The 113,807-nt window shown below is 34.1% G+C and overlaps 14 protein-coding genes, 3 long non-coding RNA genes and 1 other non-coding gene across 26 annotated transcripts; 7 read left to right on the top strand and 11 right to left on the bottom strand.

Annotated features, from left to right (window-relative positions):
* Positions 1 to 12,297: 12,297 nt before the first annotated feature.
* LOC132800122 (uncharacterized) lies at positions 12,298 to 13,024 on the top strand. The gene is made up of 3 exons (XR_009635032.1): positions 12,298 to 12,561; positions 12,637 to 12,780; positions 12,886 to 13,024. It is a non-coding gene; the product is annotated as an uncharacterized LOC132800122 (long non-coding RNA).
* A 7,215-nt stretch (positions 13,025 to 20,239) lies between these two features.
* LOC132800323 (uncharacterized) lies at positions 20,240 to 21,523 on the bottom strand. The gene is made up of 3 exons (XR_009635356.1): positions 21,148 to 21,523; positions 20,631 to 20,742; positions 20,240 to 20,483 (listed from the first exon to the last, which is right to left on the bottom strand). It is a non-coding gene; the product is annotated as an uncharacterized LOC132800323 (long non-coding RNA).
* Positions 21,524 to 21,609: 86 nt separating this feature from the next.
* LOC132800322 (uncharacterized) lies at positions 21,610 to 23,014 on the bottom strand. The gene is made up of 3 exons (XR_009635355.1): positions 22,771 to 23,014; positions 22,190 to 22,465; positions 21,610 to 22,044 (listed from the first exon to the last, which is right to left on the bottom strand). It is a non-coding gene; the product is annotated as an uncharacterized LOC132800322 (long non-coding RNA).
* A 2,966-nt stretch (positions 23,015 to 25,980) lies between these two features.
* Positions 25,981 to 27,392, bottom strand: LOC107428289 (uncharacterized). The gene is made up of 3 exons (XM_016038803.4): positions 27,232 to 27,392; positions 26,490 to 26,646; positions 25,981 to 26,217 (listed from the first exon to the last, which is right to left on the bottom strand). The coding sequence occupies exons 1-3, from the start codon at positions 27,232 to 27,234 to the stop codon at positions 26,171 to 26,173; spliced, it is 207 nt and encodes a 68-aa protein (XP_015894289.1). The 5' UTR covers positions 27,235 to 27,392; the 3' UTR covers positions 25,981 to 26,170.
* A 10,981-nt stretch (positions 27,393 to 38,373) lies between these two features.
* Positions 38,374 to 43,068, bottom strand: LOC107428320 (F-box only protein 6). The gene is made up of 2 exons (XM_016038842.4): positions 42,711 to 43,068; positions 38,374 to 39,870 (listed from the first exon to the last, which is right to left on the bottom strand). The coding sequence occupies exons 1-2, from the start codon at positions 42,848 to 42,850 to the stop codon at positions 38,625 to 38,627; spliced, it is 1,386 nt and encodes a 461-aa protein (XP_015894328.3). The 5' UTR covers positions 42,851 to 43,068; the 3' UTR covers positions 38,374 to 38,624.
* Positions 43,069 to 47,147: 4,079 nt separating this feature from the next.
* Positions 47,148 to 49,098, bottom strand: LOC107428306 (probable serine/threonine-protein kinase PBL10). The gene is made up of 5 exons (XM_016038824.4): positions 48,775 to 49,098; positions 48,516 to 48,660; positions 48,140 to 48,267; positions 47,916 to 48,039; positions 47,148 to 47,753 (listed from the first exon to the last, which is right to left on the bottom strand). The coding sequence occupies exons 1-5, from the start codon at positions 49,060 to 49,062 to the stop codon at positions 47,365 to 47,367; spliced, it is 1,074 nt and encodes a 357-aa protein (XP_015894310.3). The 5' UTR covers positions 49,063 to 49,098; the 3' UTR covers positions 47,148 to 47,364.
* A 2,495-nt stretch (positions 49,099 to 51,593) lies between these two features.
* Positions 51,594 to 54,410, top strand: LOC107428304 (4-coumarate--CoA ligase-like 1). Its single transcript, XM_016038822.4, has 6 exons — positions 51,594 to 52,060; positions 52,219 to 52,800; positions 52,919 to 53,117; positions 53,541 to 53,686; positions 53,874 to 53,941; positions 54,051 to 54,410. The coding sequence occupies exons 1-6, from the start codon at positions 51,638 to 51,640 to the stop codon at positions 54,301 to 54,303; spliced, it is 1,671 nt and encodes a 556-aa protein (XP_015894308.1). The 5' UTR covers positions 51,594 to 51,637; the 3' UTR covers positions 54,304 to 54,410.
* Positions 54,411 to 56,163: 1,753 nt separating this feature from the next.
* Positions 56,164 to 61,371, top strand: LOC107428311 (squamosa promoter-binding-like protein 3). 4 transcript variants are annotated; one of them, XM_048462235.2, is made up of 7 exons: positions 56,262 to 56,564; positions 57,440 to 57,652; positions 57,865 to 58,287; positions 58,463 to 59,225; positions 59,518 to 59,651; positions 59,771 to 60,034; positions 60,753 to 61,371. In XM_048462235.2, exons 4-7 carry the CDS (start codon positions 58,537 to 58,539, stop codon positions 61,103 to 61,105), a joined length of 1,440 nt encoding a protein of 479 aa, XP_048318192.2. In that variant the 5' UTR covers positions 56,262 to 56,564; positions 57,440 to 57,652; positions 57,865 to 58,287; positions 58,463 to 58,536; the 3' UTR covers positions 61,106 to 61,371. The 4 variants fall into 4 exon arrangements, with proteins under 4 accessions (XP_015894317.3, XP_015894319.3, XP_048318192.2 ...); XM_016038831.4 differs by having other exon boundaries at positions 56,164 to 56,309; positions 57,440 to 58,287; XM_016038833.4 differs by having other exon boundaries at positions 56,187 to 56,309; positions 57,445 to 58,287.
* A 2,444-nt stretch (positions 61,372 to 63,815) lies between these two features.
* Positions 63,816 to 67,644, bottom strand: LOC107428272 (ranBP2-type zinc finger protein At1g67325). 2 transcript variants are annotated; one of them, XM_016038780.4, is made up of 10 exons: positions 67,494 to 67,643; positions 66,905 to 66,950; positions 66,503 to 66,618; positions 66,086 to 66,359; positions 65,642 to 65,712; positions 65,307 to 65,358; positions 65,090 to 65,199; positions 64,821 to 64,845; positions 64,556 to 64,707; positions 63,816 to 64,310 (listed from the first exon to the last, which is right to left on the bottom strand). In XM_016038780.4, the coding sequence occupies exons 1-10, from the start codon at positions 67,500 to 67,502 to the stop codon at positions 64,308 to 64,310; spliced, it is 858 nt and encodes a 285-aa protein (XP_015894266.1). In that variant the 5' UTR covers positions 67,503 to 67,643; the 3' UTR covers positions 63,816 to 64,307. The 2 variants fall into 2 exon arrangements, with proteins under 2 accessions (XP_015894266.1, XP_060669286.1); XM_060813303.1 differs by lacking the exon at positions 63,816 to 64,310 and adding an exon at positions 64,426 to 64,452 and having other exon boundaries at positions 67,494 to 67,644.
* Positions 67,645 to 68,240: 596 nt separating this feature from the next.
* On the top strand, positions 68,241 to 73,047 carry LOC107428315 (YTH domain-containing protein ECT4). Of its 2 annotated transcripts, XM_016038837.4 has the most exons (8): positions 68,243 to 68,594; positions 69,105 to 69,202; positions 69,303 to 69,429; positions 69,742 to 69,800; positions 69,903 to 70,403; positions 71,280 to 71,753; positions 71,900 to 72,112; positions 72,614 to 73,047. In XM_016038837.4, exons 1-8 carry the CDS (start codon positions 68,285 to 68,287, stop codon positions 72,845 to 72,847), a joined length of 2,016 nt encoding a protein of 671 aa, XP_015894323.3. In that variant the 5' UTR covers positions 68,243 to 68,284; the 3' UTR covers positions 72,848 to 73,047. The 2 variants fall into 2 exon arrangements, with proteins under 2 accessions (XP_024934040.3, XP_015894323.3); XM_025078272.3 differs by having other exon boundaries at positions 68,241 to 68,594; positions 69,742 to 70,403.
* A 532-nt stretch (positions 73,048 to 73,579) lies between these two features.
* On the bottom strand, positions 73,580 to 75,397 carry LOC107428317 (non-specific lipid transfer protein GPI-anchored 1). The gene is made up of 2 exons (XM_016038839.4): positions 74,688 to 75,397; positions 73,580 to 74,079 (listed from the first exon to the last, which is right to left on the bottom strand). The coding sequence occupies exons 1-2, from the start codon at positions 75,019 to 75,021 to the stop codon at positions 73,838 to 73,840; spliced, it is 576 nt and encodes a 191-aa protein (XP_015894325.3). The 5' UTR covers positions 75,022 to 75,397; the 3' UTR covers positions 73,580 to 73,837.
* Positions 75,398 to 81,281: 5,884 nt separating this feature from the next.
* On the top strand, positions 81,282 to 82,676 carry LOC107428316 (arabinogalactan O-methyltransferase 2). Its single transcript, XM_016038838.4, has one exon. The coding sequence runs from the start codon at positions 81,522 to 81,524 to the stop codon at positions 82,377 to 82,379; it is 858 nt and encodes a 285-aa protein (XP_015894324.3). The 5' UTR covers positions 81,282 to 81,521; the 3' UTR covers positions 82,380 to 82,676.
* A 1,641-nt stretch (positions 82,677 to 84,317) lies between these two features.
* On the bottom strand, positions 84,318 to 85,978 carry LOC107428273 (uncharacterized). Its single transcript, XM_016038782.4, has 3 exons — positions 85,665 to 85,978; positions 85,453 to 85,542; positions 84,318 to 85,308 (listed from the first exon to the last, which is right to left on the bottom strand). Exons 1-3 carry the CDS (start codon positions 85,710 to 85,712, stop codon positions 84,361 to 84,363), a joined length of 1,086 nt encoding a protein of 361 aa, XP_015894268.3. The 5' UTR covers positions 85,713 to 85,978; the 3' UTR covers positions 84,318 to 84,360.
* Positions 85,979 to 87,708: 1,730 nt separating this feature from the next.
* LOC107428290 (uncharacterized) lies at positions 87,709 to 90,170 on the bottom strand. 2 transcript variants are annotated; one of them, XM_016038804.4, is made up of 5 exons: positions 89,780 to 90,165; positions 89,487 to 89,590; positions 89,183 to 89,296; positions 88,235 to 88,318; positions 87,709 to 88,007 (listed from the first exon to the last, which is right to left on the bottom strand). In XM_016038804.4, exons 1-5 carry the CDS (start codon positions 90,048 to 90,050, stop codon positions 87,951 to 87,953), a joined length of 630 nt encoding a protein of 209 aa, XP_015894290.1. In that variant the 5' UTR covers positions 90,051 to 90,165; the 3' UTR covers positions 87,709 to 87,950. The 2 variants fall into 2 exon arrangements, with proteins under 2 accessions (XP_015894290.1, XP_048318776.1); XM_048462819.2 differs by lacking the exon at positions 88,235 to 88,318 and having other exon boundaries at positions 89,780 to 90,170.
* Positions 90,171 to 90,321: 151 nt separating this feature from the next.
* LOC107428295 (alpha-ketoglutarate-dependent dioxygenase alkB) lies at positions 90,322 to 93,914 on the top strand. Of its 3 annotated transcripts, XM_060813592.1 has the most exons (8): positions 90,322 to 90,869; positions 90,963 to 91,114; positions 91,503 to 91,861; positions 92,143 to 92,281; positions 92,420 to 92,486; positions 92,589 to 92,710; positions 93,120 to 93,250; positions 93,659 to 93,914. In XM_060813592.1, exons 1-8 carry the CDS (start codon positions 90,772 to 90,774, stop codon positions 93,743 to 93,745), a joined length of 1,155 nt encoding a protein of 384 aa, XP_060669575.1. In that variant the 5' UTR covers positions 90,322 to 90,771; the 3' UTR covers positions 93,746 to 93,914. The 3 variants fall into 3 exon arrangements, with proteins under 3 accessions (XP_060669575.1, XP_048318775.1, XP_015894297.1); XM_048462818.2 differs by lacking the exon at positions 93,120 to 93,250; XM_016038811.4 differs by lacking the exon at positions 93,659 to 93,914 and having other exon boundaries at positions 93,120 to 93,394.
* On the bottom strand, positions 93,817 to 93,897 carry TRNAL-AAG (transfer RNA leucine (anticodon AAG)). Its single transcript has one exon. It is a non-coding gene; the product is annotated as a tRNA-Leu (tRNA).
* A 1,221-nt stretch (positions 93,915 to 95,135) lies between the features above and the next one.
* Positions 95,136 to 95,832, top strand: LOC125418607 (uncharacterized). Its single transcript, XM_048462597.2, has one exon. The coding sequence runs from the start codon at positions 95,303 to 95,305 to the stop codon at positions 95,594 to 95,596; it is 294 nt and encodes a 97-aa protein (XP_048318554.1). The 5' UTR covers positions 95,136 to 95,302; the 3' UTR covers positions 95,597 to 95,832.
* A 2,412-nt stretch (positions 95,833 to 98,244) lies between these two features.
* LOC107410137 (chlorophyll a-b binding protein 7, chloroplastic) lies at positions 98,245 to 100,245 on the bottom strand. Its single transcript, XM_048462596.1, has 5 exons — positions 100,085 to 100,245; positions 99,492 to 99,674; positions 99,344 to 99,381; positions 98,588 to 99,102; positions 98,245 to 98,498 (listed from the first exon to the last, which is right to left on the bottom strand). Exons 1-5 carry the CDS (start codon positions 100,138 to 100,140, stop codon positions 98,481 to 98,483), a joined length of 810 nt encoding a protein of 269 aa, XP_048318553.1. The 5' UTR covers positions 100,141 to 100,245; the 3' UTR covers positions 98,245 to 98,480.
* Positions 100,246 to 113,807: the final 13,562 nt, after the last annotated feature.

Consider the following 113,807-nt stretch of genomic DNA (forward strand, 5'->3'; position numbering starts at 1 on the left):
TTTTTTTTTTTTTTAACTTAAGATGTAATGTAACACCTCGTCCCAAATCACATCGGAAATCGTGCACGTTGACCGAGGTTGACCATTGACCGAGCGGGTCAAAAGTTGACTTTTTGTTCCAGTTGAAATTTTGAGTTGACCAGGGTACCGTGGCGAAGTGCATAATGCCCCGAGTTCGTAGACTAGTAGCACGTCGAAAACGGAGCTACGGTTTGAAAGTTATGGGCAAAACAAGTCGAGGTGCAAACTGTCCAAAAGGTGCCGGGAGTTGACTTTTTACCATTGTATAATTTTTTTTTAACTCTTGTATGGTTGTAAAGTACTCGTCAATACGAGTTCATAGACTAGCGGCACGCTTAAATCGGACATTTGGTTGAAAAGTTATGGACATTTGAAGTTCGCCGGATACCGCAATATTTTATTATATCTGGCTTAAGTGCACAGTGACACCACGTGTCAGCTTCTGATTGGTCCATGTGAAATGAACAGTGTCACATGGTGACTTTTATTTGACAAAAATCTCAGGGAAGAGAGAGAAAGAGAGAGAGGAGAGAGAAAGAGAGAGAGAGTCCGACCGGCCACCGGAGTTTTTCAAATTTTCCAGCCGATTCACTGTACATGCTCCGGCCAGCAAGAAGCCCCTCCCCATTTCCAGCAAAACCCCAAAATTTCACGGCCATGGCCTCCGGACGCGCCTAGATCGATGCGGCGAAGATCGGCGGCGATTATTCCCTCCACCGCCGACTGCCGCCGTTTGACCCATTTCCGGCCATTTTCCGGCCACACGCGCCAGCCAGCCCTCACCACCTCCTCAAGTCCGGCCTACCCACCAAATTTCACAGCCACCGGACCACCGACGCGCCGGAATCGGAGCTTTTTCCGGCGAGGGGCCGAAATTCTTCAAACCGCGATTTCTCCGCTGTCCGGCCTCCGTTTGCCTCACCACCTGTCCCGTTGGATTCCTCTCCCCACGATCTACAAATCTGCAAAAAATCTCAGCCAACGGCCACCGCCGGCAACGGTTGCCGGTGACCGCGGCGGCTCGCCGGAAGTTACTGTTCCGGCGAGTACCCAGTTGCACCGCCGACCCCTCTCGACTGTGTTCGACCTCCTGAACCCGAATCTGGCATCCGTTTCCGCCAATTCGCGATGGTTTGGGAGAATTGCGGAGTCGAAACCCGAAAGCTTTCCGGTGAGATTCTGACCACCTCGGGTCCGATCATCGGAAATTAAGACCGAATCCGTGATCCTCATCACTCGAGCTTCGATTCGGTATATAATTCGTAAATTTTAGATATCGTTTGGTGTTCGCTCCCTGGCTACCCATTTGGGAGTTACCCGATTAAAATATTAATATTTGTGGTTTGGTGTATTGTGGATGTTTTAGGTGCACGTGCGAGTAGCGGAGTCGATCCTACGGAGGATCTTGATTGAGATACGTGCTTAAGGTGAGTGACCCACCTTCAAATTAATTTTGGGAATTTAAATTTGTGATTATTGTGTGTGGTCTGAATATTTGGAATTTAATTTCTATATGCCAAATATTTATTTGATTTATTGTGGAATTATTGGTGAATTTATTGGATTTAAGAAAATGTGCATTATATAAATTTATGCCATGTGAAATTATTTTATGGTCTTGAGAATTTTGAAATTCTTGTGGTTTTAACATTAAATCGGGCATGATTTGATTTTCAAATATTTAAAGGAAAATATTTGTTTATGTTGGTAATTCCAATTTTTACAAAATATACCCATGGGATATTGTGAGATTTAATTATTATATTTTGAGAAATTATTTATGCTATTGGGAAAATGTGAATATTTGGGAGTTGGTGGATTTGAAAATCATGGAATTTATGGTGTTGGTTATAAAGAATTTGTGGAGAATTTCCGGGTTCAAGCGGATGGAATAAACCCGCTATGTTATGCAAAATGTGAAATTTGATATATAAATTAAATATGTGGATTTTATGATTTTTAGATGCATCGTGCACATACTGGTGTTCTGTTTATATGTGATATGGATATTGTGCACACGGATGTGATTAGCGCACAGGTGGGTGTGAGTAGCGCGCAGGTGATATTATGAGGTTGTCCTGTGGTTGCCATCGGATGAGGGTAGACCACCCCTCCATGGCCGGGACACCAGTTAGCAGCGGCGCAGTGGGACGCCACGCGACCGTATGCCGGTTTCTTTCTATAACCTTTTGTCTGGCGGTACCTTGGGACGCTGGGTACTGTTGGCGCCACTGGTATATAGTGGGTGCATCAAGTGGTTTTCAGAACTGTGATTTTAAAATAAATATTTAAAATTGTATTGGAATTAAAAATATAATTATTACTGTTTCTGGTATTTATTTGATGTCTTGATTTTCGGGGAATACGAACAAAGAGTTTTGTGAAAAGGTTTTAAAAGGGGAACTTTTCCAACTGAGAGAATTATAAGGGTTTTGAGAGAAATTATTATTTATCTACTTATTACCGTGGTATTATATTGTACAGTAGATATGGTCACTCACTGAGATGATTAGCATCTCATATTTTCAAATTCCGTTCCTCTAGGTACCAGGTTGTCGGTGTTCACCCGGAGCGGACTTGATCTTCATCGCTGTTTTAGTTCGTGAAGTACCCTGTTCTTCTTTTATTGCAGTTGTAATATTTCTTTCACTCTTGCTGTATTCTATACTTAGTAGTACTTCATGAAGCTCTGTATACTATATGGGACACTTATGTATTTTATTATGCACTGGATTACTGTACTTATTTTTGGAGTGCTAAAACTTGTGGAATCAATTTGTAGTATTGTGGGAGGAATAAGGGGACGTTATAGAAGTGTGTTTTCAGTGCAGGAATTTGTGGTAAGTCCATCCCTTAGGGGAGGTTCTGCCGGATTTTCCATAGGAGGGTCCGGTAGGGTTTCCCTGGGATCAGGGCTTGTCTAGGGTTCCGGTGAGGAATTTTGGATGGGTCCTGACATGTAATTTAAGATATTTATGTCTTAATTGAAAAATACAAGTGGTAGTTTCCTTATTCTACTTTCAGAAAGATAAGGAGAGCTGTTCCTCATGCTAAAGCCTACGCTTACTCTCAGCCTCTTTGATTGGTAGGCGGAGGGCTAGTCCCAGATATGGTATTGAACCATAAAAGGAAGGCTTGGGAAGGTAGACCTTCTCTTTGACCCTCATGTTTGCAATGCATGTTGAGGGATGCCCCGCCATTCCTCGGCATCTAGCGTTCTGGCTTTAAAGAGTTAGATCCCTTTTTTCAGTCCTTTCAGTCGGTTCCGATTCGGTTAGCTACTAAGGATAAAGCAACCCAGCATCAAAACCATAAAAATTCGATTTTCAATTACAACAGATTTCGCTCTAGAGGACAAACTCTGAAAATCGAAATAAGAGTTTCAATCATCTCATGATAGATTATCCATTGACACCAAATTTAGGGCCGATTCCAAGAACTATGCGCGCGGCATTCACCCTTTTCTCGATCTTTAATTGAATTCTGGAAGGGAAAAAAAAAGAAGTACCCCCATCATGCCCGGAATTACTTCCCAGTCTCGAAAAAATTCCACCGGATGGAAGTGAATGAGCGACCTTTGATTAGTGGCCGGTGAATCACTGATCAAAAAGCAGATTTTGGAGATTCTTCATCGATGTAGTGGCCGGTGAAGCGATCTCGTACTAAACGAAACTACTTTCACTTTCCATAACCAAAATGAAAGTCAACCTATTCCTGCAATTACGGTCAGTCTCGCTACCTCTTTAGTTGCCGCCCCCTACTTGCTCATTCGCAATTACTACCACAAGAAAGTAGCCCCTCTCCTTTCCTTTCAGTCAAGGTCTAACCTCGCGTTTGCTCCAGTGTTAAGAAGGATGAAATTGCTAGACCGAAGGAAGAGGGATTTTAGTAAGGCAGTTCTTCTCCCCCTAGCTGCTCGGTAACTCGATTCTATTACTTGAATCAACCTAGAGAGATGGCCGTATCTCTTTGATGAATGTGGTATTGTGGTTCGGTTACGGGCTATGTAGGCTTCTCCACAATAAGTCGTGTCATCAAATGCGTTAATTGTCCTTCTTTTAGGGCCTAAGACCAGCTACTTGACTAGAGAAATTCCCTTCTTCTTAGATCAATGGTCTTGCTATTGCTCTTCTCGCTTCTGCTTTGAAACAAACAGGGATAAAGGGGGAAAGCTGTATCAGGGGCAGTTATCATTAATGATCTCTTTAAACAGAGATATTCCCGTTTCAAGAGGATTCATCCAAGACTCTAGATCTCGTTAATTCTAAGGAGGAGCCCATTCTATAAGGAAGATGAGAGGAAGGCAGGCTTTAAGGGATATATAGATTATCCATTGACACCAAATTTAAGGCCGGTTCCAAGAACTATGCTCGCAAGGAGATGCTGCTGCTAGATGTCACGGTTAGTAGGTATCTTCGGATGGATTACCATGGTTACGTCGATTCATACTCCTTTCTACTTAGTAGAAAATATCGATCATGAAAGACTCTCATTTACATTTCTTTCATTGGAGAAAAACTCGTGATTGGTGTGGAGGGGAAGATCTGTTTATGATATAGTTCAAGAAAGAGTCGTCTCATTTCCTTACTTCTTCGTTCTTTCTAATTCATTCACTTCAAGGCTGGTTCTGAACGCCGTGACCATTAGGTTAAAAGCCCAATGCTCTACCAACTGAGCTATAGGAGATAAAACCTTTTAGGTGGTTATGGCAGTCTCATTTTATATCATTTTTCTAATAGAGTAAGTTCACATTTTTTTCTTATCCTAGTGTAAGAATTTAGAAAAGCTTGGTGGTAATCAGCAATATTAGTTAAGTCATCTTAAACTGTGGATGGAATAGTTATTTTCCATGTGTTACAATTATAAACAATAAATTCAATATTATTTTTCAGAATGGTTGAAATCCTGTTGAGTGACTCCGAATTGCATGTCCTTCCCCAATTCTCCTCCATCCCCAACTTGAATATCTAATATCAACTTTCAAGCTTGTGTTTACTTATCATCTGTCATGTTACATTCTGTGTCTTTATGTTTATTGCCCCTAACTTTGATGGCTCATTGAGCAGAAAATTGCTCTATCATGGATGGTTCAGAAGGAGACAGCTAATGTGCACTGCGTCGGTGGAATTCTTGCAGATGACCAGGTTTGTCCTTTAATATTAATTTGTCGGTGAAACTTGCTAGCACTCATTTAAGGAGTAGTTCTTCTTAATATTGTAGTGGTTTTATGTAATCATTGTTTTGTAGGGATTGGGAAAAACAATATCAACTATTGCACTTATACTTAAGGAAAGGCCTCCATCGTTTAGACCTTGTCAAGACATAAAATGTGAGATGGAAACCTTGAATTTGGATGAGGATGAAGATGTGCTTCCTAAGATTAGGAAGGAATGGAATAGAGGGGCTACTACTTCTACTACTTCGTACCTACTACGGAGCCCTCATCATTCGCTTTAATTCCTTGACTCTTTTTGTAAGTACGAGATCGTTAAATCAAAGTGTTTCAAGTAACTGCCCCGCCATTCCTTACTTTAGGAAGGAATGGAATTAGACCTGGCAATTTGGGTCATGACACGGCGACACGATTCGAAAATGACACGGAATAAATAGGTTTGAGTTTATTATAAATGGGTTCGGGTCAACCCGTTTAACACGAATATTAATTGTGTCATTTTCGGGTTGACTTGTTTAACTCGAAATTGACCCGTTACGACCTATTTATTAAACGTGTCAGTTTCAACCCGACACGATTATACACCTATTACAACCCATTTAAATTTAATTTTAAATTAATATTTTATCACTAATATAATATTTAATAACTAAAAAATATTATAAATTAAAAATTTTATAAAAATAATTTTCTATTACTAATTTTTTAAAAACAAAAAATACATCTTTAATAAAACAAAAACATAAAACTAAAAAAAAGTAAAAAAAATTTCGGTTAATAGGTTAATTTTCGGGTTAACGGGTTAATAGGTTAGTTTCGGAATAATAGGTCAATTTCAGGTTAACGGGTTAATAGGTCAACACGACCCGTTAAAATAATCGTGTTAAACGGGTCGTGTCGTGTTGACCTGTTTATAAACAGGTCGGGTTAGTGTTTTAGGTACCTGACACGATTAATAAATGGGTCGTGTTCGGGTTAGGCACTTTTGACACGATTATTAAACGGGTTGACACGAATACGACCCACGAACATGAATTGCAAGGTCTAAATGGAATAGAGGGGCTACTGCTTCTACTATCCCCCCGAGGGGAAAAATAAATGCCTCCACCTGCAGCCAACAGTCTTTCTTCGGAATTATATTGAACGGGTCAATCCTCCCCTCCCGTTTGTTTTAGCAACTTATCCTAAGGTCTCCTCACTAAGAGCCCCCCCTCCTCACGCTTTTTGGGCTTACAGAGGTGGTGCTAAGCGTCCGTTCATAGAGGAAGGCAATGCTCTCTCTTTATTCTCTTGGGGGACAAGGGAACATCCAGGTACTTTTTTATAGGAAAACTACCATTTTTGATTCCTCTTCAATGATCTGGAATTTCTGCAAGGAACAGAGGTGCACGGCAACCTTTCATTTGAAAATCTTTCTTAGAATTACAAATATATAGCCAAAGAAGTATTCCCAAGCTGGAGAGGAGAGAAAAAAAAATGGACAGGTTGATCGGTCAAACTGCAGTCAATTACATGAATTTTGTAACCGGAGCCGTCTTGTCTCCCAGAGCTCCCCTTCCCCTACTGACCAAAGCACCTAGGGACCGCTCGGTTTGGAATAATGTAGTTCCCGGGGCATTCTTTCGATGAAAAAAGGGACCTTCCTGCCCCGGCTCACCTGCCTCTGAAGGTTCAAGAACGAAGTAAGTCTACCGTTGAGTAGTCTGAAATGGGAACGGCTCGTTTCTTCCTGTTGACTCTCTTCATAGCATAGCCTTGTTACATTAAAAGTAAAAAAGCAGGCAAAGTCTAGCTGCCTATTCGATTCTTTACTATTCATTCTTCTATTAGCTACTCTATTAATAAGAAATAGCTACTTACTGTTTCTACGGACCGTAGGGTTCTGGTAAGTAACACCGTAGTAGATACGTAGTACTTACGGAGGAGTAGCCCTGATGTAATCATTATCTTTGGAAAATTTTTCTAGTGGTAGTCTTGGCTTAATATTATGCTGAGACCCATTACAAAACCTCATAAAGAGGACATTATTGTGTTAGATACCCTCTCTCTTCTCTTAAACATTGTATTCGAACTAGTCTTTCTACCGCACCATAAACACAGATAGAGATATTGGAGCGGAAATCAGAGCGATAGGTAGATTCCTTCATGATCTAGAGCAAGACTAGCATCCCTGAGCCCAGCTAATGGAACCGTAGACACGTTCTCTTTCTCGTTGACCTCAGGAAAGCTGCCCTAAAGGGTACACTTTAAACGCTAGTTTCTCCTTAAGAGAAATAGTGAGTGAAGTGACCCTTGAACAAGGGGCACGAACGAGAGCTTCAAATACCTAGATAATCCCCCCGAGGGGGACTTAGGGGGGTAACGGACCGATTCGAGTACTCTCCCCTAGCTTTATTGCGAGCCAAAAACCTTGATGGATTCCCAGTGGTAAAGCCAACCCACGAATTTATTCTTCTTGAATTGAGGAAGCAAGTAAGTAAGCACTTTCCCAAAACGGGATTGGAAGAATGATGACATTGTGGATCTCATTTGTATTCCGATCGAAGGTTGAGTCCCTCACTACAATGTTACTTTCCTTGACTCTTACTTTCAGAAAAAACAAGGTACTATTGAAACCCCTAGATTCTCCTAAGGAGATTTAGCGATACCTTAGTTGGTGGGGTCAAGCATGGGATTCTTCTCAACAGAGCGGATTCAATCGGGTTTCCAAAAATCTGGTCTTCTTCAATCAGGTTCTCAAACCAATCAGGGAACTTCCAACATCATATGTCATGATCCTCTTCTCTAAGCTTCACCTGGCATCTCAGTTGTTGTTGTTAGAAACCGGTTTTTATTGGTAAATCATTGAATACATTCACAACCATTAGTGAATTCCCACAGCAATCCCAATCCCTTGCTGATGTGATGTGTTTTACATCGCACCGATGCCATTGTGTTTGTTGATGTGATGTGTTTTATCGAATCCAGTTGCGACACGGATGGGAATGCATGCTACGAAAGATAGAGTCGAGTCTGATACATCAAACGTCTACTCAATTTCCCTCTCGAGAAAGAGAAAGAAGAGAAGAAAGAAAGGAGCTATATCTTATTCAAAATATCTTAATCTTTTATTTTTTTTATATAAAACTTTCAAAATTATCTCATTAAAAATAGAATAATGTTACACACAGCTTATTTTGCCAATGGTACATATATTACTATTTAATTATTTAATATATTAATATAAATTAAAAATAAATATATAAAATTTTCAAAAAATAAATATTATTAAATATAAACTCATCAAATAATAATATAATATGTATATATATATATATTCTATAAATTAAATATTACCTGTACTATTATTTTTAAAAATAACATATTTCAACTTTGTCCTCGTAGTGGTCAAATAGACCCCAAACTCAACGACCTACCAATCAGGTTCGAGACCCTAAACTGGTCGAACAGGCCTGGATTCGAGAACCCTCAAGTAGGTCCAAATTCAAAAAATGGCCCAATGAGTTTCAAATCTTTTTATAGATTTTAAAACTTGTATTAATTAAGGATAATTATATCTCTTTATATTTTATTAGTTTTTTAATAAAATTAAAGTTTATTATTAATATGACCTAGTTTTAAAAATCACACAATTAAAACGTAAAAGCATCTTTAATGGTTTTTATCTATTAAAATTCATGTGATAAAAAAAAATTTACAAAATGTTAATGCTTACAAGATATAATGTTTATTGTTAGATAATATCTTTTAAAAATTTTCTCCAATAATTTCATAATATGTAATTTTCTTAAAAAATATCTATTTAATTATACAATTCCATTGATCCAAAAGGAAAAAATTCGATTGATACCAGGTTACCGGCCCTATCTTTTTCAGGACCTTCAATGCCTCTGCAATGGGTCAATTAATAATAAAACTGGGCATTCTGAGCAATGAATTATGGGGAATTTGGCCCAATACCCTCATAGGACCGAGCTTAATGAATTTTACCCCCTCATTTGATATCTTTTTTGATCTACCCCTCAATATCCCTTATAACCTTCAAACAAAAAACAATTACTTACATATCCTCTTATTTTTGAAACCAAACAAAAATCAACTTTTCCTTTTCTAAACGTCTTTACACTTTCAAACAAATACAAAAAACCAAACAAACGGCTTTACACGAACACACAAATACAAAAAACCAAACCAAAGCTGCCGTGGAAAAGCCAAACATTAGGATCTCATCTCAGCACTGTCCGAGGTAATTGGTTGAATCTTTTTGTTTATTTGTTGCCGTGGGACCGGTATGGGTTGTTTTTGTATGGATTTGGCTTTGTGTTTATTTCTTTCGTTGCCGTGGAGTGTGGGTTTTTATTTATATTTTTTGTGTTTATTTTGTTGCCTTACCTTACCGTTAAATGCTTACAAATTGAGTACAATGAGACATTGAAGCTTGTGATTTCTGTTTAGTGTTTGAGAACCGGTTTAAAATGTTGAATTTTTGAAGATTTAGGTTTTCGTATGGAATTGATTATAACCTAGGTTTTAGGATAGATTGATATTGGGCATTAGTAGGAAATGAAGAGAGGAAAAAAATGGGACCGGTTTGGCCTTGAACGATGGCCGGAGGTGGAAGAAATAACCGGGCCAAGAATTGGGTCGGGACTGGTTTAGGCGGGTTCGGGTTGACCCGGACAAGGGTTGAAGATGGATTGAACGACATGTCGTCTGGGATGAACGACACCCAGACGACACGTCGTTTTTAATTTTTTTTTTTAAATTTTTATAAATTTTTTTTTTTTTGGGTTCCATCGACAGACATCCCTGAGCATGGAAAATAAATAAAGGATGAAGGCAGGGAAATCAATGAATTTGATGAAGAATAATGTTAGTTTGTAATAATGTTAGTTTGTAATAAAAAAACATAACATATGTATATATATGTATTTGTTACAACTTAGGGATATAAGGATTTTTACCCTGATCAAAGTTTAAATCCTTAAGCTAAAGGTGTTATCTCACTAGTGCATGATACTCAAACTCTGTCTAGAAAACTGCTTTTGTGGGTTGAAAAGAAGAATTTTTTTAAAAACGTACTTGACCCTTAGGAAACCAATTATATTTCTTTTTGGATTTGTATACAGATAAAATAAATATGAAGTGAATGATTTGTATAGCATATATAGGTGTCGGTAGGTCTGAGCTTTTACAACCAAATCAGGTTAAACACAAGCAGTATGGGGAAGAGATGTAGCTACATTAGTTGACATACTCATATAGAAGTGGTGGACATGTTGCAGTCCAGCTTAACCTATATGTTCAGATTATAGTCTGCAACTTTCTGTGCACATTTTTTAGACATATATTGTATGGCAAGAAATAATTAAATATAACATGAATATGATATGTATTTATACAGTCTAAGGACTGCTTTTGATTGGCTTATAACAATCTGTTTGTTGCGTCGCTTCTATCTAGTCTTCCACCTCTATACTTCACTTTCTTGTTTTTCTATTTTGGGTGAATTGACTACTTCCTCTCCAGTCATTTCAATATTTCACTTTATCTGCTTCTGCATGTAGCATCATAATTGGCCACAATTATGGGTTGCTCTATTAAAACCTCACTTTAGACTATAGCTGCATTAGAAATCTTAGTTGCTTTTCAGACCTTCTTTTTTCTTTTAAGTTTTTTCTTCTTCCTTTTTGCTAGGGTAATTTATTACTAAAAATTAGTACATGGAGATAAGAGAAAAATACTTTATGATTAATTAGAATTGAAGTTGAGAATTCTAGAGTTAGTACTTTCTAAAGGTATAGATATATATATATATATATATATATATAGAGAGAGAGAGAGAAGATCGATGCATAAAATTTTAGGTACATGGTTAGCTAGAAGCAAACACGCAAACACTTTATCCCCAAAAAAGAAAAAAATAAAAAATTAAAGAAGAAGAAGATAGAAAGATTTAGATGGCATGCACACTGCTATACATTAAATGTTCAGTAAATGTTTTGTAGATGGCATGCACAATATCCTTAGGAAGAGAGCGTATGAAATTGAGGATTGCGGATATTTATACATGTATGTATACATAGTTGACATTGTTAAAGGTAGATAAAAGTTTATTAATGTTGTCAATGTACATTTGTAGGTTGTACTTTATAATGGCACCAAAGAGGAACTTGCGACGTCAACTGAAAAAGGGAGTTAAGAAGGTGGAAAGTAAGAGACGCGGTGGTAGCACAGCAGCACCCGACTCTAAGCGTCGACGTACTACTAGGCAGAAATCCAAATCTGAGACGGAAAGCACCAAACTTCGAGGGCACGTTCCACTTTCCTCTCCCCCATCTGATATGGTAAGTTTTATATTCATTTATGTTGTTTTGTGCGGTAAATGATAAGACATCTGACAGTATTTATTCATGAATGTGAAAACTGAAGAAAAACTTCACCCGATGGCCATCGGTAATTGCCGATAGGCCATCGGGCTTTTTTTTAGTTCATTGTAGGTTGATTATCGATGGTTTCATCGGTAATTACCACTTGTGCAAAAATGTGAACCCATATGCCTTAAGATTTGGTTGGAAATTATTATTATCGAGTTAGGGTGGAAAAATAGGATATGATTAAATCGTTGATGTCAGTTCCATTTATGTAATTCATATTGCAGCCCATCGATGCTCCAAAGGAACGGATGTTGCAGGATGCCGATATAAATAAAGTTAGGGCACATTCATTCGGGAATCCCATAGAGGCGAACAAAGTAATTACAAGTGTCCTCACAAGTGAGCAGCTAGAAAAGTATAGGCAAACATGTTTTCGACACTTACTTGACATGAAGAACCTTCGGTTCTCTGGTCAGTTAGTGCATCACCTGCTTTACAGACAAGTTGTGTCCAACAATCCAGAAGTACTGGAGTTTAACTTTGACGGATCTGCAGTGTGGTTTACAAAGTGGGAATTTGCACTCATTAGTGGGTTAAAGTTTTGTAGGTACCATTCGATGTATGATATGCAAATTTCCAAAGGAAATGAGCTGTGCACGAGGTTGCTAGATGACAGGAGTGACTTGAAACCGCCCGAACTGGAACGACTATTTAAGGATACACTTTTTGTGGATGATTGGGATGCTGTTAGAATTGCGTTACTATATTTCTTAGTTCATGGTGTACTCGGAATGGATCCGAAGGTTCAAATAAAAAAAAAAATTCATTGATTTGGTTGCTGATCTCGACGTATTTAATTCCTACCCTTGGGGCATTCTGAGCTACAAGGAGACGATCAACTCATTCCACAATGCATTCCAGCAACGAGGACGTGCAGTAAAGAATAAATCACAGTATTATGACCTAAAAGGTTTTCCATTGGTGTTTCAGGTATGGTAATATATTTAATACATGTAGCGTTTACTTAAAAATTATATTTAATAACCTATAATTTGTATTTTGTAGGTGTGGGGGTTTGAAGCAATCCCTGATTTTGGTAACCAATTTGCCGACCGGTTGGAAACCCGTTGTCCGAGGATCCTTGGATGGCATACTCCAAGGCAACCGAACCATTTTGCTGTCCATAATTGGTTCTCCTCCAATAGCAATGTAAGGCAAATTTTTTTTAGACTACATGGTACGACTACATTCAAGTTACATTACCATAGTCAGTTTCCAAATTGACTGTTTTTTTCCTTTCTTCATTGCATGTAGTATGTTGTGCACTGGACGTTAGATGCTACCGATGAGGAGAAGACTATGGATTACTGGCGAACAATAGCAGTTGACATACATGAAGTTCGCTACACGTCACCTCCAATTGTAGCACCAATAGTTGGCGCTAAAGATGTTGGCGCTAAAGATGCTAGCGCTAAAGATGCGTCCAAAGCTAAGGAGCATTCTAGTGGCCCTCCAGATGCTAATTTCCAGGTATGAAAATGTTACTTGCACGCAAATTTTTATTTCATATGTTGCACTAATATATGTTGACTTATGTTTTGAATATTGATATTGATTAGCTTGCTTGCTTGGAGGCAAAATTTGATGAATTAAATAAAGAGATGGCAGCGTTAAGGAAGATACTTAGTTCTGTTATTGACCAACAAAAGCATCAGGTATCATTTAGACAACTTAGTATATTTTACTTTAGTGCTTCAGCATTATTAAATTACATATTGTAATTCAGCAATTATTTGTTGTTAGAGTTTGGGAACTGCAAAAATAACCATTGTGTTTTGCAGGCCGAGCATCATATGCATAGCCATTCACCGTCATCTTCGGTTAGACCATCATCCCCTGTGGCACCGTCTGTTGGAGAGCAAGCTGAAGAATTTGATGCACCCATAGACGGTTCCAATGGTAGGAAGGAGGATGATGATTGTACTACACCGTTTGAGCCTATCGTACCTGGAGGACCCTATGTGGAGGATTCCTGGGCTTTGGTGCCATATCGGCCTTTGCATTTCGGGTGGGATATCGGTGCTTCAGCTGACAGTCCACATCATGACCAATCAGCTGAGATTGAGGTGGAAGATCGGACGCATAACGTTGGTGATACAAGCCGATTCGGTCGAGTTTACCACCAGTCACATCACGTCATCTCTCCTTATACCGACCCGTGTAAAAAGAAGGTCAAATTTAATCTTACTCGACCTATTGATGCATCAAAGGAGAGGGCGTTCAATGAGTGGTATAGGGTGGCACCCAAGGAAGCAACCGTGTGTACATCTTATATGACGATGGGAAAGGAATTTTTTGCTGAGCTACTTACCGATGAAGGATGGTTGAATTCCGATGTAAGTTATATGCTTTATGTTCATGTAAAATCATTGTGGTCCTACGTTTGTAATGATGTTTTATTTATCACCTCGCACTTGTTACTTATTTCCTTTAATGTGGTTTTGCAGCATATTGACACTATTTTGTATTTCATACGAAAAAGGCGGTTTGATAATGAGAAGATGTTCACCAACACCTGTGCCATATTAGACGTGTTATTTTGGGTAAGATGATGGAATGTTACTGCATTGCTTAATGTTATATTGATGATATTTTATATTGTATATATTTCATTATTTGGCAGTCATCCATCAAAGGGCGTTATCCCATATGGAGGGCATCTCGTAGCACATATTCATGTGATGCGACCCTTTGTAACTATGTGCGCGGGAAATCACCCAAACCTAGCGTGTCGTGGCGGATATGTGATTATGTAAGTACATACATATATTGAAAAAAATTCTCACTAAGTTTCCATTTTGTGGATAATGAGGTTATGTTCTAATTTGCAGGTGTACATCCCTGTCAACAATGGAGGCGCGCATTGGTTGGCAGCATGTGTGGACTTGAAGGCCCGGCATATTGATTTATACGATCCAAATATGGGAAATAAATATGTCCAGAATAGAGAGTTGAAGAATGCGGAATGCCTTACGTATATGCTGCCTTACCTATTGAGGGATGGGGGATATTACGAGAAGAATCCGGACGTGCCTCCCACTTTAGATCCATTCACGATGACCATGATCAAAGATGCACCCCGCCAAGATAATGGGTATGAATGTGTTGTCATTTCAAACATTGTATTGCTGCTGTTTTTTATTGTGGTTACGTGTGAAAATACACGTGGTTGGTTTTCATTAATGCTAATCATTAATGCTATTCTGCAGGGGTGATTGTGGCGTCTACGTTCTGAAATTTATTGAATACATGAGTAGTGAGGAAAACCCTTCATTTGGTCCGCAAGACATTATGTTTTTTAGAAAAAAATATGCTGTTGATTTGTACTTTAATAAACTTTCAACGTAGATCGTATGTTTAATGTTATGACAGTCTATACTAATGTTATACTAATGTTATCTTAATATGCTGAACCTATCTTTACTAATGAGAACCGTTGAAAAAAAAAAAAGAAAAAAAAACCCTCGGTTGTGGTAAAAATTAAAGCAAAGATGATTATAATAAGTGGAGAAAATCCCAAAATTTAATAAATGTGTATCAAATTTTGCAAAAAAATCAGATGACTGTTCACGATATCTCGAGGTTTTTCCCGAGGCAACCGTCGGTAAACACCAAATTCCCTCTGGAATAATTACCGACGGTTTAGTCGGTAATTACCGAGGGTGTACAGTCCATCCCATTTTACAGGTTTTTTGGGCCCCACAAGTTCCATAACGTGTGTTAATGCAAAAACATACAAAACAGGGATTCTATAATTGTACTATGGAGAGAAAACCCCAAATTTTCATAAAAGTGTATTAAATTTTGCAAAAAGAGGGTTAACTGTTCACCCTCGGTAATTCCCGAGGAAATCTTCGGTAAACTACAAATACCATCTGGAAAAATACCGACAGTTTCGTCGATAATTCCCGAGGGTGTACAGTCCATCAAATTTTTCCAATTTTTTGTGCAACACAAGGCCCCTAAGGTGTTTTGAATGCAAACACATGCAAAATAGGGATTCTATAATTGTATTAAGGGGAGAAAATCCCAAAATTTCATAAAAGTGTCTCAAATTTTGCAAAAATAGTGTTAACTGTTCACCCTCGGTAATTCCCGAGGAAATCGTTGGTAAACTACAAATGCCCTCCGGAAAAATTACCGAATGTTTCGTCGGTAATTCCCGAGGGTGTACAGTCCATCATATTTTCCCAATTTTGTGGGCCCCACAAGGCCCCTGAGGTGGGTTGAATGCAAACACATGCAAAATAGGGATTCTAAAATTGTACTAAGGAGACAAAATCCCAAAATTTAACAAAAGTGTATCAAATTTTGCAAAAATAGGGTTAACTGTTCACCCTCGGTAATTCCCGAGGAAATCGTCGGTAAACTACAAATGCCATCTGGAAAAATTACCGACGGTTTCGTCGGTAATTCCCGAAGGTGTACAGTCCATCAAATTTTTCCAATTTTTTGTGCAACACAAGGCCCCTAAGGTGTGTTGAATGCAAACACATGCAAAATAGGGATTCTATAATTGTACTAAGGAGATAAAATCCCAAAATTTAAAAAAAGTGTCTCAAATTTTGCAAACAAATGGGATAACTGTTCACCCTCGGTAATTCCCGAGGAAACCGTCGGTAACCACCAAATTCCCTCTAGAATAATTACCGACGGTTTCGTCTAGTAATTCCCGAGGGTGTACAGTCCACCACATATTACAAGTTTTTTGGGCCCCACAAGTTCCATAACGTGTGTTGAATGCATGTGTTTGCATTCAACACACCTTAGGGGCCCTGTGGGGCCCAAAAAATTGGTAAAGTATGATGGACTGTACACCCTCGGGAATTATCGACAAAACCGTCGGTAATTTTTCCAGAGGGCATTTGTAGTTTACCGACGATTTCCTTGGGAATTACCGAGGGTGAACAATTAACTCTATTTTTGCAAAATTTGTTACACTTTTATTAAATTTTGGGATTTTCTCTCCTTAGTACAATTTTAGAATCCCTATTTTGCATGTGTTTGCATTCAACACACCTTAGGGGCCTTGTGGGGCCCAAAAAATTGGTAAAATATGATGGACTGTACACCCTCAGGAATTACCGACGAAACCGTCGGTAATTTTTCCAGAGGGAATTTGGTGGTTACCGACGGTTTCCTTAGGAATTACCGAGGGTGAACAGTTATCCCATTTGTTTGCAAAATTTGAGACACTTTTATTAAATTTTGGGATTTTATCTCCTTAGTACAATTATAGGATCCCTATTTTGTATGTTTTTGCATTCAACACACCTTAGGGGCCTTGTGGGGCCCAAAAAATTGGTAAAATGTGATTGATTGTACACCCTCGGGAATTACCGACGAAACCGTCGGTAATTTTTCCAGAGACTATTTGTTGATTACCGACGGTTTCCTCGGGAATTACCGAGGGAATACAGTCATCATATTTTTTTGCAAAATTTGAGACACTTTTATGAAATTTTGGGATTTTCTCTCCTTAGTACAATTTTAGAATTCATGTTTTGCATGGTTTTGCAATTACACAAGTTATGGGACTTGTGGGGCCCAAAAAATTGGTAAAATTTTTTGGACTGTTCACCCTCGGGAATTACCGACGAAACTGTTGGTAATTATTCCAGAGGGAATTTGATTGTTACCGACGGTTTCCTTGGGATTACCGAGTGTGAACAGTCATCCCATTTTTTTGCAAAATTTGAGAACTTTTTAAGCAATTTTGGGATTTTCTCTCCTTAGGATAATTTTAGAATCCATATTTTTCTTTTTTTTGCATTCAACACACCTTAGGGGACTTGTGGGGCCAAAAAAATTGGTAAAATGTGATTGCTATAGGGTTTCGGTAATTACCGACGAAACCTTCGGTAATTCTTGAATCAAAAACAAATTGAACGTTTTCATTTTTTAATGCCGTTTGATCACTTACTTTGCCAGGATTTATCATTAATAATGCTACATTTAGCCGGATGGAATTGTTGTGAGTCTTTTACGACGGTGTACAAATGTCAATTACCGATGATGCATTGGTCATTACCATTGGGCAGTAATATCATCCATGCAATAGTAAGAAACATACAAACAACTGAACCAAAAACTGATATGTTATCAAAACAATACGACAGATGAATTTGACAATAAAAGAACACAAAAAGCCAACGTCTATTACGCCAAAACACATGTTACGCGGTTGACCAACTAATTGCATTCCTGACTACATTTCATACACACGCATACCACATAACATGGCCTCATTGTCTGAATATAGCATCATGCGATTGATGGGCGTTCGTTTCAGTGGTGCTGTTGGTTGTTAGTGCTATCAAGAGGTACGGCGGCGGAGCATGATCGGCTGGTGTGACCAACCTGTTTGCACCTCCCGCATCTATATTGATGACGCTCCTCTCCTTGAGATTGAATCCTCTTCTTTCTCGGTCTTCCTGACTGTTGGCCAATTTGAGGTGGAAGTACAACCTGGTTTATGACATCATCTGGAGCATGCCACTGACATTTATCTCCAAGTGGATATATGGTTTCCGAATATGCATAACGGAGTGAGTCAACTGAGTAATGCGCCGAGCAAAGGAAATATGGAGAAATATGTCGATGCTTACATGCTGCAATTGCATGGACACAAGGAAATCCATCAATGTCAAATTCCTTGCATGAGCACGTCTTATTTTCTAAGTTAACAACTCCAACGAACATGCCATGGCCAACAACTTGAAACTCATATAAGTTCATTGGCATAACACGTAAGCCTCTGCCATTATTTGAGCGGTCCTGCATGATTTTTTTCCAACCAATTAGTAACAGGAGTTTGCATTGCAGCAGCGTTAGTTCGACGTTCATACCACCACCTTTGCAAGACATCACGAATGTGATCTAGTAATGTGATCTAAGTTGAGAGCGTTGTAGACAACATCTTCAAGTTCAGCCAACGTACAATTCCTTTTGATACGTATAATCTTCGTTCTTTGACATTAGTATCTCCAGGTATTTAGAACATACACTCCATGTTCCATTGTAGAACAGTAAAACTGAAATTTGTGACATTGAGCACAAAGAGTTTACCAATTCAAAACATACTAAGTATCTACTTCTGCAATTGTAGAATCTTTGCTGGAAGGTTTAACTATAATCCTGAAGCAAAAGTAATGAAAAAATACAATACATTTTTAGTAAATGAGTACAGAAAATAAGCCAAATAATTATGTTATTAAAGCCTACTGAAATAGCATTTTAAATACAAATACAAACATTTTCAGTAAATGAGTAAAGATAAAATAGGAATGCATTTTATGTAAATGAGTACAAATATTGTTTAAGGGAAAAATGTTGCCATATATGTACACATATTTATATTTATAACACACCCTGTGAAAGCTGATAGAAGGTACTAGCTGCTGGATAGAGAAGACAAACGAGTTTTGTAGTTGGTCAATGTTTTCCCTTTCTGACCATGTAAATGTTATTTTTTTAATACAATATTGACTAATTAAATTATTATTCTTAGGCTAATATACATATATATATATATATATATATATATATATATATATATATATATATATATATTATTAAATCGATCCATTGAAAGGTCTAATGCTCTAAATTTGACCTCGATATCATCTTTCTGTGAATTCAAACAAAACATTTTTGATTCATTTTTATAATATTATATTTAATTTTTTGTTCATTGTTTATAACGGCTCCTTTGTTCGTACCAATTCATACTTTTTCCTCACTACTAGTATTGTGCTAAGGCTAAGTCATTATTTGATTTTGACTTTATCTATCACCTATACGTAAAGTATATTTTAGGAAATTTTTTTCGTAAAATCAATTAACAAAATTAATATGAAGTATATTGTATTTATTTTTTGGCTTAGTTATTAAGCCATTTATGTTTACTATTGGGAGTTCATGATTTCAAAACAGTAAGATGGAAAACATTTATTATCAATGATAAAAAAAATTATGTAAAGAAGTAGCATAAAGCCAAATTATGTATATATATATATATGTATATATATCCACATACCAGGTAATCGTTAACTCCGATCTGCAGAAACATACAATTTAATTACATCCTTCTGAAGTGTATGGGCTCCACAATGAAGATTTTCAGATGATGCAGGGAGAGTGAACTGAATTAAAGAGATTTTGGGATTTTCTGCAATGTTCGTCAATGCAAAGGAAGAAGGCTGAAAGGTACCTGACCAACAAAAGAGAAAGAGAGAGGAAGACACAGTATACATTTAATGTGGTAGCAGGGACAGTAAGAGAGAGGGACAGAAGTTAATGAGGGTAGATAGAAATGAGAGATGGTCAAAAAAATTGTTTTAATATTATCACCTGTATTCGAGACAGTCAATGAGAAATGGAAAATTGTTATTTTTATTTTACACTTTCATATCCATATATTTAAATAGTTTACAAAAGCCAGACAATTAATTCCCTCCTAACAAGTCTCATTTGGACATACTACCATGGAGCCGTTCATGTAGAAGTGATTGATACCATCCATTTAAATTATCATCCTTCTTATTTATTGCTTCTCCACGTATCAAATAATATGGAGAATTTAATAATGAAATTGGATCCTTACACATCATATTGACATGAGAATCAAGTACAAAAACTAAAAACAAAATCTGAATTAGCAAGAGGAAATTGTACAAGTGTTTTATGAATAAAAACAAGAGAATATTACACCTCCTAGAGAATATTACAGTTCCTACAAAAGCCTCTGTTGGTATCAATCCCAACTTGACCCAATGTTCCCCATCAGAAATGGAAAGGCTTGAAATTGTCACAGCAATTAAACATCAGCCATGGTAGTCAAGGATCACCTGCTGACAACACGATTAACTGTTAGTTAAACAATTATATGAACCCTGCAGATAGCAACTAGCTGTCAATAAGCAAAAAATACTATCTAGTTTGCATGAAAAGAATCATGAAAAGGAAACTCCATATGAATGATAAACTTTCGGGTGTACCATTTTCCAGGGAATCATGAAAAGGAAACTCCATATGAATGATAAACTTTCTATGTACTTTTGTGATTTTCTTCATTTGGAAAATTCTCCTTCCCTGTATCAGACTTCTTATCTGCACAAAAATATATGAACAACATAAAATAAAAATGAAAAATATAATGAGCACTGGGAAATAAAAACCACCATAGCTGAATATATTACCCTCAGTAGAAATGGACGTTTCTGTTAACGTATATAATGTGCAACCATGGAGTTTAAACAGTAAATTTCCCTTATGATTCTCATGTTGATAATGAAGTAAATGCAATAACTAACAGCTTGCATTAAACATTAAGGAAAACAAGAATTATACATGACAACAATAACTGATAACAACGAAAGCAGTTATATTTAATCACCAACAGCAATTATAGTAATAAAATAACTATAACTACAATTATATTAAAACACAAATAAGCGTGCAGACAATTAAATTTAATAAATAAGCAGCATTCAATAATGGAAAACACACAATTACCATCTTTAGAATAACCTCCACAGCACCTTTGCCATCACCAAGAGCTCCATTTATTTCATCAATCACCTAGAGAAAAAGTAGTAACTTGTTTCTTCTGCATACATTCTACAATAAGAAGGGTAACCATAAAAAATAATGCCAACCAAGCACTTTGGCCTCGACTCAACAGTGACAGAGTTCATCTGCACTACATCAACAAACTAAATTGTTGTATAAAGTAACCTATAACACAAAGCAATACATTGTAATAGCTAGCGAAAAAAATAAAAAAGAAAATAAAAACACAAAGTAACTTTATACAAAATTTCCAATCTTAAAAGAATCTAATATTCAGCAGATAAAAATTAATGCAGATCCATGTGAAAAAAAACAAAAACGAAAAAAGAAGAAGAAGCATATATATACAAATACATACATCAAGGACCAAACCCATGGATTTCATTTTGGGGGGGGGGGGGGGGGGGTGGAAATTGGAAGCTGGATGAAGAAGCATTCACTTGAAAAGACAAGTTGAGCATCATTTTCACATTCACAGGTAGGTTACTAATTTTAAGTTCTACCCATGTGTGATATTCAAAATCACAATTTCACAGCCACAATTTTATGCTTTGAAAATAAATTAGAGACGCATAGTACTTAGAAATTGAAGGATATAACAGCAGAAAGTTTAACATGACAAGAGTAGTACAAAACATTTCTACCAATTGTATATGATCATTGGCACTGTTGACTCCATCTATGCTTCAAATTTTTTAAACAACCATGATAGCTTTCAGAATGCAAAAATCATATGCACTATAAAATGGAAAATGGATTGGAGACACAATAGAAAAGAAGATATGGTACCTGTAGGGCCAAATCATAACTGCTATTCACATCTTGCTCGAAATAAAGTAACTGGAAAATAAAGCAATTAGATTATAAATTTAATGTCACATCAGCAACACAAAAGAAAATGCAGATGCAGAGAGAGAGAGAGAGTTCATAGTCATCAAACATGGTATATAAAAAATTTAAATGCAAAAATATGAAATATACATACCTTAAATTTGCTTTGTGCATTTGAAGTAACTCTTACTACAATACCACACTCGGCTTGTTGCTCGTTGATCGTAATACCAAAGAAATGAGCATTTTGCTTATACACCTGCAACAAAACAAAATCAAGCAAAACGGAAAATTCTAGAAAGAATGAAAGTCCATGATAACAAACATGAAAGCACCTTTCCACTAACTGATGACAGAATGGAATGTATCCCTAGTTGGCTGTACTCCATCCAGCATCATATCATCATACATATCTCTCAGCAAGAAATGCCTACCACCACCGTTATTAAAAAAAAAAAAAAAAACAGAACACAACTTTCACAATTTCTCCCAAAAAAAAAAAAATTCCCAAGACCACTAAAAGAAAATCAAAATTAGAGACACTGCTTGCGTAGTTCCTCCGTCCCAATAACAATCTAAAATATATTATTTATTGAAAAAAAAAACTATTTCATTATTAGCGAAACAAGAAAGAAAATGTCTCGGGAAAAGCTTAAGAATTTGAAAATGGAGAGGAGAAGATTACCAGTGATTGATCGAATGAGCCTCATGCTTTCCTACTTCGCTATTGCCTACCTGTTGCTTCTGCTTTTGCTCCTAGGGCTCTCTAAAACCCTGCAGTTTTCTCTCTGAGTCGCTTCTTCACCATCTCCTTCAAAACGCGCAGTCTCCACACTTACAATCCGGCCGATGAGAAAGGAAACAGAGGGCTCCTAAGGTCTGGTTATGGATAAAGAGATGGAGGAGAAAAGTCGAAGAAAGGAAAGAAAAAAATATATAAAAAAAAACATAAGGGTATTTTGGGATTTTAAAAGATTGGAGGGGTAGATAAAAAAAGATATTAAGTGAGGGGGTAAAATTCATTAAGCTCGATCATACGAGGGTATTGGGTCAAATTCTCCATGAATTATCAATGGGTTTATGATTAACAATGAATTTTTTCTTAAATATATATATATATATATATATATATATATATATTATTATTCAATTCCAATTCCGAATTTGGGTCTTTCATCAAAAAGAAAACTCCGAATTTGGATACATCAACAACAAGCCCAGCAAAACCACCGCAATTGCTGGCTTTCTCAATGCCTTTAATGCTTTTCATTATGGTATTAGCCACAAACTCAAAATGGGTTTCTCAATGGCTTTGCTAACGAACCCAGAGCAATTATGCAATCCAACAAAATGCTTCTTCGCCAAATGGGTTTGTTAACATGGTATGGATATATGCTTCAAGCGATAATGAAGCTGCTGCCATAGATTCTGAGGATGGGATTGTACGGAATCATAGAAGAGATGGTGTGAGAAATATTTTTGGGTTCGGAAATTGAATTTTATGGGTCTGGTTTTTAGGGGGGATTATAAAAATCTAAGAGATTTTGAAATGGGAGAGTCATGGCCAAGCACCTGTGCTCCGTAATTAGAGGCCGGAAGTAGTTTGCCGTTTTGCAATTGGGACAAAGATTGACGGCTTGATGAGCATTTAGCCTTGGACTTATCATCATCGGAAAGGAATAGATTGGGCAATCGAGGGTGATAGTGGTGACGGAGTGGCTGACGGGTGAAAATTAAAAAGAAAGAGTAAAAATACGAAATTTGAAGAAGAAGTTCCAGTAAGAACAGAGGGCGCAACATCGGAGAATATGGCTTTTGATCCGTAGGCGTAAAGAAAAAACAAATGATTAAACTAAATAAAGGTTAAATTGTCTAACAGAGCTTCCACAATAAATAAGCTTTGATTTTTGTGCACATTAGATTGACTATTGCATAGCATTATTGGAAATAATTTTTTTTTAAAATTATTTATTTATCTGGTGTAGTAAAATTTTTTTAAAATAACAGAATCAATACACATTTCTACTAACGATGATCTAAATTTCTTTCGATCTAAGTCTTAACTGAGACACAGTTAAGTCTTTTAAGATTTAAGACCAAGAGGGGAAGGAAAATGAGGAGTGTAATGTAATGGATATGTTATTCATGTACTTGGAGACAAAATTAATGATCCATTTGCAAGTTCTCAATAATTATCATAATTATTATTAGCAGTAGTAGTAATGAAATATAAGTAATGTGGTTAATTATATGTTTGTAGAACAAACAATTTACGTGAAAATTTTAAAGCTACGTAAATTTATACCTTATTAGTAATTATCAACATTTACATCAGACAACAATAATATTGCAGAATATCTATTAATTTTGATTCATTTTTCAAAGAATTATTGTAATGTAGACGATACTTAAGAAGAAGAATACAATTTTTAAGGTTAACTTTTCTATATCTTAAATATATTAAATTTTCGACTAATAAAATAATAAAATATCATCATTTTTAAACATTTCGATAAATCTAGACTAAGGTGTCAAATATTAATTGGCAGCATGTAGAGCCTTTTTTCTTAACCTTTTTGTATTGAAAATCCATATGAGAAAATGATAAAACAAACTTATTAATCATTGACAAATGAGCATGGATGTGGTGCTGTTGATGGTCTCGCAAATATCATTTTTTTTTTTTTTTTTAAAAGGACTATCACGAAACATAAATAAGGAAGGCTTGGGAAATGGAGTGCAATAAAGATGAAGATACCAGGGCAAAAGAGATGGCTGAGAAGTTCACGGCTGAGGACATTTTGGGTGCAAGGAAATTTGCTTTATTGTTTCCTGGGCTTGAGGCTATTCACCAAATGTTAGCTATAACTTGATGTATACATTTCTCCAAGTATACTTGATGTATACTCTGTGTGGAACAAAGAAGCTGATGATTAGACAGTGAGGAAACAATAGTAGGAAGCTGGCACTTATGCTTCATCCTGATTAGAATTAGCAAGTCTATAGAAGCCTGTTGGAGCATTTAAACTTATTTCCGAGGCATGGACTTTGCTGTGATCTGATTAAACCAAAATAGCAGCTTATGACTGGAAGAGGGATGCAAAATCATTCAAAAAGGCTCCTATCGTTGGGCTTATCAGAATCAGAAGGGGATGCAAAACCATTGCCATGAAATATAAAAAGTCTTAAAATATTCTTTAATAATCTATCATATCTAAAAACTACAATATAAAAAGTATCTAGAAATAACTTATTCTAGAATAATTAAGATTTTAAAATTACACTTACTATTATACTATTCAATTTATAATAATTTTCTTTTCATCCATTTATATATAATATTAATAAATATATACATTAAAAAATAATTATTTATATATATTTTTATCGTTATATACAATTAAAATAAAATAAAATAAAAAGACTTTTACAAGGCTTAAAATTTTAATTTTAGTTTACCAAACATTCATTGTAAGAAAAACTAGCTGTTGCTTTAAGAATAAAGAAAACCCTTTTGCTTGTCCACACGTGTACTCTCAGTTGACAATGAAACTAGGCAACCAGAAAACCCTCACATGTACTTCCATCAATGTGTGAACTCTTGTTCTCTCCAACCATATTTACAGTTTATCTATTTCTTTGCTTTTCAAGAATATTTAAAGTGCAATATGCGTAAATTTTTTAAATGTAGAGAAACATAGATGGAGCTTGCTTGCTTACAGATATCATATAGCTTTTTGATAATGACAAAAGGTCTTTAGAGTCGAGGCAATTTTAGACTTTTGTTTTGTGTCAAAATTGGAGTATTCAAAGATATCATTCTTTAAAACGATTTCTGTGAACCAAACAAGACAAAACAAAACAAAAAACCCAACCTGGTTAAAAAAATTAAAAAAAATAAAAAGATAGAAAAATCAAAGGTTGCAATTTTCAACTTAGAAAGCATTGTAGCATCAATAGGAAGGGGTCCTTTTATTCATACTCTCTTTTAAGAACATTAAGAAACCACTGGTCTGGTAAATTTATATTTAATTTTTCCTACAGGCTAACAACAAACAAAACAAATTACAAATTATAGACTCAATGTCAACAACAGGATGATATTGAGGCCATCTCTGATAACCCAAGGCTAAAATTAAGCCACTCCTCCGCTTGTAGCTGTCCTGATTATCTGAAACAGAGCTGTAACGCACAAAAAAATTAATGGCTATCAGTATTTTACACCAAAAAAGGACCATTAACTTAATAATAATGGACTTAAAAATTTATGCACTGAGATTCCAATCTAAAAGAAGTCTTGGTTAATCCAGAATATAAACACAAAAAAATCCACAATGCTCATGTTAGACCAAAAGCAGCTGATGCGTATCATTCAGAAAACCATGAAAATTTTAATGTCAAACTAATAATGAGATAATATGATAAAATGGGCAAGTTATAGGAAAAAGTCTTACATGATCCAATGACAACAAATATGAAGAATCCAAGCAGAACAGGGCCAACAGGGTAGTCCTTTCCCTTCTTAACGCTAGTCTCAGGCACAGCTCCTCTCTTTGTAATGTTCTTCTCAAACTTCCCCACCTTCCTATCTGCAAGACGCCTTGATGTCGTCTGTAGCACAATACATTCATAACCCATTAAAATTATAAAACAATCAAACCCCCTACTTCAATTTTGGGCAATTTTTTTTTTTTTAAATTTGATTTTGTCGAAAAAATTTGCATCAAACATCAAAATCGGTTTCAACCAAAAAAATAAAAATTGAAATAATTAAAAATCGCCAAATAACCTAATCTAACTTCTAACGTCGGAATTGGGAAAAAGACTAAGTCTACGAGATCTACCAAAATTTTAAAAATAATAATAATAAAAGCTGAGAAACACAATGTGATTACGTAATACACATGATTAAAGCCTGATCTACAAGATTACATGCTGCAAATACACTAGAATTGAAATTAACATGAAATTTTAACCTATAAAACAATTCCGTCATGAAATTCGAAACAAGAATAAAAGGCAAATTATAGATCTGATCAATTAAATTCATCAAGATAATTTTTAAAAAAAATTCAGATCAAGAACATAAACATCGATCGGAAAACTAAACGGAACCAAAACAGAATTTCCAAATAATAAGATTGCGATAACGATCAGAGAAAAAAAAAAAAAAGAAGAAAAGCGGAAAAACGGTACCATTTCTTCTAGGTAGAGATCTGCTCGATGGAAGACGATTAGAGCACGAGAAAGTCGTCGGCTATTCCTTCTTTCCCCTTCCTCTCAGGCGAGTTCACGCCCTCGCCCTTTGAATTTATCTCAAAAAAAAAATCTCTCTGCAAAAGCCTGTTCTTGCATTGTTTTTCCCATTTATACTAGCTGAAGGTGGAGGGTAATTATAAGATAACACGATTGTCACGTTTTAGCGTAACAGGCTTCATTGTCAGCTTCTCATTGGGTACTACCACGCGGCTTTGAACTACGTGTCTTGAAATCGTTGGTCCTTGAATTTGCATGTAGGCTAGCCGGCGTCACGATTTTGTCAACATGGAACCGGTGACCAGTCTATGAGAATCCGTCTCCTATACGGACTGCGTCTTTTTTTTTTTTTTTTTTTTGGGGGTTGAATGACTGCGTCTTTTTTCCAGAAAAGTCTATATTTACGTAATAATTATTTATTACTTTATGCCAAAAAAAAATATATTAATAGATTAATAACCCAAAAACATAAAAGTAATCCGAAAAACTAGACCATTGGTCACGGACCAATATGATGTTAACTGCAATTTTAAGTCTATACCACTCATTCAATTCAATTGAAACTTTCCAATCTAATTAATATTATAAAAAAAAAAACCTTTGTAATCTAATTAGAATTTTATTTATTAAATTTTAGATTCTCTGTTAACCCAAAAAAAAAAAAAAGTTAAATACATTTTGCCCTGAATTATTACACTTTTTATATCTTACCACTTAAATTTCAAAAATATGACAGTCCTTCTTAAATTATTGTTTTTATTTTTTTTTTAGTACAATACTTTCATTTTTTTTTCTTAATAAACTTGGCAAAATTAGGCTATAAATGAAATAAAATATAATAAAACTTTTTATAATAAAGTAATTTTAAGTGTATATGATAAAATTTCATATATCAAAAATACATATTTAGACTAAAATGATATAAAAATAATAATTCAGGTGACAATTTAATGTGTTTGAATAATGAAGTGTAAAAAATGTTATAGTTTGGAAGGCCAAGTGTATTTAACCAAAAACCTAAAAAAAAAAAAAAACGTTTTGATTTCTCTGTGCTCGTTTGTATGAGTTAGAATTAAACACATGTACTAAAAAAAGTATGTAAAAACTAAAATAAAAAAATTGAATTATTATTATTATTTTAAAGCAAGGTAAGCCGGTGGCGTCCCTAACATTTCCACATTTTTTAGGTTATTGGTTCGTGTCATATGTTCTTTCCTATTTTTTTCATAAAAAAAATATATATCCTTTTTAATTTATAAAATATTGTAATCATATTAGTTGTCCTTATTGTTGTTGTTGTTGTTATTATTATATATAAAGAGTGGATAAAGTTAAATTTTAAACTTGTCGAACGCAGGATAATTGCTAAGGAACTAAAAGGATGTTGAGTTAGGTGGAAAGAGAGTGTTTAGAAAACGAAAGAAATGCAAATAGTTGTTGATTGTAAAAGTGTATTTTGATGTAGTCTATCAAACTTGCTGGACGTTTTGTGGTAGCCTAGCCTCCCAATCGAAACATTTCCCCAAAAATTTTGATTATATTTTTAATTACTTATTTATTTTTGGTACAAATGGATAAGCAATATCATAATGGTGGAGTAGGTGGACCCCGCATAACATGCCATATCACTCGGTCATTATCTGTTCACGCGCATACGTTGGCCCACTTGGGGGCAGCACATCATTAGTGTTTCACGCAGATTGTAAATTTGCAATTTCTAATTTTAAAATTTTCAAATAAGAATCAATATTCATTTTTCATATTTTAATTCGATTTTGAAAAACAATAAACCTCAAATAAATTCCAAGACTTTGAAGAATATTAACGATTCTTTCCTTCATAAAAAAAAAGAAAAGAAAAAAAAGAAGATACGATTCTGAATTTGAATTTGTTGGAACTTGGAAGAGGTTGAAAAATAGGATTTTGTTTGCGTAAAAATAATCCACTATTTACCCAAAAAAAAAAAAGAGAGAATTACGAAAAGCCACTAGCACCAAAAGTAACAATTAAAGATGAATAAAAATAAAATTTAATAACCCAAAATGATTGGTTGGGTGTGTCACGGTTTCCATCTATTTTATTGAAATTGGTCCCAAAAACCAGACTAATAATTAATAACTGAATCCATTTATTGCCTCCATTAATCTACCAACTTTGCTCAAATCGAGGCTTTAAAGTGCAATCCCAATTTCATTTATATTTTTTAACCTTTTCAATGGGTATTTTTAAAAAAAAAAAAAAATTCAATGGGTTTTATTTTATTTTTATATGTAAGGAGCTTATTGTTATGAACCTAACTTTTCCAATGCTCCCATGAGGTATTTAGCATCTTCATTACTAAGTAAGCCTTACTTACAAGTTATCACAATATAGAAGCTAAGATAAATGAGAATCCAACCCTTTATATAGAGGGCTTGGCACGTATCATAAGAATACAATATTCTAGATATGTACATATGTCACCTATCTAGTTAAGATTCTAGATTATTCTAGGGTTATGTACAAGATATTTACATAGAGTATTCTAGAGAGATTCTAATCTACATTAGTCTAGGTTTCTCTTAAATCTTCTGGGCTTTCTTGGATCTTCATGGAGAGTGTAGAACCTTTCGGTTAAACCTTAAGAATTCCACTCCTTTTTGCACGGAACGTGACACTCTCCCCCACCTAAACTCGCGATGCCCTCGTCGCGCCTTCTTCCTGGCCCGCCAAATGTGATTTTTGAGTTGCCATCGTGTATCTTTGTGTTCTCCACTTATTCACCATCTGGCAAGTTCTTCTCCTTCACTAAGTATTTGGTGTAGTTTAGGCACGCCTCTACGTTGAACAACTCGATCCGCAGGTGTGGCTTCCACATTCTTGTCAGGTGAAGTCACTATCACCATGGGTGCCCTTCTTGACTTGCCTTTCTTTGGGGCTTCCTTGCCCTCTTTCCCTACAATGGGAAGTGACCTCTCATAGGGTCCTATCACCCCCTTATGCTCCTTGTGCAGTATTTTGGGTTGTTGGGGTAGCGGCTTGACTAAGTTCCCTTCCTTAATCTCTACATGCTTCGTCTCGTTATCTCCACAACGCTTCGTCTCGTTGTCTCCACAACTTGAGGCCAATGCATGCAAGCTCACTTGCTTCAATTCCTTTGGTACATCTTGCACCTTAGGAGATGTCTTAGCATGGCTTGGAGCATCCTTGCTAGGCTTTTGGGCAGCAACTAGGTTGATTTGCTCCTCCTTCTCAACCTGCAATGTTGACAAAACTTTAGCCTCTTGCTTGCTAGCTTGTTGCATAGGCACCATGCACGTCACTCCCCCATCCATGATGCATAACGTGTTTGCAAATGGGAGTGGGAAAGTCTTTACTTGGTTGAAGAATTCCATGCCAAGTACAACCTTGTAGTCATCCATGGACATAATCGATAGGTTCATTTGGCCATCCCAATCTCCAATGGTGGTTTTCACACCTCTAGCAACTCCTTGGAGAGGCTTCGGTTCCGAATTCACCGCCTTTACAGAGCCCCTTTCTTTTGTTGTCTTAATCCCAAGCCTTTGTACCTCCTCCACCGATTGGAAATTATGTGAGACACCCGTGTCCACCAACGCCTTGGTGAGCACTCCATTGAGTTTTGCCTCTACGAACATTAGGCCACCCTTCTTTGTCTCCTTAGGAGCAACCTTGATAGCATTCAACAATTGTAAGGAACCTATACTAGTTCCTTCCTCTTGCTTCTCCTCGTATTGGGTAGTCATGGCATTCAAAGCCTTCCTCTTCGGACAATCCCTAACCCAATGTGGTCCATCACATAAGAAACAAGAGTTTTTGGGTTTGGAAGATCCTTACCTTCTTTAGATGCCTTACACCTTGAGCTTTTTGGCTTATGTGCACTTTCTTCCCTTTCATCCTCTTTAGACCTACTAGGTTCTCCCCCACCTTTTCCATGGTTGGCTTTCCATTCATTTGGCTTTGGAGAGTCTCTTTGGTTAGAGTAGTCAATGAAGCCTTCGGCATACGCAATGGCACTAGCCAAATCTTGTACTCCATGCCTTTTTAACTCCGTCTTTGCCCAAGGTTGTAGACCATCCATGAAGTAGAAAAGGAAGTCTTTATCCGATAGGTCCGAGATCTCCAACACCAAGTTGGTGAACTCCTTGATGTATTCCCAGATATGACCCACTTGCTTGAGTCGTCGAAGGCTACTCATTGCCTCATCTTCGACATTCTCCGGATAAAATTGCCTTTTTAGATCCTTTTTAAAGTTATCAAAGGTATGGAAAGTGCACGTACCTTGCTCTATGTCACTATGCCTCCTCCTCCACCATAATATGGCCATGTCGTTAAGGTAGAGAGTGGCAGTCCTAATCTTTGAAGCATTGTCCACAATGCCCATCGCTTCAAAGTATTGCTCCAAGCCCCAAAGGAAATTCTTGAGCTCCCTCGCATTCCTTGCCCTAGAGTAGGACTTGGACTTTGGCACATCGATTTGTGGCCCCTTGCGTATGGTGGTTGTCCTTGACACCACCGCCTCTTGCAAAGAGCCCAATCACCCCGTATTTCTTCCATTTGTGTGCGGATAGTATCCAATTCTCTCTCCAACATTGCACGAAGGTCTGCTACCTCCCCCATGCATTGATCGCGTGTTGAGCGGAGCTCCCTCCTTAAGGCATCGTCTAGCCCATTGAGTAACCCTCTTACGGCTTGATTGATGGCGATGTCCTTCGACTCTAGCCCATTTAGGTGACTCTCCAGCGCCTCAAACCGTTCATATACTCGAGCCACACGCTCCTCCAGGTGTAACTCTACGTCAGTCATCACATCCTTAGACTTGGACTTATGCCTCTGTCTCCCTGCATTGGGGTTGCGTTGCTCTTCACGACCTCACACATCGGTAGCTCCCTCCACATTGATGGTAACCTCCGAACTAGCCATCTTACCTACTTCCACGTTACGCCAACTTAGCACCTCCCTTGCTAAGTAAGCTTTGCTCACAAGCTATCACAATGCAGAAGCTAAGAGTAAGAGAGTAGGAAGTAGGAGAACTTGAGAGAGAGTTTGAGAGAATGTGGAAAATGCTTGTATTGCTTGAATCCTTGGATATGTTACAAATAAGGGTCCAACCCTTTGTATAGAGGGCTTGACACGTATCACAAGAATACAATATTCTAGATATGTACACATGTCACCTATCTAGTTGAGGTTCTAGATTATTCTAGGGTTATGTACAAAATATTTACATGGAGTATTCTAGAGAGATTCCAATCTACATTAGTCCAGGTTTCTCTTGAATTTTCTAGAATCTTCCGGGCTTTCTTGGATCTTCGTGGAAAGTATAGAACCTTCCGATTAAACCTCAAAGATTCCACTCCTTTTGCATGGAACGTGACATTATGCTTATTAGGTATGTGCCTGAGGACAAAGGCCCATGGCCATTCCAATGGCAGCAAATTTGCACAATCAGAAAAACAATTCCCACCAAAATGCTTTAGTAAAGATTTTGAAGAGATATTTTTTCAGATCATGGTTTTCAACCAAAATCAAATGATGAGAATAACATCAGAAACATAGCAATATGATAATTCGTCCAAATTAAACGCACCGACAGTAGGAGACCATACCATTCAATGCCTGACTGCTTGTTACTCCAACATAGTCAGTAATAGAAATTTGGCCAAATTCCTAGAAGGCTATGCAGAATAAAAAATGATTCGTTTACAAAATAGAGAAATATCTGCTGCCTAAAATATTTGAAGAAATGAGCAAGAATTTATTGCAGCTTACCACCATTGTATCCTAGGTAATATGCATCCTCACCTTCATGCCTCATTCCAAATTACCACGTGAAGAAGAATTAGTAAGTAGGATAGCTAATTTCGGCCAAACAAGCATTGGGCTTGTTTGTGTTGTATTGGATTGGATTAAACTAATTTATTAAAAATTTGGTGCAATTATATTGACTAAATTTAAAATATTGTAATTTAATTAGTTTGAATTTAAAATAGTTCAATCCAATCCTATAATATTACGTACTATTTATTATGTTTAAATTCATCAAATTTTTTTTTATGATATATATATATATATATATATATATATGTTGAAATATATATATTTATTACCATTAAATCGGTTTGGAATTTTCGGAAAATAGAGCCTTCTGTGTGGAATTGGATGTACGTGCATGTAGAGATGACCTGTTATCATTCTATAACACCCTCTTTTACGTAATTACTTTAAGAACAGTGAAAATTCCTAATGCATTTAACAAAATTCCTACATTTTATTTGGAGACCTTTCCAAACTGTAATAAATCACCACAGAAGCCGAAGTCCAGGATATATTGATAGTTTTCTAAAAATTAAAATGTTTTTTGGAAAATATTTTCTAATAATGAGAGAGAAACCTCCACAGAGCAGCTTAAAGAGCCTTGTCATGTCCTGCCTCTAATAGGTGGAGTACTCGTTACAAATCTGAAAATGGAAACATCAATATGCTTGACATAGCGCTATAGTAATTGTCAAAAGTAATTAATAAACAAACAACAAAGAAGTCTAGCTTTTTACTTTGCTACAGTCAGAAAGTCGGGATCCCAAAGTAAAAAATCATTAAGGACTAAGATACTACTGGTTTATCCAATAGTAAACCCTCTTCGAGCTGAATAATTAAATTTCATACATACAGAGAGAGAAAAAGAAAACAATAATGAAATGTTGTCTAAACAATAGTAAAATAAGCAAACAAATGTAAGCATAGAATTTGTAGACCCAATTAAGAAGGTAAGCTATAACTAAAATAAATGCTGGTGTAAACTAAATTTCCCACCCCACACAAAGTTTTAAAAATTTTATAGCGAACCTGATGTCTGAGCCTTAGCTTTTTCTTTCATAGTATCAATGCTCCTGATGTGAACTACGAAAAGTTGGGTTCCCAATCGAATTGATCGAGCAGTTGCCTTTCCTTACAACTACATATTAAGAATCGTGGAAGTCATGAAATGGAGCATAATGTCAAAGGCGTAATTGGAAAAGAGAGAAATAAAGTTATTGAGATGAGTATAGAATAACTAAAACTTCATGGTTATAATTCTTCATAAATTAATGTTTTAAATGACTTAAGTGTCAGTAAGCATGTCCAGCACAAAAAGTATTTTTAACATGGCATATATGAATGACAGTTAAGAAACAAAATAAGAAAAAACAATTTCAGCAAAGGAGAAAGATTCTTCCCAAAGAAGTAGTATCTCGAAAAATGACATGGGGGCCTGTGAAATGCTATTGAGAATTAGGGAGAAGAAAAGCAGTGCTGTCTTATGCCCCAAAATGGTAACAGCGAAGGATCTTGCCGTTACCACAAATAATGAAACCACACCAATAGCAACATAAAAAGAAATAAACAGAACAGGGTTGAATTTCCTTTCATATGCTAGCCAATAATCACTGCAAAATTAGAATGGCTTGCCAAAGAACAGAGAGCAACAATACTGTTGTTGCAACCAACCAAACATAAGCCACAGTGCAATATGTTGTTTCTACACATTCAACCTCACTCTGCGAGTTTCTTTCTCTTCCTCTTCAACACACGTCCACGAGATCCATGGAGATTTCATGAGCAGCTACTAGAATCCAAGTCAGAATCTAGAAGATCATCATGCTTTCCTGATTGCACAGTCATCCAATCTCTTATTACCATAATAAGATCAGCATTATGCAAGAAGTCCACTTGATGTGTTACGAGTACAATAGTCTTGCCTTTGAGGGCTTCCTGGTGTCACGGTTGGGACATTTCATCAAACACTTGGTGAGCATTCTCTCTATTTTGGGCCTTATAATCCACTTTGGGCCTATTTTGGGCTTTACAATTGACTAAACACCTAGAGTAGTGTAGAATTCTCTAGAACATTATGGAGAACTCTAGGTCAAGCCATGTACATATCCATTTCTAGATGTTTCTTTAGATATTTTATGTAAAGGAGGTGGGAAGGATCTAGACACCCATTCTCCATCGTAGGATCAAAGCAATCATAGCCGTAGGATTAGACTTTGTATGCCTATAAATAGGTGGAGGCCTCATTTGGCCAAACCATCCAAGAGATCCAAGAATCCAAGCTACATTTGTAAAGCTCTCTTTGTAGCAATATACTTTCATTCTCCCAAACTCTCTTTGTGCTCTAGCTTTCTTTGCTTAGCTCTCTCTTTTAGTGGGCAAAAGGCTTACTTAGTTGCAACAAAGGGTCGGAATAGCAACTAAGGCCGCACGGCTTGAAGGGTAAACAAACAAGTCCGTGACACTGGGCACATTCCTGCATGTGAAATTGTATCAAGTTTATGCAAATAACTTAAACAAGATTCTAGTTTTGAAAGCATTAGACGATTTTATAGAAGCAATATTTATAATACAATGATCTAAGGCATCTATCTTGCACCACATTGGATTATATTCATTCTTATTCTTTTAACTCTGCCAAATATGATTGGCTAACGTTGACATAAAAGTCAAGTTAGCAGTTTGATACCCTTGATTAAAATAAATTATTAAAGAAGCTATATATATATTTTGGCGAAGTATTGAAGAAAACATATAGTATCGCATGGAGTAGCGCCGACCTTAAATAGTTCCAATCCGGTGTGAGGATCAACAACCCTGAAGACACATCAAGAAGATAGCTATAGAATGTTTTCTTCAATAGTTCCACTCTGAATCCATATTGATGTTTGAGCAACATATGTATAGGCAGTTGTTCCACATACTCGTAACTGTTAGTGAACAAACAGCAAAAAGGGTTATTCAATCATTATTGTAGGATAAACCACATAATAAATGCATGGCAAAAGAAAATGTAAAGGTTGTCATTTTTCCAGAAATTCTTATGTATTTGCCCAAGAAGAGAGCATATGAGCGAAGACTAACTATAGTTGCTATCTTTGCCTCATTTATGTAATATTTTTCAAAATTGGTTCTTCCTTTTCTTCATCCCAGCCAAACACTTTGATGCAAAATGCACACTCAAGCATACCCACAAAAAATAATGCGCCATTGACATATGGGTTGGATTCGTCCAAGGACCTGGCATGTTTGAGACGAAACCATCTCTGTTCTCAAACAAAAAACCCATCATCAAAAACAACCCTTTGAATTCCCCAGAAAGCACAGCACAGCATAGAATTTTATTCAAAATTATCAAATCGGGGTATCTCAGAAATGCATTTACAGATCCCCCAAATCTACAAATTTGGAAACCCAGCTGCTGCACACCGTATATAATTTTTATTTTGTGGTAGTCTTTGAATACATAACACAGGTACAATACATAAAACCATTCTAATCAGTTTAAAGAGATAGTCTTTGAATACATAACACAGGTACAATACATAAAACCTCTGGATGGAATTAACTAAAGTTGAAAACTATAACATAACCTTAGCACTCTTTGATTACATCAAAAAACCTCTGGAATTTACTAGACTTCAAAACCATAACATAACCTGACCTCTCTTAAGCTTATAAGAAGGAACCAATGAAACGTGGAAATACTAGGGGAGGGGTGTATTCAACTGAGATCATGTGATATTCGATTTTAATTTTTAATAAGTTATAAAAATTATGAGATAATTGATATAAAGTTGATAAAAGTCCTAACGTATTTCATTTACTTCAATCAAAATTTTTAAAGATTTAAAAAAAGGTACATAAAAGTTATGAGTTATTCAATTAAATCATTTTAAAGTTTAAAAGTTAAAAGATATTTAATAATATGTTAATAATTTTTATTAACTTTTTAAAAATAGTATATTCAATGAAGATTTAAATTGATTTTTGTAGAATTAAAAAGTTATATGATATTAAATTAAACTTTTAAAACATTATAAATGTCAATTTAGATTTTAACATTGTTTAAAAATTAATTAAAATCATAGTATATTCAATCAATATTTTTAAGGATTTTAAAAAAGTATATAAAAATTATGAAATATTTAATTAAAACTTTTTAAAGTTTACAGAAGACTGAAGATATTCTGCATGAGACTTTTTAAAATTATGAATTTTAATTGATCTTTCAGCCATAAATGTAAAATTTTAAATTCTCTTTTCATTTATTTCAAAACTTTTTAAATGATATACCGTTATTGAGCCTTCCCTCTCCGCTCTGTAAGTGCAAAGTAAACCCCAATGCAAAAATAAAATGTTATATGATACATACATCGTTGAGCCATATTTCTTTTCCAATTTTTAGTTCTAGGTCCAATGCCCTAATGCCTGATACAAAATAAAAATAATGTTTTTTTTTTTTTCAACTTTTTAAACATTGTACGTAACATTCTTATATTATACCTTTTGATTTCACTGGACTTTAATTTACTAAATTAGTAATAAATATTAGCAAAATATATGGAAAAATGTTTCTTCATTATATGACTGTTTTTAGTCCATCATTGTTTTAATCTATGGACTTATCTTAAAAACTTGTTTTTATTTTTTTTTATTTTTTTATTTGTTATTTTTATGTAAAATATATATTAACTAATTTGTTTTAATATATACATATCTTAAAGTGCAATAAACTAGTGATTTTGTTTGAGCAAAGGCCACAATAACTGTTTTTCTTATTTATCTTTTTACGTTATTATTATTATTATTTTTGCCTAATGTCAAAATAAAATGTCTCATATTTTTATACTGGAAAAAATTATAAAAGCATTATGAATTTCCACTATTTATTTTTAAATAATATTTGTATCGACATAAGAAATTTAATTTTCTTATTACAATGCCTATAGTATATTTATAAGTCTTAGAAAGTGTTCTTTTAAATTGAAAGTCTATAGAAGCCTATGAAAGGTTTTTGTGATTCTATTAAAAAGTCTGTAAAAATATATAAACATAAAAATCGGTCGGAATCATTCATCATCCTGTAAACTTTATAAAAGTTTATAAAAACCTATGAAAATCTGTAAAATTCAATAGATTAAAAAAGTCTATCCTAATTGAATATATCCCTGTAAGTGATATGCATCCAAACATTTTCTAACTCTACGCATATTGCACTGTATGTATTCCTGGAAAGAAATAGATAATGCTAGAGAACTTTCATCCAGCTGACCCAAAGGCAGGCAATATAAATTGTTCTTCAGAGATCAAAGTAATCTGTCAAGTTTGTACATAAACGTGGAGAATCTTAACCATCATAAACCCCATGATATGGTCTACTTTATCAAAATGACAATGAAAATTGGGCTGAAATGAATTGGTTTAATTGCTATCAGCCAATCATTATAAAACCAGTACCCAATGTAATGCAGTATCTGAGTCCTTAACATGCTGAAGCCGCAAGAAAGGCAGAGGCTGAATCAAGCCATAGCGGTCAGGCATGGATGAAATGCAGTGCCACAAGCAATCCATTGCCGCTTCCTCCCACGTGGCACCATGCATCCAGGAACCTTGAGCCATTCCCTGCTGGATACATTATATGTAACCAATCGGTTCATCTGTCTTGATCTCAAGGACAACATGAGCAAGCCTTTGTTACCCAAGCAAGTCATCCTAACGTGCTTTCCATAAAATTCCAAGCACCATATGTTTGGCATTCTGTCTACCTCCTTCCACAAGAGTGTCATCTTCTGTAGCTCCCATATGCACACGCATGTGGCAGCGTTCTTGGTCAACAAGCCCACAAGCATGATCCGGCCTCCACACTCTGCAAGTGTGTGGTCCGTCAGATGCAGAGGGGCAGGAATGATATACTGCTTCCAAACCCCAGTAACCATATCATATGACACAATTCCTTCAGGGTCCGACCGCATGAAGTAAAGTGTGCCATCAACGGAAACGGTCTGTGACTGAAAGTTCAGAGAGAGTGGCACCTTAATATTTGAGGGCATGTTTCCTGGATGGGTCCAAGAGTTCTTCACTGAGTCATAAACTTCATACTCCCCATCACAACCCAACCATAGGATCTTGTAGCCACCCCTGGCCGAACTCCCATTCAGAGTCATTCCTACAGCAATTCGAGACCAGACCTTAACTGACCTGGCTGGCAACTCTTTGAAAGATTCAGTCAGGGGGTTACACACATAGAAGTTCCTATGACTAATGTCATGGAAACATACCAGGCCTCCAGCTGAAGCCACAGGAAAAATGATCATCTTTCTGAGCATAGAGAAAATGGAAGGGTGGTGCCATTTCTTCAGGGATGGGTCATAGATGGCTCCGGAACTCACATTCTCATGAGTTATGGTGTAAAACCAGGGATTGGCCTGTTGGACTTGGGAACAATGGTGCGAGAAACTTTGAGAGCTCAGCAAGGAGTTCCATTTCCGGCAAACAGATCGAAAACGGAAAAATGTGGCAATTGGAAGTCTTGCGATGACAGCTTCAAAAAGGTCTTCAGGGAAATCTTTCCAAATTTGCTGTTCCATAACCTCAGCTGTATCGGCAGTTCCAGATATTCTTCCCCGGGTCCGCTCCTTGCGAGACTTCTTAGTGGGTGGAGGCTTGTAAGATTCCAACATCTTGAAGCTACCAGATTTTCCAGCAGCCATTACAAAACTGTAGTAATCATCTACAGAGCCCTCATCAATGTTGAGGAAGCACCATCTGTGTAACAGACAAGAAAAAATTACTCACATGTTCTATACTTGAGAAACTTTCAAGCAATCACTTTGACGGTACATAGTCAAAATAGTCTCGAACCAGATAGGAACATAACCATAATTTAGCATGTAAAGGCTGGTGAAGAATGAAAAATGAATGCAGGAAAGGATATAACAAATAACAGATCATTCACCATTCAGTTTAAATATGTCTTATCATATAAAAATCCAGGGGCACTAATACCCAAAACATATATTTCATTGTTTTATTTTTATTTTTTATTATTATTATTTTTTTTTTTTGTCTTCTATTTTGTTAAGTCGACACTTCACGTGTATATCATGATAGTTCTTCGAGTCACTAAAAATATATTTAGAAGCCCATCCAATCACACAATTCATTTACATGCAATATAAAAGACTAGTTGATAATACCTACCAAATAGTGCTGAAGAAGAAAACATAGGATGAACTTATGAGTTATATATAACAACAAATCTTTTAAATGTTAATCACAAGTCTGCATGAGGACTACATACCTACACAGACACTTAAAAATTCCAACACACATATATTACTGCAGGTGAAAGATGTGCTTCATAACAAAAGCTTCAACTACATTTGAGGACGAATAGAATCCAATGGTGTTTAAAGTTAGACCAATGTTAGTGCTGATTATATTAACAGTTTATAAGTCCCTTGACCATCAGTATTGATAGTCAAAAAGGTCCACTTTAGAGGGTATATGTGCTGCCTTCATGGACTTCTATCCAGACCTACATGTGAGCCTTCCAGCAGTAAGATCTACTCTCACTTTTCTCTACATCCTAATCAGATCCCCAATGACTTAAGGAAGACCAAAAGAGACCGATCTCAATTTACAGCCATTTACTTTTTAGATCACAGTAACAATTAATCATTATTGATTTCACTGAACTATTTTAAACTATATAGTAAAAGAACGGTATTTTTTTTTTCCCTAAAATAATTGTGCATGCTGCTTACTGTGTTAGATTAATTTTTCAAAAACTGTTAATGCCATTTATTTCAAACTCTAGGAGTCATTTAAATAATTATTCTACTAAAAGCTTCAATGGAACTATGATTAAACACATAAATATGCTAACAAAAGGATTTCCTTGTGTAAACACATAAATATGCTAACAAAAGGATTTCCTTGTGCAGCTGACTCTCATATCATCCAATGAGGAAAATAAATCAGGTCACTCAAGAATCCCAAAATTATACTGATAACCATAATAACACATAAGGAATTATAATGATTTTAAAATTTATATCAAACGCAACTGCAGGTAAACACAACTGCAGGTCCAGCTACTTCGTATACAAGTACTCCAAATATCAATGTTGTCAAATAAAGTTTTCTAGTTTATTACGCAATTAGTTAAGACATCCAAGAAGCATACAAGATGAAAAAGACAAGTGATCAGACATGAAGAAAAGCTCACTTCTTCAGAATAAACAGGTGGACCTCAGGAATGCAAAAGATCTTTTGAGCAAGTGATGTGGAAACTAGAAAATTTTTTAAACATTGTATATGAGAGAGTGCCTTCCACGCATGACACGCAGGCAAACGTACAGGAATGTTGGTTAGTAAACAACAAATCAATGAATGATTACATCAAATTAGTAAGTATTGAATTGTTTTGGGCTGTCCATTTTGAAATAATCATCAACTCTTAGCCCTACCAACATCCATTTTATAACCACTGTTGCACAGTATCCCTTGGAAATTTAGTCTTCTAAGCTAAAAATAGTTAATACGAAGGGGATAACTTTCTTTTCCTTTTTTGTTATTTTTTTCTTCTATTTTATTCCACAAGCACAGACTCATTCAAGGCAATCCATCCACAAAGGGGAAAAAATAATAATAATAATAATCCACTTCGGTGAGCTATATCCAGAAACATCGATAAACAACAAATAGCATCCTTAAAACATCAACATAACGCAGTGCTATGGATATCAATCTTTTTGTTCTTTAGATCGTCTCTCAGCTGGTTGTCTTTTTTTCACCTTAATCTTTCTTCTCTACGAACTTTCTTGGATTAGTCCAATTTTGGAATGTAGCTGTTCTTTTCCTTTTACTGTTTTGTGGGGTCTACCCTTGAGGAATATCCCAGTCTACTACTTCTATATGCGACCACCAATGCACTCTCAGGGAACTAACAGCAGTCAAGTAGTCAACTGGTTTCAGAGTCATTCAAATCCTCATACAAACGGAGTAGGGGTTCAGTGATTTAGCACAACTAGATTTGAACCCAAAAAAGTGGGGGAAAAAAGGAAAAAGAAACGGAAATATTCAGAGAGAAGGAATAGATGACAAATATGAAGTATCAAAACCACCCCAAAAAAAAAAAAAAAAAAAAAAAAAAGTGGGAAAACACAGAGAAGCAGAAATCAATAAAAAAGAAAATCCAAAATTGATCTCCGACCATGGAAAATCTTCATCCCTAAACTGTAATCACAAGAACCCAAACTTTGAAATTGAGGAAGAACGAAACTTTTTTCTTTTTTTCTTTTTTCCTTTTTTTTTTTTTTTTCTTCCCTAATAAAAGAGAGAGAAATCACATTACGCAATGCAAAGACAAATAATTTTTTTTTAAAAAAAAAAAATCAAGTTATCTAACCTAACGAAGCAGCACAATCCAACTAACAGAAAACAAACAGAAATTGAAATAGAAATCCAAAATACCTAAGAAACCAGAAACAAAGTTCAAAATTGGAAAAAAGAAATAGTAAGTAATTCCAAGGAAACAAGATAGAGAAAAAGGAATTAAAGAAGCAGAGAAAGATCCATTGAAGAGAGAGTTAGAGAAAGACCTGTTATTGTTGTTGTTGTTGTTGTTGTTAATGTTGAAGTGTTGGACGTGATGAGAGTGATAATGAGGATGAGAGCCGTAGTGTTCGAAGAGCTCCTGAAGCTGACCGATTAGCTGCCTCAGCATGGCCAGCCCTTCCATGCCACCACCACACCCCAACCCCACCCTCCTTCTCTTCTTCGATTATTCTCTTCCTTCGCCTCTCTCTCTCTCTCTCTCTCTCTCTCTCTCTCTCTCTATCTCAACCAGATTAACCAAAACAACCAAATTCCAAATTATAAAAACAAAAACACAAAACAAAAATATCAAAACAGCAGCAACTGCTAATATCCCATTCCCCCCCTTGACAGACCTGTCCGGTCCTCCCCCCAACCCCCCCAAAACCCAACCCAGCACAACCCAACCCCCTCTCCCTCTCTCTCTCTCTCTCTGCCTCCTCCTCCTGTTATGCTTTCATTTGGCCATTCTCCTTTTTCCACGTCAGCCGTTCTTTACTCTTAAAACTACTCTAATTAATAATTATTCTCGCCCTCACGCAAACCAATTTTTTTTTCCTTTCTTAATTTAATCCTCAACCCGGTTATGTTCTGCTTCGCCTTTCCTTCTTACGAGTCAGCTCACTCCCACTCGTTTATGAAATTACCAGTCTACCCCTCATTTGCCACACACACATATTTATTTATTTATTATTATTATTATTTTTTTTTTCAAATTCTGGGTCCCAGTTGGTTGGGTTTCCAACAAATTTGATATTTTTGTTCATTAATTTTCGTTTTTTCTCAATATTTTTACGACTTTTTTGTGCCTTTAAAATGTGGATTTTTTTTTTAATCTTTTAAATTCAGGGTCAATTTTCTAAATCATTAAATCGTGTTAAGGTGTTATGCACTAGGCAAGGTCCGAAATTACTAGTTAAGGTTCATGGGTGTAATGGTAAATTGAAAAAAAAAAAATGTTTAAGTTAATTTGTTGGTACGGTGTGTAAAATGGAATGTTTACTGGCTTGGGCGTGCATTCCACGTGTGTGAACGCTAGGCCTATAAATGGTCAATAAGACTATAGACCTTTTGAACGAGAATTCCCTTTTAGAATATCAACGGTGGAGATTACATCTCGTCAGGCTCTCTGCTTTCTCATCCTTCTTCCACGCACACGGCATGATTGTCCCACCACTTTTTCATTCTATGATGATTTTGTTAGAATTACGGAAGTATCTACTTGATGCCTTTTCTTTGCCTTAATTTCCACTATTAACCCCCCACCCCGAATTAAATACTTACTATATTTGTCGTATTTCTTTTTTTCTCTTTCTTAGTTATTTTTTTTTCTATGATTTTATTCCATTAGTTATATAACTATTTGCATAATAAAATGTAATTTTTTTGTCTAGTTATATTATATTATTGTTTTTTTTATTTCCAAAAAATCGAAAAATAAAAGAGAAAGAAAACCAAGTAAACAAAGGAAGAAAAAACAAGTGCATCGATACCACCTACAATTGAAATGAGTGGTAGCAACAAGTTGTCTATTGAGCCATCATATGCTTTATTTTCAAAGCCAAAAAAACCCATCAACCATAAATGAATGCTAAGGGTGGGGTTTGCCACGTGCCAACCACCGGGATGATGAAAATCACACGGTTTATCTCCCAATTATGCACCCTTTGGTGATGCAACCTGCAATGCACCCGATGAGTTGGTGGCACACTTTGTTAGAGTGAGTTTTATATTTTATTGTTTATTTTTAATTTCAAATAATATTTTGTACGAAGATTTAAATACAAAAAAATAAACAGGATATATCCTTTCAATTATTGAATTTTACAATTTAGTCACCAATTTTTTTATTCTTTTATTTTTATTTTTAAACTTTAATTTTTTAAATGTTGAATTAAATTGTTTACCATATAAACTTAACTTACTAAATAAGCATGCAATGCATGCAACGCATTTCATACAACATAATTTTTTGATTTTGCTATTTATTGTTTTACAGACTGTGGGTCATAAATTTGCTCAAAAGTAGGAAAAAAGAAATTCAAAAACCATATTAAAAACTAAATTATAAAGACCAAAATACACACAAAAAAAGAAGAAGACCAAAATGAGAATCATAGGTGCTAATAACTCAAATAAAAAATAGATACTAAATATTATGTGGGTTTGCAGGTCCATGAAGTTCTGTGTGTTCCAGCAAATTAATTCCATCTACCTAACAAACGGTTAGAAATAAACTTTCATACTCCATTTTTGGATTGTCTTCTCATACACACACCCCCAACACCAAAGTCATGAGCCAAAATGATGCAAAACCCAATTGCTTGCTCAGACAGCATACGTGTAAAATGTTTGGTACAATTGGAAATTTTATTTTTTTCTCTCTATTTGCTGGCCGAATATAACACGAGAGGAACACAAATAAGATGCAACTTCCATTGCCATTTTTCTAAGAATTTATGTTTTTCGTGTGTCTTTGTGAAGGAGCTGAGCTAAAGTTTGGTGGCCTCTGAGACGAATAGCCTCCAAACAACGTAAAGGACACACAGAAAGAGGCCGAAGAAGAAAGTGACACAAATAAACAAATAGGGTGGCTAAGAAGGTAAATAGACAGAAAGTTGTGGGGAATTTGGTAACTTTGATTAGTCATGATGATATGAAGAGGTTAAAGTTAAGGTAAGAGAGAAGGATGTTATAATGACAATGATTAGGTTTTGTCAAAACCAAGGGGGGAAATGAAGAATAGATGCGGTGGGTAATGATTTCATATGTCTGGGGAAGACAAGTTTTTGGTCATTTTGGTATTTGGTGGGTATAATTTTGTATCATGCCTCATCATGATCCTCATCATCAGCATTCATGGATTCCCCTTCTTTTACGTGTGCATTCCCTTTACTCGTGTGGATTTGGTCCCATTTCTTTTTTGAATCTCCTAAGGTTTTTCATTTGTTGTTCTTGTCGGTGATCTTCACCTAATTTCAATTTCCTTTTGTTGTTCTTATAAAGTTAGTAAGAATATAAGTTATTTAAATCACAAAAAAAGCAAAAAAAAATGAAATTATCTAATTGGAAAGTTATTAAGGTCTAGGTCTATTCTTGCTTGGTTTGGCATTAGTAAGGGAGTAAACCCAAAGTTATAGACATATATGGATTACCAATGGACGCAACCCATTAATCACATATACCATTATAACAATATTATATGGTATTAACTTGTCAAGTTAATTGTATTTTTATATGTTCAACTTTAAGATGTTTGCCATTCAAGCATTTAATTTTTTTTTTTAATTTGTTGTAATTTAGATTTTGTTTAACTTTTAACTATAGAATTTAAATATCACCTTATGATTAATTTTAAATTATAATAATTATCAAATTAAACGATATTAAAATATAAAATTTTAAAAATAATTGAAAATTTTTCGTTTTGATACATTTATCTTTTAAAAGAAAATTGAAGCAAATCATCTAACTTATATTAGTATTAAAAATTTCAAATTAGAAAATATTAAAAATATATGCTTTTAAAATTATAATTATATTTTTGCGTTTTGATACCTTCTAAATCAAAATTGAATACATTTTATATTAGTTGATTAGTTAAAAGTAAAAAAAGATGAAATTGCAATAAATTCAAAAATTTGATAATTTAAATTATTGAGTCGAATAAGTAAATATCTAAGTTGAAATATGCTAACAGTTTTGGATATTAAAATGTAATTAATCTTGAATATTAAATACTAACTAATATATTTTTAAAAAAATTATAAGATCTTAAATATATATATATATATATATATATATATATAAGTCAATCCATATACAAGTTAATAAAACAATAATCTATATACAAGTTAATAAAACATTGTTGAACAAGCTAGCACCTAAAAAGTTGATAAATATGTTGGTTTTGGTGTATTACTGTTATACGAGTGGTGAAACCGCTAGAAAAGCCTCAAATCGATCGCCTTTTTTTAACCCTATTATGGAAATTAGGTAAACACCAATCATGAGCAAAATAACATGCCACCTTCAAAATGAAAAGTTTATGTTGAAAGTTAAAGTAAATTTTCAGGATTTGGTGGCATGTTTGTTGTCACAGCACTAAGATTGAATCATTTTTATGGAGAACTAGGTTTTAAGCTATGTTTTAAAGAGGTAAATGAGTATCCCGACAAATCGTATTAAAGCTTTTTTTGGCTTCTTTTTCCCATCTTTCACATTCTATACTTTTCACAAGCAAAGTGACAAAATTACATAAAATTTATTAATATGTACATGCCATGCTTTCCCGAATTTAAGCAATAATTTCAATTTTTTTAAAAATTATTCTGTGATTAGTGAATTCTAATCATGAAAAACGCACTACTGTACTTACTTCAATTTACTTTTAATTTATACCCCATATATAAATATATATAAACTAGTGTTTAATTTCGCTGTAAAGGGAAATTTGAATTAAAAGAGACTATGCCTTTTGCTTTTCAGCATTACACAAATTGGTACCTAAAGTTATTGTACGCCTTTCTATCTTATATAAAGTAACATACACATAAACGTCTACAAAACCCACAACTACAAATATAAATCCTATTACTTTGCATGCTGAAAAAAAATCAAAATAAAATTAAAAAAAAAAAAAAAAAGAGCATGCCTCAGTCAGACTAAAAGAGTTTCATGAAATTTCTTTTCCCTTTTATTAGGTCTTTTATCCCCAAGACGTTGCAAAACCATCAAATTTTGAAGACTCTGAACAAGCTGGTTCATTGAGGGACGGTTGGGTGCCAAAAATTCAATGCAACGCATTCCAAGCTCTGTAATTGCAGCACCATCTTGGACATGGTAGCCCCAATCTTCCTGTAGGCTTCTGTGCACCAGTGAACAATTGGGCCTGTATTCCATTTTGGCCCAATACTGAACCAGATTCTCTAGTATCAGTTTGGGCGTTTCCAATTTCTCCACCCCTTCAAAAGGTCTTTTGGATATTAGTCCCAGGAGAATTACACCCAATCCAAACACGACACGGCTGCTGGTTTGCCGGTACCCATCTGTAAATTTATAGTATTCCATCACTTTTTATCTTTTTATGACCATTTTGCAAAAGAACCCATTAAAGTTTTTGCCTTTTAGTCTTATTTTTCATTTTTGAAAAAAAAAAAAAAAAAAAAAAAGAGAGAGAGAGAGAGAGAAAGAGAGAGAAAAGGTTTTACCTTTTGCGGCAAAAGAAGGATCCATATAGCCAATAGAAATTGGTATCTGCTTCTTTGGAGTATTCATTTCACCAATTATTCTTCCACTAATGAATCCAAAATCACATAGTTTTGGCCTGCAATCCTGAACAAATATATAAACATAAGGTTTTGAAGATAAAAATAGAAATTACAAAATTAAAAATAAATAAATAAAAAGAGAATAAAAAATTAAGATGACCCACCCAATCCAAGATTATATGAGATGCATTAATATCGAGGACCAGATATGGTTTGTCCTGGTTATGAAGAAATTCAAGAAGACCAGCCAATTGAAGAATTATATTAACTCTCTGAATCCAGCTTAGATCATCTGTAATATTATATACGATAATTATTCAACATGCTACTCAAAAACAAAGAAATTTTAATCATAATCCATCTATATCATTGTTTTTTTTTCTTAATTATATTTTTCTTGGTAAGCTTTTTTAAAGGCATTATGTCTTATATTTGATCAAGGTGTCAACAAAATTAGCAAAAAGCTTTTCTTAAAGATTTCAATAATATGAAATTGAAAATATCAAAAAGTTGGGTGGATTTTACTATGTAAATATGTACCTGCTAGGGTCAAATTGTGCAAAGTGTCCTTTGGGTTGAGTTCATAAACCACACCTCTCACTTCTTTTTCACAACAATAACCAATCAATTTCACCAAGTTTGGATGCCTATTCACTGAAGGATTCGTTAAAAACTGAACTTCTTCCTGCAAAATTTATAGGACCAAACTAAAAAAGTTCACGACAACCTGCCAAACCTATACATATTTTCTCGTCAAATTAATGAAAAAGGAAAAATAAGAAGGAATTATAAGACTTACTTTAACCATCCAATACTGGTCATAATCAACAGAGGTTATGCAATCTGCTTTCTCATCCCAGATCTTCACAGTTATATCTAGACTTTGTGTGCATATAATCCCTGGTTTAATCTTTCCTCTATATAATTTCCCAAATTGAGTAAATCCCATCAGATTCTTCTCGTTGAAATTGTCTGTGAATGATTTCATGCCGTCTGATGAAAATACTATAGGGCCATCTGATGAGGAACCCATCATGTCGCTAAAAATAAAAAAAAAAATAAAAAAAAAAAAACGTTTTTCAAACATACACAAACAAGAAGATATATAACAGCATTAATTCTTCGCCTCCGTCTAAAAGCACATTGGAAACTTAATCAAAATTACCATTAATTTTACGGCTATATATTCAACTCCATACTTTATGTGATAAGATATTTAAAATTAAATAAAAAATTATCAACTCCATACTTTATGTGATAAGATATTTAAAGTTAAATAAAAAATAATATATACTAAGTCACAGCGCTCGAATTGTTACAGTTTCTTTCGGATTTCACCAACTGGTCACGCATAGTTTTTTAATGGTTCCAATGTTTCTAGCCGTTGAAGTTGTCAAAAAAACAAAAAAATGAATTTTAAATTATATTTTTAATTTATTAGCTGCATATTCGATAAACTTATGCATGATGTGGGATTAGAAAGTCGGATATAAAAATAATATTTCGCCAATGAGCTAGCAGGGCATAGAAAGTCATTTCCTTTTTTGTTTTTAATAGCTTAGAAAGACAACACAATTATTGTTATCAAGAATAAAAATATATAATAATCATATTATTAATTATAATGCACTGAGCTTTTCCAAAAAAAGACCCTCTCACCACAGTCAGTACGGCTCAACCTTCATCTGAAAGATCTCAATCGTTAAATTAAGGCAATCTTTATCTTTATGTCCTTAAATATCATTTTTAAACAATTATATAAATCATTCTATCCATTACCCAGCCAACTACACGTTTTAACTTCATCTTATCCATATTTATTTGCAAAGGGAAAAAAAATTTCTAAATACAAATAATAGTTTTCATATTTATACGAAATCGATAAAATAACGAAAGAAAAGAGAGAGAGAGAGAGAGAGAGAGAGAGAGAAGCCTATGAAATCAATAAATCTTACAAATAAGATATTTTTCTACTTAACATTATGTTGCTGTGATGGGTTTATATGTTGCCGTACTTAATTAATAAATAATTTTTTTGACATAAAATGGATAATTTTATTTGACTTTTGGTGGTATTTACGAAGGGTAGACTTTCTTTCTTTCTTTTTTTATTTTTTTATGTTTATTTATTTTTATAGGAAAATGAAGAGTAGACTTGAATATGCTAACATAGACTTATACCGCGTAGTGATAATTTTCAAAGGGACAAATTGGTTTTCTTTCCTTTTCACATTTGATTTTCTTTGTTGATTAACTTTTAAGATATGACACAATCTTCACTATAGATTATTTGACACTAAATATATGGCAATACTACCATTAATTATTTTGATTCTTTATAAAGATTTTATAACCAATTTTATCTAATTACGAAATTTATATCATCTTAATAAAAATATATCATCATTAATAAGTCAAAATAGGATTTTTGTTCAGAACCCTTCCGCTTCCTGACTTGATAATTAATTAACCTGATACAGATACTACAAATAATAAAAATGTTATAATGGCCCTTATGGTTTATTTTGTTATGGCTCCGGATATATTAACCAACATACCTGGTAAATATTGAAGTTCTTTACAATACTTTTCAATTTGGTTCTTGTAGCCTCAATTGTTTTGTGCCTAAGGGGACAGCCAAGCCAAAGTTGGTAAAAGCTACAATCGAAGTCCAAATTCCCTTATCCTCAATATATATATATTTATATATTTAAAAAAAGTCACAATTGTCTTAAGTAGTATATATATATATATATATATATATATATTTTTTTTTAAAAAAAAGTCACAATTGTCTTAAGTAGTTGAGGATTATTTAATTTCAAGTTTTTGTTTTTTCCCCTTTTTTTTTTTTTTTTTTTTTTTTTAATGTGTGAATCTATTCCAAAGTAATGTGCTTCTTTGTTCTTTCTGTGGAACATAACTTTTAGATGCTGTCTCTTTCAATGTTTACTGGATATCCATAGTCTCTCTTGTGGAACATTCGAATGAACATACATAATAGGCAGAACAGAGTCGCTAGCATGCTTGGCTCAGTTTTCCAAATTAATTTATATCCCCGCCTATGCATTTCGATCTTAGTTAATATATACCATATTTTTTGAGTTTTTTATGAGCAAAATTCATAATATATTAGAGAAACCATAGTCTATATATCCATTGGACAACCCATGTCCTTGAACAACGAATCGAATTCAAATTCCGCAATTATCAAAAAGATATATATCGTTTTCATATGGTCCTAATGTTTCTTGCAATAACAATAGCATAACATGCTACATGGTTAGCCATTGAAAAGAAAGTTTAGGAAAAGAAAAGAAAAAAGAAAAGGGGAAAAGTTAGAAACCTAATTTCATTTATTCTTTTTGGAATTTGATATGAACTGGGGTGCATCCAAATAAAGCCTAAAAAGTTGAACTTTTTTCTTTTGCATTCTAAGAAGAATACTATTATTACCCTATAACACTAAACATGTTTCAACTAACTCCCACCAACCAAAGCCCCATGGCAATCTTCACCCAAACTTGTTTCTCAATAACTCACTTACCCCATTCAAATTGCATGAATTTTAATCCAATTTTCACAAACATTATGAAATGTCCTCTTTAAAAGTAAACCTCAATCTTCCATCCCTTTAGCCATCCATCCCCTAAATATCCACCATGGAAACCTTTCTGAAGAATTCCCCACACCAAGAAGAACACATATTCCGTAGCCGGTATGGGAATGTCCCAGTCCCTGAAAACACCACATTGCCTGAATTTGTACTCCAAAATGCCGAATTGTATGCTGATAAAGTTGCATTTGTGGACGCTAAAACTCATAAAGAGATAACCTACGGGGAGGTTGTAAGAAACACAAGGAGGTTTTCAATGGCTCTAAGGTCACTCGGCCTCAGGAAAGGACACGTCGTCATTGTTGTACTCCCTAACGTCGCCGAGTACGCCATAATCGCTCTCGGAATAATGTCTGCTGGTGGAGTGTTTTCTGGTGCAAACCCAGCAGCTCATGCCTCGGAAATTAAGAAACAAGTTGAGGCTGCTAAAGCAAAGCTAATTGTCACAAATGCAGCAAACCATGAAAAGGTAAAGAGAGAGAGAAGAAAAAAAAAAAAAAAAAAAAAAAAGAAGAAGAAGTTTGCTTGTAACCCAAGAAACTAAACAATATTTTTCCTTAATGAATTGGACTATATACTTTTTTATTTTAAATGAAATGCCAAGTCTTATTGCATTGGAAAGAGCAGGTAAAAGGGTTAGAGGTACCGGTAATTGTGGTGGGTGAAGAAATCATAGAAGGTTCTATCAACTGGAACAATCTACTGGAAGCAGCGGACCGAGCCGGGACGAGTTTGAGCAAAGAACAAGTCCATCAAACCGATCTCTGTGCACTTCCATTCTCATCAGGCACTACAGGGATATCCAAAGGTGTAATGCTGACCCACAGAAACCTCGTAGCCAATCTCTGCTCCACACTCTTTGGAATAAAACCAGAGATGGTCGGCAAAGTCACCGTGCTCGGTCTAATGCCCTTCTTCCACATATACGGAATCACCGGGATTTGCTGTGCGACGCTTAGAAACAAAGGGAAAGTGGTGGTCATGGGGAGGTACGAGCTGAGAACGTTTTTGGACGCGTTGATTACAGAGGAAGTCACTTTCGCACCCATTGTGCCTCCGATTATCTCGGACTTGGTTAAGAAACCGGTTGTTGATGAATTTGATCTGAGCCGGCTCAAACTCCAAGCCGTCATGAGTGCGGCGGCTCCTCTGGCGCCGGAGCTACTCAATGCCTTTCAGACCAAGTTTCCGGGCGTCCTGGTCGAAGAGGTTATCGAGGAGACGGGATGTCTTGTTTTCTTTATTACTGTGTAAACTGTTTGATATTTGTTCTCTGTGAGTGCTTTCTCTGACTTTTGCTTAATTTTGTTTGTTGATATCGTTGTAGGCTTATGGACTGACGGAGCATAGCTGTATAACTCTCACCCATGGAGACCCTGAAAAAGGGTTTGGCAGATCAAAGAGAAACTCGGTCGGATTCATCCTTCCTAATCTGGAAGTGAAATTCATTGATCCTGAAACTGGTAGATCTCTCCCCAAGAACACCCCTGGGGAAATCTGTGTCAGGAGCCAATGTGTGATGAAAGGTAAAGCAGATTAATATATAATCTCATTGCATACAAATATTAGTATATATACTATAAATATAGTATACAATCAACGTAAACGTTAAAATTATAGTAAGCGTTATCTAGTTATATTTTGATGTAACTCATAAAATTTTCAATCAATTATATCTAGATATAATCGGATAATGTCCATCATAATTTTAACATTCACAATAATTTATAGATATATGGCTCCCCTAAATGTCTTTGCACCGAAAAAATAGTTTGTTACATGCAATTATGATGGTGGGACAGTAATAAATGATTGTTGTTTAGCACCACAAGATGGAGGCAAGTAACCACATTAACATTTATGTGTACTATATGTACGTATATATGTGTATGTATGTATGTATATGAGGAGGGTTTACGATAAAGTTTGCATGGAGAGTGCATTTTCAGGCTACTATAATAACGACGAGGAAACTGCAAGAACTATTGACAAGGAAGGGTGGCTACATACTGGTGATATTGGCTATATAGACAATGATGGAGATATCTTTATTGTAGACCGCATCAAGGAAATAATCAAGTACAAAGGTTTCCAAGTAAGATTCTGATTATTTCTTACAGATTCATTAAATCTATACTATATTTCAAGAAATTTAGATTGAAAAAAAAAAAAAAACAAAAAAAAAAATTATTGGTGAAACATGAATATCAAACACTTCCCAAACTTTGTCAAAAAATAAAAAAATAAAAAAAAAATAAAAATTGCTGGGTGTGTTTTTTAAGGTTGCTCCTGCTGAACTGGAAGCTATCCTTCTTACTCATCCTTCAATTGAGGACGCTGCAGTTTTCCCGTAAGTACTCTTTCACCATTAATATCTCTCCTCTTTCTTGTAGTACAGAGTATAGAGATTTTCAGAGAGAATCTTCCTCATATTTTGTGGTGGCTTTTGGGCTTTTCAGACTACCTGATGCGGAAGCAGGGGAGATTCCAGCTGCGTGTGTTGTGATGGCCAATGGCGTAAAAGAGAGCGAGGAAGACATTGTCAACTATGTCGCCTCTAATGTCGCCCACTACAAGAAAGTTAGGGTGGTCAACTTTGTGGAAACCATACCAAAGTCACCATCTGGGAAGATTATGAGGAGGATTGTCAAGGACCAGATGATTCAAAAGATAGAGGCAAGCTCAAAAACCAATCAAAAATTGTTCAAATGATAACAAGTATTTTTAGCAATTTCCTGTCTCTTTGATATACTTTGGTTGAACTTGTACTTTGTTTAGTCTGTGTTTCTTCTAGATAATAACTCTGTTTGAGTACAAAATGCTTTCGCGTTTGATTTGCCAATATCGTAAGAATGTACTATGCTTTCACATGGGAAATGGACCCCATCGTACCCAACAATCAAATAAGAAACAAAATAAAATAAATAAAGAGAGTCAAGTTGGTGACGTCGTTCTGGTTTCAAGTCCTGCACATGATATTTTACGCCCACCCCCAAAATTCAATATTTACTGGCACTCAACGATGTGACTTGCTGAGCGATTTTGGCACAGTGAATGCCTAGAGCTTAGCCATATAATTATTTGACTGCTGATTAAGTATGGTAAATTCAAAATTGACTCCACACCCACATTACACCAACCCAAACAAACAAATCAATCCCATCTCTCAATGGACTAAAAAATCATTCAATTTCAAGTAAAATTATGTTGGAGAATTGCATTTCATAGTATATAATGATAAACCCATTTGGTAAAAATCCGAAATTACAATGTTTTAGGATTTTGAGTTCGACTTTACCTAAAAATAATTGTTTAAAATAATGTTAATTAATACCCTAAGTTGTGTTCTTATATAATTTAAAAAGTGACAGCAAAGAAACGTGGTCACGTGAAGCTTCTCATTGAAGATGATAATCAGCATGCGATCTTGCGGTTTCGAGTTATAAAAGCATTTCTTTATGATTATTCCACTTTTAAACTAATATTTAAAATCAAAAACAAGTTGCCTTGTCAGATCAGACTCAATAATTTAAATCAATTTTTATATTTCAATATCTGGATTAAACTGAGCAAGCCCAATTCTCAGTGTCCGCTGCCCCCAATGAATATATATTACTATTTGTTCCTTCGATCACATCCCATGTTGATTTTTAATATTTTCATAATATAATTCAAAATTTTCAAGACAATTAAACCTCTTTATTTGTTTTATAATGTCAACTGGACAACTAGTTCATCTCGGTCAGAAATCAACACATCTCCTCGTTTATCTTTCTTTCAACTAATAATAATGCTACAAATTAAATTAAATTAAATTAAATTAAATTAAGCACCCAACAGATCATATAAAAATAATAATAAATCCCATGACTTAATTTGCTTACAAAATAAGCATTAATATAATCTCCACATCAACTTCCAAATTGCTTTTTCTTCTTAAAATGATATTTACTCTTATACAACAATTCAGGTTTACATACATATTAAAAATGACAGTAATAGATAAATTACAGAGACCAAATTTATTTCCAAATTATTTATTAGCTGACAATAATGTAAAAAATAATATGAAATAAAAATGGATAAATGTTCTTCTGGAGTCAACTTAATAACAATGCCATTACTTCCTCATAGATGATCAGGCATTGACTTTTGGTTAATGCTATAACCATGAATAAGTAAACGTTTAATTTAAATCTTCAGTTGAAATCAATGAAATTTAAGCCAAGCTAATACTTTAATTTTTTTTTTATCATTATTATAAAAATTTCTTACCCAAAAAGAAATATTTTAAATTCCATATTTTATAGATGTGGATGTGTAAAGAATTTGGTTAATCTCATCTAACAATTTGAGCCAATACAATTTCATGGTAAATAGAGTTTTTTTTTTTTTTTTTTTAATTAGTAAACAAAGAGACAATAATATTTGGAAAATGTAATGGGGAGATGTTGACCAAAAGAAAGAGAGAGTCAAAGGAGAGTCGAGGAAGGGAAAGGAAACGGCCAAAAGAAAAAGAAAAGCCAGGTGTGTATGTGTGTGTGTGTGTGTGTGTGTGTGTGTGTGAGGGAGACGAGAGGAGAGCAGAGCAAGTGGTGGAACGTCCCCACCACGCGTCTCTTTTAAACAGTGAAATGAATGGGAAGGCTGCTTTCATATCCCCAAAAGCTCTGCCATTTCCATCACACCCCATTTATTTCTCAGCTTCAACATATCAAGTAAGCCCTTTTCCCCTCCTCTCCACTTCCCTCTGCTAATCCTTTCTTCTAACTTTTCCTTCAACGCTCTCTCTTTGATTGCTAATTCCAAAACTCCAAGAATATATATATATATCCCCAAAAATTAAAACAAAAAAAGTTTTTTTTTTTTCTTTTCTTTTTCTCAGACTTTCCAAGACCCTTTTTTTATTTTTTTAATTATTATCCCTATTTAGCTAAATGAAAAGTCTTTTTTGGAGTGCATGCATGTAATCGGTAAGAGTTTTGTTTCTATTGTTGTTGTTTGTTGCTTCTTTGGAATTTATTTTTATTTTTTATAAAAATGGGTTTTCATTTATTTAGCTCTGATTTCTGTTATTTTTTGAAACTTTCTTTATTTTTGGGAATTGTATTTTTTTTTTAATTTCTTCTGAAAAAGAAGTTAGTGTTAGCTTTGACTGGTTATAAATTTTTATTTTTATTTTTATTTTTTTTGTGGGGGGCAAATGAATAAAAAAGTTGAAAGAAATAAAACCAAATCGAGCTGCTAATGTTCCTAATTCGGGAAAGTGATTATAATTTTATTTATTTATTTATTTTTCAAGTTGAGAATAGATTAGTACATCATTTTCTTGATGCTTCCATGATATGGGGTCGGACTTTATTTGGAAAACAAAAGATGCTTTCTTTTTTTCTTTGGCAAATTCTCGGTAAAGTAGCGCTGCCGGAAAGGAGAGAGACGACGCCGTTTGCGTCTCATAATATTCTTCTTCCACCATAGAAATTTTTTTCGTTAAACTTCATTTGTAGTTAATCCAAGTACCTTACAAAGGGGACCAAAACTTTCTTGCTAAACAAACAAAGAACTTGGGTCTTACCTTTGATTTCCATCGTTTTGTGAAAAGCTTTTGTTGATGGGCAAGTGTTTTCATTCGTTTTTTCTAAATTTTAATTTTCTTTCCACAAAAAAAAAGAAAAGGGAAGTATATATATATATATATATATATTTCTCCTTGTTGTGTTGCAATGCAAAAAGCTGATTAAAGTTTTTAGAGTTTTTCTAAATGGTAACTTGCTTTTCGTTTTTACCAACCAGCTTGAAGCATTAACTAATCAAATATTCGTTTTTGGTTGATTGTTTTATGATGAAGGTTAGGTGGGAAGGTAGTCCACGTCGATAGTCAGCGACCAATTAGGAAAAATCTTGCGGCTTGGTGCTGGAATTGTTCAGTTCCGATTGATCGGATTTCTGGGATTTTGCCGTGCTAGTATTGTGAATTATTGGAGCTGAAGATTTGGGAATTTACTGATAATTGGTTAAAAAAAAAAAAAAAAAAAAAAAAAAAGGAAAAGTGGACAGAGAGGTAAGCAAGGCTTTAAAGATGGTAACTTTCAGATGGGTCGGTGAGTAACTGAGTTTTTCTATTAAATGAGAGTAATTGTGAGTTTTTCTATTCAATGACAATCTGAGGGAAAAAAATAAAAAATAAAAAATACTCGAAGTTTGATGTTGGGAAATGGGGAACACAAGCCTTATTTACTGGGGCTTAAGTTGATTGTATTTTATGAATGGTAGGGGCTTGTCTAGGTACCAGACTGAGAAAGTCATGGCTGGGATATGGAGGAGACAAGGTGTAAAAGGCCTTTGGATTTATGCAACTGTTTTGCTTATGATGGAGGATGTGGCAAATTTTATGGTGTTATCTTGAATCTGGTAAAGATCAGTTCGTCTGGTGCCTTATCTAGTGTCTAGTCTGCAAAGCATTTATTGGCTCTATACGGATGGAGAAGGCAAGATTTTGGGGTTTGGGTGTGGTATTTCTCAATTGGGATGCTGGTTCGTATATTATCTGAGTTAAAAATTTCTGGGTTTTCCTATTCTCCATTGTTTGAGCTGTGTTTGGGCAAGATCTAAAGCAGATTCCGTCTTTCTGAGAGAACTGAATGCCCATTTTTCTGATTAAATATGTCTGGCCATTCCATAACGTGAGTTTTTAAGGTAATATGCATATTCTTCTGCCATCCAATCTCTGCAATTTCTTAATTTTCTATCTAATCCCTGGTGTTTATGTTATTTGTTAATAAATTATTACTTTGTTTTTGTGCCATTACATTTCTCATGTGTGCGGCTGAAACCGAAATTTGAATACAGTTCATGTTAATAATGTTTGCAGTATCTGGAGACGAGTAGCTTTTGCAGTATTTGGAGGAAAGTGTGGAAGATCAGTTTGAGATTCTTCTGCTTCGAATGGAGTGGAATACGAAGCCTTCGTTATTATGGGAGTTAGAGAACCTTCTAGAGTTTGATGTGAAAGCAACCGAAAATCCAAAGAAGCTACAATTAACAGACTGCTGTGTGGAGGGAGATCGAGGAATTAGCTCTGGATCTTTTAACTCACCTGGGGATGGTGGGGGCAGCGGGGGAACTGGTGGTTATGGCTCTGATTTGGGTCATACTTCGTCCAAGAGCTCAAAATCGGCTTCTATTAGTTCTCCATCATTTGGGGAAAGCAAGACATCAAAATTCAGTATTGAGGCTTTTGAAGGTCATCCAAAGGATTTTAGCGGCAACAAGGAATCAGCTGAAGTTGAGCCATCTGGATCTTCTCCGACACCTGAGATTTCTGCTGGTTCTGTCGAGCCATTACTCAGTTTGAAGTTAGGCAAGCGGATGTATTTCGAAGATGCTTCTGCAGGAAATAACACTAAGACCTCTTCCCTTGCTGTTGATCCTACGTCGTCTCCTATGACAACTAAGAGATGTAAGTCTTCTTGTCAGAATGCTCTTGTTCCACGCTGCCAAGTTGAAGGCTGCAATCTTGATCTCTCATCGGCAAAAGATTACCATCGTAAGCATAGAATCTGTGAGAGTCATTCCAAATCTCCAAAAGTCATTGTTGGCGGACTGGAACGTCGGTTTTGCCAACAGTGTAGCAGGTAAATCTCCTTAAGGACCTAATGATTGTATCCTGCAAGCTAACGTAATCCAGTAGTAACTTCCTGGCTTTTAGTTTTCTCAGTTATTTAGGGTCACTCTAACATGGATTACAGTTATGGTCATGTAGGTGCCTTAATCAAGTAAATTTGGTTTCTAAATCCAATTCTATCATTAACTTGATCGATCAGAATTAGTGCTGGTTCTGTATTTTTAACTTGTATAAAGTAGATTGATATGTTGGTTGTCTGTGCTCATACCTAGTTGATTGATACCTGTCTTGTGACGTCAAAGGTTTCATCCTCTGTCTGAATTTGATGAAAAGAAGCGAAGCTGTCGCAGGCGTCTTTCTGATCATAATGCAAGGCGCCGCAAGCCACAGCCAGAAGCAGTCCGGTTGAATCCAACAAGGCTCTCTTCCTTGTATGGTAAGGGTTTCAAATGCAGACGTCAATTCTTCTCATCCAGCTAAATGGTGTTCGCTTAAATGAAACTTTTTGTGCAAGCGTTGTGTTGTATTTTTGCTGATTTTTGGATGCCTTGGCAGATGGGCAGCAACAGATGAACATTGTCTTTGATCAAAGCTCACGCCTTTATACAAGGAACGCTGTGAATTTAACATGGGATGGCACAGACAGCTCTAAGTTAGGGGAAACAAAAGAGTTTTTGTCTAAACCTGCAAAAGCAGGGGGTGCTACTGGGCAGTTGCATCTGCTCAACAATGACATGCCAAGTGCTGTTACTACACTCTATCATGATTCCGGTGGGTTATCACCCTCCAAAGGGACTGCTTCTGAGGTCCTCAACCAAGGTTTGTTTTCCTTTAATTTCATTATCAGATAATTTTACCTAGCCCCATTTGTTTGCACATCCTTCCCAAGATTCCCCTTAATGTATATGGTTATGCAAACAGAATTCTTTATGTTTCAAACAGACATAGGACTTTTTAAGCATTTGAATAGTAAAAAAGCTGTGGACTGCTGTAGTGATCTTTTATAGTTTCCAAAAATACTCAGAACATTATCAGCCATTATCTGTGTTTTAAGGGCAACTTAAGCATGCATAGATCTTCTTAGCTTGTGGATGTAATGACCCTTCCGAAATTATAGCAAGATCGTTTCTCGGATACAATAGACTAATGATCTGTTTCAGCATCATTCTGGCATATATATCAATGGACTGAAGTCTATTTAAATACAAACATGGAATATTTTAAGATACCTCTAATTCTATGAACAAGTGGTCTATATGAAGGGGGAATTGGAGTAGAGATAATTACATTTGATTGATTGCATGTTTGACGACAATACACGCAGGCACCTCGGAGGAGTGTTCTCAGCGATGCTAGTCAAAGGAAAGGATGATATGTTAGAAACTCTAGATAATAGTTAACTCAATGGGGGTCTCAGAAAGTTCAAGTTCTCAGAATGTTTCATTTTATGCAATTATCATCACATAAGGAGTCCTCGAAGTCTTGTAATTCTACCATATTTGTCAAAAGCTTGATTTATAAGTAACACCTTTTTCAGGTTTAGAAGAATCTGTGATCTCATCCAACCTGGATACAACTCAGGACCTTCATCGTGCTCTCTCTCTTCTGTCAACTAGTTCGTGGGGTTCATGCGGGACAAAATCTGTTTCACAAGGTAACCCAAACCACATAAATCACACCACCATGCCTCAGCCCTCAAATACGATGCATGCAATAAGCCAAGGCTTACCATTTGGTTCAGAGTACTGGCAGTCGGAACAACTCTCCCTTGATAACCCATCACATATCTCTCATCCACGTAGTAACAGCAGCAGCAGCAACCACTTTCAAGATCTCAATCTTTTCAGAGGTCCCTATGAATCTGGTTTCTACCCCAACCAGTTCAATTGACTCAGGTATCAAAACAACTTGAGAGCGCTGTATAATAGTAGCTCTTTTTGACTCTAGCTAATTGGACTACTTTTAGCTATGGATATTATGATCTGTAGCCGTACAACGGTTCACCGATCAAGGTAAGTTGCTTATTTTTACGGTTTCTTGTTCTATCATTTGCTCAAGGAATCTGTTGTTCTCTTTTGTACCAAGTTGAATTGGTTGATTTGCAGTGCATGCATATCAATACATTATACAAATACTTATCTACAAGCTTTGAATTATATATACCCCTAATCATGGTAAAAGTTATGGATGAAATGTCCTGCGTTAATTCCATCGACTACACTTGTGGCATTAAATTCTCTGCTATTCGATTTATGGCATGCTCAGCAAATATTACTACGACCCATGGGCTGTGAATCTTGAATGAAGGAGTGAGAGATACTCTGAATGCTTTTGAAAAGTGGTGTCTCCACCGGTAACCATCATCAGACAATTTTATTGGCTATCCCAATGGATTCACTTTTCTATTATTAGATTTTTAGCTTAAAAAAACCAACAAAATTAAATGCAATCAATAATTGCCAATGGCCATGCCATGCGAGCAACAAACATTTTTTTTTTTTTTAATTTTTAGTTTTTGGTTTTCGATTCTGAGATGTGGTCTAAAATTGACCAATCATTTTGCATGACAACCGGCTTCTATCAGTTTTGTGGTTTTTTATTGCCATCTGTCAGTTTCTTGTTTGTTTGCGAGTGGGTTAGGTTGGAATGGGATGTGCACCATCAATAAGGAAGACATTTTTAATTTTTTTTTTTTAAATTTTGATCATTATTATTTATTTAAGAAAGAGATAAAGTCCCTATCTGACTATTTGACAGGGTCATCCGTCGTATATGGACAAAGTATATTGCCGTCTAGTCAATAAATGTATTAAGTTGATAATGCACCCAAATAATTGAGCCAAAAGTTGCCAACATAGCAAAAAGATCCTCTTCGATAGCTAATCGAGCACTAAAAACAACGAAGCAAGCAAATTTTAGCCCGTTTAGCATTATTAATAGGTCAAAATCCTCGTGTGCTTCCAAGAAGAGTCGTTCATTAAAAAGTATCAAAAAACGATGGAGTTGTTGATTCTTCCATGTATAATTCTTCATAAACAAGCTACTGCAACCTAATTATTCACCTTGAAAAAAAAAAAAAAAAAAAAAAAGGGCCTACTGATTGCAACCTAATGTAGGGAAAAACTTCAAGTACTCCCGGAGTACTAAATGAGTGGCTACGACTGCATATAGTTTTATGCCACATGTGGACATCTTTTTCCACATCAGAAAAAAATGACAACACGGAAACTGTCCCTCCTCGACTGCACGGCTCCTTTTCCCTTTTTCTCTTTCTCTTGTTCATCAAAACGTGTTTGTTCAGCAAAACGTGAAACGATTAAGTAATTGACCAACAAAATTTACAAATAGAGGCTATTTGTCCCTCTTTCTCTTCCACAATCTAACAATTGTGGATTCTCCACTGGTATAATCAAATAGACACTCTTTCGTTATTACAAAAAATACAAAATAGAACTAATTAACAATATTCAGATCTATTAGCTAAACAAATGCCCAAATCTTTATAAATATGAAGATTTTCCAACCACCTGCAGTTCAGCAAACCCTTCCCGATCAATTTAGTTTGAATCGATCTCATGCTTAGAATCCTCTACCTTGCAAGGAATCTATGAAATCTCTTTTTCAGAGAGAGAAAGGTCTCTTTTTCTCTTTTTTTTTAAATAATTTTACAACATAATGTTTATCCAAAAAATTATTGCAACACCATAAGAAACTAATTACGGAAAGATGTCTGATTTACTTTAAATTTTTGGATAGAAGAGGAACAGGTTCATGCGTTTATGTTGCAGAGGAGAGCTGCGCTTGTGAGAGAAAAAGTTGTTTAGCCTACTTTTTGCTTATGTGGAAAATCATTCCACGTGGCATGAATCTACACGCAGGAGTAGCCAATCACTCAGTACTCAGGGACTATTTAGAGTTTTTTTTTTTGTAGAGATCGAGGCCACTAATTTGCAGGTTTAATTATTATTTCCCGCGTGTCACATAAAAAACGTATCCACCAAACTGGATTTGGCATCAATTAAAAAAAAAAAAAAAAAAAAGGTTCAAAGAAATCCGCCAAAGTAAAATGAATTATGAAAAACACTCCTGGTAGCTCATGAAACTTTGAGAAACTTGAAACAATTTTTTCAAAATTTTCGACCCATTGACTTACTTTCGGTTGTAAAAGTCAGTAGACTTTCAGCGCAAAATATAGATCAACACCGAGGCAACCATTTAGAGTGTAAAGCTAAAAGAGATTTGAGTTGAGGAATGGCTATTAGAAGAGAGGGAAACAAAGGCAGGGACCATCTAAAACCTAAGAAGCAAGTGTCAAATTATTGATTGATTCACTCATAGACAAAGCAAACGGTACCGAGTTGACTTGGGATTTCCATTGTTAATTACCCTTCTTGCATTGGCCTCTCCCTATCAGTTAGCAAAAGTTCCCCTTCCATTAAGGCAAAGACCCTCATTCAACAACAGGAACTAAACTGAGTCGAAGATGACGCCTCAGTAATCACCTAGAGACATTTTGAAACCATACTTGATCCACCAAACACAAGACCAATAAAGACAGTACGTGCAGATTCAAAAGGTCAAAATTGGGAAGACCAAGAAAGACAGTACATGCAGATTCACCAGATCAAATTGAGATTTGGGAGTTGAGACCTTCATTTAGTTCTAACAGATGCATCTAGCTACATCTTAAAACTATAAACAGCATACAGACAGTTTAGGATCAATGAATACCAGAAAAGTGCAGACTCCAGCAACCTTATAGCCACCGGTAACATTTCTAAAATGCAAGGTAACATGCCCACTAGAATAGATGAGTAGATTCCAAAAGTACATGGCCTAACTATTAGAAACCAGAACCAACCTGTAAAATTCTTGCCAGATCATACTGGCTGACACAAGATGCATTGTACCATCCACAAAGACCATAAATACCACCGCAGTTAATACAACAACTTGACACAATCACGAGAAGGTTGAGTAACTTGACAACCGCTGCAACATGAGGACGACAAGACTGACTTTCAGACACCCATATTGAGCATCGCTGGATGACAACTCTGGACCTTCTCAACCCTCAAATATGTCCTAGTACTCACTGGAACAGTAGACAATTTTAAATTAAAGTATGCAAAGGAACGAGGGGAAAGAAATTTAAAAGCTCAGGTAAAATCCAAGACACAGAAAAAGAGAAAGGACAGAAAATGATAACCTTTGCAACTGATCCATTAGGAATAGCTCTAAAAATATAATATTAAAAATTGTTATGCGTACATATCTAACCAAAAAAAACAACAATTTCACAAAAGAAATGGACATACGAAAATGTGCAACACTACCAACCTGATCGTTCTCTTCTGGTGTAGGCGAAGGGGACTTCTTTGGCTCAGATGGCTTGTCTGCTCCGCAGTTCTGTCTGTTACACTTGGTTCTGAATGGATAATTTATGTTATTGCATTTCTCACACTTCCAGCTACCTTCAGGCATCTTTTGTTCTGAAAGCAAGGTAAACATCAGAACTGATGTTACAACAAAAATACAACATTTGTCTGTTAAATAAGGTAAAAGACACCAATTAGGCAGATGTAGATTGCTTGATCAAACTTACTAGAATTTTTGTCTGACTTTGATGCCTGCATGCAAGAAACAACCCCTCATGCATCAGACAAGTCAACATATAAATGCAGCAAGGAATGTTTTTTAAACATGCAAAAAAAGTCCAGAGGGAAAAAGAAAATAAATTAAAGTTAAGCTACTAGAAGTCTAGTCTCTATTTGAAATATAAATCACTATCATAATATGGTTGTATCAATGGAAACCAGTGGTAAAATTTTTAAATTTAGTTAAAAAGAAAGTGAGAGGAAAGAGTGGATAGACCTGTGATCCAGGCTTTGGAGTGTTACATTTCCTCATGTTGCAAACAGTCCTAAATGAGAAGTTGATATTTCCACATTTTGGGCATGTCCAGTCATTATCACGTGTGGCATCTAAATAAGTTTTAAAATAAAAGAATATGAAATTAGTTAACAAAAATCTTATAATGATGAGCATTAATTGGGGGGGGGGGAAGGTACATCCAGTCTAAATAACTGACCAGCAGTCTTTTTTTGAGATTTATCATCTGGAAAGAAACTAGGCCTTGGTCCCTGTGGAAAAATTCCATTCTTTCAAATTCTTTGAACACAAAAACATTTAACAAACATTTCCAATTAGAGAGTAAAATTCATATAATCCTTATGAGTGTCCGTCACATCATGGGGTCAAGGAGAGGGGACAGGAATGAATCATACTAAGCATTGAAAAAGAAAGTGTCCATTGGCATCCAGAGCACCTCGTGCCAATAGGGAAAACCAACATAAAGTCTGGCAAATATGAATCCTAGTCTTCAATTCTAACAGACAACAGTAAGCATAAACTTCTTGTACATACCATAGTAGGAGGGGCCATGGGCAGACCAAGACCATATCTGTCCATCATGGGTGGCATACCATACATCCCACCTGTAGAACAGACAACAAAAGAATTTGACACACCATTAAGACACTAACATAACATGAAACAACAAAGAGAGATGATTAATCGTAACTAGTCATCTTCATATTTCACCATGTGCCTCGACACTGGTAGAATTTAGACCATTCAATAGTTGGGATTAAAGGAAAAAAAAAAAAAAAAAAAAAGGGATATAAAATCACTTTACAGAGTTATTTAACTTCTTATTCAATGTTACAAATAGAGGCTTCTACGCCAATAGTAGGATCAAGGAAGAATACATGAGGAAATTAACTAAAAACAAGTAGCCACAGCTGGATTACATATAGATATATAAAAGAAAAGGGATCATCATGGCAGAATAAAAGACACCTCACATACCATTGCCCATCATTGATCCACCCGAATAAGGTGCTGGTCCAGACAAATGCAAAGGTCTATAGGGGCTGCCTGTAGATAGCCGACTTCCATAGTTGTAATGATATGCCGATCCCCCAGAAAATGGAACATCATAGGGAGGGATAGAAGATCCATTGAAGATAGAAGAACCATAAGGTGGCACACCCAGGTACATTGAAGAGGGAGCACCAGAGCCTACGTAAGGAGCAGATGATGCATAACCTTGCAGGGGTTGGACAGGCTTGGGAGCAGATTTCTGAAAATGACAACAACTTTAACTAGTTAAACAACACACACATTAACCAACTTTGACCAACTTAAAAAGTAACTTGCACAGATATGATTCATTCTATCCTGCAAGGGGATTTAGTATTTAGGACAGTTGTCACATTGAGTTACCGAGTTATGATCAGCCGGCCTTGGCTGAGTGCAATTACGCATATTGCATGTTGTCCTAAATGAAAAATTGACATTCCCACAGCTAGGGCAGGTCCAGTCATCTTCCCTTCGACTACCTGCAAACATCATGTTTACAGTTACATGTCAATTCAATCAAACCAGAAAGCTTCACGATAGTTTCTTAAAGTGGCATTGGAAGCCGATAAAGTCGAACCCTTCTTCCATCTATGATCCCAATTAAATTTCCAAGTAGAGAATTCAAGTTGATTTCGGTTGCAATTATAAGTAAGGCACACTACAACCATTAAATTAAAAAGAAATTCAAATTCCAAAGCAGAGCAAGATTTATTCCTAATCCAGATTTGTAGAGTAAGGTGTACATAGAACAAGAGCGTGGCATACCGTCCGTTCTAGCACGCTTGGCAGCTGAAGAATTTCTGTTATCAACCTGGAAAAAAAAAAAAAAAAAAAAGACATAATTAACCGAAAACCCCTCAAAACCCCAACAAATTAAAAATAAATAAATAAACGAATAAAACCCTAAGGCCTGTTTTTCACGGCGGCAAAAGCATTTGAATTGGATCTCTTATACCATTTGCACATTAACTCCTTGAAAGTGCCAAAAAGAAAATCTTTTGAATTCAAAATCAAATCAATTCGACTAATTACCAAAAAGAATAACATACAAGATTGAAAAACTGTTGCGCTGTGTATGAAGTATGAAATCTAATAATAATTTTCATTTTTTTATGAAAATTAAAAAAAAAATTATATATTTTAAGAATTTTACATTAATAAAAAGAAGGTAAAAAATTTCAAATCCTTTTTTTTTATTTTTTATTTTTTTATTTTTTTTCTGGATTGATTGCAAACAAGTTCAATAAACGTAGGGTTAGGGCGTTTAGGGAATTGAGAATTTGACAAAAGTTAAAAAAAGAATTGACGGCAACGGAGAAGAAAAAGATCGAGGGCAAATAGAAGACAATTTTACCTGAGACATTGCGACGGCGAGTTTGAGCGAAAGAGCGAGATCTTTGCTTAGGCGTCGACTGGATATGCTATTATGCCCTAAAATTACGAAAATAAACAAATAATAATAAAAGAAATTGAATAATAGAAAAAGAACGAAGAGTGGGGCGTCGATAAGATGTTAAAAAAGAGGATTTTCGCATACGGTTATTTCCGTCTGAGTTTTATCTCTTGGCGGGGAAACTAACGGTCCAGATCCATTTGGAGATTGTGGGTCCCGTAACATGAACAATCCAGACCGCACAGGATAAATCCATTATTTTTAATACATTTCCGTTTATCAATCATTTGTGTGTATATATATATATATATATATATATATGTTGTATGCGTATATTTTTTATTTTATTGTTTTTATTTTTTTAATATTTTATTGTTTTTATTTTTTTAAGGCCAATTATAATATTTGTTTAATGAATTAAAATTTTCATTAAATTGAGAAACTCCATTTATAAAAGATATATATATATATAAGTAATTTTTATCTACTAAATCCATTAACACAAATTCAAAGTCTCCAATCAAAAGTAATAATATTTTTTTTGAATTTAATTAATATAATTTTTAAAAAATAAAAAATATATTTAGGCAGAAAAATTATAAGTTAAATATATTTAATAAGTACTTTCCAAAAAAAATAAATTTAATAAACAAAATTACTTAGCAAAAAAAGAAAAAAAGAGGAAAAAACGGCCTCTTTCATGGGAAGCAGGTGTACGAGTGCGGTTTTGCCAACTCAGAACGGGCAAGTGCATGAGGGATATGTCTAAGCGAGCATGGAGCGGTTCATCTCATCACTCCCAAAACACTTCGATCCAATCCTATAATTTCTTTATCTACGCCCTAGAACCCTCCTTTTCCTTCTCGCTTTTCTCTTTTGTTTTCCTTCATTTTATTACTCCCCAAAAAACCCCACACCAATACAAAATTCACACTTTCTTTCTTTTCCTCATTGTTTGCCCGCCAACGAAATTATTCCGAGCAGGTTTTGTATTAAGTTATATTCAGTCTCTCTCATCCATGGCTACAGCCCAACAGACTTCTGATTGTATAACACCAACTGGTACGACAATCTAAGCAATTTGCATTCTTCTCATTGTATATGCGAAAATCCTTACCTTTATTATTATTTTGTTTGTGTAACATGAATTTTTTGCTTCATGTTAGAGATGTAATTTATTCATTTTTTAATGTATTTGGTAGTAAAAGTGCATTGCCCACTTGCTCAATGATTTTTGATGTTTGTCCTCATTTGGGAAATTAAGAGAAATTTGTTGGCTTAGGATTAGCAAATTGCAACAAGTTAATGTTTCTGTACGAAGTTTATAATTTGAAACTTTATCATGCGCTAGCGGTCTCGAAGGAATAGCATGCAATTCATTTGCCATTGTCGTTGAGAAAATGTTCATAATCTTTGGAAAATTTATGAACCTACTTCACTGGCAAGCAACACCTATCAGGCTATCACTTATGCTTACTGTGTCTCTGTCTACCACTCAGTAGACTGGAGAGGAATTTCCTTGTAATCTTGGTTTTATCAGCTGTTTGATTAACTTTATGTGCTGCATTGTAGCCTCTCCTGCAGCTTTGAACATCTTGTCACTAGATACAAAAGAGAAACATGGTGAGCCAGACAAGGTGAACGAACGAAGATTTCCCAATCCTCCTACAGTATGATTTCAAGTCTCTCTGTTCGAGTTTAGTTCGTTGTTTTAGATAATCTCTGAAGTACTTTTAAGGGTTAGATGAGATTGTGGTTAATTCTTTGCAGGCTTCTGTTAGCGTTTTTCATCCAAGAGATGTTGCAGATCAATTGGGACAGTTACAAATTGTAGATCATAAAACTGTCCACCCAACCAATGCATACCACCCTCAGGCACAGTTGATCTACCCTGGAGGTTTGATACATTTTACTCTAGATTTTAGTTTTCTCAAGTGTAATTCATGTATTATTATCCTTGTGTAACTCAAAGACAATGATATTCAGTTGGTGCTTTTTATATTGTATATTATTATAGCCACGTCATGTACATGTGTCATCTGCATATCTATGTTGATATTCTCTTTGGATGAGTTAATGTGGGTGGGTAAAATTTAACTCCTACATAGCTTCAATTCGGGATACTACTACTGGTCATTCTATAACTCAAGTGGTTGTGTTGCTTTGTTGTTATCTTGGTTGTGACTTAAATTCTGAGAGAATATGACAGGAAAACGTGGCACATATCCTCTACAAGATGATGCTGAAAGCTTGGGAAATGGTTCTGCTGTAAGTATAGACCTTTGTTCTCCACCTTCAATTCTACTAATTCAATCTTATGCTTGCTTGTTCTTTTTTGGTTCTTTGCATCCTTGTGCTCCACCAATGCAGGGAATCAATCAAAATCCATCTATGTTACTCCATGGCTATGGGTTCGTCTCTCAAATGTGTGATGCACCATATGCTCCATCCTCAGTTCAGCTGCCATCCGTAAGGGGTCATGGTGACTTATACTCTACACAGCAGTTTCCTACATCAGATCTACCTTACTGCCAACAGCCAGTTTCACCAAGTGTTCCTTTTGTTGCTTCACCACCTCTGGTTCCACAAGCAAAGGTTCCTTTAAACTTTGATCAGCGAGGAAAAGTTGATCACTTTCAGCAAAGATCTGTCTGTTCTCCATCGGGATCTTCTGTTAGAGAAAGCACCCAGTTTAGAAACACTGGTGGCTTAAGTTTAATGCAACAAGGATTTGAAGCATTGGGTTTTGATGTATGGTCAGATTTGTCAAAACCCTTGAATGGGCAGAATTCATTAGTTCAAATGTCTTCTTCAGCAGCTTCTTTAAAACCAATTGAATTGCAGGGCTTGCCTGAGAATAATTTAAGAATGGTTAGTTTTCATACCCATGCATACGAACTTACAACTTGGAAATGTAGCTTCTTCTTCTTCCCCCCCCCCCCCCCCCCCCTTTTTTTTTTTTTTAGTGGTGAAAACTTGGAAATGTGGCTTGGATATGCAATCGTTTCTGCCAAACAAATTTAGTTCTAGCCGCTGTTTGATGTTTTTCAGTTTGTGGTTTTTAATTGCACTAGAGTGATAATCAGAAGGAGAAATGACGTCGTTATCATTAGTAGATTTTTCTTATTTTTTAGATGCACATCGGAATCAAAGCTTGCTCATTTCTTTCTTTCTTCTTCTTAGTTTCCTTTTTGGATTAGGTTCGTATGCTTCTGCCTCCCATTAATGACAAGAATTAAGTATCGTGTCAATCAATCACCATGTTCGAGTAACATAGCAGTTTCTTTGCATGATATTTGTAAATATGACTTGGTTATATACCAGAACTTACCTGCCTGTATGGGCTCGGTCCTGAGTCCACACCATGTTCACATGATGCAAATGAACTTAGCTAAATAGAGGATACTTTTGCTCAGGGTTTTTCTAAATTACATTATGAGCTCTTTTTTTTTTTTTTTTTTTTTTTTTTTTTTTTTTTTGGTGTGTTTCTTTTAAATATTTACACTATATTATAATATTATTAAGTGTACTGCACATTAAATAAACTTTATCTCATATGTCCCATTTATTCTGAAGCAATTGCTTTAAAAACATATTCAATTTAGTGTAGAACACTTTTCTCTGATGATTAAATACTAGCATTTCCAACTAGATACAATAATATACACATGTTCTAACTATCAAAACCATTTTGGAATCCCAACGAAAAGAATCATGTTAAGGGTTTGGATCTTGTATAATTTCCAGTTTGGAGGTTACCCCTGTTACAATGGAGGTCGTAGCTATGGAGATGTGTCAACTTATGATCCAGGATTTCATCATCAAATATGGCCTGTACACACAGAGGCAAGACAGGGTGGAAGGTTGAGAGATCGTTTATGCAGTTGCACTGGCAAACTAGAGACATTTACTGCTCAAAATAAGGGACCTAGGGCGTCAAAGCCAAAAAGCCTGAAAGCAGAAAATGGTTCCACTGTGAACAAAAGCAAGAATGCTATGTCTGCAGACATTAATGTCAAGTCTTACAACCAAGTAGATTTTCCAACCAATTACCAGGATGCAAAGTTCTTTGTTATCAAGTCATACAGTGAAGATAACGTTTTTAAGAGCATAAAATATGGTGTTTGGGCAAGCACCCCAAGTGGCAACAAGAAATTAGATGCTGCATATCGTGAAGCAAAAGAGCAACAAAGGGATTGTCCGATATTTCTCTTGTTCTCGGTGATTGACTTAACACTCTTATCTTTATGGCATCATTGATTTCTTCCGAATGAGTTTCTAATTATTTCAAAGTTGAGATATGGAATTGTATGCATACAGAGTAGTGCTATTATGTAATCTATATTTTGTCCTTCCAATGTGCACAGGTTAATGCTAGCGCCCAATTCTGTGGAGTGGCTGAGATGGTAGGACCTGTTGACTTTGACAAGAGTGTGGATTATTGGCAGCAAGATAAGTGGACTGGTCATTTCCCTTTGAAGTGGCATATGATAAAAGATATTCCCAACAGTCAATTTCGTCACATTATAGTAAAGGATAATGACAACAAGCCAGTTACCAACAGTAGAGATACTCAAGAGGTAAGAATTTATTTAGGAGTGTCTCTTGAGGTTGTTCATTTAGTATTTGCAAATGGTTTTAAAGCATAAAAATTAATCTAAATTGATACTATGACTGTAATTGGCATTTTTGGTGCTAAGTTGTGGACCATTTTGGTGCAAACTTTTGGCTTTAACCGGCCAAGGTTACTCCTTTTGACCAGATTTTAAATGGCCAGACACCACAAGATGTTCCTCAATAATATTTTCTGCTACATTTCTATATGTGTCTGCTTATCTAAAAATGGCCATATTAACTAAACTTGCGAGAGTGCACATATAATAGGCATGAATGACAGGGGCAGACCTATAAATTTTCCATAATGCCATTTTGAAGACCTAAAATTTTCAGTTTTGGCTTCAGTTTCTTTCTTTTTTTTTTCCCCTTTATTTTTTTTCTAGTCAGTGTTATATATAGCAACAAATTTAACATTTTGGCATGTAAGAATTCTTAGAGAGTTTCTTCTTGTCTTTAAAATTCAGGTGGAACTGGAGCAGGGAATCGATATGTTGAACATTTTCAAGAATTATGAAGCTCATTCATCCATTCTAGATGATTTTGATTTTTATGAAGAGCGGCATAAAGCATTGCAGGAGAAGAAGGTTAGCCAACAAACAAACCCAGTTTTTGCATCAGGAATTGGAGTCAATTTACTACAACATCCCACATCACTTTCTAATTGCTCTGTAAATAAAATGTCCCAAGAGTTTTGTTGAAGCTGTTTCGAGCCAGAACGCATGAGAACCTTAAGCAGCTTAAAATTAGACAGTAGTGACTTTATGAGCTCCTCATTTCTCTTGTTTAATTGATTTTCCTTTACCCTCTTGCTCATTTTGATGATTTGACTCACATTTAGAAACTATTTAATTTGTTTGATCAAATATTATTTATGGGTGAGAGCTATAATTTCAAGCTACTGATTTCTTTGCTGCCTAATGCAAAACTGATGAAAAAAATCAACTTTTGTGTAAAATCCTCGTTCTGTTCAATTCCGTTGGGAATTTAAATATTTTAAATCTTCACCTTTTCAGTGAATAACAATTTCAGGGTTTGCATATTTTTCTTACCGAAAAGATCTTTCCCTTTTCACTTACTGATTACTTTCATTTGTCACGGTTCAACTTTTATTTTAGAATTCCAACTTTTATGACAATTTTATAATTATTTAATATTTCTAATTTAGGTGCCGAAGACCCCCGTCACTTATATATGGATGAAATTAAATGTCTCAAAAAATCCGAGGTCCTCTATAGTCATAAAATGAAAACATTATTTAACAGCACAGGTGTTCATGAATGTGAATGTGATCCACATGATGTGTCAATTATTAATTAGATATTACGACAGGTAGTTGTTACTGGATTAGTTGAGAATTTAAGAACCATCGCATCCTTCCAATTCCATCCACAAAAAGAAAAGAAAAACAAAAAGATATTTTAAAGATACAATTCAGAACAAGAAAACCTTTTTAACAATACCAAGCATACATGGCAAAGATGGTGTGACAAAGTGATGGAAAAGTCAACAAAAGCAAAACACGAATTTAAAAGATACAGATTAAAATGTTTTTCGAAGAGTCCTCAAAAGGAGATCGGTCTAGGAAGAAACAACAACCATATGACCCAAAAAAACAGAAGAAAAAAAAAAAAGAAAAATCTTTTCGCGTGCTCTAGTACTAGTTCTTTTTAGAGTCACCTCCAAACCTTTTAATTACTAGCAAACAAGGCAGACCCAGAAGAAGGAAATGAAATAAAAACGATACCCATAGCCATTGCTAGCAAAACGACCACATGGGGTCCAAGATTAGTTCCAACGCTGGAGCTGTCAGCTTTTTCTGACGACGACGTACTTGCTGGTGTCGTTGTAGTTGAAGAAGCTGCCGGAGTTGGTGTTGAAGCATTTGTGAATATAGCTGCGTCTGGTGAGCTTGGAGATAAACCAAGAAGCTCTGTTATATACAGCAGACCAAAAAGAGACACATGTTAGCAAATTAATTCATGAAAACTTATTCAAACCAACTAACAAACTTTTAATCTGATTTTGCTTACACGGGATAAATATGTTTATCAGTGCAATTAATTAATTTTCTGTTATCTTCCTAACACATGTTGTACTTTTTCTAATCTAACGTTCATTGAATTAAAACGACGTCGTGAAGTAATGCTTTTAAAGAGCTATATTATCCCGCTTTTATACCTGCAACTAAAAACAGTTGGGAAAACCCCTGTTGGTGTCGTATTAATTTCATGAAAGGTCAAACACGACAGCATTCAACACTACACTACGTTTCTCAACTTTCGCTTTCGCAAGTAAGACAGTTCTTATCAGCAAAAATAAATAAAATAAAAATAAGAACCATATTTACGATTTTACCCCTCCATTCCCAACGTGAAAACATTCTATTGTTTTGCTTTCTTCCCAAGGGTCTAATCCACATTAACTCTTAAACATTTTCAGCATATAAGTAAATCCAACCACATAGATCATAAGCTCAACAAAGAGACAGAGACAAAGATTTTTTTAAAAAAATAGAAAAAAAATAAAAAAAGGACTTACTGGGACAGTCAGAGAGACTGGCGTTAGTCAAGCTACAAGCAGAAGGAAGCTGAAGCAACTTAGCCTCCTGAATTCCCATGTTCTTAATCTGCTCGTTCCCTTTGTGGGTTTGCTCCATAATATAGCACAAGCACTCCGGGTCTTTGTCTTTTATACCCTTCACCGAGTCACAGCAATCCTTCGTCGGCGTCGCTGCTTTTCCCGTCGCGTAGTTCAAACATACGGCGACTTTCTGAAAATCAGATCCGCATTTCTCTTCTATCCCAGCACCCATCGTTATACCCACCATACCACACCCCACCACCGACAACAATAACAGAACTGCCTTCATCATTTTCTCGGAAAACAAACAGCAAAGAAATTAAACAGTTCTAAACCAAGGTTTCTATTACCATACAAAACCAGCCCAAGCCATAAGCCCATATATATATAGAGAGGATTCCTTGATTCATTAATTAATGGGGTTCGTTCGCTTGCGCGCTCGCTCCCTTCGTTGGCTGTTCGATTTTGTATACGCACAAAGCATCGAACTTGTACACGTACGCCTTGATTGATAATGAACGGTGGTGATGGAGAGTAAAAAAAAGAAAAATGTAGAAATGGAGTGGGACCCAATGAATAGTATCTGCACGCTCATCCACACAATAACTCTTAGCCCTCCCTAACCTCGAGGTTTTTAAATGGAAGCCCATCGGGGTGGTTGGGAAGGCAGTTAAAGCCTCTCCAGAGTGTGTCTTTGTGTGTGTGTGTGTGTGTGTGAAGCTTCGCAGCGAAAATTTTCGAGTTGGTTCAGAGAGCACCAGCTACCGCCCTCTGCTTTTAATGACACTTATGCCATCTAGCAGACACGTGGTTTGGTGAATCGCCCATGTGGCACCGCTCTTTTTATGTAGACATTTTGAATACGAATTCGATTTCTTAGATTTCACATGTTTCGTCGGCTATGATTTTCTCCTAGGTTCTGATTGATTATCAACGGCTCCGATTTTGAATATGACGTAGCTTTTGTAATTGAGGGATGGAATGGCCATTTTCCATAAAATGAAAAATAAAAATGATGGAATGCGACCAATCATAAAAGAGACAATGTTTTTATTGATGATGATGCAAAGTATTGCTCATTACTACAAGTCCAATAATTGGGTCCAATATAAAATCGGGCTTGTTTATTCACTCTACAGGGCCTACTATTTCTCATTTCTGTTGCAAAAAAATTACAGGAAAAAAAAAAAAAAAAAGGTTTTCGATTAAGGATAACAAAAAATAAAACAATTAGGCTAGTGCCGTCAAATTTTGTTTAGCAATTGATGTGGCATGTACTGTTCGTTTGCGATTTAATTTTTTTTTAAAGAATAAATAATATTATTGTTACAATATTTGATAAATAAAATTTGATGTAAATTATGGAAAGTACTAAAAACCAAAAAGATTTTATGATTATTTATATTTGTTTTAGACATATCCAATATTTTGTAATTAAATATAAAAAGCAACAATGTAAAGATGCTTCACCAATAAACATATATATATGTTAAAAATATATATTTTTTTAAATACGAAAGTATTCTAAAATAATGTTAAAGATACATAAATAAATATACTAAATTGTATATCAAATATTATATATTAATATTTTATTAAAATTTTAATTATTAATAAATCTAAAATAATTAAATAGTAACATTAATATAATAATATTTTAAATATTGTTCAAATATTCTATATGTAAAAGAGGAGGTAAGATGCAGAAGTAAAAAATTGATAACAGGGCTACTTGTGTCGAGCAGACCATAATGGGAAAATGCTACATGATGAGATCTAATAAATGTATGAGCTGGACAGATTTACTGCTCCATTTTGGATGGCAGTGGATGGCAGTGGTAGTTGATGGACTAGAATAGTTAGAGTTTTTATTAGACCGTCTCATTCTCTTTTTAAAAAAATAAAAATAAAAAAAGCATCTCGTTTCAATTTTTAATTAGAAAAAATGAAAGAATAAAGGTGATATATTTTGGGCATCTAACAGTGGATCCAACCGTATTGAGTGAATAATTTACATCATATATATATATATATATTTTTTTTTTGGGGTGAATCCGGACAATTTACATAATTTGTAGGCTCATATGACTAAGCCCTTTTTATTGGGAGAGAAACTTGAATGGAACGCATGCAAATTGTGACCCCCACCCTGTCTTTCATTTGTTTTGCTTTTTTACCTTTTTTATAACCCTTTATTTTTTCACTCTATTATTTTTTATTTTTCTCTCTATTTTTTCACTACCTTTCAAGAACTGTGATATAGGAGATGCTTTCAATGCCCACCATGCATTTAATATTACACCAGCATTATTATTTAGAATGGATACATATATAGAAATTTGAATATTCAACCTCCAATTTTAATACCGACTAATGGTGGAAGATATAATCATTTTTTCAAATAATTACAATTATTAGGAAAAACACAACTAATAATATCAATTATCCAAAATAAAGTTCAAAAGTATCATTTTTCAAAGTTTGTCTATTTAATCAAACCCACATATTTGGATTATATCCCACTAAACGATGGAAAGTCGTTATGAACTTCAAATTAAGTTTTCTTGGCAAAGTTTCATTGCCGTTCATTTTATTCTAGTCAGCGGCTCAGCCAAACTTTTTTCATTATTCATTATTTCTTATTTTATTCTTCTCTGTAGTGTTTACAAGATAGAAGTGAATGAAATCCTACTTCATGCCATTTTTATTGGATCTAGAACTTTTATCACGGAATGTAAAAACATGTGTGAAAGATGAGAAGCCATAAACTTCTCCCCAATTCGTCAAATTATTTTATTTTTTAACATATTTTTAGTTTTGATAAAACTTGATTTTTTTTTAATATGCCGGTACAGCAAAAAGAGTTTTGGTGGGTTATTATGGATAAATAATAATGAAGAAAGTAAATAAAATGAAAAGCATGTAAATAGAAAGCTTTGTTCAGATTCACCGGCCAAAAATATTTTGACAGGTGTCCTGGACAGAACATTCCAGTCCCACTGACATTTTTCTTCTCGCGTCCAAACACCTTGCCAATTCATTTTCAATTTTCTTGTTTTCGATAACTCATCTGTAGTTTTGTTGCTTTTTGTGTTCCAACATGACAAAATGAAAAGAAAATTATCTATTTTCCTTTCCTTTTTTTCAGACATTTGTGCCAATTTTATTTTCAGCATCTATAGCAATCAATACCCACTTTGAATCTTCTCTCTGTCTGAAAATTGATTACTTAATTTTTTTTTTTTAAATTATGTAATTACCTTTTTTAAATGCACGTAACTACCTTTAAATAATGTAATGATTGTTATACCATACGGTAGATGCCGACATAGCAAGTATGATTTTTTATTTTTTCAGCCAAAAAAAAAGTATCATTTTTTATTTTCCGGCAAAGAAAGAAAAAAATAAATAAAGTATCATTTTTTTATTTTTTTTAATTGGCATGAACTAATTAGAGATCAACAATGACGTCTCACATACATGCAGCCTCTGACATTCTGTATATGCTCTCCTGGTCCAGTTTTTATCCACACAATCATCGTTTGGTACTTAAGTTCAACAAGAAACAATATATATTAAATAAAAAGAAAGATTATATTAATTAACAACCAAATAAGTGTGTAAAATAATAATAATTGATCAATCCAAAAAAAATATAATAATAAGGAAAATAAATTATAATATTATTATAAAACTAAAATAAAATATTCAGAATATATATATATATATATACCCGAAGATTAAAAGAAAAAAATTTAAAAATTGAGTCTGTTGTATTCATAGGTTGGTTTCAACGGTAAAAAAAAAAAATATATATATATATATATATATATTTTTAAAAAAAGTCATGTCCCATTAACCTCAATGATACATATTAAATGAAAAAATTAAATAAAAATTTGTATTAATTCTTAAACTGTCCCATTAACCTCCACGATAAAAATTAAATAAAAAAGCTGTAATAATTGGTAAAAAATTATGTGCCATTACTTACTATCACAAAGCAAGAAGTTTTTATTACCATAATAATAATAATAAAGCAAGGAGTCTTGGTGAGGAGCATTTGCTTAACAAAAGGGGGTGTAGGACAAATATTGTGTAAAATATATAACCCTAGGCCTCGAAGATGAGAGGGTAATATATATCATGATGTCATTATGTATCCGCTTCACTTATCATGTGTGATATATTTAACAATTTATAATTATACATTAAATAATATTAAATTTATTAAAATATTTAAAAAATTTGTTAATTAAATAAAATATCAAATGATATAATAATATTTTATTAATTTTTTAAATTTAAAAATTCACTCATCCATGTTTAAGTTATATGAAAATATCAATAAATAATATCTTAATATATATCATTTGATTAATAAATTTAATAAATATTTTAATATCCGTAATATTCTTATGGACCATATCAAAACAACAATAAAATAAAGCATTGGCCATGTACTGGTAACTAATCACATAAAAATAAAAAAAATTCCCTTGAATATGGGCTTTTTTTGGGCTTTAGAAAGCAAATAAAATTACCCTAAACTTTCATTAAAATATATTTCAATTTCCTTCCCTTTATTTTATTTTTTTCCAATGTCCTTCCTAAACTTTGACATAATGTGAATTTGCTCCCTTTTTATTTTTATTTTTTATTTTTGTTATACTTTGGCAAAATTGATTGGACAGTATATAAAATGCTTGCGTATTTATTTATTTTGCCAAGTGTATAAAATGCTTGCTTATATTAAAAAAATATGTTTAAACAAAATTTTGTTTTAGTCCAATTTGATGAAAAAGTTAAAAACGATATGGAGAACATATTGTTTGTGTGTTTTTTTTTTTTTTCCAGCAATTTTTTTTTAAAGTTTTGTTTAAAATATAGTTTATTAATATGAGTAAGCATTTCAATATTATCAACCAATTTTGCCAAATTTTAACAAAAAAAATTTAAAGAGATAGCAAATTGATAGTGTGTCAAAGTTTCGGGAGGACATTGCAACCGAAACAAAGCAGGGAACAAATTAAAACCTTAGTGCAAGTCTATGGTGGTTTTATGTATTTTTCATTTTTTGTTTGCTTGTTTGCTCGGAAAGTAGTGCTGTATAAATTATCTTTCTTGATTTCCCATTGAATATAGATTTTTTTTATTTTTTTATTTTTTTGTTTTTTGAGGGCGTGCATGTTCCATGGTAGTCCTAAAGAATTAATTATTGGAAACCTTTTATTTATTTATTTATTTTTTTTTTTGCTGAAAATAATTAGTAGCCACTTGAGTATCTGATACGTGTTCCAAAATAATTAATCAAAGCAAATTAAAAACAAAAAAAAAATAACAATTTGGCTTCGTTGTCTGTGCTTTTAGACTTCTTCTTTCCTTCATTCTTGGCGTTTATTGCGCTTTCAGGCCCTATGTAATTCTTCAACTACTGCTCCTTTTGTTTTCCTTAAAAAAAAAATTGAAATTTCCGTCCAATTTTATTTCTACCGTTCCAAAAGAAAATGATCAAATTCTACAAATGAACCAACCCCATTTCCTACTTTCTTTATATAAGTGGAAGAAATTGCAAAATTGACATTTCTAATTCTTCCATTGGAAAAATCTATGTACTTTGGGGTTGAAGTTTCTTTATCGATTTTTTTAGGGTGGAGACTATTTTCTTTCTCTCATCGACAATTTAATGTACATAAATTAGTACAAGAAGAAATTTCTTTAAAAAACTACGTTTTTTATGTACTCAAATAATTTCTTACTGGCCAAAAGTCCTTTTTGTAATGCCGTACATTTAGAATTTGCTTTTGATGTTCAAGTAAAAATATGCACCTAGGAGACTTTGACTACGTGACAAAGCAACTTCTTTTTCTTTACAAGTATTACTTTTCATGAAAGACCAACTTGAAATAATATTCGCACATATGAAAGGGACATCCACAAAACCATTTTCCTAATTTTTTTTTTTAAATTAGCACTTTCATATATAATTGATAACGGTGGTAGATTGTGTTTTAAGGTAACCCATTATTTATTTACAAAAAAGTTGTTTGCCAAATTATTACAAGTCCAAAAAAATTATTTATATTTAGCTTATCAATATCAAAATTGCTGAGAAATCAGTCTCAGAATGGGTTTCCTTTAGAATGAGTTGCTGATTATTTCGTTTGAACTAAAGCCACCTTTGAAGTGGTGACAAATCCTTTTTAATTTTGTCGCCGCTCCTTATAACGCCAACACCTACACCTTATCTTTCTCCATTTTCATGTTGAAATTGATATCTGGAAGCAACCATTAAAATTATTTTTTTCATTTTAAGTAAACCAATATTAAAAATCATTTTATTATGAAAGAGCATTATTTATTTTATTTTATTATTTTTTTTACTGCAAGGGAAAAATAACCTGCTATTATAGCAGTGGCATAATGGCAAAAAGAATTCAAAGTTTTGGAGTATATGGTAAGTAGACAATGTCAGTACACGTGGTGTTCGATGGATAGCCTGAATGGGAGAGCAAATATGAAATATCCAAATTAACATTCTCAGCCTGTCAAAGCCCAGACAAGACCATCTACCGAAAACTGGACAAATCTTTGCACTTTAACGTGTATGTGACCCTTACAGTAAGAAGGATACAAATGTCCTATCCAAACCCCCCACTAATGCTCCATTTTCTTCACTAATTGCATCTCTATTTAAGAGAAAAAAAAACCACATCAGAGGACAAAGATTCAAAATCTCTTTCACTTTATTATTATTATTATTATTATTACTATTTTTTTGGGGAAAAGACGATGAAGAATCGAAATCCTGTGATGGAGAGGCCATGGTTTCTGGTTATGAGTCTGGCTTGTTTGGTTGCGGCGGGGCTGTTGATAGCCAGTTTTATCCGAGGCGGAGATAAGTTACAGCTGTGCTCGCTTCCAAACACCAAAACTCAAATCTCGAACGACTACGTGCCGACGGCTATGCAACTCCAAGCGATCCTCCACTACGCCACGTCGAAGGTCGTGCCGCAACAATCAGTGGGCGAGATCAAGGTCTCGTTCAACGTCCTCAAGAACCTCGCCCCTTGCAACTTCCTCGTCTTTGGCCTCGGACACGACTCGTTCATGTGGGCCTCGTTCAATCCGCGTGGCACCACGCTATTCCTCGAGGAGGACCCGAAGTGGGTCCAGACCGTGCTCAAGAACGCTCCACAACTCCGGGCATTCACGGTCAACTACCGAACGCATCTCCGGGAAGCAGACCGCCTCCTCTCCTCGTACCGCTCCGAAAGTCTCTGTTCGCCGTCGACGGCGGTGCTACGTGGCAACACGGGGTGCAGATTAGCGCTGCATAATCTTCCCAAGGAGGTGTACGATAAGGAATGGGACCTGATCATGATCGACGCGCCGCGGGGCTATTTTCCAGAAGCTCCGGGTCGGATGGCGGCGATCTACTCGGCGGCAGTGATGGCGAGGAACAGGAAAGGATCGGGTGTGACGCACGTGTTCCTGCACGACGTTGATCGGAAGGTGGAGAAGACGTTTGCCGAGGAGTTTCTTTGCCGGAAGTACTTGGTCAAGGCGGTGGGAAGGCTATGGCACTTTGAGATTCCTTCCGCTGCTAACGTAAGCCTGTCTGGTCAAAGTGGCGCTAGTTTCTGCTAATATGCGCCCCTGGATATGCTACGCCCCCCACCCTTCCCAAATAATAGAGAATATGATAGTGAGAGTGAGAATTGACATTGAATCACTGTTTTTTTGTTTTGTTTTTGGAATTTTTCAAATGGAGGAGAGTGGGTGATACTACGCACCTCTTCTGAATTAGGGCGTATCTTTTCTAAGATGCGCATGGGGCGTAAGTGGCGAGCAGAATGATGATATTAGTGAAGCTGTAATTTTGGGGTGCGAAAAAGGAAGTTAATTTTGAAAATAGATATTGATATGAACACAGTTTTTTTCTAATGCCGATATTTTTGACTTTGTTACCTGATTAATAATTCATAATAACAAATCCATGGGAGCGTTTTGCTAAATGAAATGCAGATGCTCTGGTTGTTTTTCAATTTGAGAGCTCCTTTGATTGTTTTCATTTATTTTGTTTAAATGAGCAATTAGAATTTGGAATCATTGTCTCAACGACAACCCCAGTTAGGAATCCGCCGTACTATGTAACTTCCTAAATATTGTCAATTAATTGTATTTTTAAGTTTAGCTCTATTTATTATTATTATTATTATTATTATTTTTTAAGACATTATTATTTGTTCAGAAAAAGGTTATCTATTTGTTTTTTCTCTCGCTGTTATAAGGTATAAAAGATTCGACCCTAATTATAGAAAATGTTTCCGCATGGACAGGTTTAGCTTTAATTAAACAGGTGGCAGTAATAATTTATTTTGGTAGTATTGAAATTTAAGACTACGTTTCAAATTGGAGTTTTTGTAAAAGCTTAAGCTTGCCCATTGGGTTAGGTTGGGAATCCAAATATCCCAACTCCTTCCAAGCAGCCCAAGTTTTTTTCCTATAAAACTGTTTTGGTTTATTCCTATTTTGGATCAATAAACTGCTTCTTTCTTTGTTTATGGTTGCTACTTGGACATATCCAGTTCTTCTCCCAGGGAGAACAATAGATTTGTTATTCCTACTTGCTAGTATATTTCTTTTTGTCTTTTCAAATATTATAATATGTAGTTCAATCAAAGTCTTTCAATAAGATATTCATCAAAAGAGAAAAGAAGTATATTAAGAAGGTCAAAATAAAAAAAAAATTCTGTCAATAATTTGATAGAATTACCCTGGAATATATTTAGATATTCTTTAAGAATCACAAAGATAGATCACCGGTACAATATCGTCCATACGATACTGCGATTAGCAATTGTATATGATGTTGCTATTGGCAACATCCTCCCTGTGAAGCTAAATTATTGATATAGAGCTTTATACAAAACTTATAAAAAAAAAAAAAATTGATTTAATTATTATATCATTTATATTTATACTTGAAATATTATAAATTTAAAATATTAAAAATTGTTGTAAATAATCCATAGAAGTTGACAAACGACAAACGATATACATTAAGATGGATGGCAAAATAAATAATAACAATAATAATAAATAGTTATATAAAACAAACCTTGATTGCGAATCTTTCTTGATCAATAACCCGTGATCAAGTTTACTATAATTTATGCTCAAAACAATAAGTAAATGAAGTAAGCATAAAGCCCGAAGCTTCACTCCCATATGGTAGATACCGATGTAGCAAGTATATATATATATATATATATATTTTTTTAAATAATGATATTACTCATTAGAATCAACAATGACGTGGCACATATAAACAGCTTCTGACGACTTTATATGCTCTCCTGCCCAAATCTTTTTTATGATAACTCTCTCCTGGCCCAATCTCACCCATTCAATTATGGTTTGGTACATAAGTCAAACAAGAAATATAGCACTGATAATGGTGGGGGATTACAATACAGTGAAGGCAGAGGAGGCAGAGCAAGCCGCAAACCAGAAAACAAAAAAAAAAAAAAACAAAAAAAAAGGGGAAAAAAAAAAATTATAGATCAGAAGAACAAAAGCATATAATATAAATTTTATCTCATTATTTCAAGTATTATTCATAAACCTAAACGGCAATGGCCAAAGCATCAAACGACTTTCTCCTAACCAGAAGGCAAGTAATCATAGACGGCTGAGCATGAGTATTACTAAGAGAGCAAAGCACAAAGTCAGGCCTATGGAGAGCAAGAGAAAGTCTATCTTCCCCAAAGACCAAACCTGTTGCATCAAGAAGAACATGCCAAGAATTCCTATGTGCCTCCGATACCCAATGCATGGAATATCTAGTCTCATTCACACTTGCCGGATATGAAAAAAGTCCTTTTGGGCTATGTTTGCATTTCCTTCTGAAATACTGACTAAGCTGTGAACCTTTTATCCTCAGATTCAACCAAGTTTCTGGTGCAGGAATTACTTTTGCTTCTTTCTGAGCTGCAAATTCTCTAATGCAATCCAACCCTTCGTTAATAATGGTCATATAGAAATTTCCCTTGAAAAAAGGGTAACTCTTTCCTATCATCATCATAGCATCTTTGTAGTTGGCCATGAAAAGGACCAAGTAATCCTCCTGTGCTAACCCACAGTGCTTCAAAGCTCGGTTTCGAGCTTGGACTTCAGGGATTGAAACAAAATTCCCTTGAAATGAGCATTTCTTGGTGAGGATGTCGAGGAGTTTTGAAGACTCTAATTGGGTGTTATCAAGATCAGAAAGAACACTACTAAAAGATAAGGAGGAAGACTCTTTTGGCACTGAAAAACCTTTTGGAGACTTGGACTTTTCATGGGGTGGGGTTTCTGAAGAAGATTGGTATTCATTTGTAGAAAGATTATCATAGCCAAAATTTTCTTCCACTTCCACTAAACCATTGCAATATTGTGGGTATTTGGCAAAGATATATTGCTGAACATATTGCATTTCACTTGGTGTTATTGGACCTGACCATCTTAGATCAAGACCATGGAGTGTTGAAATGGCTTCAGCTATCAAGTGAGCTGGGATCATCGTGCGTGCTTTCTGTGTAATTCCATGAAATTTAATCAAATAAAGCACTTTTTTATTTAAGGCAAAATTGAAATCACAAAGTTGGAAGAAAACCCACTAAAGATTATACACTAATAATCCAAATTAGATTATGTTTATCTATAACATAGAACTTACATTGATAATCATGCTGCTTGGTCTGCCATCTGGGCTTGGTGACTTTAGTAGAGAAGCTGAAGCTAATTCCTCAATTCCATCTTCTTCGTCCTACAAGTGGAAGTAAAGCAGAGAAACTCTAAGATTAGAATTGTTACAACTTGGAAGGGAAATTCAAGAAAGAAAAACATTTTGGGGAGCTCAGAAAAGTGGAAAAAAAAAAAAAATGTTACCTTAAATTTGCCATTCACGACGACCTTTTCTTCTATGTTATTTCCCATGCTCCCAGGAAGCAAGAGAAAGAAAGAGAAAAAAGCAGAGTAAAAGTAGAAGCAGAGAGAGGGTAGATATAAAGACTTTAGCCTTTATCACATTGACGTATTACTTCCAAAGCCTTCGTAAAATAATAGACGTATTGCTGCTTTGGAGTTGATGAGATTACTATTCTGGTCTTCACGACAAGGAGAGAAGCCCCGCCGTTTGACGACAGCTTTTGCAATATTATAAATCAAATTATTTGATGTTATGGCCATTATGATTAGCTCAGCAAAATGTAGCCTTTATGATTTACATTACCGAACCTAAACTGAAACGGATTAATTCAACGGGGTATAAAAAATAATGTATGAAATCAACAAAAAAAAGAAGAACAAGCATTCATGTATTTTCATATCATTAATCACGGACTTCTATAGCTAAAGCTACTGTTTAGTCTGGTAATGAATTACTAAAACTCTCAATATATATATATATATATATATATAAATCTACACAATTTTGTCCTAAAAATAATTCTTGGATATTATTATAATTTATTAATAAAGTCTTAATTAAATGACTTAGAAAGTGAATTATTTAAGTAGTTAATCATGTAATTTTTGGTATTTAGTATATATAAACGACATTTGACAAATACTTGCCCTCTATTAAAAGATAGTAGAGAGTAGGAAACAATGAAAATTTACCCACAAAAAAAAAAAAAAAAGGAAAAAGGAGAAGGAAACAATGAAATGGCAACAACCAACATATTAGTTTAATAAAGATGCTAAGTCAGAAGTCAAGAAAATAAAAATGAAAATTAAAATTTGAAGAGAGCGTGACTAGTTTAGTATCTGAGGTGGAAGAGTGGCCCACATGGGTGGGATTTGGTGAGCAAACTGAGGCTGAGGCTGATGTCAGCCTATGACTGAATTAGAAAGAACACACAAAAATTATACTATCAAAATTTAAAACGGTATCAATCTGATAATTCGAATATAGGATGCTTAACATAATGCCAGAAGCCAATTAGCATAGCAGACTTGGCTCTTCTAAAGGGTCCGTTCAAGTATAGTTTTGAATTTTTCAAAATTCTTTTTGTGTTTTTGTTTCTATTAATTAATTATTATTATTATTTTCTTGTGGGGTTTGGGGACCAAATGGAGATTATGAATTTTAATTGACAAAAAGAAAAAAAGAAAAAAGAAGAAGGAAATTATGAGTCTGTATTATGGGTCTATTTTTATTTATTTGTCTAGTAAATAGTTTGTATTGTGGGTTGGGTGTGCTAAAGAATGGTCCAAAGCATCAAATCCAAATATTATCATCCACACTCCAAAAAAGCTACGAGACTTGTACGTGAAAATGCAATCTAATCAGTTGTTAAAAATAAAAATAAAAACAAAAACAAAAAAGAAAGGATTTGTATGTGAAAAGTAATGCTTGAGGCACTATATATACTCTATAAATTTACAATATTACTATTTAATCAGTTAATATTTTAATATAATTTAAAAATAGATAGATAAATCTTTAAAACAGATAAAATAACACGTATATTTTAAGTAGATATAAAGATATATTAATAGATTAAATAACACCTATAATGTTACTGGTACATCATTTTAAGCTTTTTTTATTACTTTTGTTTTCATTTTATTATGCGACACATGGCAACGCCTAGACCATTAAAAAAAAAAAAAAGTGAGAAATTGGCAACACCTAGACCTTCCACTTTCTTTTAGAAATTTTAAAATTAATTATTTAAAAGGTGCAAACTCCAGAGTAACGCCAACAACAAAAGAGTCAACATATTTGAGTTATACAATTGGAATTTTGTTCAATTGGCATCTCAGTCGGTCCAATATCTCACAATACACTCACCGTGCTTCCTCTACCAGAAATTCTGGATGGCTCGATCATACTGTAACCAGAAACTACCATCGAAAAAACCATACAATGTAAAATCTTTCACTGTACGGATTGTTATTATGGTTTTGGCTATGTAAAAAACAGTACTAGAATATAAATACGATAATAAAATGTTAATATAATTACTGCCTAGTTTCTAACACACAATTACTCACGTTCTTGAGTAGATACATCAATTTTGGACCATGAATTCTTATCCCTATAACATCATATGACTGATCGAAGAACAAAAACCATACTGATTCGATGGGGATTTGACAAAAGCAAAGCGGCAATTCAAAAGCCATAGAAAATTAGTAATCCTGTACAAGATAAAGAGGAAAGTCATATTACAAAAAGTATTTCATCCGATCATCTCTCCTCATGGCATTGTAAACAGCTTGTACCTGAAAAGCACAATATAACTCTACGTCATTAGCGTCATCTACAATAAGAAACAAAATACACACTATACCCTTTGCCAAAGCCAGTTTTACTTTACTCCATTTTTATGGTTAAAAAGAGACTCAGTTTAACTCTAAATTTGTTTGATAATTAGTCCGGCTTATATGTGCTAGTCTCTTTTTTGACTGGTTTGAGTGTGGAATCATTATTCACACATATAAAGACGCACCTGCTCACTGGAAATGACTTGAACAGGTCCAATGTTTACAGATACATATTTGCCCCTTGATGATAGCTTTTGCCTCACACGGCCCTGTTAGAAACCGTAAGAGTAAATGCTAATTTTAATCAACAACTGATTGATATAGCTCAGATGTGAAACAACATGTCACTAACACTTCAAAATTAACAACAAAAAGGTTTTGTCAACTTATTTTATATGCACAATGAATTGGAAAAGTATCCTAAATTATGTCTAATAGAGATAGTAAGAAAATTATCTTTCTTTCTTTTTTTTCCGTTTTGTTTTTGTTTTTGTTTTTTTTTTTTTTTTTTTTCACCCAACAATAAAAGTTCATAAAGCAGCAAAGAAACCTTTCCGCCAAATGCAGCGAATATAAGTTAGAGAACTGAGAAAATATATCAAATAGCAGCTATGTATTGCAACTTTCCACTGCCTTCCTACTATAACCTTTGAGGGTAAGCATATTCCTTATTAAGTAAGCAATTATATTCTACAATAAAAAGAACCACATGCTTATAAATCAAATTTGAAGACATCCGTAATGACAGTAACTCATTGAAAAGGAGAGCAAACTATCTTAGTGTATAAGGCGAAACTAATCTCATTTGCCACCTCAAAATTAGGTCATACATCTTAAACATCAACATGCATTCTAATAACTCAACGCTTTAATGTAGCCAAGATATAACTAGCTTGTCTTGTTAATAAAATGATATAAACAAAGGAGAACAATGAGCAATCCTTAGAAAGTAAAAGTCACTGAAATAATCAATTCTATCGAGTCCAAAATTAAGAAACTCTGCTTAAAAAAAAAAAAAAAAAAAAAGAGTTTTAAAAAAAAAAAAAAAAACAATGCTTGCATCTTAATCCATCAATCAGCAAAAAGGGTCACGAGAATTTAATTTGTATAATCAAACAGTATAAAATGCATACCTCAGGAATAGGTTGTTGAATAACGGATTCAACAGCAACCACCATAGCTTGTACAAAATCATCACCTCCTGTTCCAATCGCTGTAAACCCTCTAACCGTTGGGTATGAGTTTACCTGTTTCATTAAAATGTACTCGATTAAATTGGGAACCATATTACAAATGCAAAAATCATAGCCAACAAAAACAAGTTTTAAAATAATCCATGCCAAATTTTAGAGAAAAATACTGCGTCAAGAACTGAAAAACAAGTTACCAAACGAAGGAGGGACTAAGTGGGTAAAGCAAAGCAATTACTTTTCATACCTTTTGATCCAAAGTGAGCCATTCATTGCTAGAATCATCTGACACCGTACCTCCTATAACAACATTCGTGGTTTGTCCAACCCTCCCTTCAGTCTTAGACACCTCTATGCATCCAATATCATTAATAAAGTCAATTCAAGTTACAAAAACACCTCTTTCCTCGGGAGCACGAAGTATTTTATCCAAAAAAAAAAAAAAAAAAAGAAGAAAAAAGATATAAATTTTACACATTTAACATAAAATAAAAAAATAAAAATAAAAACATTTTTAAATAATGGGTAGAGAGGCAAAACCTGAAATTGCTTTAAGAACAGCTTCTTGAGGTGGACCCTGTTCGTCCTGAGAGGAAGACGACGATGGGTTTTCGTTATGAGAGCAACTGGTCCGAGTGCGTCTCGCATGGTGAAAATCTCGACCCTTAATGGTCCTGAATTTACCGCCGCTCAGCCTGAGGGACGGAGACCCGTGGATCCTGAACGAAGCGCAAACGGAGATCCGATTCAGATGAATGGGTCGCCACGGCTCCGTTAACAACACGGAACGGAGAGCAGTCCTGCACGCCATTTCTGGTCCTCTTTCACTTTCTCAATCGATTTTGATTATTTTGTTGGGGGATATTTCTGTGTCTTTCTTAAATTATAGCTTTTTTGCTTATGCAGATTTTTTCTCGGTGATTTGGGCGCTCTCGATTCTCTCAGTTCAGAAATCGATGGTCTGCGTCGTAAGTAGGATATGATATGACAAAAGTACCCTTCATTACGATGTCGTCAGAGCATTACTGGTGAGGCTTAAATTGTCTTCTCGATGAAATTGTATAGTGTCCAAATCACTTTCCACGTTTATAGGCCAATTTATTTTTCTGGCGGGTTTTTTTTACCATCGAAGTTCATACCAATGTCACTTTCCAATTTTCTTTCATCGTTGCAGACCAAATAATTGTTACAATTTTTTTTTCCTTAAAAATTAGGATTTTCTTGAGGATAATTTGGAAAAGAGTCGTACTGCAATACGTAATTAATACAATTCAAAATTGAAATTCCGATGCTATTTTTATATAATTACGTAAATTGATTTTTTTTTTTTCTTTTTGGGAATTATGGTAATTGATTTTGATTTATTTTTTCAAAAGTTTATAGCAAAAAAAAAACATAAAAAGAAAAACAAAAATAGATAGAACTGTAGAGTTCAGGGGCAAAACGAACCGTTGCAGGTAAAACCCTAATTTCAAACCCCGAAAGCTCAAATTCTTGCGTCGTTAACTCGCCGGCTAACACAATTCGGTGAAATGTATGGATCCGACAAAGTCTCCGACGACTCTGAGCGAACGGCTTTCAGGAGAGCGGAGAAGAAGTACAAGCTCTATTACGATCCGGCCTCGAAAAAGTAATAATTTCTCTTGGCTATCTCAGATTCTCGGCCAATAGTTTCTTACTTTTTCGTGGGTATTTCGTTGTTTATTTATTTATTTTTTCCCAGGAAAAAGCAACCCAAAAAGGTGGATTTATCCGAGGTCCTGGATTTTAAGTCCATTCTTGAATCATACAACGAAAACAGCGAGCTTCCGAATGGATTCAATGTTCTTCGATGCGATTCAGGCCGTCCTGTGTTCTCCATGGAAAATCGCCCCGGTATCAATTTCTTCATGCTCATTAATTATTGTTATTGTCATCAATTCATCATCATTAGCTGAAAGGAACTGAAGCCAATCGAATTGTATGTTGCACTAAATTAAATGCAACTATAGTCTAGGAATTCAAATTACTATAATTTAATGGTGCAAAGTCGGGAAATTTTATACTTAGGTTAATGAATTTTATTTGCAATGTATCCAGTAAGTTACATTCTCGTTGGTGTTAGTCAGTAATTATGGTTTTTTTTATTGCTGTCAGCAGAAGAAATTTCCAGATTGATAGTGAAATTCTGTCCTAATTATGAGTTTTCCTCCTTAAGCTGGTTAATGCGACAATGTCGTTGGTTTCTGTATGAATTTTGAGTTGATTTTGTATTATATTGCAGGATTCTATTTCATTCCTGGAGCATTGAATATACAAGAACAATGCGAATGGATAAAGGAGAGTCTGACCAGCTTCCCACAGCCACCTAATAGAACAAATCACAATGCATTTTATGGGCCTATTAATGACTTGTTTCTTGCGGCAACGGAGAAGAAAATTTTGGTTGAAGAGGGGAATTCTCCTGCTAGTTTGAATTCCGGATGCAATGTTTCTCCCGGTGATGGGGATGTTCAACGGTGGAAGTTCTTCAAGGAAGATGTTGTGTCTTCTAGAGGAAATACACGCAAGTCTATTTCAGCTTCTGTTCTACTGCGAAAGTTGCGTTGGAGTACCCTTGGCCTGCAATTTGACTGGTCCAAGGCATGTGACACTTTTGAAATGTAGTTTACTTTCTCTCTTTTTATCCTCTTTAATAGTTATAATCCAAGTTCTGGATATAGGATATGCCCTTATTATAATTTGCTCATGAAAGGTTGATGTCTTACAGCATGAAAAGCTTTTTTTATCAATCTTTGAATTGTACTAAGCCTGGTTAACAATTAGTCAATAAGAAGTACATTCACTCTTTTGCCTTTCCTAGAGGTAGGCTAACTTCTTTTATATATATATATATATGTTACTGATTAGCGTTCATGTTGCAGCGAAACTACAATGTGTCTCTTCCGCATAACAAAATCCCCACTGCACTTGGTGAACTTGCTAAAAGGATGGCAGCACCTGCAATGCCTCTGGGAGAAGGTTTCAAGCCAGAGGCTGCAATAGTTAACTACTTTGGATTAGGTACTTTCTGGGAAAAGATTTTTAGCCTATAGTTTCTTCAATTAATGTTCTTTTTTTTGAATGCTAATCATTTTTCTGTTCTTGGTTCAAAGTTACTAAATTATTGCATCTGCTTTGTAAATTTTTTTGTTTATTAAGGTGATTCTCTTGGAGGCCACCTTGATGATATGGAAGCAGATTGGAGTAAACCAATAGTGAGCATAAGGTAGCTTGCAATCCCCTGTATTTTTCAGGTAGTTTGCTAGAAACGTCAAAATACAGAATAAACATTACCATGGGTGCTTACCATATCTTTATCTCCCTCCAGTTTGGGCTGCAAAGCAATTTTCCTTTTGGGAGGAAAGTCAAAAGAGGATCCTCCATTAGCAATGTTCCTTCGAAGTGGTGATGTTGTACTTATGGCTGGAGAAGCCAGGGAATGCTTTCATGGTAAGTTTGAAGCTTCAGCCAGCTTATAATTTCAAATACTTTAAATAAGCTTTTGGGGTCTTTTTGTGAATACACTAGGTATTGATTTTCATTATATCTCGAGTAATAACTAGCACGCAGTTAGAAGAAATCACATTTTCCATACTGAGCTTGAAGTAGCTTTCAGTGACAAAATGGAATTTTGTTCTTAGCCATTCAAGGTGTCCATTAAGGTCACATGCCTGCAAACTAGTAAAAAATCATTTAGCAACTGTTGTCTAGAATGATTAAAAGATTTACATCATGAACATAAGAATGCTTAATTGATCAATTGTAGTTTCATATGATTAATTGATCACCATCATCAACTCCTAGTATCCCTATTTATCTACAACCTTGTAAGAGAAATGCATTTGCTTTTGTCTTGTAGGTGTGCCTCGTATATTCACAGCCAAAGAAAATGCCGAAATTGCAGCTCTTGAGTTGCAGTTATCACATGAAGATGATCATTATTTCTTAGAATACATCCAGACTTCTAGAATCAACATCAACATCAGACAAGTATATTAATATTATTGTTCTCTTCAAAATTTAATGTTTGATTTAAGATTCAACACAAGTTAAAAGAGAATTAATAGAGATGCTGCTATAGTGCTATACAACAACAACACATGGGAAAGCAATTTAATTATGATTTTTTTTTTTAATTTTTTTTTTTTAATTTTTTTATATATAGAGATTTAGAATGTCTTGTATCAAAGTTGAATGACCGCAGAATGCCAAGAGAAAATAAATGCGAGTAAAATTAATAAGTAACGGCAAAACTGCAGAGTATTTGATTGAGAATTTGTTGTATTGAAGCATCTAATTAGATAGATAGGATTTCATGTATAAAGTGCTTAATTTTGTTTAAGCAAGGCAACCAACCTTTATCCTGTCTGTTTTTTCCAATTCAATCTACTCTGACAGATGGTCAGTCTATCAAATGAAAGCTCCTGTTTGAACTTTCTATCGAAACAAAACATATTTCTGGTTCCTGGAAATTGCAGATTTTGAATATCACATGGAAAATGATTTAAGAAAGAATCATCTCTGCGAATGAAAATCAAAGCGTAAAATTAACGTTTTGTGGAGAGTGGGATTTGAACCCACGCCCTTTCGGACCAGAACCTTAATCTGGCGCCTTAGACCAACTCGGCCATCTCCACTTTGTGAGGTTTGAAATGTAATTACATATTTGTCAAAGATTAGATGATTTGTTTGGGCTAAAACATTTTATATTTGTTGTATGCTTGACTTATTATACTCTCTTTTTACCAAAAAAAACGAAAAAAGAAGACTTCTTGTGCTATCCACCGTCTAAGGGTGAAGAAGTGTAAACAGAAGTGTTTTTCTGCTGCAGAAAAACAATTGTTTTGATGACCACGGTAACAGTGTGGAGGCGGTGTTTGTTTTTAGCTTCCAGAAGTACGGGGTGGTGTTGAACAAGTAAAAAAGGTTGTTGGTCTTTTTGGCTTCGCTTGGAAAAATAGGAATTAGCCAACTCTTCCCCTACGTAGTTTCCCACAAGTCGGCAAAGCAAATGATTGGTCAAAAGAGCACGTTTCTATATAATAACAAATTGAGAATTTTCAACAATTCTATATGTCATGTGAATTTATTATTCTTTTCCTTGCGCTTCAATTTTATTCACATATGTACATTTTAATAAATAATCATTCCATCCTAACATTATGTTTCTAATAAACAAATAAATAAATTTGAACGACGTTGTATCAACGTCGTATATTGTTATAATCCTATTTTTATATAGTTTTGACTTTTGCATATATATATATATATATATATATTGTTTCCTTATTGATAAATAAGAATGCGGAAATATTTTCATTTTTAATTTAAAAATAATTCATATAGTGCAAAAATAAGTATTGATTTAATTCCTCAGGCTAACAAACAAATTGCAACCTCATTGTGAATTGTGAAAAAAATGTGAGGTATTGCTTTTATGGGAAATAACTCAAATATATCGTTTTGACTTTTCCGGTCAAATTTGGTTGAAAAATATATTAAAAAAAATTAAAGAAAAAAAATTAAAATCTTTGGATAGAAAAGGATAAGGATCAGAAGCGGTGTGGTCCTCATAATAATCACTCAAAAATGGATAAAGATATTTCACTCACCGTTTGATAGAAGACCATTTTAGTAGAACGAGGGACTGCACAGTAGAAAAAATTTCAATTTATTAAAATAAAAAAAAAAGTAGAAAAATTTCCAATCAGGAAAATCTGGAGAGATCTAGCAGTACCAAGTAAACCAATCAGGGCCGTCCAAACAAGAGGACGCGATGAAGAAAGAGAAGCAAAACAAAAATAAAACATCTTCGCTAAGTTCCAAATTCCCCGACGCCCTTAAAGCCACCAAAAACCCACGCGTCTACGTGTACAATTCCCATACCACTTTTATTTATTTTCTCATCGCAAATTTTTATATTTTATATTTTCTCACGCTTCTCTCGCCAATATAAAAAAAAAAAAATCTTGCCTATTCTCTCTCTCCATCTCTCTTTCTCTTCTGCCTTGGTTTGTAAATCTCTCTCGTCGTCGATCGAGAATGGGTCCGATCGTCTTGACTCAGTTAGCCACTGGTCTAAGCGTATTGGCTGGTGCGGTGCTGGTCAAATCGGTGATGGACCAGAAGCCCATGGCCGGCCCGTTTCCCAGGTGCTCCAGTTGCAATGGCACGGGTCGGGTCTCGTGTCTCTGCTCGCGTTGGTCCGATGGGGATGTGGGTTGCCGGACTTGTGCCGGTTCGGGTCGTATGGCGTGTAGTAGCTGTGGTGGAACAGGTACGGGTCGACCCATCCCGGTTCAACTCTCTGTACGACGTTCAAACACTCCGTCGTAACGGGTGCGGTTCGTCTTTGGTAGAAATTTTTTAGTAATATTTTAAATTCTATACTTTAGCTGTAATACAATCTTCCCTTTCTCTCTTATTTTTCTTTCTTTTTCTTTTTTTAAATTTTTTTGGAGTTTTTTTAAGCTATGATTAAATCTGTATAATATATGCTGATGATACTCTCAGAGAGAAATGGAAGATTATTTAGTTTGTAATGGAAAATCAATTTCACTAAATTTTTATTATTCGGGATATATTATAAAGGTTAATTACTGATTAGCTTGTGACAAATTGGATCCCTTCATATGAATAATTAAGTAGTTCTTGAGCATCTGCAACTTCCCGAAGCAAAGTCTGCTAAAATTGATTGCCCGTAGTTTCAATAGATTTTCTATTAGAAATTAAATTAAAATCAAAAATTCAAAATTCACTCATTATGTTACTATAAAAAGCAAAGAAAATGCATCATTTTTTTTTTTGTTTTTGGGTCAATTCCAACTTCATGCTTAGACGGGCTTCCATAACTCGTAGGACATTTTAAGGGATTTTTTTTAATATTTTATGAAACCATTTTAAGAATGTTAAAGAAGGCTTTTGCAGCCTAAGAGATTTTTAAAAAAAAAAAAAAAAAATGGTTGGAAGGTAATTTTGTAAAATGAATCTGTGCATGTCAGCTGGAATCCAAATAGATGACTAAGTGACCATACCCTTTATACAGTTCAGCTTTCACTATCGTAGAACAAAAACAGAGAAGAAAGTCTAAAATATGTAGTTGCTTTGAAGCTACCTTTGTTTTTTATTTTAATATTAAAAAAAAAAAATTCTTTGGCAAAAGCATTATTAATCTGTTTTTTAGTTTTTTATTCTGAAAAAATGTTTTCCATTTGCAGCAATAGTTGGAGCTTGTGACCATTTGAACTTGTAGGTAATGCTTAAGACAAAATAATAAAAAGTGATGTTGGGACCAAGAGAGCCATAATAGATACAAGTATGTCCAAATCTATATTGCTTTGCTTTGCTTGCCCGACTCGTACTGCTTAGAAAATAATCTAATTTGAGATTAGCTAATTCAATCGATATTATTCCGTTTCAACTCAGTTTTCACCTCCTGATAGCAGCACCAAATCAATAATTCTTCTCCCCTTTTGCTCGGATAATAATGGTACTTCTGGAAAGAATTAGCCTCTTAGACATCTAACTTCGAAACAAGAGAGAGTTAAACCAGGAATTTCACAAAATAAAAAGGGGCTCGACCAATTTTAACATATTTTTTCCTCCACTCTGCCAATCCCTTTCTTCAATTGATTTTGATGATCTCTTAAATGTTTACCTATCCTCTTATTTTTCACTTTAGAATGAATATATATATATATATAATTTTTTTAATTATACATGTTAGATATTATAATATAAGCGTTTAACAGTAGACAACATATTATCTGATAAAAATAAAATAACATATTATTCGATAAAAATTAAAAAAAAAATTATAACATAAACGTCTAACATCAGATAACATATTGTGCATAACATAAGCGTTTAACATTAGACAATATATTGTCTGATAAAAATAAGATAATATATTATTCGATACAAATTCAAAAAAAATCATAACATAAGCATCTAACATAAGATAACATATTATTTGATAAAAACAAGATAACATATAATTTGATAAAAATTCAAAAAAACATATAAAATAAGAAGGAAAAAAACCTTATTTTTTTGCTTCTTACATAGAATAGCAGAACCCATCAGATTCAGAGTGGTAGTGCAAACTAATTATCATAGAAACCCACAAGTAATTTAAACTTGTAAGCTACATTTTACTGATTTCTTGTCTTCTTTTACATCCGAAGTCAACACTACAGATATACAAATTATTGGCTTATGTTTATACAATTTTCTTTCCTTTTCTTAAACTTTGAAATGTAAACCATGATCTACCAAAAGAAGAAAAGCGATTTTTTTCCCTCCATTTTATTTTGTTTCCTTTATTTTGTATATAAGAGAACATGTCACACCTAACTAAGTTACTATGTCAAAACTTCAACTATGTAAGTCTATATAAAAATCTTTGTGAGTATACCATATTTAAATAGTATGTTAACCACCCCTTGAAAAAGAAAATTGTATGCTAATCAAGAACTACCAAGACTTCCCTGCCTTGCCAGTCAAAAGAACGACTCACTTCCCTGCCTTGCCAGTCAAAAGAACGACTCCAAAATTGTTCGTTTAATGATAGAAAAGGTGGGCTATATGATAATATATTTTATTTTAATATGCGGACCAAATGATGAGTCTATACACTATAGTATTATTCAATGATGAGTCAATTGTACTATTTTGACAAAAGTTGGAGATTAAATCCATGAGGGAGAAAAAAATGAAGGAGAATAGAAACTCATATAGTTTAAGGGAAGAAAAAATCTAACATTTGATACATAAAACTCTCAACTTATTGGGCATAATTTTTTACCAAAAAAAAAAAAAAAACAATTAATGATATGTTTTATTTTGACCAATTAACAAAAAAATATAGTTCTTTAACTTACCATACTGTTTAGATATGTCTGAAACTGCTTGGACTTTAATACTAATTGATTTATTTCCCTTATTGGTCCTCGTTAAACTATAAATTATAATACACATAAATGGATGCTACAATGGGCAAATTTCATTACTAGCCGATTTTATGTTCATGGAGTCCGAAGAGAATTTTTGTACATTGCAAGAAGATTCTATATAATACACACTACAAGAGGCATTACAGGTCCAAATTAACCACAACAAATTTTCCCTCGGAACAAACACATATACATCTCTTAAGCCCCCCTGCCTTTCTTAATTAAAACTTTCTTATCAATCCCAGATTCAAATATCTCTGTCTTCCTCACTTGGGTGTGAAAGCCTGAAATAAAAAACCACCATAAATAAACTTTAATTAGCACCATATATATTATAATTAAAAAACAAAATTAAGAAATTGATTGGACGTACAGCGAAAACGGTAGCATGGCCAGGATCAGCAAGGTGAGCAAAAAGGTTATCAATTGGGCCAGTGCCAGTGTAAATATGTTGGAACCAAGCACCCATCACAGCCAACATAGCCAAACGCCCATTCTTGATCTCCTTGGTCCTCAACTCCTTGATCTTCTCGGGAGAACCGGTTCCCCAACCAAGCGGGTCGAACCAGAGCCCACCTGGGTATCCAACATCTGTTCCGGTGAGCTTGTTGTTTGGGAAGATCGGGTCGGTGTTGACGCTTCCGGGCTTGAGAATATCTGCCCATCGTCTACCCTCAGCCCAGCCGATGAAAATGAGCTCCACTACGAAAAGTGTGGTTGTGTCTGTGAAATATTCAAGCTCTCCGGCTGAGTACCATGATGGGGTGTTTAGGATTCCGATCTTCGTCAAGAATTCGGGGATGAAGATTCCGGCGGCACCCAACATTGCCCACCGGCAGTGCACAAGCTCTGCTTGCACGTTCCATCTTAGGCTTTCGGGGTCGGATGCTATTAAAACAATAATAGTCAAAATTTTAAATAATTAACCATACAAAACAATTTTCATTTGTATTCATGCATTTATATTTAATCCACCAGCTCTTTCAATACCAAAATCATACACGCCTTTTAAAGTTCACCATAAAATAAAATTATATACATATATATATATATATATACACTAAACATTGTTATATAAATTTTTATTTTATTTTATTTTATTTTATTTTTGGTTTTTTCATTTACTTACAAAGGCCAAGAGGATCAAAACCAAAGTCTCCTGGAAGGCTGCATATAACAAAGTAAAAACATAAGATTTTGGCATAAATTGTCAAAATATATTTATTGTACGCAAAAAGAGAGTGGGTGATTAAGAAGATAAAATATGTCTATCATACCTTCCATCAAGCCATGGGGGAGGAGTGCTGCCTGGGAACCATAGTGGCCTATCAGGATCCGCTGCAGCACAAACAGTCACAGAACTTGACCTGGTCTGTGCTGTGTAGTTCCTAACTCTCAATTTCTTCCCACCAAGAAAAGCACCCTTTGTTGCACCCAAACTAGTCAAAGTCTTCTGAGAGCTGCAACATATATTTTACATTATATATTTATAATTGGACGATTTCCTCTACCTACATTTTCGAGCCAGCTCATGCACATTCAAATTCAACGGTTTCAATGACCAGTTATTTCTTATTAAATCATAAGGGTTTTGGGAAAACCATCATATATTTAGCGGATCATATCTTATGAATGATCAAGTCTACGTTTTAATAACTAACAGAGTCATATTAGACCCCCAAAAAAAAAAAAAAAAAAAAATACAACTTGAAAAAGATGAATAATAAAGTATTATATATTTTTAGAACTGTGAACTTTCCATGAAAAGAACAGATGCGCAATTCTTTAAATATTTATTTATTTTTTTTTTTTTTCCTTTCAATGATAGAATGCACAAGTTTTTATGATTCATGGGTAGGGGTAAACTTACCTGGGAGAAGAAATGGCCACAGCTGCAATAGCAGAAGAAGCACAAACGGAAGCCATTTTTTCAGTGTTTAAACCCAAAACTTTGTGAAAAAATGGAGTTTGTATTTGATTGGATTGGTGAGGTAGAAGAAGCGATGGCTAACGATGTAAATCGGTCAATGTATGAATAAGCTTATCTTAGAGGATAGGAGGTGGATGGGTGATTGGTTTCTGGGTTGCCATGTGGCATGGAGAATCTAATACATAGCCCAATCACCTCCAATTCTCTGGCCTACCTGGAATAATCAAAACCAAGTGGCTCATATTACAAGCCCGTGTGACACACAGATATCTGAGAATCCATTGCAAACCAATTCTAGGCCATGTCATTATGGGTCCCATTGACATCTATAAATGGGTTCCCATTGGTCCACTTTGATCTGGTTTCTACCTTCACATAAAAGCAAACAAAAAATCACCACATATCTAGTTTTTTTGGGGACCCACTCTTGGATTTCAATCTGTTTCTCAGCCTCCCTACCAAAGTTTTACTGGACGTAAACCTAATTAACAAAGATTGAAATTTAATTAACAAGGATTGAAATTTCATGGTTTGTGGTAGATAATAAAGACAATTTTTCTAAACCCACCATAATGAAACTAATTACACCCACATTATCAGAATTATTACAAAAAAAAAAAAATTAAAAAATTAAAAAAAGGAAAAAGGAAAAAGGCATCCTGATATCATGAAGTGGGAAAAGATTATAATGTTCCAGTGTATTTTGCAATCGTGCGTTCACGTGCTTTTGTTATGTGACCATGATGTATTAGGTTGGGTTCCATCAAGGTCGATCCATCCATTTCACCAAGAAATATTAAAGTGTTGGGCCGCAGCCCAATAGGCGGTATGGCCATTTCAGTTCATTACAGATCCAGATTTCTTTTTAAAAACAAGGCCAGTACGATATAAATAAAATCTAAACTCAACAATTATCGAACAAAAAAAAAAAAAAAAAGGTATAAACTGGTCTCAGAATTTTCTAACATAGACATCAGCATATTTAAAGTGTGCTTTTTTGCCGGGGAACAATGCCTTTCAGTTTCCAACCTACTATTTTTAACATAAAAATTTTATTTAGAACTGTTGAGCTGCAGTAAAAAGAAAAAAGATATACAAAAAACAAAAAAGAAGAAATGAAAGAATATTAAAAGAATCGAAAAGCAACTAAAGTCCCAAAACTAGTTAAATTGGATTCCCTTCGCGCGGTACAAAAATTAATGAAGATACCATTTTCACATAGATTCTAGAGCTTATATCTTTTCTTTTCTAATTTATATATATATCCATTTTGCAGCTAAAAAAAAAAAAAAGGATCAAAGATAAAGAAGTGTTTGTTGCAAATATAAATACTTTTTTTTAAAAATAAATAAATAAAATGTACTATAAAAAGAAGACAAATTAACTTTGTTTTCGGAATGGTAAAATACATCTAAACTTTCATGATAATAAATTCATGAACTTGCCAATTGTATATAGATGATTGGTACAATTAGCTAAAGTTTAGGTCAACGAATAAAATGTAAGAGCCATGCATAACATACTAATTCTTAAAATATTTATTGGACAACAACAATAATACATATAAATGCATATAATAATTAATAAGTAGAACTTTTCTTTTATTAGAAAAAATTTAATAACTAGAAGTTTACTGGAAATATATACTTGCAATTACCATTGGAATAAGGAAAATATAACATATTATCCCAAAAAAAAAATATATATTTACCTTTACACTAAAAAACACAAAAATAATATGGGTAATCGTGAAGAAAAAGATAAACTCGCCAACCCCACAGTATGGAATTAACATCTGAGCAACACATACCTTCAAGTTGGTTCTTAATTATCTACAAGCCAGGTGTCGTGGACAAAATTATAACCCTTCGTTTGTGCTTCTCTGATATCAGATATAGAGAAAGTTGAGGCCCACCATCTCACATTGTATGTCCCCGTTTCTCTACTTGCAAACAATATGGGAAAACAAACACAATCTCTGTCATTAGTTTGTATTCGAAATTATATTATATATAAAAAAATTAAAATAAAATGCTTAAAATATATAATTAAGGGGGGATCTAAGACCTGTAAACCACCAAGCAGACAGTTAAAATGATTAAGATTTTGAGAATGTAAGGTAGAAAAAATAAAAGATTATTATTATTTTAAAAAATTAAAGATTAGGGTTTACTGAAACAAAATAGATAATTAGCCAGGATTCGGTCACGTGAATAAGCACCGAAATGAGAGAGAGAGATTTTATTAGGTTGGTGGGAAAACAAAACCGTTTAAGGAAGCAAAACGATGCGAATTAACTAAGAAGGCATAGAAATTAGTCCTGTGTAATATATATGCAATGAGTAGTGAGAGTGTTTGAGGTCTACCAACAAAATGAGAGTCTGTTTGATAGTACTTGGCAAATAATCCTCTTAATATAAAAAAGAACATCATTATATTATTAATGTTTTTATTTTCTTTCTTCTCCAAATTTAATTTTATATGTACAACTTTGGATTCCTTATAATATAGATTTCGTTCATGCAAGCATGTGCTTGCTATTACTACTGCAATTATGTCTCTCAAGAATTATTATAGCATCAAACAGTTTTATCTCTTAATTATGTCCAACTCCAATAATAACCTAAAAAACCAAGTAGTGCTACTGCTGGACCATACCCTATATATCTAAATATGCATGTGTGGGGTCAGTAAGTTTACCATACAATCTTAGCTCTTTATGGTCATTTAAAAAAAAAAAAAAAAAATTCAGATATCCTAAGTTGCGGAGTCAACAAGCGAAAGAACGCAGTCCTTGGCATCATTGACTTGTGAAATTGGAAAGAGGAACAAGTTATGATTTTATTTAGGTTTTTCTTTTTGAATTTTTTTTTTAATTTTTTCTGAAAGTACTAAATTATGAAACATTTGGGTGTTATAATGAATAATTACAATCTCACACAAAAACTCCAAAAAAGCTAATATTATGGTGTCGGATTCTCCATCAATCGGGTCCACCTAAGAATTATGATAGTGTTTTGTGAGTTTTATGTTCACAGAGTTGATGATATAGTCACATGGAGGTAGGGTTATATTGCCCATATATTAGGATGCCAATAATGATCAAACTTAGGTGTTGGGGAGTACATTTCAAGAATTGTAGAATTTGGGCTTTTTATTTTATATTTTCCAATTTGCTGATTGATTTCCGAAAATCTTTTTTCTACCGTGGAGGCAAAAAAGGTACCCTTTTGCTAGCCCTAACCACTACCTAATTGTTTCAAGAATATTGGATTTTCTACTTTTTCTTGACACAATTAATTTGATGCCCATTAAGCCTTACAGCACAGCACCCACTGGCATATTTGTGTATGGGATACAGATTTAGAATCGAAAGTTGGTTTGAATGGCTTTCATTTCATAATTATGTTCACTTTCTTTAATTTCATCATAATAAAGTACATTTAATATAATCATAGATAAATATGCCCGATGGTTTCATTTTAAAAAGTATTAATTGCAAAATTCATTCAGCACGTAATAATTCTGAATTCGAATGATACCTTAATTTTAAAAAAACAAAATGAAGTGCAAAATTATAAATATCCAGAGGAAACTATGTCATAATTTTTTAAAATTTAGATTTTAAAAATCATAAATAATTTTGTATACACGAACAAACAGGACTAGACAATTCTTTAGTTAACTTAGTTCAACTAGTTATAAACGCCTATCTAATAAAACCTCGCCGCTATATTACCTTGAAGCTTTTGTCGTTACGAACTCAAGCACTATTCCTAATTTAAATAGTTGTTGGTGAATCCTTGCATGCATTCTGCCGCTCTCTCTCTCTCTCTCTCTCTCTCTCTCTCTCTCTCTCTCTCTCTCTCTCTCTCTCTGTGTATATATATATATATATGGTTTTTTTTTTTTAATTGAATTTTTTTTTTTTTATGATAGGATTTTTTATGTTACAGTAGGAGGGGGAGTAGGTTTTGATGGAGTAAACTGTATTATAAGATTATATACATGTAAATAGTATATATTAATCACTCCAATATTACAACTGAAAAATATTGACAAATAATATGTTAAAAATTTATTGGTTATAGTTCGTTAAACATAACATAGATTGACTGACTTTTTGAGATGACAGAGGTTTACAAGAAGTCAAAAGATTAAACTGTGACATATATTACAGGGAGATAGAAGAGCAGCTTGGATAGGTTTATAAGTTTGAACTGAATTATACATGTATTTGATTAATATAGATTATATTATTAAATAATTAAAAAAATATTAAAATATCCAACCGTTAGATTTTACTTTTGAATTTACAATAATGACAATCACAGAATTGGACACAATATGATTGCCCGTCTGACAAGAATTATGTGCTAATCATTTAACCCCAAACAATATCATGAAGGCTGTTTACTAATTACTATAAGCCTTCAAAATGCTTTGATTAATTTCTTTTTCATTTTCCCCCTAGCATTGCAACATTAAACCCATCTAGCCCCTTATGTGGGAATTAAGTGTTTCTTAAATCCACAATGCAAACCAAGGGATATATTCTGTTCCTCTAAAGGCTTACTAACTCATACTATGTCGAGCCTAATTAACACATAATATATACATATATATACACACACATATACACATATATAATAAAATGTCTTTCGTTTTACTCATGCCCCGTACAATAATTAAACCATTTTCTATAACTTTAAAATTTTCTTTTAATTTTCTAATTTTATGCCATGTACAATCAAAAAATGCTTTAGTAAACTTACTACGTTTTTTATCTTCACCCACTCTCATGTCATTATGGTCAGCATCTGGCTATATATTCCAATCTTTTTATTATTATTACCATTTATTTATTTTTTTATTTTTATTTTTTGAGTACCAAACATTCGACCAACCAAATCAAGACTGTTTAATGGAGAAAAATTAGGAAGATATAATTAATCAGCACATTTGAATACTCTTAATCATTTCTTCCCCCACTATATGACTCAACTAGTCCATGACTTATCATTCTAAAAAACAAAAAATTAAGTAGATCAAACAGAAAACGATCTACCACGAAAACAAATATACCCCAAAACAATTAAGAGTCATAATCTTTTATCAAAATTAGACACCGACCAAACATCAGTATTTTTGTTTTTATTATAAACCCATTGATTCAGCTAAATTACTTGTTATGCATATAATACTCCACCAAATCCGAGCCTTCTCTTTCAGCACAGGAAGAATATACGCCATGTCGGTTTTTAGGACGGCCATATTCCTCATCATCACGTTGGCAGTCAACTTCATATTATTTTTGCTATGATTGTTTGTATTATTTTTGATAGCGAACGGTCTTATATATGCCAAAAGGTACTTACTTTGGAGATTAGTTTTTATTTATACAAATTAATTTGTCATAAAGATTAAAATAAGAATCAAGCAAATGGTAGATAAAACGCAGCTCTCAACCGTGACGTGCGTACGTCCAAGGTGCATGTATATATTGCAGATACGACTGAAGTTGAAAGACCGTAATAGCCGAAATAAATTATATAAGAATGAAAATGGTTTACACTTTTCGTTGTAAAATTATAATGGAAAAGTTAACCCTGTGTTGCCATTCGTTTGGAGAGACTTTGGGGTATTCTGCTCTTTATTAAATTGATTTTTCTTTTTTGTTTTTAAGTTCAAGTTTTGGAAACTTAAGGCTATCTGACGTGGGGTTTCGAATTAAATTTTATACAAATTTAATTAATTGACAATTTAATATTTAATATATAAGAAAGCTATGTTTTCAATCATTGATAGATCTATGCTCATTTTATTACTACTAGTTCTAGAAGCTGTTACATCAAAATCAATATAAAAAAACATTTCAATAAATATATATTTCTGAGGAAACTCTTAATCTTGCAAGCAATATTAACATTAATTTATCTTAATTAACATAATCTCTTAGGTTGGGATTTGACTAAGCTGTATGTATATAAATATATTTATATATATATATATATATATATATATATACATATATATATATATGATGAAGTTTAGATATTCCATCAATGTGATGTAAGTGAAACAAGTAAAGTAATACAAGGATTTCGATCAGCGTTGTTTGCTTGCATCTCTTTTATCTGTTGGGATGTGGCATGCGGCCGTAATGTTGTTTTTTATATTCAAGATTTGTTCCGAGTCTATTTCAGTCTTATCTCATCCCTCTATCTTCTAAATTTAAATTTAAAAGCATTTTTGGCACTTAATTATAAAATTAAGCAACGATTTGCTTGGAACCTTATCAAATTGTTCATCCATTGTGACGAACATGACAATCAAATGCTGAATCCATTAAATTTGTAATACAATTTTTGACCTTCTTGTAACAACTTCTAAGATCATGAAAATAAATTTGATATCCATACTCTGGTACACCCTATGGAAATAGCTTTTTCAGAGAATAATTATGAATTCAAATCCTTCACTCTCATATAAAAACAATAATAAAATAAATTTGCTAACAGTGAAATAATGGATAATTTAAAATTGAAAAGAGCAAATTAAAGAAGTTACTTTTTAATTAGCTATATATTAGCCGGTTTTGGACAATAATCAATGATAATAGTGGTCCATCGGTTTTTTTTTTTCTTGAAGACTTCAAATATATACATTAATATATATATATATATATATATATTTTACTTTTCTATATTTGTAATGATGGCATTAAAGGACTAGTATTTTGTCGAAACCATTTTTGACCCGTAAATCAAATTGATGAACATGGAAAGGTGGCAACTTCCAGGCCGCCTTATAAGAGAATTAAGACATGTTTCATGCAATTCATAAATTCTATTATATAATATAATATCATTATTGATATGACATGTCACCGTATAAGAGAATAATATAGCACTCTAATTAATCCTAAATCCTTATCCAGATCAGCCCCTTTTTTTCCTTGCAATTTTAACTCTATATACTTCAAATTCTACTTTCTATAAATTACTAAAAATACAAAATTGAGGTAATCAAGGGGAGAAAAAGATATAGAAAAGCACTTTCCTAAAATATTGTCACATGATACAGAAGCCCCATTTTGATTCCCACAGTATTAATTCCAATCTAACTGCTGCTATTGTGATTAATTAGAAAAAATGATTACTATTTTCCTTCACATAAAGGCGAAAATGATTGCAATAAAAAAAAAATATATATCTTAAGTATCAAATGAAGAAGATTAGCTAATAACAAAACCTGTTGAGCACCTTAATTAGGTTGAGGTCAACTTCACTTACCATTTAAGTAAAGCTTGTCCCAGAACTGGCTAGCACTAAGCAATCTTAACTCCTTCACTTTTGCTTATCAAATTTGAATTACAACTCCTAAAAGCAATTAGATTTTTGTTTTGAAATCAAACCCCTCCTAGAGTTACGCTTATTAATTCAAAACCGGAGTTTCAACTTATTCTCTTTTTTTCTAATTCCTTCATCACCACACAATCAATTTTTCAATACTCTTTTCCTCTTCTTGCTTTGATTAGTATATCTCAAAGTAATATAAAAATTAATTAAAAGCAAACCCTGTCTGATATAATTTTTATTGTTCAATCCAATGCAATTCAACATTTTCGAATTGGTCTAAGATTTAAAAGGGTTATTTGTAGTAATTGTTAGTAGTATACTTTATACCCCTAAGTTATACTTTGTTTTTCACTTTTCACCTCTACTTAAATCAATGTTAAAAATTAGCTAAGAATGGGATATTTCTTATTTTTATCTTCAAGAAAAAAAAAATATATATATATAGAAAGAAATTATACAAAAAAAAAAAAAAAATCAATTGAGGGGTGATGGGTCATGAGGTGAAGAACTTTAAAAGGGAGTGGTTAGTAAAGAAGTGAGTAATTGTGTCTTGTAAAGTTGGCATGGTAGGGAAAGTTTTAGCAAAAGTGGATGTGGGTGACCTAAAGGCCCCCACCAAAATTACTTTATCTGCTTGACTTTGACCAATACAGGGATTAATTTCTTTGCACAGGTTAAAAATAAATAAATAAATAAAGGAAGCTCTCAATTGATGGGTGTAAAGAGCAAAGCAATATGGGCTGCTTCACTTTTCCCCATTACAAAATCAACTTTACTCTTGCAGCTGGATTTTGTGGATGCTAACTAATCGATAATTTTCAATTTTTTATTTCAACCAAAAAAAAAAAAAAAAAAAGAAGGAAGAAGAAGATTGAGAGCAGAGAATGTTACATTCCTTGAAGGTCACTCAAAACGATTGGGGGCCAGCACGTGTGCACGCTCACTGGGATATTGCACATTCTACGAGTGTGAGAGAGAGAGAAGAGAGAGATATGAAACTTATAAGGGCCCTCTAAAAATGGATGCCAAATACGTTAAGCAACGTCCTTATTTCCCTCTCTCTAATTCCCATTTGTTGTTCGTTACGTTAAATTCTCACAAATCCCCATTATTTTATCATTAACTATTGGATTTTCAATCAGGAATGAGAATGATGGAATTTTACGCTACCTTGAGTTGCCATTCCTTTTTTTTTTTTTTTAATACATTATTAAAATTAACATAATGATGCTTGTTTTGGCATTACATACGTTTAAATTTTTTCTTTTTTACCCTTTATTTTGTGCCATTGGAGTTACTTTAATTTTGTAACGTTATTCAGCATAATTTCCTTTCAGTTTTTAAATAAATAACGTGAAATACGGAATATATGCACTAATAATATTATATAATTTTATTCATTTTGGAATCATTAATTAATATTCTTTGAAGAGTAATAATTGGGATTCTGGTAATTTCTAATTAAGTGGTGGTTGTTTTCGTTTGGGAAGTTTCTTTAAAAATATATATATATATATATATATATATATAATATAAAAGTATATATAATTTAAATGTGGTTAGGACTCAAAGGGAATAAAAACGACGTGAACAATCAGACAACAGTTGTTAGGACGGTGGCACGTTTATTTTGGTGTAATTGACTTAAATTAAGGAAACCAGCTAGCCTGAAGCCTCACCCTCCTCGTGTTTTAGTTAGGGTTAGTCACCGGCCATGCATTATCAATCTATCATTTTAATTTATTTCTTTTTATTTATACATATATATATATATATATATGCTTCAATCTGTATATTGCATCAATTATCTTTTCATTTCTAATATTAACAATGATCATTAATTTGACCTCAATAAAAGAGAAAGCTATAATATAAATGAAAATGAAACCTATTTTTTAATAATTTTCTTCTTTAATTTGTATATTTTGTGTGTTTCGAACATTCTCATTGCGAAAGCTAGTTCAAAAACTGAATATATACCACTGTAATTATAATGTAAATCGTGCGAAGTACATATTTATACAGGGTACGAAGGATGTTCTTGCTTTTTCTTACCTCGTATTGTAGATATTTAGCTATCATTCATTATACAATAATAATTATTATTATTGCATCCGTATGTCGGAATATTTCTTTCTTCTAGTATTTTCTTGTAATTAAATGGAAAGAATAGTAGTTGCAAAGCTGTTTAATATTTTCATTTTTTTTTCCTTTTCAGAAAATAATAATTACAGCACCAATCTTTTCAATTTTTGTTGGTTACAAAACCAAAAAACCTTTTTCATTTCTAGAAAAGAAGGGAAAAGAGAAAAAGACTGAAAAGGAAAGGAGATGATTATATAAATAACTTAGGTATAGAAACAGTAATATATATACAAATTTTCCTCCGTACAATTATCTACCTCATACGTATATATGAATGTATGTATAGTTGTATACTATGTATATATTTTGTATCTTCCTTTTTTTTAAAAAAAATATATATAGAATTAGAAAACAATTCCTTTAGCACAAGCGAATGGAGAGGATTTATGTTCTACCCACTCCACATCTTCAGCCTTATCACTTCCATATCAAAACAAAAAAAATAAAAAATAAAAAATAAAAAAATCTTCAATTCCATACACAGACTACAGAAATTTGATCTGCGTGGACATATCCGATTGGCTCCAAAAATGAAAGAAAAGACTGGCCCCACTAGAGGGTGTGAAAACATAATGAGTGAGCTAGGGTAAAGATTTTTGGTTAGTTTTTATAGAAGTTCACTTACCATGCACGTAAAGGCGAATTTGTACTTGTCCCGGGACTAGGAAGCATAAAGCAATCCCACCCCCCTTGCTTGCACGGCCAACCAGTTCAACTTCAATACACCTCCATAGATTATTATAAAACCCTCCCCAAACTTTATATATATATTTGCTCATAAATTGAACTCCCAACAAAACCCCTGCATTCCAGTGCTTTGAAAAAGTTAGTAAGGGGATGTTTTTGTCATTTTACAAAGCTCTATGTTACTTTTGCTCACTTACACAGTTACACAATAGTAATTTACATGTAGAGAGAAAGACAGTGAGAGAGAGAGAGAGAACTGGCATGAATTGTCACAAAAAAGTGGAAGAATGAGAGAGAGAACGTGAAACGAGTTCCCACCTAAGAGGCGTGCGTGACTGAGGTGGCGTGTCAATCCTCGCTCGTGAGCTTCAACTTTTTGGAAACCAATAAAAAAGCAACCATTTTTTTTTTTTTAAATTTTCATATCATGTGTTCTAGGCCTCAGTCAAACGTTCTGTCATTCTGACTTTTGTAGACTATATAGTATTATTATTATTATATAGATATCCAATCACGTGGAATCGAGTTGATCATGTGTGGTAACATCAACGGCTTTGATTAGATGTGCATGCCAAGTCAATTAGGCTTTATTTTCTTTTTCTTTTTTTTCTTTTTTTTTTTTTACCCTGAATACTAGCTATCTTCACATAAAGCTAAGTCTAAGATGAGGTACATATACTAGTCCTTTTAAGTTGAATTGTTATACAGATAAGACTTCCATTTCTTTGTAGAAAGAAAAGGCTTGGGATTCAAAAAAAAACAAAGGTTCTCTGGGTATATAGTCTGCCTCTAAGTAGCCAGGCCAATCCAAAACCAAAAAAAAAAAAGAAAAAAAAAAAAACCCAAATACCCAACTACTTGACCATTGTATGACTGTGGTACAAAGTAGCTTACCTTACCTTTTCAATTATCTTTCTCTGCACCAAAATTCATTAATCACAGAGCTTTAATCAGAGTCAGAAAAAAAACAAAAAACAAAAAACAAAAAACAAAACAAAAAGCCATGTTTAATTATTATTATTATTTTAAAATAGGCCATTAAATTATGATATTTTACCAAGTTCACAAGATAAACAAGCAAAAATTTTGGGTATTTGGTTTTGGCTTGGGCTGTACTCAACGAGAGTCACGTGCGCGGTTCATTTCCCACACCAGTTACGAGGGATGGGGTCCCTCTTATCTCTCTCTCATTTGGGGCAAACTGGCAAATGCGTTAAGCAACATCCTCTGCATTGTCTCCTTCAAATTCTCTGCTTTAGTCAGTCAGTGGGTGGTGATGGTTTATATATTAAGTGACTCAACTCTTTAATTCTTTCTCCTTCCTTTTACATTTTTTTTTTAATAATTTTGAAATCCCAACGTACGGAATATTGGAAGGATCTGATTGTTGTTACTTCTCTACGTTAAAACCGATTTTTTCTTTGTCTAAAATATCAGTAACCCATTACCTGTGATGAATCATCTATACGCTATTTAATAATTATTACTTTTTATTAAAGCCAAAAGTCTTCCAATTTTAAAAATATATATATATATATATTTTTGTTTATATTTTTTTTTTTTTTTTTTTTTTGGGTGAATTCCAGTTTTTATCTTCTTGTTGTGTGGATGATTGGCATTCTGGTACCACAACCACTCTTCCCTTACGTGTTCTAGAGTTATCGATATATACCCCCCCAATATCCATATCTTTGAGAAGGAAATGAAAAGTGGCTTGCATTTGGCAAAAGATTGTGCACGTAGCTCAATTCTCTAAACGATTAACTCCACCATAAAGAATGGATAATATACGCTACAGCCACCATTTGACCTTTTTTTTTTTTTTTTCTTTTTTATCTTTTTTTTTTAAGTACTGAAACAATTACTTTTGGTAGATGTCGGCGTCAAAAACATGGGCTTCTGGCCATAAGATCTTTTACGAGAGTGTGGTTCAGATTGGAACTACAAAATGTTATCTTATTCTCTTCAAAGGGATTTTGTGTGGTCCAGAAAAACAACGAAAAAGATTGAACGTTATAGATTGAACTTATATATGTGTAGTAACTCTCTTTATTCCGGAATATTAAGTTAAATCAATGATGCTTACATAGCAAAAATTTATCCATTAAATAAAATAATAATTAATTTTTAAATCAATTATAAAACTTTATAAAAAAATATGACAACCTTTAATGTTTATTACAATGTTCACTCTTTATTAAAAATAGAGCTTAATGTTTACTTGCCAGCGTATTCATTCCTTATTAAAAATAGGGAATACTTGACTAGAAAATTATTATATCTACGTATACTATCACCTAATGGAGGTTCTACTGTACCCAAAAAAACATAAAATTGGAGGTTCTACTGCTTTACACATGAATATTCTGATCCTACATATTCAAATAAAACATGAGTTGCTATCTCTGTCATATTAAGCTCCCGTGTGTATCCTTCTTTCTCTGATTTTATTCCCACAACAGAATGCCATAAAAGTCATGCTGATCAACGTGTATGAAGTTGATAGATAGACTTCCATATTTTGCTATTCATTAAACTAGGAAAACCGATGATTTATTAGCAAAAAAGAGTTCATATTCTTTTTATTTAACTTTAAACAAACAATCAAATTAACTATGAAAATAAATTTTACTATATATGTAATTAAATTAAAAATCATAAATAAAAAAAACATGAAACAAATTAGATAGATTTAAATTCATATAAAAAACATCATTTTTACAAATTAAAGAGAGATTATAGAATCGAATTTATCAAACTTAGAATCTTAAATTTATCACTACCTATCGTTATCATCTGCTATCACATAAAAATTTATAAAAATATTGTTTGGATGCTAATAATAATTAAAGAAAAATAAAAGCTTAATATCATTCAGCTTCTCTTAAATTTAACTTGAATATTATTTTATTATTATATTTCAAAAATATAATTAATCTTTGTTTAGATTTTAAAATATACTAGTTGAAAATCTTCACTCACATGACTTACACATTTTTTATAAATATGCTAATTGAAAATTTTAAAATATGGAAGATTAAATTAAAATTAATACAAATCGTGATTAGAGATAAATGGAAATATTTTATACATATTATTTAAAAATTTTAATATATATACATTTATGTATATATATTTCAAGTAAAAAGAAAGAGAGTTGGTGGGTAAAAGGGTAATTTAAGTAATGGAAAGATTGAAAGGCATCAAGGTAGCCGAACCAAACATGGTCTCCCTCTGCCATGGTGGCGTGTCGAGGATTTGCGGGCACGGCATAAAAGGATGGAAAGCAGCGACTCATGACTGATGACTTGGCGTGCCGTCAACTTGGTTGACTCGTAACATTGCGGAAACACAGGAAAATAGAGAAAGAGAGAGATCGTGAGTGGTTGCTATATGTATACGTACAACGCATAGTTACACATACACTTTTAAAGGCCGTGATGTTCAAATTTTTCTTTTGTCTTGCGTGG

The sequence above is a fragment of the Ziziphus jujuba genome, chromosome 12 (assembly GCF_031755915.1).
Source record: "Ziziphus jujuba cultivar Dongzao chromosome 12, ASM3175591v1".
NCBI lineage: Eukaryota > Viridiplantae > Streptophyta > Magnoliopsida > Rosales > Rhamnaceae > Ziziphus > Ziziphus jujuba.

Excerpts from the sequence above, each read along its gene's own strand:
- LOC107428289 (XM_016038803.4), bottom strand. Across the intron at positions 26,218-26,489 it reads ATTTGTTGTCATTGGATCAT|CTCTGTTTCAGATAATCAGG; the intron begins GTAAGACTTTTT and ends TGTGCGTTACAG.
- LOC125418607 (XM_048462597.2), top strand. The coding sequence starts at position 95,303 with ATGGGTCCGATCGTCTTGACTCAGTTAGCCACTGGTCTAAGCGTATTG.
- LOC107428316 (XM_016038838.4), top strand. The coding sequence starts at position 81,522 with ATGAAGAATCGAAATCCTGTGATGGAGAGGCCATGGTTTCTGGTTATG.
- LOC107428315 (XM_025078272.3), top strand. The coding sequence starts at position 68,285 with ATGAGGGATATGTCTAAGCGAGCATGGAGCGGTTCATCTCATCACTCC. Across the intron at positions 69,203-69,302 it reads GATTTCCCAATCCTCCTACA|GCTTCTGTTAGCGTTTTTCA; the intron begins GTATGATTTCAA and ends AATTCTTTGCAG. Across the intron at positions 69,430-69,741 it reads ACAGTTGATCTACCCTGGAG|GAAAACGTGGCACATATCCT; the intron begins GTTTGATACATT and ends AGAATATGACAG.
- LOC107428306 (XM_016038824.4), bottom strand. The coding sequence starts at position 49,062 with ATGTTTGAAAAACGTTTTTTTTTTTTTATTTTTTTTTTTATTTTTAGC. Across the intron at positions 48,661-48,774 it reads ACCAGTATTGGATGGTTAAA|GAAGAAGTTCAGTTTTTAAC; the intron begins GTAAGTCTTATA and ends TAAATTTTGCAG. Across the intron at positions 48,040-48,139 it reads CTCATATAATCTTGGATTGG|GATTGCAGGCCAAAACTATG; the intron begins GTGGGTCATCTT and ends ATATTTGTTCAG.
- LOC107410137 (XM_048462596.1), bottom strand. The coding sequence starts at position 100,140 with ATGGCTTCCGTTTGTGCTTCTTCTGCTATTGCAGCTGTGGCCATTTCT. Across the intron at positions 99,675-100,084 it reads GTGGCCATTTCTTCTCCCAG|CTCTCAGAAGACTTTGACTA; the intron begins GTAAGTTTACCC and ends TATATGTTGCAG. Across the intron at positions 99,382-99,491 it reads CCCCCATGGCTTGATGGAAG|CCTTCCAGGAGACTTTGGTT; the intron begins GTATGATAGACA and ends TGTTATATGCAG.
- LOC107428320 (XM_016038842.4), bottom strand. The coding sequence starts at position 42,850 with ATGGAAGGGCTGGCCATGCTGAGGCAGCTAATCGGTCAGCTTCAGGAG. Across the intron at positions 39,871-42,710 it reads AACAACAACAACAATAACAG|ATGGTGCTTCCTCAACATTG; the intron begins GTCTTTCTCTAA and ends TCTGTTACACAG.
- LOC107428295 (XM_060813592.1), top strand. The coding sequence starts at position 90,772 with ATGTATGGATCCGACAAAGTCTCCGACGACTCTGAGCGAACGGCTTTC. Across the intron at positions 91,862-92,142 it reads TGCAATTTGACTGGTCCAAG|CGAAACTACAATGTGTCTCT; the intron begins GCATGTGACACT and ends TTCATGTTGCAG. Across the intron at positions 92,711-93,119 it reads AGCCAGGGAATGCTTTCATG|GTGTGCCTCGTATATTCACA; the intron begins GTAAGTTTGAAG and ends TTTGTCTTGTAG.
- LOC107428317 (XM_016038839.4), bottom strand. The coding sequence starts at position 75,021 with ATGATGAAGGCAGTTCTGTTATTGTTGTCGGTGGTGGGGTGTGGTATG. Across the intron at positions 74,080-74,687 it reads CAGTCTCTCTGACTGTCCCA|AGCTTCTTGGTTTATCTCCA; the intron begins GTAAGTCCTTTT and ends TGTATATAACAG.
- LOC107428304 (XM_016038822.4), top strand. The coding sequence starts at position 51,638 with ATGGAAACCTTTCTGAAGAATTCCCCACACCAAGAAGAACACATATTC. Across the intron at positions 52,061-52,218 it reads ATGCAGCAAACCATGAAAAG|GTAAAAGGGTTAGAGGTACC; the intron begins GTAAAGAGAGAG and ends TGGAAAGAGCAG. Across the intron at positions 53,942-54,050 it reads GAGGACGCTGCAGTTTTCCC|ACTACCTGATGCGGAAGCAG; the intron begins GTAAGTACTCTT and ends TGGGCTTTTCAG.
- LOC107428290 (XM_016038804.4), bottom strand. The coding sequence starts at position 90,050 with ATGGCGTGCAGGACTGCTCTCCGTTCCGTGTTGTTAACGGAGCCGTGG. Across the intron at positions 89,591-89,779 it reads TGTTCTTAAAGCAATTTCAG|AGGTGTCTAAGACTGAAGGG; the intron begins GTTTTGCCTCTC and ends TTGGATGCATAG. Across the intron at positions 88,319-89,182 it reads TTCAACAACCTATTCCTGAG|GGCCGTGTGAGGCAAAAGCT; the intron begins GTATGCATTTTA and ends GGTTTCTAACAG.
- LOC107428273 (XM_016038782.4), bottom strand. The coding sequence starts at position 85,712 with ATGGGAAATAACATAGAAGAAAAGGTCGTCGTGAATGGCAAATTTAAG. Across the intron at positions 85,543-85,664 it reads TCGTGAATGGCAAATTTAAG|GACGAAGAAGATGGAATTGA; the intron begins GTAACATTTTTT and ends TTCCACTTGTAG. Across the intron at positions 85,309-85,452 it reads CAAGCAGCATGATTATCAAT|AAAGCACGCACGATGATCCC; the intron begins GTAAGTTCTATG and ends GGAATTACACAG.
- LOC107428311 (XM_016038831.4), top strand. The coding sequence starts at position 58,537 with ATGGAGTGGAATACGAAGCCTTCGTTATTATGGGAGTTAGAGAACCTT. Across the intron at positions 59,226-59,517 it reads TTTTGCCAACAGTGTAGCAG|GTTTCATCCTCTGTCTGAAT; the intron begins GTAAATCTCCTT and ends GTGACGTCAAAG. Across the intron at positions 59,652-59,770 it reads AAGGCTCTCTTCCTTGTATG|ATGGGCAGCAACAGATGAAC; the intron begins GTAAGGGTTTCA and ends ATGCCTTGGCAG.
- LOC107428272 (XM_060813303.1), bottom strand. Across the intron at positions 65,713-66,085 it reads TGGATCAATGATGGGCAATG|GTGGGATGTATGGTATGCCA; the intron begins GTATGTGAGGTG and ends TCTGTTCTACAG. Across the intron at positions 64,708-64,820 it reads AAAGTCAGACAAAAATTCTA|AACAAAAGATGCCTGAAGGT; the intron begins GTAAGTTTGATC and ends CCTTGCTTTCAG.